At 43.8% G+C, this 144,179-nt stretch overlaps 3 protein-coding genes across 5 annotated transcripts; 1 reads left to right on the top strand and 2 right to left on the bottom strand.

Moving 5' to 3' along the window:
• Positions 1 to 35,238: 35,238 nt before the first annotated feature.
• Positions 35,239 to 40,537, bottom strand: AGTR2 (angiotensin II receptor type 2). The gene is made up of 2 exons (XM_060756520.2): positions 40,331 to 40,537; positions 35,239 to 37,630 (listed from the first exon to the last, which is right to left on the bottom strand). The coding sequence occupies exon 2, from the start codon at positions 37,535 to 37,537 to the stop codon at positions 36,398 to 36,400; it is 1,140 nt and encodes a 379-aa protein (XP_060612503.2). The 5' UTR covers positions 37,538 to 37,630; positions 40,331 to 40,537; the 3' UTR covers positions 35,239 to 36,397.
• Positions 40,538 to 50,927: 10,390 nt separating this feature from the next.
• LOC132762875 (nyctalopin-like) lies at positions 50,928 to 52,211 on the top strand. Its single transcript, XM_060756090.2, has one exon. It carries the CDS (start codon positions 50,928 to 50,930, stop codon positions 52,209 to 52,211), a length of 1,284 nt encoding a protein of 427 aa, XP_060612073.2.
• A 5,070-nt stretch (positions 52,212 to 57,281) lies between these two features.
• On the bottom strand, positions 57,282 to 139,215 carry PLS3 (plastin 3). 3 transcript variants are annotated; one of them, XM_060756091.2, is made up of 18 exons: positions 139,108 to 139,215; positions 95,447 to 95,556; positions 91,532 to 91,611; positions 89,434 to 89,597; positions 87,435 to 87,564; positions 83,945 to 84,077; positions 80,291 to 80,372; positions 77,108 to 77,273; positions 75,343 to 75,485; positions 75,057 to 75,083; positions 74,859 to 74,954; positions 71,563 to 71,758; positions 68,856 to 68,934; positions 67,060 to 67,174; positions 65,994 to 66,127; positions 63,067 to 63,190; positions 62,810 to 62,934; positions 57,282 to 60,119 (listed from the first exon to the last, which is right to left on the bottom strand). In XM_060756091.2, the coding sequence occupies exons 3-18, from the start codon at positions 91,596 to 91,598 to the stop codon at positions 59,987 to 59,989; spliced, it is 1,914 nt and encodes a 637-aa protein (XP_060612074.2). In that variant the 5' UTR covers positions 91,599 to 91,611; positions 95,447 to 95,556; positions 139,108 to 139,215; the 3' UTR covers positions 57,282 to 59,986. The 3 variants fall into 3 exon arrangements, with proteins under 3 accessions (XP_060612074.2, XP_060612075.2, XP_060612076.2); XM_060756092.2 differs by lacking the exon at positions 139,108 to 139,215 and adding an exon at positions 108,379 to 108,617; XM_060756093.2 differs by lacking the exon at positions 75,057 to 75,083.
• Positions 139,216 to 144,179: the final 4,964 nt, after the last annotated feature.

Raw genomic sequence — 144,179 nt, 5'->3', positions numbered from 1 at the left:
CGTTTTCCACAAATGCCACTTTCACCTTTTCGCCCATGTCCCGGCATCATTTCCAATTTTAACTTTACATTTCGCCTTTTCACTGTTTTTAATTGTGTGTTGTTTTATTGTTAATTGTTGCATATTTTATTGTCTATTTTTTATTTTAATTGCTTGTATTGTTGTTATTATTGCTTGTATTGTATTTGGGCTCGGCCTCACGTAAGCCGCACCGAGTCCCTTGGGGAGGTGGTAGCGGAGTACAAATAAAGTGTTGTTATTGTAATTATTATATTGAGTATTTGTGCCAAGTTTGGTCCAGATCCATCACTGTTCGAGTCCAAAGTGCTCTCTGGATGTAGGTGAACTACAACTCCAAAATTCACAGTCAATGCCCACCAAAACCCTTCCAGTATTTTCTGTTAGTCATTGGGGTTCTGTGTGGGAAGTTTGGCCCAATTCCATCTTTGGTGGAGTTCAGAATGCTCTTTGATTGTAGGTGAACTATAAATCCCAGCAACTACAACTCCCAAATGACAAAACCATCCCCCCCCCCACCCCAGCCCTCCAGGATTCAAATTTGGGTGTATTGGATATTTGTGCCAAATTTGGTCCAGTGAATGAAACAGTACATCCTGCATATCAGATATTTACATTACGATTCATAACAGTAGTTAAATTACAGTTATGAACAAAAATAATGTTATGGTTGGGAGTTACCATAACAAGAGGAACTGTATTAAGTGGTTGCGGCATTAGGAAGGTTGAGAACCACTGCTTGCTTACCCTTCAAACGCCTAAGGTATGCCATGCCCACAAAGTCTACATCTGAGTCCAATTATTTATCCATCCTGCATATCAGATATTTACAGTACGATTCATAATAGTAGCAAAATTATACCAATGTGCCTGTCTATAAAGCTGTTGTCCCCCCAACCCTGCTATACGTCTAAACGTGGACTGTCTACAGAGGTCACATGCAACTCCTAGAACGATTCCATCAGCGCTGCCTCCAGAAAATCCTGCAAATCTCTTGGGAAGACAAGTGGACAAACGTCAGCGTGCTGGAAGAAGCAAAGACCACTAGCATTGAAGCGATGGTCCTTTGCCATCAACTCCGCTGGATCGGCCACGTTGTCCGGATGCCTGACCACCATCTCCCAAAGCAGTTGCTCTACTCCGAACTCAAGAACGGAAAAGGGAATGTTGGTGGACAGGAAAAGAGATTTAAAGACAGGCTCAAAGCCAACCTTAAAATCTCTGGCATAGACACTGAGAAGTGGGAAGACCTGGCCCTTGAGTGCTCCAGCTGGAGGTCAGCTGTGACCAGCAGTGCTGCAGAATTTGAAGAGGCGCGAATGGAGAGTGAAAGAGAGGAAGGCACATCAAGCCAACCCTGACCAAGACTGCCTTCCACCTGGAAACCAATGCCCTTACTGCAGGAGAGGATGCAGATCAAGAATAGGGCTCCACAGTCACCTACAGACCCACCAGAACAGAGATCCTGGAAGACTATCCTACTCGTCCAACGAGGCATCACCTAATTAAGTAAGAGCTGTGATGTTCTTGAATGGGGCTGAAATCAGAGCTGCACAGTAGCCTTATCTAGATGCTGTCGGATGGAGAACATCAGCTTTGTTGGATGAAGAACTGATCTTATCTCTTTTTTTTCAGTAGGGTTATAAGTAGATGCAGGGAATGCTGTGCATGTAGTATATCTTGATTTCAGTGAGGCCTTTGACAAGTTTCCCGGTGATCTTCTTGCAAGTAAACAAGTAAAATGTGGGCTGGAAAACATGTAATTGGTTAAGCGACCGAACCCAGAGTGTGGTTCTCCCCAATGGTTCCTCCTCTTCATCCTGGAAAGAAGGGACTCTTTGTTGGAAATAGCAACCTTCCCAGCCTCCACTAACTATGTGTAAATGTGTATAATTGTTAACCTATATTGTATGTACATTTTGGTTTGCCGATTTGAGTGTACTTCTTTGGTGTGGGAGGGGCTTCAGACACAGGATTCCATTTTTGTGTTCAGTATGTCTTTCGATGTCAATGGAGGTGGGTGTAGTGTGTCTGCTAAACACCTCTTTGGAGGTGGATGTGTTTGCATCAGACCTCAGTGGAGGTGGATGCATGTTGCTGTTTGGACTTTAATAGAGAGGTATGGCTTATGGACTTCAATGAGTACAGCTATACTTAAAGACTATGGAGAATTGATTAAGTGTCATACATTGTGTACTCAACACAGAGAAGAAACTACATCTTTCTAACTTTTTTTGTGGTGTCAGGAGCAACTTGAGAAACCAAGTCGCTTCTGGTGTGAGAGAATTGGCCGTCTGCAAGGACGTTGACCAAGGGACACCCGGATGATTTGATGTTTTCATCATCCTTATGGGAGGCTTCTCTCATGTCCCCACATGAGGAGCTGGAGCTGATAGAGGGAGCTCATCCGCCTCTCCCCGGATTCGAACCTGCGACCTGTCGGTCTTCAGTCCTGCCGGCACAGCGGTTTAACCCTCTGCGCCACCGGGGGGCTCATATCTTTCTAACTGAACTCTAATAAGAAATGTACCTGTACGGTGAAGTTGCTTATGAGTAAACAAGATACATTATTTTTCAAAGAAGACTTTCTTCTTATCTCTAAGTACATTTTTTTAACTAAGAGGTTTCAAGGGAGAGTATATCTTTTGGGCAATTGCAACTGCAAATTCTACCTCAAAGAAACAACCATCCTCTGCTAACCAAATATTTTTGTGTGTGGCATGTCTTTATCCTTGGCAGCTAAAAGACATGCTTCTTCAGTTTAACAGCTGAGTTACCTGTGTGCCATTACATGAATGCTTCTGAATATCACTTGTTCAAAGGGTTGACTTCTAACAAGGTCATGCTTTTCTTGACTAGTGGTTTTCAAAAGGTGGTCTCCATGTTCATGGAGATTCACATTTGCAAAATTGATCTGACATCATAGAATCATAGAATCATAGAATTGGAAGAGACCTCATGGGCCATCCAGTCCAACCCCCTGCCAAGAAGCAGGAAAATTGCATTCAAAACACCCCCCGACAGATGGCCATCCAGCCTCTGTTTAAAAGCTTCCAAAGAAGGAGCCTCCACCACACTCCGGGGCAGAGAGTTCCACTGCTGAACGGCTCTCACAGTCAGGAAGTTCTTCCTCATGTTCAGATGGAATCTCCTCTCTTGTAGTTTGAAGCCATTGTTCCGCGTCCTAGTCTCCAAGGAAGCAGAAAACAAGCTTGCTCCCTCCTCCCTGTGACTTCCTCTCACGTATTTATACATGGCTATCATATCTCCTCTCAGCCTTCTCTTCTTCAGGCTAAACATGCCCAGCTCCTTAAGCCGCTCCTCATAGGGCTTGTTCTCCAGACCCTTTATCATTTTAGTCGCCCTCCTCTGGACACATTCCAGCTTGTCAACATCTCTCTTCAATTGTGATGCCCAGAATTGGACACAATATTCCTGGTGTGGTCTAACCAAAGCAGAATAGAGGGGTAGCATTACTTCCCTGGATCTAGACACTATGCTCCTTTTGATGCAGGCCAAAATCCCATTGGCTTTTTTTTGCCACCACATCACATTGTTGGCTCATAGGTTCAAATTGCAGAAAAGGAGATTCTACCTGAATGTTAGGAAGAACTTCGTGACCATAAGAAGCGCTGTTCAACAGCTGAACTTCCTGCCTCAAAGTCTGGTGGAGGCTTCTTCTCTGGAGACTTTTAAACAGAGGCTGGATGGGCATCTGTTGGGAATACTTTGAATGTGCTTTTCCTGTCTGGCAGAAATGTGTTGGACTGGGGTCTTACCGAGCTCTATGATTCTGGGATTCTATTATGATTGTCATTGTTATTGTTTATTATTTATTATTTATTGCAGTTACTTATACCCCGCCCTTCTCACCCCCGAGGGGGGTTATTATGGTTGTTATTATTATTATTATTATTATTATTATTATTATTATTATTAAGCAGGGGCTGGATAGCCATCTGTCAGGGTGTCTTGATTGTGCTTTTCCCGCTTGGCAGATGGAGGTTGGACTGGATGGCCCCTGGGATCTCCATTCTTCTATGAGTCTATGATGCTCCATGCTGAAACCTCCATGTTGTTGTTCATTTGTTCAGTCATCTCCGACTCTTCGTGACCTCATGGACCAGCCCACGCCAGAGCTTCCTGTCGGCCGTCACTACCCCCAGCTCCTTCAAGGTCAGTCCAGTCACTTCAAGGATGCCATGCATCCATTGTGCTCTTGGTTGGCCCCTCTTCCTTTTGCCTTCCACTTTCCCCAGCATAATTGTCTTCTCCATAGGAGAGTCATAAAACTCAGCCAAACAAAGGTGCCGATTGTATCTCCCGGCCCTCTTCAAAGACAACTAAGGCCTCTCTCACCATTTTGCTTGAGCCCCAAACTGTCACAGATGCCAGGTGGAAAGAACATCATGTGCCAAACTGTAATTTCAACACCTCCGAAGTGGTTCCTGGTTCAACCAAGCCGGCAAAAGAGCAGGAAGAACATGTTGCTCCACAGCGTGGAACACTTTCAGCTCTCCTCAGCTCCACCCACTTAATGATCCCTCAGCTTGGCTCTGCCAGAAGTATGTCATGGGAGAGAACATGCAGGCCAAGATCCTGCATTGATCAGGTGGGAGAACCATAAAGTCCTGTCAATCCTCCTTGGTGGTCCTTTCCTCTTCCCCTTGGAGGTCCGCTTTCCCTTTTGTTGGTGGGATTGTCCCTTGGTCATTTGGTGGCCAGGAGAAGATAGTATCTGGCTAGTTTTCTGCAAGTGAACTGGCAAGGAGGACAGCACTTTCTGAACCTCCAGAGGAATGTCCTCCAAAGTCCTTTGAGACATTTATGGGGATGCCTGATTCTCCACCTACTTGGCTACATGATACAGTGAGATGCTTCGTGGCATCTTAGGTCATTAAATTATCATTCAATTACACTATGGAACAAAATTTGAAAAATGTTCTGTTCCTGTTTTGAAAGTGGTATTTCCTGTTTCATTGTGCAGTACTTACTTTGAAAGTCATTATTCCACTCCTGGAACTTCATTTTTGTGGCTACCGCAAACTACAAGGGTTATCCGGAAAGTAAGGTTACAAGGCACATAACTCTCATGGGGAATTTTCGCGGGAAAGGTTGGTATCACTGCCGTGTAGCAGGAAATCAGAGGAAGTGAATGAGCAGTACCAGTCATCAAGACTGGTGTTGTGGTGAAGGTTAGAGATGGACATCCTCATTTCATTTCCCTCCAAGTGCAAAGGTCCCGCTGTAACACGCTACCTAAATGCTAAGATCATGACCGGCGTTGCAATTTATTGAAAAATCATTTTGGTTTATGGAGAGGACATAATGTCAAGACAGCATGTGACAAAATGGGTATGGAATTGTGAGACCATGAAGAAACTTTTCAGAACCATTCAAAATAAATATCGTGGGATGCTGATGACGGGAGCCTGTCTCCTTCATGACAATGCGTGTCCGCACACCACTTGTGCTGGTACGGCTGTACCAGGAACTCCATCTTTATTTTCTTTCTGTTGAAGTTTGCAATCATAGGGCAGGCTACCTGTCCATCATAATTAAACTTTGGTTTCGCCCCTTGTTCTTGGTTCTGGGAGGGAAAGGAGCCATTTTGGGCAGTCTCATACAAGGTAGCTAAGCTATAGGACGTAGACCAGCTCGTTCCGTAGAAAAGCTTCCTTTCTTAAGAGCATCCAGGGAAAAGGAACATCCGGGGATATAGAAACAGAAATTCCAGGTGAAAGGTCCCAAAAGCTTTGGCTGAGAGCTCACAGCCTCTCAGCCTCACAGCATCAGAGGGAAACAGCCCTGAAGTTCTCAAATAATTCTCGGAGGGAGGACAGCATTACAGACCCACTGAACTCCAGCTGAAATATCTTCAAGCCTCGGCTGGTAGGTCTACTCGATACCCTAGATGCACTTGGATTCGGTAGTAGCACCCACACTGATGAGGCATAGATAGAAAGCAGCCTGGGAGAGGTTAAATAGGGTTTTTCCTACAGAGAAAGTTTAGTTAATCAAAGTCAGGTGCCAGTCCATTAAGGACTAGACTAAGAAAGCCTTGAAGTGTTGTTTGAACCAATTGAAGATTTGTTGTTTGTTCCATAATAAAGACTTTGCTGTATCATTAAAGACTCTAAATACCATGACTTCAGGAAAATCCCTGAGAACCTCTCTTTGAGGCACCCCTGGCTTCCCACTGGGCTTAAAGTATACGTCCTATAGAAAAGTACAACTGTTACAGGCCCAGCGCACAACAGAACACCACTCATGCAACACAAATTATTGACTTTATTTGGTTGGGATGTTTTAAGCCACCCCTCTCACAGCCTCAATCTTGTACTCAGTGACTATCATCTGTTCACTAAATTGAAGGAACACTTGGGTGGAGAACACTTTTCCGACGACAACGAGGTGAAAATCGAAGTGACGAACTGGCTGAAAAAGGTGGAGGGAAACTTAGATGACACAGGTATCAAAAACCTGTCCCACGGATGACAAAATGTATTGAACTGAATGGTGATTATGTGGAAAAATGATGTAATCCCTATGCTACAATCCATGTCAGTTTTATTAAAATATATTCATTCTTTGTATTTAAAAAATAATCTTGTAACTTTATTTTCCGGATAATCCTCTTAAGTTGAATTGGTTGAAACTCGATGAAAAACTAGTCCAAAATGTCCCTTCTGCAAAGACAAAGTTTTTGCCGTTCAATAAACTTTTTCCATGTTTTTCTGTTATAACTAATTAGGAAATGACATTTATAATCAAGGAACAAAAATCATGTTACATAGTGTTATTACTCTCAAGAGCAGGATTTAAGTCCCCACTTTGCCTTGGAAACCTAATGGGTGGTCTTCAACGCATCATGCTTACGAAGGGCCTTGGCTTCCCTTCATTGGTGGGTTACCATTTTGGAGACATTTTAGCAGTGGAGCCTTGCATGGTAAGAAAATGGTCTAAGAGATGCCTTGCATGACTAGGAATATTGCTAAACAGAAGATGCCAGAATCACACTGAAGCAAAGGGCAAGCTTTCGCTATTCCAGAACATGTCACTGATGGCCATACCTAAGGTTGGTCCTATGCTGATCTGCAGAGTCAATACAGAAATGCCCCAAAGCTCCCTTTCTCATTCCGCTTGAACTGGCAACAAGGCAAAGCATGGTTTTTGGTGCCTCTTCCAACGCTGATTCCGATATGTTCCAAATTCTGCTATCAGTGTATGGAAAGTTTCATTGTATTTCATGACCAAGCGCTGAGTTCTTGGAACCAGCTTTTGAAATCTGTTCCTCTCCAGGGCTTTGTCACTCCAAATGCTCTTGGGATAAAACATCTAGGAAGGGATGGTGCAATGTGTAATCTCTTCCTTCTGTGAAAGTCTCCTCCACCTTTTTCTTTCTTCACTGCTCCCTCCTGTCTTTCTCTCTCTCTCTTTCTCTCTCTGTGTCCCAGATTACGCAAACCTTCATGCCAATGGGAATGCCCAGAATTTTTCACACCCTGCGTTGGGTCGATGGCACTTAATGCAGGAATGTGCTGTTGAAACAACTCATCACATGTTCCAGTTCTTTCCTCTTGGTTTCCAAAAAGGAAAAGTCAAAATGTACCGAGCTTACGTTCTCTGACACCTATTTATACAGGTGATTTATCCTCCCCGGCAACAAAACTGTGGGCTTTAATTTCCGCATCTGTCTGTCCTGTTGTATCTGCTTGGCCTTGTTTTGCGCACAGGGAACAAAACCACACAATGTGGTCACACCTCCCTCGAGACTCCCTTCACAAGTACAAGTCGTCCAAAGGGAAACGGATCAAGACAAACACTTTGGAGCTCAGCCACCAAGGAAGCCATAAAGGCAGGACTGGTTGGACAGCTCCTTTGGGTGTAAAATGTCCGCAAAAGGCTCCCTCGTCCTGTCACCTTTCAGCAGAGAAAGACAGATGTGAGAAATCAGAGCAGGTTGGCACACAAGGCAAAGCTAAACTTGCCTAAGGCACTTCAGCTGGCTTAATATAGACGCCAAAGCAGGACTTCATGGCACCATTGGGAGGGGATGAGTCTTCAGGCCTCATCATATGCTGTTTCCCCCCTGTTTTTACACACTTTAAAGACATTTTAAAGACGAAGTCCCACAGAGCCCATCAAATGAAGCAAGAGTACTTCTGTTGGATGCCAGCAGGACTCCATTTCTGAAGTCTGTAGAAACGGAGGTTTTTGCAGCCAGGGAGCAATCAATTCAAAAGCTCCTCATTCAGATAGAACTTGCTAAAGACACTTATTTTAACGTGGGATGGAAATGATCTGATTTCTCTGTTTTATATCATTTCAGCGATGTGAAAGTGTGGGCCTTTGACTTGAGTAGGCTGAATGGGCCTATATGGAGATGACATTTGGCAGTTAGCTTTATCTACTGTTGTTTTAAAATTGTATTTGTTGATTTTATGCTACATATGTTGACGGGGATTGTTGTTATCATTTTATGTGACTTGTTTTATACTTTTGTACCATTTTGACCACCTGCTGCAATGCAACCTGAGCCCTGTCACATGCCCAATGGAGGACCTTCTTGCGGCAACATCAGAGGCACTCCAAGTGGCCAGATACTGGTCAAAGGACATTTGATCAACTACCAAGCTTGCAAACTTTGTGTTTTGTTTGTTTGTTTGTTTTTGTTAAAAATGTAATACAAATGTCTGGTTGCTTCTGACACGATAAATAAATGAATGAATAGAATCATAGAATCATAGAGTTGGAAGAGACCTCATGAGCCATCCAGTCCAACCCCATTCTGCCAAGCTAGTTGTATGTTATATGTGCACCCTGGAGTGCTTTGTAAGCTGACCCAAGTCCCTTCAGAGAGATGGTGGTGAGATATAAATAAAGATTATTATTATTCGAAACACAACAAGATGAGTCCACAGCAAACAAGACCACTCTGCTGGCTGTTGTATTGGATCACACGTCGGACACTTCCCAAGTGTCTAGGAGTGTGATGTATCGGCAAATAATGCGTGTAGATCCCAGTAAGGTGGCCTTCTGCAGCTGCAGATGGCAATATTGTCAGCGCCAATTTTTTTTAAGTGCAGGCCAAGGTCTTGAGGCACTGCACCCAGTGTGCTGATCACCACTGAGACCACCTTGACTGGCTTGTGCCAGAATCTTTGCAGTTCAATCTGTAAATCAGCTTTTCCAGTTGTTTCTCTTCAATCCTGCTGTCACCTGGGATTGCAACATCGACAATCCATATTTTGGTTTTTAACACGATCGTGAGGCCAGGAGTATTGTGCTCCAAAACTCTGTCAGTCTGAAATTATTATTATTATTATTATTATTATTATTATTATTATTATTATTATCCAATATAGAGATATCACCACTGGAACCACCTTTACTGGCTAGTGCCAGAGTCTTTGCAATTCGATCTTTAAATCCTCATATTGTGTCAGCTTTTCCAGTTGTTTCTCTTCAATCCTGCTGTCACCTGGGATTGCAGCATCAATTATCCATACTTTGTTTTTTAACATGATTATTGTTATTGTTATTGTTCTGCTAATGCTCGTTCTGTTTCCATTAGTGCAGGGGACGCTAAACTACAGCTCACGGGCCGGATGCGGCCCTCCAAGGCCATGTACCTGACCCCTGTCCAAAACTTGTCCTTCAGTGTAAGGGGCTTGAGAGCCAAGGATCCCATGGAAAGTGGTGTCTTAAGAGAAGGGATTCAAGGTCACGGAAAGGCGTGTTAAAAGTCTACTGGACTCCTCAAGGGAAGGGATTCAAAAAGAGGAGGGGAAAACCCCATTGAAAGGAGTGTTTTTAAACTGGGACATGGGAGGAAACAACGCCAGGCTGTGTGATGGGAAGTGAGCGGATGGTTGAGCTAGAAGCAGGAGGAGGTGATCCTGTGTGGTGAGGGTGAGTAAATTCTCAATCTTCTTCAACAACAGAATCCATGAAATGCCATCCAAAGAAGATGATTCCCCTACTTCCCCTCCAACACACATTTTGTGGGATGAAGTCCTTAGAAAATATTTTAAACATTGTCCAAAAAAGTGTGTTTCTTCATAGGCTTGGGCAGGGCAATCCATGGTTCTAAATGGTTCTAAAGTACTTACAAAACTAAAGTTCTGGTGGTGAAAATTTCAGAACTCTAACAAAACTCTCAAAATTTCATAATAAATGGCAGTTCCTAATTGGTTCTGTCATTAAAATCACCAATAATGAAATAATAACTAAATTTTGAAAGTTTTGTTAGAGTTCTGAAATTTTCACCACCAGAACTTTAGTTTTGTAAGTACTTTAGAACCATTTAGAACCATGGATTGCCCAAGACTATTTCTTGAGTGTCGTGAAACTGGGGGTCTGTAATGGTCAGGGATGTTTGTGCTTTGGGATTATGGACAGGAGGTTTTTTGGACAGGGAAATGGAATGTATTATGCAAAACATGTTGTTGTTGTTGTTGTTGTTCACTATGCAACACAATTTTTGTCCCTGGGTTATAAATGTCATTTTCTAATTGCTTCTGTCATTAAAAAACATGGAAAATATGTGTAAATATGTATAAATATGTGAGAGATAGTCACAGGGAGGAGGGAGCAAGCAACCCAATTCTGGGCACCACCATTGAAGAGAGATATTGACAAGCTGGAATGTGTCCAGAGGAGGGTGACTAAAATGATCAAGGGTCTAAAGGACAAGCCCTATGAGGAGCGGCTTAAGGAGCTTGACATGTTTAGCCTGAAGAAGAGAAGGCTGAGAGGAGATATGATAGCCATGTATAAATACGTGAGAGGAAGTCATAGGGAGAAGGGAGCAAGTTTGTTTTCTGCTTCCCTGGAGACTAGGACGCGGAACAATGGCTTCAAACTACAAGAAAGGAGATTCCATCTGAACATGAGGAAGAACTTCCTGACTGTGAGAGCCGTTCAGCAGTGGAACTCTCTACCTTGGAGTGTGGTGGAGGCTCCTTCTTTGGAAGCTTTTAAACAGAGGCTGGATGACCATCTGTCGGGGGTGCTTTGAATGCAATATTCCTGCTTCTTGGCAGGGGGTTGAACTGGATGGCCCATGAGGTCTCTTCCAACTCTTTGATTCTATGATTCTATGATTTAGTAAAGTTTAACAACTTTCTTTTTGCCGGACAGCACATTTGCTATACATTTCCATTTTTTTAAAAAAAAATTTTTTGTCGTGTCAGGAGTGACCTGAGAAACTGCAAGTCGCTCCTGTTGTGAGAGAATTGGCCGTCTGCAAGGACGTTGCCCAGGGGATGTCCAGATGATTTTGATGTTTTATCATCCTTGTGGGAGGCTTCTCTCATGACCCCACATGAGGAGCTGGAGCTGATAGAGGGAGCTCATCTGCCTCTCTCCGGATTCGAACCTGCAACCTGTCGGTCTTCAATCCTGCCGGCACAGGGGTTTAACCCACTGCGGCACTGGGGGCTCCAATGAATGTCTCATTGAGTCTCAACCAATTCAACATATGTCGTTGAAGGCTTTCATGGTTGGAATCACTTTGTTGCCTCCAGGGATCTCTGGTCATTTAGTGCAACTCTGTGGTCATCTTCCAGCAGAAGCTGCTCATAAAAGATTGTAGGAGGTGACAATCTGCATAGGACATTTCTTCTTGTTGTGGGCCTTCAAGATGCTTCCAATGGCAGCCCTAAGAGGACCTAAGATGACCCTGTGATGGGGTTTTCTGGGGCTGAGGACCTAAGATGACCCCTTGATGGGGTTTTCTGGGGCTGAGGACCCAAGATGACGCTGTGATGGGGTTTTCTGGGGCTGAGGACCTAAGATGACTCTATGATGGGGTTTTCTGGGGCTGAGGACCTAAGATGACCCTGTGATGGGGTTTTCTGGGGCTGAGGATCTAAGATGACCCTGTGATGGAGTTTTCTGGTGCTGAGGACCTACGATGGCCCTGTGATGGGGTTTTCTGGGGCTGAGGACCTAAGATGACCCTGTGATGGGGTTTTCTGGGACTGAGGACCTAAGATGACCCTGTGATGGGGTTTTCTGGGGCTGAGGATCTAAGATGACCCTGTGATGGAGTTTTCTGGGGCTGAGGACCTAAGATGGCCTTGTGATGGGGTTTTCTGGGGCTGAGTGTGTATAACTCACGAAAGGTCACTTGATGGGTTTCTATGGCTGAGCAAGGATTCGAACCCTGATCTTGAGATACCTCCCTACTGTACTGTTAAGCAGAACTGGAGCAACACCATTCATGAATTCACCTTCCACTGTCCTTTTGTTTTGCATTTTCATCCTCAAGAAAATGGTGGATCTCAACCACCGCTTAAAAACAAATGATTCACCTAGGGCTGGCCCAAACCACAGATACTTATCGTCCCCACACTTAAGAGTTTGGGTTTGGATTAAGCATGTAAATGAGCAGGCACCATTTACAGGAAAAACAAGGCTGTTCCCTCTGCCGATCAACGCAAATAATGACTCAGGCCTCGATCCGGTTTACAGCAAAAGGTTGTTCAGGTGCAAACACCACAGCCGGAGCGACTCCCATTTCCAGGAATTGCTCCAGTTTGAATGCACTGGGTCCACTTTTGAGCCTCACTCTCAAAGAAGGACAATGGGGCTCAATAGTGGATAAGCTGGAGACCAAGATGACCCAAGTCTGGAAAGTAAGACTTACGAGAAATAACTCTAAGAACTCTCCATAGGTAAAGGTAAAGGTTTCCCCTTGACTTTAAGTCTAGTCGAGTCCGACTTTGAGGGATGGTGCTCATCTCCATTTCTAAGCCAAAGAGCTGGCATCGTCCATAGACACCTCCAAGGTCATGTGGCCAGCATGACTGCATGGAGTGCCGTTACCTTCTGGCCAAAGGGGTACCTATTGATCTACTCACATTTGCATGTTTTCTAACTGACAGGTTGGCAGAAGCTGGGGCTAACAGTGGGAGCTCACCCCTATCTCACGGATTTGAACAGCCAACCGCAAGTTCTGCAGCTTAGTGGTTTAACCCACTGCGTCACTACAGCCCAGTTTCTACCATTCTGAACTCTCCATAGTTTCCCATTATCTACATGATCCCCATCCAGTCCAATCTCATTATGCCATGCAGGAAGACATAATCCAAGCCCATCAGACAGATGGCCATCCAGCTTCTATATTAAAAGGCATACAAAGAAGGAGATTTCATCCCAAATTCCAAATTTTAGCCACCAGGACATTAATCCTAATTTTTAGGTGGAATCCTTTTCCTGAAATTTGAACCCATTACTACATATCCCATCATTATAGCAGCAAAGAAAATAATAATAGTAATAATAATAATAATAATAATAATAATAATAATAATAATTACAAATACCAACTGCCTGTGACAAATAACTGGTGGGATCACAAGCCTGAAAAAGTTATGGAAAATGAACATGTCAAACTATTCTGGGACTTTCAAATTTAGACTGACAGAGTTTTGGAGCACAAGACTCACAATCATGGGGGGGGGGGGGGGGACGACTGAATTGTTGATGTTGCAATCCCAGGTGACAGCAGAATTGACGAGAAGCAACTGGAAAAGCTGACACAATATGAGGATTTAAAGATTGAACTGCAAAGACTCTGGCACAAGCCATTCAAGGTGGTCGCAGTGGTGATCGGCACACTGGGTGCAGTGCCTAAAGACCTTGGCCTGCACTTAAACACAATCAGCGCAGACAAAATTACCATCTGTCAACTGCAAATGGCCAACCTACTCAGATCTGTACGCATTATTCACCGATACATCACACAGTCCTAGACATTTGGGAAGTATCTGGCATGTGATCAAATACAAAAGTCAGCATAGGGATCTTGTTCACTGTGTACTAATCTTGGTATGTATACAATAATAATAATAATAATAATAATAATAATAATATTAATAATAAAAATGATGCTTGGGAAGTGTTGTGATTTGTTGATACAAAATCCAGCATATAGATCTCTTTTGCTGTGACACATTGTGGTTTTGTGTCATAATAATAATAATAATTATTATTATTATTATTATTATTATTATTATTATTCACTTGTATTCTGCCCTATCTCCCCAAGGGGACTCAGAGCAGATTCCAGCATATACAAAGGCAAACATTCAATGATTAGAAACAGCAAAACACAGATACAAAGATAAAGGTATAGACTTATTTTCTCATCTCCGGCTCTGGGGGTGGTGCTCATCTCCATTTCTAAGGTGAAGAGCCTGCATTGTCCATAGACACCTCCAAGGTTATGTGGCCAGTATGGCTGCATGGAGTGCTATTTACTTTCCAGCCAAGGCAGTACCTATTGATCTACTCGCGTTTGCATGTTTTCAAATTGCTAGGTTGGCAGAAGCTGGGGCTAACAGCGGGAGGTCACTCCGCCCCACGGATTCAAACCGTTGACCTTCCGGTCAGCAAGTTGGGCAGCTTAGGAGTTTAACCCATTGTGCCACAGTGGCTCCTTTCTCGAATATGAAATCCTCACAAATATAATCATGTCCTTGCTCAACCTTCTAGAAATATTGACACAACTGGCCGATCTGGAGGTTGGGCCTTGCTGAAAGGCAAATGTTTGCTTCTGCTGTTCTTCAGAAGGACTTTTGGGCCTGATCCAGCAAGGTGGGCTCTCCTTTCTATTACTTTTGGTTGAAGCAGCACTGGCACAGAGAGGGATCGCTCAGCAAGCTACTAGATTATTTAGCATAGCAGTGCTTGGCTTGTTTACAAAAGGATGGGTGACTATTTTGCTTGTCTGGAAGGAGAGTGTGAGATCATGGGAATGAAAGCTTAGCATTGCAGATGCAATTGGTGGAAGAAACACTTGGTCTTACAAGCTTCTCTCGAATTGAAATCGCACGCCTTTAAATTGAGCTACTGGGAAATCCCTCAGTTTCATCACATTCCTGGGTGTTGTTATGGGCACGTGTTTGGGTCTACTTATGGGGACCCTCATTGATTTCATAGGGTTTTCTTAGAGATGGTTTGGCCAGTTCCTTCTTCTGAAATAGAGCCTCCAGAAACAGGGCTTCCTTGGTTGTCCTTTTGGATTTAGGTAAGTCTTTTTGGACTGTCTTCTTTTTGGGTTTCCATGGCTGGTCTCCAGAGTTGTCCACCTGCACTGTAGAAAAGAAGGCTGGTGTCATCCAGTGTGGTCATCACAAAATGACCACACTACTATTGATGCCATCAAGCCCGTCCAGGCTTTGCACCATGGAGACTTGAGTAAACATCTTGAAACACTTGGCCTTTCTTCATTTTTCCTTGGTGTGTTTCTTCAGGGATCAACATTAGAGCTGGTGATTTGACATGTATCTCAAAGAGGAAGTCAAAAGTCCACAGAGATGTGATGGACTCACCCCATGGTCTGTGATTTAGGCCTTCCTCATCGTGAGTCTCCATCATGGTTCCTTGATCCACAGAGAGCTTCTTGCCTCTGGTTACCAAATTAGGAAGTTCCCCAAATGGAAACAGGATGGTGTCTTGAAATTAAACCTAGAAGCCAACCCACCAACCATGAAGTTGACGCATTCTTCCTTGCGTTGGACCATCACAGCAAATTTCACATGGCCCTTCTTCACCTTTCCCCAGTGTGTTTCTTCAGCGATCAGATCTGGATTTGGTGATTCACAGTATGTCTCAGAGAGGAAGAACCAGACAATAGTCAATGGAGACATCAAGAATGATGAAGTCACCCCAAACTCTGTGACTATTATTGTCATCCATCGTTGGCTTAGAGGTTAGGTCTGCTACATCATGAGTCTCTGTCATGGTTCCTTTGTTCACAGAGAGTTTCTCACCTCTGGTTGCTAAATTAGGAACTTTCCAAAATGAAAACAGGATGGGTCTTAAAACTACAACCACTCAACCAACCAACTAACCAACCATGTGGTGGATTGCTTCTTCCTTGTGTTGCACCTTCACAGATGATTTCTGGACCTGTAGTGGGTCGAGCACTGGACTGAAAGGCTTTGCCTTCCTTTCACCTTTCCTTAGTGTGTCTTCTTTGGATTTGGTGATTCGAGGAAGTGGTTGTGGTTTCAAGACACCATCCTGTTTCCATTTTGAGAACTTCCTAATTTAGTAACCAGAAGTGAGACTATGTCCATGAGCCAAGACACCGTGACTGACACTCATTATGTAGAAAACCTGTCCTAAGCCAACAGTGGATGACAACAATCGTCAGAGAGCTTGGGATGACTTCATCACCCTTGACGTTTCTGTTGACTTCTTACCAGTTCTTCCTCTTGTTCATGGCATGCATTGCATCACCAAATCAAGACTGATTCCTAAGAAATGGGGAACAACCATGAATGTCCATTAGGTTCCTTGGCCAAATCCAGTTTCTCACGTCTGGTCACTAAATGGAAAATTTCCAAAAATGGAAATAGGATGGTGTCTTGAAACCACAAACACTCAGTTACTTAGATGATCCCTCGTAGTCCGAGGATGATGGTTCTCCAAGTGTAGTATCCTGGTGGAGGGTCCGTAGGTGACTATGGAGCCCTATTCTTGATCTGCATCTTCTCCCACAGTGAGGGCATCAGTTTCCAGGTGGAAGGTGGTCCCGGTTGGGATTGGCTTGAAGCGCCATCCTCTTGGCACGTTTCTCTCTTTTGCCCTCTATTTGTGCCTCTTCAAATTCTGCAGCACTGGTGGTCACAGCTGACCTCCAACTGGAACGCTCAAGGGCCAGGGCTTCCTAGTTCTCCGTGTCTATGCCAGTTTCTTTTTTTGGCCGCAGGGTGGTGACCCCCCTGGACATGGCAGTCCAATCAGGGATAAGAGAGGCAGACTATGTTTAGGGCACCTTTTCTAGCCCCATCCCCATGTGGGGTGAGCAGAGTGGATCCTTAAAAGGGCTGCTCAGTCATGGATCCAGCTGCTGAACTACTCAACTGCCTCGGACCTTGAGTCCGTATCCACCACCCATGTGCCAGTCTGTGACTAGGGGCTTCCAGATTTCACAGTCCTATCCCTGTCGCCACTTGCTGATCACCGTGGGACTTTTGTTGGTTTTTTTCCCCGTGGGGTCACAAGAGGGGTGTCAGAGGGGTCGCCAAAGACCACCAGAAAACACAATATTTGTATTTATTCTCTATAGGAAGTTTGGCCCAATTCCATCATTGGTGGGGTTTAGAATGCTCTTTGATCAGGGGCGGCTCAACCCATTACGCAAAGTAAGCATTCGCAGTATAGTTGATTTTGCCCAGGGATGCTCTTGAGGCGTTCTTGGGGGAAAATAGACCTTGACATATGCGAGTTGTAGTTATTGGGATGTATAGTTCACCTAAAATCAAATCTGAACTCCACCAATGATGGAACTGAACCAAATATGGCACACAGAACTCCAATGGCGAACAAAAAACATATATCAATGATTGGTTGGGGGGGGGGGGCACCAAAATACTGTTTGCTTACCTTTGAAAATTACCTAGGGCTATCTCTGTCTTTGATTGTAGGTGAACTATAAATCCCAGCAACTACAACTCCCAAATGTCAAGGTCTATTTCCCCCAAACTCCACCAATGTTCACATTTGGGCATATTGAGTATTCGTGCCAAGTTTGGTCCAGATCCATTATTGTTCGAATCCACGGTGCTCTCTGGATGTAGGTGAACTACAACTCTAAAACTCAAGGTCAATGCCACGAAACCCACCCAGTATTTTCTGTTGGTCATGGGAGTTCTGTGTGCCAATTTGGTTCAATTCCATCATTGGTGGAGTTCAGAATGCTCTTTGATTATAGGTTAACAATAAATCCCAGCAACTACAACTCCCAAATGACAAAATCAAATTTGGACGTTTCAGGTATTTGTGCCAAATGCTGTCCAGTGAATGAAAATACATCCTGCATATCAGATATTTTACATTACAATTCATAACAGTAGCAAAATTACAGTGATGAAGTAGCAATGAAAATAATGTTATGGTTGGGGGTCACCACAGCATAAGACCCCTCTGACACCACAACAAGGGGTCGTGGCAGTAGGAGGGTTAGGAGTCCCCAGTGGCGCAGTGGGTTAAACCCCTGTGCTGGCAGGACTGAAGACCAACAGGTTGCAGGTTCGAATCCGGGGAGAGCGCGGATGAGCTCCCTCTGTCAGCTCCAGCTCCTCATGTGGGGACATGAGAGAAGCCTCCCACAAGGATGGTAGAACATCAAAACAACCGGGCGTCCCCTGGGCAACGTCCTTGCAGACAGCCAATTCTCTCACACCAGAAGCGACTTGCAGTTACTGACACGACAAAAATAAATAAATTAGGAGGGCTGAGAAATACTGTGCTAGAATCTCAGGAATTAACTTGCATGGGTTTTTAATGGTATGCTGTTTTGTTGATTTTTCAAAAATATTGCATTTTATATACCTTTAATAACAGCGGTTCACAACAAATACGAACAGCAAAAATTCAGTGCTACAGTATAGAAACAGTTAACAACCTAACACATTACACAATTAATAAACAGTTACTACAATACCCATTCACTGTCGTCTCATCATCAAAAACATGTTCCAGATTCGTTATCCATTGTTCCATTCCAGTGTTCATTAACCAATCATTGCACTAATTATTCAAACGCCTGCTCAAACAGCCAGGTTTTCACTTTTTTGTGGAATACCATTAGAGATGGTGCTAGTCTAATGTCCGTAGGAAGGGCGTTCCACAGCCGAGGAGCCACCACTGAGAAGGCCCTATCTCTCGTCCCCGCCAGCTGTGTTTGAGAAGCAGGCGGGATCGAGAGCAGGGTCTCCCCAGAAGATCTCAAAGTCCTGGTGGGTTCATAGGCAGAGATGCGGTCGGATAGGTAGCTTGGGCCGGAACCGTTTAGGGCTTTAAAGGCCAACGCCAGCACTTTGAATTCAGCCCGGTAGCAGATTGGTAGCCAGTGGAGTTGGCGCAACAGGGGGGTTGTATGCTCCTGTTAAAATCATGGCTGCCGAGCGTTGGACTAGTTGGAGCTTCCGAGCTGTCTTCAAAGGCAACCCCACATAGAGAGCGTTGCAGTAGTCTATACGGGATGTAACCAGAGCGTGGACTACCGTGGCCAAGTCAGACCTCCCAAGGTACTGGTGCAGCTGGCGCACAAACTTTAGCTGTGCAAATGCTCCCCTGGTCACCACCGAAACCTGGGGTTCCAGGATCAGCGATGAGTCCAGGGTCACACCCAAGCTGCGAACCTGCGTCTTCAGGGGGAGTGTGGCCCCATCCAACACAGGCTGTAACCCTATGCCCTGTTCGGCCTTGCGACTGACCAGAAGTACCTCTGTCTTGTCTGGATTCAATTTCAATTTGTTCGCCCTCATCCAGACCGTCACAGCGGCCAAGCACCGGTTCAGGACCTGGACAGCCTCCTTAGTAGCAGGTGGAAAGGAGTGACAGAGTTGGACATCATCCGCGTACAGATGATACCGTACCCCGAAACTCCCAGTTATATAATTCGCTATGATGCATGTATTTTTTTAAATCTTCCCACATACCAAAACATTATTTACAAGACTATAAACTACTGTTCCTTTTGTCCCTGGCAGAAAAAAAGACGGAAACAAACATTTTAATGTTGCGGCTTCTGAAGATGAGGAGGAAGAGATGGAGGAGGAGGAGGAGGAGGAAGCTGTCATGGGGATTTCTCCATTTCTAATTTGGTCTCTTTTGTTCGGAATTGCACAACAAGAATGAATGCTCTCTTGGTGTTTGGAGTTCATTCAGAGGATTAGATAAGGAAGAAGAGTTTATTTATGTATTGCCGCAACTCAAAAAATCCCTGAAAAGAGCAAAAGGTGAGCCAGAGGAAACAAAAGGTATTTCGTCATGGTGCCGAAACTACTCAAGATCTGGGCTGCTGGGAGTTTTCCGGGCTGTAAAACCATGTTCCAGAAGCATTCTCTCCTGTCATTTCACCCACATCTATGGCAGGCATCCTCAGAGGTTGTGAGGTCTTTTGAAAACTAGGCAAGGGGGCTCATATCTCTGCGGAATAATGTCCCGGGTGGGAGAAAGAACTCTTGGCTGTTTGAGGCAAGTATGAATTGGCCACCTTGATTATTTATGTATGTATGTATGTATGTATGTATGTATTTATTTATTTATTTATGACATTTATATGCCGCCCATCTCACCCCAAAGGGGACTCAGAGTAGCCTACAAGATATATATACATACAATATATTATATAATTAGCATAGTACAATATCAGTATTAAATATTACTATATTGTACTATACTATTATATTGTAATATTAGTAATATTACATCTATATAAATAAAAATGTAATGTTCGTTTGTGGGATTAACAGAACTCAAAAACCACTGGACGAATTGCCGCCAAATTTGAACACAAGATATCTAACAACCCAATGTATGTCCTTCACTCAAAAATTGATTTTGTCATTTGGGAGTTGTAGTTGCTGGGATTTATAGTTCACCTACAATCAAAGAGCATTCTGAACCCCACCAATGATGGAACTCAACCAAACTTGGCACACAGAACTCCCATGACCAACAGAAAATACTAGAAGGGTTTGGAGGGCATTGGCCTTGAGTTCTGGAGTTGTAGTTCACCTCCATCCAGAGAGCACTGTGGACTCAAACAATGATAGATATGGACCAAGCATGGCATTAATACTCAATATGCCCAAATACGAACACTGGTGGAGTTTGGGGAGAATAGACCTTGACATTTGGGAGTTGTAGTTGCTGGGATTTATAGTTCACCTACAATCAAAGAGCATTCTGAACTCAACCAATGATGGAACTGAACCAAACTTGGCACACAGAACTCCCACAACCAACAAAAAATAATAGAAGGGTTTGGTGGACACTGGCCTTGAGTTCTGGAGTTGTAGTTCACCTCCATCCAGAGAGCACTGTGGACTCAAACAATGATAGATATGGACTAAGCATGGCATTAATACTCAATATGCCCAAATACGAACACTGGTGGAGTTTGGGGAGAATAGACCTTGACATTTGGGAGTTGTAGTTGCTGGGATTTATAGTTCACCTACAATCAAAGAGCATTCTGAACTCAACCAATGATGGAACTGAACCAAACTTGGCACACAGAACTCCCACAACCAACAAAAAATAATAGAAGGGTTTGGTGGACACTGGCCTTGAGTTCTGGAGTTGTAGTTCACCTACATCCAGAGAGCACTGTGGACTCAAACAATGATGGATCTGGACCAAACTCTGCACAAATAATCAATATGCCAAATGTGAACACTGGTGGAGTTTGGGGAAAATAGAATCTTGACATTTCGGGATTGTAGTTGCTGGGATTTGTAGTTCACCTACAATTACAGAGCATTCAGAACCCCACCAACAATAGAATTGGGCCAAACCTCCCACACAGAACCCGCATGACCATCAGAATGGGCCACAGCAACACGTGGCAGGGGACATCTAGTATAATATATTATATTGGGTTGTTTTAGTTTTTTTCGGGCTATATGGCCATGTTCTAGAGGCATTTCTCCTGACGTTTCGCCTGCATCTATGGCAAGCATCCTCAGAGGTAGTGAGGTCTGTTGAAACTAGGAAAGTGGGTTTATATATCTGTGGAATGACCAGGGTGGGACAAAGGACTCTTGTCTGCTGGAGCTAGGTGTGAATGTTTCAACTGACCACCTTGATTAGCATTTGATTGCCTGGTAGTGCCTGGAGCAATCTTTTGTTGAGAGGTGATTAGATGTCCTTGTTTGTTTCTATAATAATATAATATGCTATATAATATTATTAGCATAGTACAATATCAGTATTAAATATTACTATATTGTACTATACCATTATATTGTAATATTAGTAATATTACATGTAATATAAATATATAATCATAATATCATATTATTAGTAGTAGTATATTGCATTACATTATAATATTAGAAATATTATACAATGCATTATATTATATTATAGTATAGTATAGTATAGTATAGTATAGTATAGTATATTATGATTAGCATTGAATGGCCTTGTTACTTCAAAGCCTGGCTGCTTCCTGCCTGGGGGAATCCTTTGTTGAGAGGGGTTCGCTGGCCCAGATTGTTTCCTTTTTGGAATTCCCCTGTTTTTTTAGAGATGTTCTTTATTTACTGTCCTGATTTTAATTTTTTTTAAAATACTAGTTGCCAGATTTTGTTCATGTTCACTGTTTCCATCTTTCTAACCCAACTTGCCTAGTTTCCAATAAACCTCACAACTGGGTTGTTATAGGTTTTTTTGGGGTTATATGGCCATGTTCTAGAGGCATTCTCTCCTGACGTTTCGCCTGCATCTATGGCAAGCATCCTCAGAGGTAGTGAAGTCTGTTGAAACTAGGAAAGTGGGTTTATATATCTGTGGAATGACCAGGGTGGGGCAAAGGACTCTTGTCTACTGGAGCTAGGTGTGAATGTCTCAACCTTTTTTTTTTGTCGTGTCAGGAGCGACTTGAGAAACTGCAAGTCGCTTCTGGTGTGAGAGAATTGGCCATCTGCAAGGACGTTGTCCAGGGGACGGCTGGATGAATTGATGTTTTTATCTTCCTTGTGGAAGGCTTCTCTCATGTCCCCGCATGAGGAGCTGGAGCTGACAGAGGGAGCTCATCCGCCTCTCCCCGGATTCGAACCTGTGACCTGTCGGTCTTCAGTCCTGCCGGCACAGGGGTTTAACCCACTGCGCCACCGGGGGCTCTAATGTCTCAACTGACCACCCTGATTAGCATTTGATGGCTTGGCAGTGCCTGGGGCTGTCTTTTGTTGAGAAGTGATTAGATGTCCCAGAATGTTTCCTCTCTGTTGTTTTGCTGTTGTAATCTTAGAGTTTTTTTTAATACTAGTAGCCAGATTTTGTTCATTTTCATAGTTGCCTCCTTTCTGTTGAAATTGTCCACATGCCTGTGGATTTCAATGGCTTCTCTGTGTAGTCTGACATGGTGAAGCCATTGAAATCTGAGGTTGCCTGCCATAGATGTGGGTGAAATGTCAGGAGAGAGTGCTTCTGGGACATGGCCATACAGCCTGGAAAACTGACAGCAACTCAGTGATTCCGGCCATAAAAGACTTCGACTTTCATCACGGTGCAGAAATTATTCAAGATCCTTTTGTGGTGTTAGAAATTTTTTTTTAGACCAGCTTTTTTCTTTCTTTTTGACTTCAAGATCTACCTGAGAATTGGGAAATCAAAGCAAGAAAGGATAAGGTTGGCAGAGTTTTCCAAGTATTGCAAATTTGTTGAGATCCAACTTTTGGGAAGTTGGAAGGATTGGGACTTGTCTGCTCTCTAGTGGTCAAGATACAAAAGTATCAAAGGTGCATTTATTTCCTACACTGTTGAAATAGAGTAGAGCAGGCCTGGGCAAACTTCGGCCTTCCAAGTGTTTTGGACTTCAAGTTGAAGTAGAGTCTTGCTTATCTATGTAAATAAAAATGTATTGTTAGTTCGTGCTACCATCAGAACTCAAAAACCACTGAGGGAATTGACACCCATATATATTAGGCCTGGGTAACAACGCAAAAATTTGTTTCTAAAATCGATTTGTATTTGGGGGTTTTTTTTGTTTCGATATTTAAAATAATTACAAAATTTTCCCTTAAAAAAGTTCGGTATTTACGAAATTTCGTTAATATTTACAAAACATTTTGTAAAGATGGCGCCCTTTTTTTTCCAATATTTTTTCAATATTTTTTTAATTTAATTATTAATTTAGTAGAATAGGGAGGAGAAATTATTATTAAGGAGGGAAGGCAGGCACTCAAGCGCTGCCGCCGAGTCGGGCCCGGCTCCTCCGAAGCTAAGGTTTCAGTGCGGAATTGGGAGAAGGGGGTCCCCAAAGGCCATCAAGTCCAGCCCTCTGCTAAGGTTTGAATGCGGAATTGGAGGAAGGGGCTCCCCAAAGGCCATCTAGCCCAGCCCTCCGCTAAGGTTTCAGTGCGGAATTGGGAGAAGGGGCTCCCCAAAGGCCATCTAGTCCCGCCCTCTGCTATGGTCTCAATGCGAAATTGGGAGAAGGGCTCCCCAAAGGCCATCTAGCCCAGCCCTCCGCTAAGGTTTCAGTGCGGAATTGGGAGAACGAAGCACACCCACCGCAAAGGTGAGGAAGGAGGGACGGGCCGCCTTCCCGCTGAGGGTCGCTTGCCCTCTCGCTCGCTTGCTCAGCCGGCGCCTTCCCCGCCCTCTCCTCCTCCTCCTCTTTCAGGCTCTGACTGGCTAAGGAGAGGAGAGAGAGGAGAGCTCCCAGCAAGCATCTAGCCAAGCCATCTTACGTATTTCCGAAATGGACGGAAATACAAAAATATTTGGCGCATGCCGTTTCGATATTTAAAAACACTTCCGGGTTTAAAAATAAGTTTTGTAATCATTTTGTAATTGCTAAAATTAACGAATATTTAACGAATTACAAAATTAACAAACGAAACTGCCCAGGCCTAATATATATATATATATATATATATATATATATATATATATATATATATACACATATATATATACACACACACACACACACACATACATATCCACATACATACATATATACACAGAAATATGCATGTAGACAAGCACACACATATACACAATATGCATGTACACATATAAACACACAAACACACACACACACACATATATATACACACACCCTTATATACACCCATATATATATATATATATATATATATATATATATATATACACACACGCATACACACACGTATATACACATGTATATATACACAAACATAAAGACATACACACACACACACACACAAAACACATATACACACACTGGGCCACAGCAACGCATGGCAAGGGATGGCTAGTAGATAATAAATAAAGAAATACTTTAAATGAACATAACAACAACAACAACAACAACAACAAAATGGTGCTAGGAAGTCAAAGTTCAAATGAAAGAGCACAGAGATATGGGCCAAGCCCTCCTTAACTGGACTTGGAATCATCTAATCATAGAATTAGATGAGTTCCCAAAAGGTCATTTAGTCCAACCTACTTCTGTCACAACACCACCATCAAAGCCCTCCCGACAGATGATCATCCAGAGAAGTAAACTCCATCAGACTCCCAACATTTTCAGACAGCTCTTCTCACTGTGACATTCTTTCTGACAATAAACTCTTTTTCAGCCATTTGAAGCCCTTGTTTCATGTCCTTGTCATCTTCAACAGGACATCCGTTCAGATATTTAAACAGGGACATAATGTTCTCCTGTAAACATAAAAAAAAAAATCCAGGGGTCCCTTGGGCAATGTTCTTGCAGACGGCCAGTTCTCTCACACCAGAAGCGACTTACAGTTTTTCCAGTTGCTCCTGACATGAAAAGAAACCCAAGCCTATCTCTTATTTTTAAAAGAGACTAGACAGGCATCTGTCAGGAGGGTTTTGATTGTGTCTTCCTGCCTGACAGAATGGGGCTGGACTAGATGGCCCTTGGGGTCCCTTGCAACGCTAAGGTTCTGTTCTGTGACCTAGAGTTGAATTGCACTCTATTCTTTGCATTTGCCAAGGATCGGATTCCCTTTTAAACCCGAACCCTGACACTTTGTTTACATGAGCAGAGGCCCAGCTGGAAATCCTTCTGCAACATGATTTGCCATTTTGAGAGCCTTAAAACCATTATTTGTGTAAAGAGGCCATCCAGCTGGGAAGGGGGAACCTTTCCAATGGGTTTGCACTTCAAAAAAGCCATTTTTCCTTCAAGGACAGTTGGAAGCGCATAATTGAACTTCCATAAAATAGGAGTAAAAGGCCAGCAAGTGGAGTCCCCCATTTCAGCCTATTAGGACGAAAAGAAATAGAGAAGTTAACGGTAGTTTGGTAGCTGCCAGAAATCTTGGATTTGCTCAGATGCAGTTTGGCCCCACCTGAACTGCTATGGTTCAACTCTATTGAATACTGGGAATTGTAGTTTGACAAGGTCTTTAGCCATCTCTGCCAGAGTGCTATTGCCTCACCAAACTATAACACCCATTTGATCCCAATTCACCATGTTTCAACGCTATGCAATCCTAGAATTGTAGTTTCTCAAGGTCTTTTGCCTCCTCTGCCAATAAATGTGGGTGTCTAACCAAACTCCCAGAATTCAGCGTGCCACCACTTTAACTACCATGGGTCAATGCTATGCAGTCCTGGCATTTGTAGTTTCTCAAGGTCTTTGGCCTCCTCTGACAATAAATCTGGTTGTCTAACCAAGCTAGACAACGGCGCTCGATGCTGTCATGCCGGCCACATGATCTTGGAAGTGTCTACGGACAATGCTGGCTCTTTGGCTTAGAAATGGAGATGAGCACCAAACCCCAAAGTCGGACACAACTGGACCCAAAGGAAAACCTTTACCTTTACCTTAACCAAACTATAACTCCCAGAATTCAGCATGATCCCATGGATCAATGCTATATAATCCTGGTATTTGTAGCTTCACAAGGTCTTTAGCTGTCTCTGCCAAAGAGTGTCAATGCCTCACTGCACTATCAGGACTCAGTTTGACCCCACTTTAACTGTCATGGCTCAACACTATTGAATCCTGGGAGTTGTAGTTTGACAAGGTCTTTAGCCGTCTCTGCCAGAGTACTGTTGCCTCACTAAACTATAAACTCCCATTTGACCCCACTTTACCATAGGTCATTACTATGCAATCCTGGGATTTGTAGTTTCTCAAGATGTTTGGTCTCCTCTGCCAATAAATGCAGGTGCCTAACCAAACTATAACTCCCAGAATTCAGTGTGTCCCCACTTTAACTACCATGGGTCAATGCTATGCAGTCCTGGAATTTGTAGTTTTGCAAGTTCCCTGGGCTGCTGTGCCAATAAATGCAGGTGCCTAACCAAACTATAACTCCCAGAATTCAGCGTGTCCCCACTTTAACTATCATGGATCAATATTATGCAATCCTGGAATATGTAGTTTTGCAAGGTCTCTGGGCTCCCGTGCCAATAAATGTAGGTGTCTAACTAAACTATAACTCCCAGAATTCAGTGTGTCCCCGCTTTAACTACCATGGATCAATGTTATGCAATCCTGGAATATGTAGTTTTGCAAGGTCTCTGGGCTCCTGTGCCAATAAATGTTGATGTCTAACTAAACTATAACTCCCAGAATTCAGTGTGACCCCACTTTAACTACCATGGATCAATGCTAAGTAATCCTGGGATTTGTAGTTTCACAAGGTCTCTGGGTTTCTCTGCCAATAAATGTGGGTGCCTAACCAAACTGTAACTCCCAGGATTTAGCTTGACCCCACTTCAACTCTCCTGAGTCAATGCTATGGAATTCTGGGATTTGTAGTTTCACAAAGTACAACTGCCATTTGTCCCCATTATAACTATCCTGGGTCAATATTCTGCAATCATGGGATTTGTAGTTTCGCAAGGTCACTGTCCTTATCTGCCAAAGAGGGCTGGTGCCTTGGCAAACTACAAATCCCAATCCCAAGACCCACAATGCGCGATCCCTGTGTTACAGCTCTTCTTTCTCCCTCCGAGTTGCTCTTGGAAAGAAGAAGATCCCTTCGAAGGAAGAAGGCTGTAAGCTTTTAAGCAGCAAAGCCCTTCCTTCCACTTTTAACCCACTGACCCGGATTCGGAGAGCCAGCCAAGCCAAATGCCTGAGCAGGACTCTTGAACCGCCAGGAAAAACAGAGGGAAGGAGGCCAAAATCTGCTTAAGAGGTTTTGCATCTCCAAGAATGGTCCTCCAGAAAAAGGCAGGAAGCACATTCCTGTGGGATTGAGAAACAGAGAGAGAAACTGAGGAGCAAAGGGTGCATTCACACTGTCGACCTGATGCAGTTTGACACTAGTGCAACGTTTCTCAACCTGGGGGTCGGGACCCCTGGGGGGGGTCACAAGGGGACATCAGAGGGGTCACTGAAGACCATCAGAAAACACAGTATTTTCTGTTGGTCAAGGGGGTTCCGTATGTCAAGTTTGGCCCAATTCTATTGTTGGTGGAGTTCAGAAAACTCTTTGATTGTATGTGAACTATAAATCTCAGTAATTACAAATCCAAAAGGTCAATGTCTATTTTCCCCAAACTCCACCAGTGTTCACATTTGGGCGTATGTATTCATGCCAAGTTTGGTCCAGATCCACCATTGTTTGAGTCCACAGTTCTCTCTGGATGTAGGTGAACTACAACTCCCAAACTCAAGGTCAATGCCCACCAAACCCTGCCAGTATTTTCTTTTGTTCATGGGAGTTATGTGTGCCATCATTAGTGGAATTTAGGATGCTCTTTAATTGTAGCTGAACTATAAATCCCAGAAACTACAACTCCCAGCAGTATTCTGATTTGGATGTATCGGGTATTTGTGCCCAGATTGATCCAGTGAATGAAAATACACCCTGCATATCAGCTATTTACATTACGATTCATAACGATAGCAAAGTAGCAATGAAAGTAATTTTATGGTTGGGGGTCACCACCACATGAGAAACTGTATTAAGGGGTCACGGCAATGGAAAGGTTGAGAACCACTGCACTAGTGGCTCAATGCGATATAAGTTTGGTGAGGCACTAGCACTCTTTGGCAGTGAAGATGAAAGACTGCGAAACTACAATTCCAAGAATTTTCATAGCATTGGGTCATGGTGAGGGCGAGCCCACCCGAAGCCCCTGCTTTCCAGCTGATCTGACCAGCTGCAGGGAGTTCCGCAGTTCCTGGATGCCCTGTTGGGCCAACTTTGATGAAATGTGCCCCAGCAGCAGCCTCAACCAAGGACTCTCTCCAACCTTGAGCTCTCTCCTTTTGCTTTTCTCCCCAGCCCAAACATTGTAACAAACCCCTAATAAAGACGAACTGAATTGTAACTTTCACCTCTCCATAGTGATACATTGTGTCTATTTCTTGACTCAAAGGTATCAAATGCATGAACGTATCCTTTTCTGGGCTGCGGGCAGCCGCCGGCTCGCCTGGGATGCCTTCCAGGTATCCCGGGGAGGCCGAATCTGCATTTCTTTAAACTGCGGATACGGAAACCCCTCGGGCTCCCGTATCCGCGAGTTAGAATCATAGAATCATAGAATCAAAGAGTTGGAAGAGACCTCATGGGCCATCCAGTCCAACCCCATTCTGCCAAGAAGCAGGAATATTGCATTCAAATCACCCCTGACAAATGGCCATCCAGCCTCTGCTTAAAAGCTTCCAAAGAAGGAGCCTCCACCACACTCCGGGGCAGAGAGTTCCACTGCTGAACGGCTCTCACAGTCAGGAAGTTCTTCCTAATGTTCAGATGGAAGTTAACCAAACGACTCCATGTTGATGCCATATTTTTCCTAGCCTAGTTCTAACACTAATTGCTATCTCACTTTTTGCATTTTGGACTCCTGCGCTCTGGGAATGACCATTTTATTTTTCAAGAATATATTTAATAAGAAACAGCTGATTGTCAAACTGGGCTTCCTGCTGCTGCGCTGCTCCCGCTGACGCTTCTTCACTCTTTTGGAGCCCCAGGACCCGGGGAACTCAATGTGGTCATCCCATGAGACCCTCGGGAAGTGGATCTGCCACCCTCGCTCCAGTCCTTGGACGGAATTGTAGTTCTCTTCGGACCTAAGGACAGGCTTCAGCCCCAGCGATGCAGGACTCCATATCCTGGCTCAGTGGACATACCAAACTACCTCTTAAGATTCATGGACCCTTTTTGCCCCCTTGAAGGACCCTTTGACGATGATAATAGTTTTCCTCTCCTTTTATGGACACTCATATAAATATTATTATCTATGGACATATACTGAGCCATGATCGAGGCTCTCATCTATTTCACTATGGAACTCTGGTGGGAGGGATAAGTGGGTATGTTTTCTACACTATGACTTCTATCTTTTCCCCTGTGTATCTGACCCTTGCCTGACCCTTCTGTCCTATTCCCTTTTATAAGAAATGTATAAAAATATAAGAAGCCACTCTCAGTGACCCATGGAAGTAGGAAATCTGTTTGAAAAGAACCTTATCAAAGACATATTTGCATGGACAATACAATGGGCAGTGACCCTGGGGCTTGGAGTCTGACCCCCCAGAGGGAGATGCCCAATTGGCATGAGCGATCATATCTCAACAGGGCAAAGGGCCTTCAGAAAGCCACACTTTGTCCTGATCCGTTTACTCATTCAAACCTCCCTCAACCGAAACTTCATTGCCCCATTGTCTCCATATCTCAGCTCAAGGAAAATCCGGATCCTGGCAAGCTTGCCAGACATCAACGTTGATTGTCACCCTTCAAGACAATAAGCTGGTCAGCTTGAAGACCCCTGAGGACTCGCTGGCCACTTGGACAACACATATTTCCATAATCCACTCAAGAATTCATTGTTTCCCTCTCGTCCCGCCTGAACTCTAGGACGCGGAACAATGGCTTCAAACTTCAAGAGAGGAGATTCCATCTGAACATGAGGAAGAACTTCCTGACTATTAGAGCCATTCAGCAGTGGAACTCTCTGCCCCGGAGTGTGGTGGCTCCTTTTTTGGAAGATTTTAAACAGAGGCTGGATGGCCATCTGTCAGGGGTGATTTGAATGCAATATTCCTGCTTCTTGGCAGGGGGTTGGACTGGATGGCCTATGAGGTCTCTTCCAACTCTATGATTCTATGATTCTATGAAACCGAGGGTGCAGCTACACTGTACAACAAACACAGTTTGATGCACGCTTTGACCCACCTACGGATCCTGGGAGTTACAGTTTGGACCTTATGAAACTACAACCCTCATGAGTGGTGCATTAATCCCACATTGCAGATTGCTTTTTCTTCCCTTCCAATTTGTGATGTTTTTGTGGACCTTTTTGAGGGAGAAAGAGCTGACAAAGAAATCTGGGGATCTCTCAACTTTGCACAATTTTTTTTGCATTCCGTTTAGTGAACTTTGGATTTGGAAACCTGGTCATCCTTCATTCCAGACCAAGGAGAGAAAAGGAGGAGGGATACAGCCAAAGCCAAGCAGCAAAGAGGTCCAGCTGGCTCCAGATGTGTGGCAAGAGGCCATGCTGCTCCATGCCATAAATCAAAGAGGCATCTTGCTGCTGTGGGACCAAGGAGAAGGAACGCCTTGTCCTTAAACCGTGTTTACTCACTATAGAATAGATCAACAAGAGGGGACTTCTTTGCAGAACGTGCAAAGCCTTTCCATCAATGCAAACCAGCTTCATTTACACATCCTTTTGGAGGCACGAACAGTGGAACTAACTTGCAGGGATTTACACAACAAATTGATATAGATGTACAAAATTGTAAACATCGTCCTTGCAGCTAAGAAGAGGTCGGTATGTCCTTTTCCTTTCAAAGGTGCTCATTGCTCAAGTGAGTGTTCTTTAAGACAGAACAAAAATGAAACGCAACACATTATCTCCTTCTATGAACCGGCACGAGTTCTAAGATCTTCCGGGGAGGCCCTCCTCTCGGCCCCACATCCGTCACAAGCATGGTTGGTGGAGATGAGAGAGAGGGCCTTCTCAGTGGTGCCCCCTCGTCTCTGGAACACCCTTCCAAGGGATATAAGACAGGTCCCATCCCTCCCCTCCTTTTGTAGGAGCTTGAAGACCTGGTGGTTTCAACAAGCCTTTGAAAATGACCAGTTCTAACTCAGCCCTACATATTATCGAATACGGCCTTATTCTTCCTACCAATTACCCAGATTCTTTCTTCTAATTGGCTTCAGAATGAACAGCCACAGACCCGTATCTAATATTATTGTTGCTTGCCATAGCATTGCACTTAATTCCCGGACCCCCTAGAATTTTTGGGCTTGCACAAATCTTGGCCCGGCCTTTTTAAATTGCCTTGAACAGGCAGGATTACTTTTAATATATGTGTGTTATGGCAACATCTGTTATAGAACTCCAGTATGCTGATGACAATGTTGTCTGTGCTCATTCAGAAGAAGACCTACAAGCCACTCTAAGCACCTTTGCAGAAGCATATGAGCAGCTTGGCCTGTCATTAAACATCGAGAAAACCAAAGTGCTCTTCCAGCAGTCACCAGGCAATGCGAGAAATATACCTTAGTGGTGTAACATTAGAAAATGTTGACCATTTCCGCTACTTGGGCAGCCACCTCTCCACCATTGACACCGAAATACAACACCGCCTGAGCTCTGCGAATGCACCCTTTCCCCCAAAGAAGCAGAGAGTGTTTGAGTGTTCGCCAAGCCTCCTCCCAGCTCTTTGCACGCCAGCCAATCACCTTCGAGTCAGGCGAGGGGTGGGGAGCGGGCGATTTGAACCACACAACTCTGTATTTTCTATAAAAATGGCATTTATTTCTGTACATGTATGCTTAGCTTGGCAAATGATTGCTGCTTTGCATTCTTTTCAGCTGAATCGCTAATTAACATCTCGGTGGCGCTTCCTTCTACTTTGGTGAGATTCTTATTGGGAACTTAGGGGAAATAAATTGCTTAAAATTAGGCTTCTCTTTGCTCACCAATGTAGTGATCCCTCTTTGGTGGGGCCGCAGGGTCTCTCCTCCTGGGGCAAACTCTTCTAAAGTTCCTATCGACTTCAATGCCACTTATTTAGCAAGACAAGATCCTCATTTTTGGGTTGTTGTGGGTATTCCGGGCTGTATGGCCATGCTCCAGAAGTATTCTTTCCTGATTTTTCACCTGCATCTCTTGCAGACATTCTCAGAGGTTGTGAGATTAGTTTATTTTATTTTTCTGGTTATTTAATATTTAATGTTTATTTTACTTAAGTGATATTTGTCTTTACTGTTCTAATTTATTTAATTATTTATTTTGTTTACTTCTACCCCGCCCTTCTAACCCCGAAGGGGACTCAGGGCGGCTTACAAAAACAAGGCACAATTCGATGCCCATACCACACAACAGTAATAAAACAAAATAGCATAAATTAGCAATCAAACCACAATTCTACATTACATCTATAAACCGATAAAACCAATAAGACCAATAAAAATCCATACAAACCAATACAAACCAATGTATTGTCGAAGGCTTTCATGGCTGGAATCACTAGGTTCTTGTGGGTTTTTTCGGGCTATAGAGCCATGTTCTAGAGGCATTTCTCCTGACGTTTCGCCTGCATCTATGGCAAGCATCCTCAGAGGTGTGAGGTCTGTTGGAATTAGGACAATGGGTTTATATATCTGTGGAATGGCTGGGGTGGGGCAAGGAGCTCTTCCCTGCTGCAGTTAGGTGTGAATGTTTAGCTGATCACCTTCATTAGCATTTGAAGGCCTGCCTGAGCCTTGGAAATCTGTTGCTGGGAGGTGTTAATCTGTGCCTGGTTTTTTCCTCTCTGTTGTTTAGCTGTTATAATTTTAGAGTTTTTTTAATACTGGTAGCCAGATTTTGTTCATTTTCATGGTTTCTTCCTTTCTGTTGAAATTGTCCACATGCTTGTGGATTTCAATGGCTTCTCTGTGTAGTCTGACATGGTGGTTGTTGGTGTGGTCCAGCATTTCTGTGTTCTCAAATAATATGCTGTGTCCAGGCTGGTTCATCGTGTGCTCTGCTATGGCTGACTTCTCTGGTTGAAGTAGTCTGCAGTGCCTTTCATGTTCCTTGATGCGTGTCTGGGCGCTGCGTTTGGTGGTCCCTATGTAGACTTGTCCACAGCTGCATGGTACACGGTAGACTCCTGCAGAAGCGAGAGGATCCCTCTTGTCCTTTGCTGAACGTAGCATTTGTTGGATTTTCTTGGTGGGTTTGTAGATTGTTTGTATGTTGTGTTTCCTCATCAGCTTCCCTATGTAGTCAGTGGTTCCCTTGATGTATGGCAGGAACACTTTTCCTCTGGGTGGCCTTCAAATGCTAATGAAGGTGATCAGCTAAACATTCACACCTAACTGCAGCAGGGAAGAGCTCCTTGCCCCACCCCAGCCATTGAATGCTAATCAAGGTGATCAGCTGAAACATTTACACCTAGCCCCAGCAGACAAAAGTCCTTTGTCTCACCCTGGTCATTCCACAGATATATAAACCCATTGTCCTAATTCCAACAGACCTCACACCTCTGAGGATGCTTGCCATAGATGCAGGCGAAACGTCAGGAGAAATGCCTCTAGAACATGGCTCTATAGCCCAAAAAAACCCACAAGAACCTAGCAATACAAACCAATTACTCCTTATTGCCGGTCAGCGTTCGCTATCTCATAGTTCAAATTCCAATTCCACAATTGTCAGTCCTGTCAGTCCTATTCGTCTGGTTGTCCTTATCTAGTTAGCAGATTGCCTGAAGGCCTGGTCCCACAACCACGTCTTTACCTTCCTCCTGAAGGAGAGGAGGGATGTTGATGCCCTAATTTCCCCCGGGAGCGAGTTCCACAGGTGAGGGGCCACCACTGAGAAGGCCCTGCTCCTCGTCCCCACCAGCCTCACTTGGGATAGCGGTGGGGTCGAGAGCAGGGCCCCCCAGGATGATCTCAAATTCTGGGATGGGACGTAGAGGGAGATATGTTTGGACAGATACACTGGACCGGAACCGTACAAGGTTTTGTAGGTCAAAACCAGCACCTTGAATTGGGCTCGGAACTGAACCGGCAGCCAGTGGAGCTGACACAGCAGGGGGGTAGTATGCTCCGATGAGCAGCCTGGCTGCCGCTCGCTGGACCAGTTGAAGTTTCCGAACCGTCTTCAAGGGCAACCCCACGTAGAGTGCGTTGCAGTAGTCTATTCGGGATGTAACAAGAGTGTGGACCACTGTGGCCAGATCAGACTTCCCAAGTTTTAATTGTGCAAAAGCTCTCCCAGCCACCGCTGAAACCTGGGGTTCCAGGCTCAGCGATGAGTCCAGGATCACTCCCAAACTGTGAACCTGAGTCTTCAGGGGGAGTGTAACCCCGTCCAGCACAGGCTGTAACCCTTTGCCCTGTTCGGCCTTACGACTGACCAGTAAGACCTCTGTCTTGTCTGGATTCAAGTTCAATTTGTTAGCTCTCATCCAGTCCGACACAGCAGCTAAACATCGATTCAAGGTCTGGACAGCCTCTTTGGTGACAGGTAATGTAGCACAAATCCTATGTAAAATCATGCTGCAAGAGATGCAGGCAAAACGTCAGGAGAGAATGCTTCTGGAGTGTGGCCATACAACCCGGAAAACTCACAACAACCCAGTGATTCCGGCCATGAAAGCCTTCCTCCCATCGTCCCAAACTTTTGGGGAAAGAAATAGCAGAAGCAGCCAAAAAATCGAAAACAAACTCCGATCACACAAAGGAGGTTTTCGCAAGTGGATGACAACATTGTATGAAGCCCCATAAAATCCAAGGTAGTAGTCCAAAGTGTCTCTGAAATTGCTTTATTTTTTATTACTTTTCCTGGCTTGAGTTGTCAGGAATTCTCCCATCGCGCTTTTGCCCCAGAAAGAGATTTTCAGCACATCAAAAATAGAAAGGGCATCCGTGGGCTGGCGAGCCTCCTGGTATGTCTTGTATCCCGGACTTTTCCCCTCAATGGCCATAAAAACAGAAAGCAGCTGGGCTCGTGATGTCCTTGCAATGTTTACTGAAGAGGGATTATTGCATCCCCAGTTATTTATTTTAAGATGCTGCAATGAAAATATACGAGGGCTCTTTCCAACGAAAGAGTATTCCCCTCAGAAATGAAAAGCAGGGTTTTCGCTGAACAGTTTGTACTTTGGCAATATGTGGGGAAACAGAAGAGGCACATAAGGCGCATCTACACTGTAGAATGAATGCAGTTTGACAACACTGGCTCCATGTTATGGTACTAAAATGACTAAAATGATAAAAGGTCTGGAGAACAAGCCCTATGAGGAGCGGCTTAAGGAGCTGGGCATGTTTAGCCTGAAGAAGAGAAGGCTGAGAGGGGATATGATAGCCATGTATAAATATGTGAGAGGAAGCCACAGGGAGGAGGGAGCAAGTTTGTTTTCTGCTTCCTTGGAGACTAGGACGCGGAACAATGGCTTCACACTAAAAGAGAGGAGATTCCATCTGAACTTGAAGAACTTCCTGACTGTGAGAGCCGTTCAGCAGTGGAACTCTCTGCCCCGGAGTGTGGTGTAGACTCCTTCTTTGGAAGCTTTTAAACAGGGACTGGATGGCCATCTGTCGGGGGTGATTTGAATGCAATATTCCTGCTTCTTGGCAGAATGGGGTTGGACTGGATGGCCCATGAGGTCTCTTCCAACTCTTTGATTCTATGACCTCTCCTGAAGTCCTGGGATTTTTTGCCCCTCACTAAAACCCGTGATTTAGTGCTGTCTGTCAGTCAGAGAAGGCCAGATACTTTGTAAATCTGCAACTCCCATGTTTCCATAGTGTTGAGTCACTACAACTCTGAGGCTTCCATAGCATTAAACCATGGCAGTTAAAGTGGTATTAACCTACATTCATTCTACAGTGTACATTCACTCATAAAAGAGGGACCAGAACATCCATAGAAGTGTCAGAACATCTGAAATATTTCCATATATTGTTTAGGAAGCGCATAATGGGTCAGTTTGTGGCCTTTCGGCACCTCCTCCATGTTCACCATCCACCAAAGACTCAACTGTTTTGACCGAGTCGATTTTGCCGGCACGAAAGATATCCCGATTGCTATTAAACTGGTAGAGGCTCAGCTTCAGCAGATGTTGGATCCTGTCCTGGAACTGCCTTCCGATGAAGTAGTACAACAAAGGGTTGATGCAACTGTTGGTGAAGCCCATCAAGAGGCCGAAAGGCAAGGCAGCGTCGATGGCGGAGGTGACCCGGCAGTCGCTGATCACCTCCATCCAAAACAAGGCATCCAGAAAGGTCAAGATGTGGAAGGGGAGCCAGCAGATCAAGAAGGCCACCACCACCGCAGCTACTAGCTTCAAGACGTGGTCTCTCATCTGCTTGCTCTTCCTGAACCCCCGGGCCTTTGTCAAATGGATCCGGATGGAAACATAGCACACGATGATGACAGAGAGCGGGATGATGAACCCTAATGTGTTCTTCACCAACGCTGTCCCGGCTGACCATTCGGAATACTTCTCCAATGGATAAGCCATGATGCAAGCGGTCACGTCCCACTCTGGGATGTACTTGGTGTTCCTGAAGTAGAAAGTGGGCAAGGAAGCCAAAGCGGCTAATCCCCACACTATGAAGGCCACAACCGATGCCTTCTTGGGAGTTCCTTGTTGGGACCGGAAAGGGTGGATGATGGCCTTGTAGCGGTTGCCACTCATGCAAGTGATGAAGAAGATGCTGGCAAACATTGTAAGAGAGAGGAGCGAGCCAGAGATCTTGCACATTGCTGAGCCGAAGCGCCAGTTGTACCCGTAGGCGTAGTAAGCGGCCCAGAAGGGGACAGTAACCAAGGCAAGGAGATCGGCCACCGCCAAGTTGACGATGTAGACATTGGCTACCGTTTTTGGTCTCCGTTGCCAACACAACACTGCAACGACGATGCTGTTGCCCACCAGTCCTAGGATGAAGATGAAGCAGTAAAGCGTTGGAATGACCACAAACTGGTAGTTGGAGCGGAGGACCGGACAAGGAGAGGACAAGTTGGAGGCATTGGTTGGGGATGAGAAGAGGTCATGTGGCGTCTCTTCCCTGGTGAGGATCATGGAGTCATTGCTGGAATCCATAATGGTGTCCAATGAAGAAATGTGAGTTGCGGTGAACTCAAAGGCATAGCATAGTTTTGCTTTGCACAATCCAAATGCGAAGGCTTTGTTGTCCTGAAAGAGAAAATAAGTAAACAGTGATTTGCATGTTTGTGCTCTGCCATAGTCAAAGCTTGGAAAAAGTTACTTTTTTTTACTATCATACTTCTAACCATCACAAGCACTTGGGGACTGTGGAGGTTGTAGCCCCAAAAAGTAACTTATCAAAGCTCACATAATCATAAGGAATGTGATTGCTTATCACATGAGCTCAGAGTATGTGATTTGGGTTTCATTTATGAGAGAAAAGCAAGATGGCTTCAAACTACAAGAGAGGAGATTCCATCTGAACATGAAGAAGAACTTTCTGACTGTGAGAGCCGTTCAGCAGTGGAACTCTCTGCCCCAGAGTGTGGCGGAGGCTCCTTCTTTGGAAGCTTTTAAACAGAGGCTGGATGGCCATCTGTCAGGGGTGATTTGAATGCAATATTCCTGCTTCTTGGCAGAATGGGGTTGGACTGGATGGCCCATGAGGTCTCTTCCAACTCTTTGATTCTATGATTCTATGATGATGATGATGATGATGATATTTATTATTATTATTATTATTATTATTATTATTATTATGTAGGAGCCCCCGGTGGTGCAGTGGGTTTAACCCCTGTGCCGGCAGGACTGAAAACTGGCAGATTGCAGGTTTGAATCCGGGGAGAGTGCAGATGAGCTCCCTCTATTAGCTCCAGCTCTCCATGTGGGGACATGAGAGAAGCCTCCCACAAGGGTGGTAAAACATCAAAACATCCAGGCGTCCCCTGAGCAATGTCCTTGCAGACGGCCAATTCTCTCACACCAGAAGTGACTTGCAGTTTCTCAAGTCACTGCTGACACAACAAAAATATTATTATTATTATTATTATTATTATTATTATTATTATTATTCAGTCTAACAACCAAACATTAAATAGCAAGTAGTGCTCACCTAAAGGTTGCAATGCTTTTGTCAAACCCCCCCCCCCCCCAAAAAAAACCGTTGTATTTGTTGAATTACTTTAAAACCAAACTTCCCATATAGTATTAATATTAATAATAGGGTTCTAATTCTATAAGTTAGCATTTCTTAACCTGGGGGTTGGGACCCCTGGGGGAGGGGTTCACGAGGGGGATGTCAACTCCCAAATGACTAGGTCTGTTTTCCCCAAACTCCACCACATTTGAGCATATTGAGGATTCTTGCCAAATTTGGTCCAGATCCATCATTGTTTGAGTCCACGGTCCTCTCGGAATGTAGGTAAATTACAACTCTAAAACTCAAGGTCAATGCCCACCAAACCCAGTATTTTCTGTTGGTCACGGGAGTTCTGTGTGCCAAGTTTGGTTCAATTCCATCATTGGTGGAGTTCAGAATGCTCTTTGATTGTAAGTGAACTATAGATCCCAGCAACTACAACTCCCAAATAACAAAGTCAATCCCTCCCCCAACCCCAGCTGTATTCAAATTTGGGCTTATTGGGTATTTTTGCCAAATTTGATCCAGTGAATGAAAGTACATCCTGCATATCAGATATTTACATTACGATTCATAACATTAGCAAAATTACAGTTATGAAGTAGCAACGAAAATAATGTTATGGTTAGGGGTCACCACAATTTGAGAAACTGTATTAAGGGGTCACAGCATTTGGAAGGTTGGGAACCACTGGCTTAGAGCCTCCGATTTATGTTTTAAGAGAAAAAAGCAAGATGATGATTATGATGATACAATCTAACAACCAAACATTTAATAGTGCTCACCTAAAGGTTGCAATGTTTTTTGTCAAAAAACATTATAGTGCTTTGTTGAAGCACTTTATAACCAAACTTCCCATATAATAATAATAATAATAATAATAATAATAATAATAATAATAATATACTATAAGTAATATACTATAATTTCCCTTATAGAAGTAATGAGGTACCTACTTATTTTTTGTCATGTGAGGAGCGACCTGAGAAACTGCAAGTCGCTCCTGTTGTGAGAGAATTGGCCATCTGCAAGGACGTTGCCCAGGGGACATCCAGATGATTTGATGTTTTTATCATCCTTGTGGAAGGCTTCTCTCATGTCCCCACATGAGGAGCTGGAGCTGATAGAGGGAGCTCATCCGCCTCTCCCCGGATGAGCTCCCTCTGAAATATTGTTTGTGACTCTGGATTAATATTACGATTACGATTCTTCCAAAACCTTATCTCTATCAAAGCAATATAACATCCAATCATAAACCGATGAGCCTTATTTGGTTGTATATTGGGTTAAAATGCTCTTTGATTGTAGGTGAACTATTGAGTATTTGTGCCAAGGTTGGTCCAGATCTATTGTTGTTTGAGTCCACAGTGCTCTCTGAATAAGAGCTCAAATTTACTAGTAAATGAATAAGAAAAAGTTAAATTGCACCTCTTGTGTATCCAAGATCAAGTAGAGGTAGAATTTAGGGAATTTATCAAGGGCAAAAATGGGTTTAACTTCAACTTTGAGCCTTCTCCATTATAGAGAAATCTTCAGATTAGCACCACCCTTTTCTTTTAGTGATTCGATGTGAAGATATCTATGTTTTAAAAATAAAAACTAATTGCAAATGAAGTAAACCACTCATTAAATCTCTGATACGATCCAGATGTTGCCTTACGCTGCTGCGAGCGACAGTTTCACATCGAACCATGCTCCCCTTGGAATAAACCACAGTTTTCACTGAAAATAAATACTCCAACATTCAAAGAAGAAAAGTGGTTGTTTACCTTGCATAGGTTCTAAAGCTAGTGAGTTTCAGTCCACATTGAGTCCAACATTGATCTCTGATGCACAGGCTCTCTAGGCTGCTTCCTTCGAGGAGAACCAAGTGTCTATTTTGGCAAAGTTGGGAATGCAACTCCGACTGCAAAGGGAGACACAGAAAGGGAGGGGATTTCAATTTTGTGGCAGGCAAAAATGCCCTCGCCCCTCTGAGCAAGCATAAGCCATGCTCATGTATCTGTTGCTGGCCAAGTTTGCAGCTTTTCGGAGGCAGAGCTAAGGGAGTTGTGACATTCCCTTTCCTTCATAGCCAATGGGAGAGGAAAGCTCAGAAATGGAAGATCTTTACCAAGTAGAGTTGATTGGAAAGAGAAACAGATTGCATCTTCCAGCTCCCTTTTGGCACCGGTTTTGAGTGTTTCTCCCCACCACCTCTTTCTTTCTTTCTTTGGTTGGGTCTACAATGCCATGAAATGCACCTCGAAACTTCATTATATGGTCATTGTGTTGTCGAGCCTGAACTCCCCCCTCCCAGGTCAAATGATATTACATGGGCGCGGCGAGGACATTTATGAACGTCCTGAGGTTTGGAGGAGCCCAACAGCAGATCCCGGCACCCAGGATTAGGGCTGGGTAACCACGGAAAAATTTGTTTCTAAACTCGTTTCGTTTTTAGGGGGTCCATTGCGTTTCGTTTTTTTAAAGAATTCTGAATTTTTTCTTTAAAAAAGTTCGAAATTTACGAAATTTTGTAAATTTCGAATTGATTTGTTAATGGCGGACGCGATTGCGCAATATGCTAAAAAAACCTCCAAATGGGACAGGGGGAACTTCTGAAGCTTCCCTCTCCCTCTGTTGTTGACTGTTGGTGTGATAAAACAAACAACTACTATATTATATTATATTATTATATATTATATATATTATATTATATTATAATATTATAATATTATATATTATTATATTATATTATATATAATATATATAGTATATATATTATATTATATATTATTATATTATATTATTATATATTATATTATATTATTATAATATTATTATATTATATATTATATATATCTTGTATTATATATTATATATTATTATTATATTATATTACGAAATAATTACGAAATAATTACGAAAATTGGAAAAATTGTCTCAATTCTTAATTACTCCTCACAGAATGGCTCAATATCGGATCGTAAGCTAATTTAAATACGAATTAATAACGAATTACGAAATTAACGAACGAAACCACCCAGCCCTACCCAGGATACTTCCTGCAACATTCTTTCCCATTTCAACTTAATCATATTATGAATATTTATTTATTTATCGTGTCAGGAGCAAACCAAACAGCTGTATTGCATTTTTAACCAACCAACCAACCAACCAACAAACAAACAAACAAAACACAAAGTTTGCAAGCTTGATAGTTGATTAAATGTCCTTTGACCAGTAGCTGGCCACTTAGAGCGCCTCTGGTGTAATCTCAAGGTTATATATTTTGTATTTCTCTGCCCAGTGGGCATGTCACTTTTGTTTCCAGCTGAAATGAAATAAAAACCTCTGTGGCTTTCTCTTCAATTTGGTGAGATTTATTCTGGAATACTAGCTTCTTTTCTCACCAGGCAACCCACAATGGCTTGGATCTCTCTATCCACAGCCAGTCGATAACACCTCTGCGGCTTCTTCTTCAACTTGGTGAGATTTCTTGATTAGGGACCATTGGGTGAGCTTCTTCATCTCGTCAGGTGCATGGATCCAAAGGTGACCCGCTGCCAGTGACAGTATCTGCTTAACAAGACTCTGCTCTTGGAGTTTCGCTATCCGCAACCCGGATCTCACTATCTGCGGATGGTCCAAATTGCTCTATTTCAAATGTAGACTCATACAATGCAATTTGAATGGCACTGAGCTGCCTTTGTATGGGTCTACACCAGGGGTCCTCAAACTATGGCCCGGGGGCTGGATACGGTCCTCCAAGGTCATCTACCTGGCCCTCACTCAGGGTCAACCTAAGTCTGAAACAACTTGAAAGCACACAATAATAACAACAACAATAATCCTATCTCATTACCCAAAAGCAGGCCCATACTTCCCATTGAAATACTAATAAGTTTATACTTGTTAAAATTGTACTTCATTTTAATTATTGTATTGTTTTTAAGTGTGCATAGAAATTCATTCATGCTTTTTTCAAATTATAATCCGACCCTCCAACAGTTTGAAGAACTGTGACCTGGCCTTCTGCTTTAAAAGTTTGTGGATCCCTGGTCTACACTGACCATATAATGCAGTTCAGAAGTTAATTATATGGCAGTGTAGATCCATTCTGAGTCTACCAATGGTGCATCTGTACTGTAGGAGCCCCTGGTGGCACAGTGGGTTAAACCCCTGTGCTGGCAGGACTGAAGACCAACAGGTCGCAGGTTCGAATCCGGGGAGAGCGCAGATGAGCTCCCACTGTCAGCTCCAGCTCCCCATGCAGGGACATGAGAGAAGCCTCCCATAAGGATGGTAAAACATTAAAAAAACATCCTGGTGTCTCCTGGGCAACGTCCTTGCAGACGGCCAATTCTCTCACATCAGAAGCGACTTGCATTTTCTCAAGCCGCTCCTGACACCAAAATAAATAAAAATACATAAATAAATAAATAAATCTGTACTGCAGAATTAGTGCAATTTGATATTAGCTCAACCGCCATGGCTCAATGCTATAGAATTCTGGGAGTTATAGTCTGGAGAGGCACCAGTACTCTTTGACGTGGTAAACTGCAGTTCCCATAACTTTGAGCTATGGAATCAATGTGGTGTCAAACTGAGTTAATTCTACACTGTAGCTGCACCATCAAGATTTTATAGGATTTTGGATTCATAGTGCTATAATTCTCTAACATAAAAAGCTCAAGGGTCTGAATAGATTGTCCATAAGGATGAAGTCAGCATTAAGTGTGCTGGTACAGCTGTACCAGGAGCTCCAATTTCGTTTGCTTTGCATTGAATGTTTGTTGCAGTCCTCAGTTTCAGGGACTCTGCTGATAGGTGGCTTCTTTTGGCTGCAATCATAGGGCAAGCCACCTGTCAATTATAGTTAGGTTCCCTGGTCCCACCCCCTTTGGGTTTTTGGAGGGAATAGGAGCCTTTTTGAGTTCAGTCCACACAGAGAAGCTTTTCCTGCAGGACATAATACCAAGAGCTCCTGTAGAAAGCTTCGTCTTCTACGGCTTGGTCAGGGAGATATACAGCCCACAGCTTGGCTGAGGTTATACAGCCCACAGCTTGGCCGAGGATCATACAGCCTTACAGCTCCTTTGCTGAAGGACTTCAGCCAGCCATCACTGAAACCTGAACTCCTTCTTTTCCCCTGGAAGTCTACAAAGCTCTGCTTGGTAAGGGTCGCTCACGGAAGTCAGACGCAGTTAGTACCGGGTGCAGGGGCTCCACGCCAACAGAGGCAAGTACAGACTGCCCAGATTAGAAGTTAAGGATTTCCCTATTAGTTAGTATACAGTTATGAAGATAGTGCCTGTTCCCAGTGAACAAGATTGCAAGAGCCAATAGACTGTTAAGAAAACTTGAAAGTACCTGTTTGTTTTCATCAGTAAAGAACTTTGTTGAACCTTAAGCAATCTAAAGACTCTGTTTTAAGGAAATCCAAGGGCCTTTAATCTGAGGCAGCCCCGGCGTCCCGTTGGGCACACAGAATTTATGTCCTGTCTACAGTCTTATGCACAGGCCCAGCATGCGACAGCACATTAAGGATTCGAAGAGATAAACTGGAACTGAAATATATGATGCATCTGATATAGAATTAAAATATATCATGCATCCAACATAGCCATGGTTGAGAAAAAGAAGACAATTTGGAGGAATGGCTGAGGTTTCTCTGAATATTTTGAAAAAGTGCCATTAATTTTCATTGCATGGCTTGAACGGAAAGCCTGTGGAGGTTTTCTGCAGGAAGGGAAGCTTCCTCTGGAGGGAGGAATTAATGCAAAAATGTGAGAAGTTTGCATAAAGCTCAGAAGGATAATCGCAAGAAGAAGGAGATCTTTCAGTTTAAGAATCCCCAAGCATCATGTACTGATAACAGAGGGCAAGATTAGAGGCCAGAGACAGTCAGCATTAGCCTAAGGTCATCCCAGGTCTCTGAGGGAAGGGTTTCCATGCAGATATGGATGGGATTTATCTTCGTTCTTGGTGGGATAAGAAGCTACTGGAGGACTTAATGCCCTTCAGAAACAAATAACCCACTCTTGGTGGCTGAGGAATTAAGTGATACAGTATGACCTTCAAAGCCATGGGATCCATAACCACAATTTCATGTGCCAATCAAATGTCACCTTTATAGGTCCTCTAGTGCAATTCTATGTCATGTCTTCCCTGAACCTTGAGTCACAGTGGAAGACCTAGAAATGCTAAAACAATGGTTCCTGTTGGCATTTTCTAGCACAATTCTGTGGCATACCTCTCCATAGAGTTGCATTACAGAACTTAGAAATGCTATAATAATGACCTCTTTAGGCATTTTCTGGCTCCTCCACAATTATATGGTATGCCTCCAACAGATGTTGACTATAGAATTGTACTGGAGGACCTAGAAATGTTAAATAGTGTTCTCGGTTGTGTTCAAGGTTGCCCTGATAGAGGGACTTGGAGGTCTCTTCTTCGTGGATTCTCCATAAATGATCTCTATTTTTGTCGAAGGCTTTCATGGCTGGAATCACTAGGTTCTTGTGGGTTTTTTCAGGCTATAGAGCCATGTTCTAGAGGCATTTCTCCTGACGTTTCGCCTGCATCTATGGCAAGCACCTCTGAGGATGCTTGCCATAGATGCAGGCGAAACATCAGGAGAAATGCCTCTAGAACATGGCTCTATAGCCCGAAAGAACCCACAAGAACCTATCTCTATTTTTGATAGAGTTACAAGCTGGGTAGATGCTTGTCGGATGTAGTGTACCTGGATTTCAGTAACGCCTTCGACAAGGTCCCCCAGGGCCTTCTGGCAAGGAAACTAGTCCAATGTGAGCTAGGCAAAACTACGGTGAGGTGGATCTGTAATTGGTTAAGTGGACGAACCCAGAGGGCGCTCACCAATGCTTCCTCTTCATCTTGGAAAGAGCGGAGTGCCACAAGCAGGGTTCCATCCTGGGCCCGGTCCTGTTCAACATCTTTATTAATGACTTAGATGAAGGGTTAGAAGGCATGTTTATCAAGTTAGCAGACGACACCAAATTGGGAGGGATAGCCAGTACTCCAGAGGACAGGAGCAGGATTCAAAACAATCTAGACACATTAGAGAGATGATTGGCCAAAACTAAAACAATGAAGTTCAACAGTGACAAATGCAAGATACTCCACTTAGGCAGAAAAAACAAAATGCAAAGATACAGAATGGGGGACGCCTGGCTCGAGAGCAGTACGTGTGAAAAAGATCTTGGAGTCCTCATGCACAACAAGTTAAACATGAGCCAACAATGTGATGTTGTGGCAAAAAAAGCCAATGGGATTTTGGCCTGCATCAATAGGATAGTGATTTTGTCGATATTTATTGTTTCCAAATGCTGGCTGAGATCTTTTGGCACGGCACCCAGTGCGCCAATGACCACTGGGACCACCTGTACTGGTTTATGCCAGAGCCTTTGCAGTTCGATTTTGAGGTCTTGATAGCGGCTGAGTTTTTCCTGTTGTTTTTCCTCAATGTGACTGTCACCCGGTATGGCGACATCAATGATCCAGGCTTTTTTCTTTACCACAATCGTGATGTCCAATGTTTTGTGTTCCAAAACCTTGTTAGTCTGGATTCAAAGGCCCACAGTATTTTTGTGTGTTCATTTTCCACGACCTTTGCGGGTTTATGATCCCATCAATTCTTTGCTGTGGCACTTGTGACATAAGTTCAAGTGAATCATCTAGAACACAGAGTTGTGTCTTTGTTTGTAGTCCATCTGTACGATTTTCTTGCAGCAGCTGAGGATATGGTCCACGGTTTCATCAGCTTCCTTGCACAGTCTGCATTTTGGGTCATCCACTGATTTTTCAATCCTGGCCTTAATTGCATTGGTTCTGATGGCTTGCTCCTGGGCTGCAAGAATCAGGCCTTCTGTCTCCTTCTTCAGGGTTCCATTCGTGAGCCATCACCAGGTCTTCTCCTTGTCAACTTGAAAAAGACCTTGTTATGGTTATGGTTATTATTATTATTTCTGCCTGTCTTGTTTGGTCCTTTGGGAGCTTGACATGCCGGCTCCAAACCCATGTTGAAACCGCTCAACACTTTGATAGGACAAATCTGGGCTATATATTGAACAAACGAATGGTAGCCAGTTCCTTTTTAAAATTAGGATTCAAATTCTGGGGAAAGGCAACTTAGCTTGTGCTGAAAACTGATCCGGCCTCTTGCCCATAATGTTTATTTATTCTGAGGGAGGCCCTGAGTGGGTTGTTGAGCTTCCAGACTCAACAAGACTTTCTTCACACATTTGCCTTCCAAGTGGAACGAGGTGAAATGTTTTTCAGACACAGTCATCTGCTGTTCCTTTCACCCTCTTTCTCAGTCTCCCTGTTGCATGTGGGTGTTTTCAAGTTGTCCATCGAATCTATTCATTTCAGAGGTGGTTTAGCCAATTTCTTCCTCTAAAATAAGCCTCCGGCCCCTGTCATTCGTTGGCAGTCTCCCATCTAGATCCTAACCAGGGCTAACCCTGCTTGGCTGCCAAGGTCAGGCAGGCTATTTTGGTTATTTCGGGCTCCCATCCCCATTGCCTAAGAAAGTGTGAAAGCAAATTAACCAGATGATGGGCCTTTCTTATCTAAGGCTGCCCCACTGTTCTATTTCTCGGCTCTCCTACACAATAAAAAGGAGGAAGAGAACAATTTTTTGTGATAATATTTATTTTTATCAGCACGTTTTGAAGTTTGGCAGGGAAATGTATTGCAGACATAACGTATCTACTAAAAATCCAGGAATGTAATCCATGTGAATATGAGGCTCCTACCCAATTTCCAAACAACTTTTTTTAAAGGAGGAAAGAAGAGAGAAGAAGAGGAGGAGGGTGAGAAGGAGGAGGAAAAGGACTGTGGTGCAGCTGGCTGGGCGTCAGCTGCATTAAGATCACCACTGACCGAAAGGTCATGAATCATAGAATCAAAGTTGGAAGAGACCTCATGGGCCATCCAGTCCAACCCCCTGCCAAGAAGCAGGAATATTGCATTCAAATCACCCCTGACAGATGGCCATCCAGCCTCTGTTTAAAAGCTTCCAAAGAAGGAGCCTCCATCACACTCCGGGGCAGAGGGTTCCACTGCTGAACGGCTCTCACAGTCAGGAAGTTCTTCCTCATGTTCAGATGGAATCTCCTCTCTTGTAGTTTGAAGCCATTGTTCCGCGTCCTAGTCTCCAGGGAAGCAGAAAACAAGCTTGCTCCCTCCTCCCTGTGGCTTCCTCTCACATATTTATGCATGGCTATCATATCTCCTCTCAGCCTTCTCTTCTTCAGGCTAAACATGCTCAGCTCCTTAAGCCGCTCCTCATAGGACTTGTTCTCCAGACCTTTTATCATTTTAGTCGCCCTCCTCTGGACACATTCCAGCTTGTCAATATCTCTCTTGAATTGTGGTGCCCAGAATTGGACACAATATTCCAGGTGTGGTCTAACCAAAACAGAATAGAAGGGTAGCATTACTTCCCTAGATCTAGACACTATGCTCCTATTGATGCAGGCCAAAATCCCATTGGCTTTTTTTGCCGCCACATCACATTGTTGGCTCATGTTTAACTTGTTGTCCACGAGGACTCCAAGATCTTTTTCACACGTACTGCTCTCGAGCCAGGCATCCCCCATCCTGTATCTTTGCATTTCGTTTTTCTTGCCAAAGTGGAGTATCTTGCATTTGTCACTGTTGAACTTCATTTTGTTAGTTTTGGCCAATCATCTCTCTAATCTGTCAAGATCGTTTTGAATCCTGCTCCTGTCCTCTGGAGTATTGGCTATCCCTCCCAATTTGGTGTAGTCTGCAAACTTGATGATCCTGCCTTCTAACGCTTCATCTAAGTCATTAATTTGAAGCCGGTCCAGGTCAGTTCAAAGCCAGTCCAGGTCAAAATGAGCTTCTGACCAATTTGTGTAGCTTGCTGTCAACCTTTGCAGCCCGAAAGACAGTTGCATCTGTCATGTAGGAAATTTAGGTACCGTGTATGCAGGGAGGCTAATTTAACTAATTTACGACGCCATAAAATCTCCAGTAAGCATGCAGAGAATGAGGAAGTACTTCATCAATGTCACAAATGGACAGTGAAGCGACAGTTCCCCTGGTGGCCAGAATTCAAAAAGCATACCCTTATGAAGCTGGACAGTTAAATAGCCTCTGAGTGTCTGTCTATATATGTTGTGTGTCTATGGCATTGAATGTTTGCAATGTATATGTACATTGTAATCTGCCCTGAGTCCCCTGCGGGGTGAGAAGGGCAGAATATAAATATTGTAAATAAATAAATAAGTAAAGGAGAAGAAAAACAACAACAACAACAACAACAACAACAGAAATGCGGCACACCTTTAAGACCTCCTCTTTCCTTCCTCTTTTTTTATACTGCAGGAGACTTAAGGGTGATCTACACTGTGGAATTGATGCTGTTGAATCCTACTTGAATTGTCATGGCTGAAGTCAATTGGATCCTGGGAGATGTCGTTTTGCAAGTCCCTGAGCCTTCTCTTTCTAAGCCTGCTGGTGCCTCCACAAACTGTAGGATCCATAATAATAATAATAATAATAATAATAATAATAATAATAATAACACTTTATTTGTACCCCGCTACCATCTCCCCAAGGGACTCGGTGCGGCTTACATGAGGCTGAGCCCAAACACAACAATACGAGCAATGAAAAAAGAAAAAAACATAGACAATAAAATACATAACATTATCAATAAAACAACACATAATTAAAAACACTGGGAAGGCCAAATGTAAAGTTGGAAGTAATGCTGGGACATGAACGGAAGGTGATACTGGTGTTTGTGGAAGGGCATACGAGCAGACTTAAAGAAATGTAAAGTGCTTTGGAGGACGAAGTGCTATGGGATCATTATTCCGGGAAGGCACACTGGAACAGCCACATCTACAAGCTCCTCCTGAAGACTGCCAGAGTTGGAGCCTGTCTGATATCTTTAGGGAGTGAGTTCCAGAGTCGAGGGGCCACCACTGAAAAGGCCCTGTCTCACGTCCCCACCAATTGTGCCTGCGATGCTGGTGGGATCGAGAGCAGGGCTTCTCCGGATGATCGAAGGGATCGTGTGGGTTCGTATACAGAAATGCGATCACGCAGGCAGGCGGGTCCCAAACCGTTCAGGGCTTTGTAGGTAAGAGCCTGCATCTTGAATTGGGTCCAGTAGATGAATGGCAGCCAGTGGAGCTCCTTGAACAGAAGGGTTGACTGCTCCCTGTAAGGAGCCCCAGTTAACAACCTGGCTGCTGCCCGTTCAATCATCTGAAATTTCCGGGCTGTTTTCAAGGGCAGCCCCACATAGAGTGCATTGCAGTAATCCAGTCTATAGGTGACTAAGGTGTGGACCACCTTGGCCAGATCCGCCTTCCCGAGGTACGGTCGCAGTTGGCACACGAGTCTTAATTGTGCAAAGGCCCTCCCGGCCACCACCGATGCCTGAGCCTCAAACGTAAGTGAAGAATCCAGGAGGACCCCCAAGTGGTGCCAAACTGCATTAATTCTACAGTGAAGACACCCCCTCTGTTCTTGAATGAACAGACCAGAGATTATTTATTTATTTATTTATTTGCTTTACTTATATACCGCTGTTCTCAGCCCAAAGGCGACTCACAGCGGTTCACAACCAATAAAACAGCAATAATTCAATGCAAATATAACAACAATTCACCACTTAACACATTACCCAATCAATAAACACTTACTACAATAACCGATCATAGTTGTCTCATTATCAAAACATAATCCAGATTCGTCATCCATTGTTCCATTCCTATGTTCATTACCAATCATTGCACTAGTTATTCGAATGCCTGCTTGAACAGCCAGGTCTTCACTTTTTTGCGGAATACCATTAGAGATGGTGCTAGCCTAATGTCCGTGGAAGGGCGTTCCACAGCTGAGGAGCCACCACCGAGAAGGCCCTATCTCTCATCCCCGCCAACCATGCTTGAGAAGCAGGCGGGATCGAGAGCAGGGCCTCCCCGGAAGATCTCAAAGTCCTGGTGGGTTCATAGGCAGAGATGCGGTTAGATAGGTAGATTACCCGTCCTCATCCCGCCGCTACTTTTCAAGGAAGTGGTGAAGTAGCCCTTTTCGGACCAAATCTTTCTGTGCTTTTGCATTTGGTTATTAATGCCCTTGCTGTCGCCTCTTTGCAAGGCATTTGATCCTTCCACCTGTTGCTTGGACATACAGAGCAGGGATTATTAGCCTTCATTTGACTAATTCCTTTATCCTCCGGCTTCCCCCACCGCGCTGCCTGTGGCCGACTTAAGCTCTCTCCGTTTCATTGCACTCACCAGGCGCCTTGCCCTTTGCTGGTCTTCCTTTTTTGCTGGGGGCCATCATCCATGCTCTTTGACCTATGCCAAGGCTATGCACGTCTCCTTCCTCCTGCTCTTCCTCCTGGTCCTCTTCTCTCTCTTGACCAGTCTTTTGGGGTCCAGCCGGGGCTCAAGCCACCTGCCGTGCCCTCCCTCCTGCAAATGCTCCCCTGACGCCATCATTTCCTGCGACCGAGCTGGCCTCCGGCGCCTCCCCAAGGATATTGCGGCCTCCACCATTTCGCTCAACCTCTCCAACAACTTCCTTCGCCTCCTGACTGCCGACGCCTTCAGCAACCTGACCTACCTCAACAGCCTTTGGTTGAGCCGCAACAATTTGACCTTCTTGTATCCCGGAGCATTCAAATCTCTCTGCAACCTGAGGGTGCTCCACCTGAGTCAGAACCCAAGGCTGACCTACCTCCATGCCAACACCTTTGAAGGCCTCAAGAACCTCATCAGCTTGGACCTTTCCCACTGCAACCTCTTTGAGATCCATCCTTTCGTCTTCTCCCACCTGCCTTCTTTGGAAGCCCTCGACTTAACCTCCAACAACATGCGCTACATCCCGGAGGCTTTCCGGAAACTGGTGCACCTGACAAAGCTCTCCCTGGAGAGAAACAACATCGAAGCCATTGGGAGGGACTCCCTCAAAGACATGGTGGCCCTGAAGGACTTGAACCTGCGCAAGAACCGCATCTGGACCATCCAGAAGGATGCATTCCTCCGACTGGACAGGTTGGGTGTGTTGAATTTAGGACACAACCGCCTCTCCGATTTGCCTAAGCAGCTCTTTGCCGGATTAACGCGGCTCAGGACCATGCACCTCGAGGCCAACCATCTCACCGGGATCAGTTGCCCCTTTGGCAGCCTGCGCAGCCTGCGGAAGCTGTACCTCAACAACAACCGCATCGCCTCCATTGCCAGCTCGGCCTTCTCTGCCTTGAAGGAGCTGGACTTCCTCCACTTAAACCGCAACAACCTGAGCCACCTCTCCAGCCACCTCTTTGTGGACCTGCCCAAGCTGAGGCGCATCTCCTTGTCTCACAACCCTTGGGAGTGCGACTGCTCCATGTTGTGGCTGGCCACCTGGATCCTCACCTACCAAGGGCTCATCGAGGGGCTCCACTGTGCCAACGAGACCTCTCTTCTCAGCCTCCTTGACCGGGAGGCTTTCTTGAACTGCCCACCGCCTCCAAAGTTCACGCGAGAAGATGGTTGTGATGGGGGACACCAAAACGGTGTGTCCCATCTCCCTACCCTTTCTCAGAAACTTATATATGCCCTGCTTACCTGGTGGGGCTCAGTCGCTTTCTCCTTCCTGCCATTCAACTGAGGACCAATCTTACCTTTTTGTGAGCCCTTTGGTTTTGGGGGAAATGCACCAGATGAAAAAGAGGTGGGTTTCTTCTCTGTTGAGAACATACTCTGCTTGCTCCAACAAGGCTCTGTCATGCTCAATTAACCAGAAGTGCCATTCATGCTGCGGGCAGGCTAATGGGAGGCAAATTTCGCTATTGTTAGACTGGGATGGAGATGGACAGGAGAGCTTAAGAGGGAAGTTCAGGAGTTCAGAGCTTGATGGACGTTTTGGTAACTCTCCCATGCTGTTGCTTTTTACTATGAGCCTTTCAGAATTATGCACAGTAAGGTTTCATTCCAGGGCCCCAAATCCATAGATCATTACGTCTCAGTATTCCTGATGGTGCAGTAAATTAGCATATTTCAATGAAATGGAAAATTCAAGCTTTGCTTAGAGTTTTTTTTTTTGTCGTGTCAGGAGCGACTTGAGAAACTGCAAGTCGCTTCCGGTGTGAGAGAATTGGCCATCTGCAAGGATGTCGCCCAGGGGACGCCGGGATGATGTGATGTTTTTATCATCCTTTTGGGAGGCTTCTCTCATGTCCCAGTATGAGGAGCTGGAGCTGATAGAGGGAGCTCATCCGCCTCTCCCCGGATTCGAACCTGCGACCTGTCGGTCTTCAGTCCTGTGTGTGTGTGTGTGTGTGTGTCAGGAGCGACTTGACAAACTGCAAGTTGCTTCTGGTGTGAGAGAATTGGCTATCTGCAAGGATGTTGCCCAGGGGATGCCCGGATGTTTTACCATCCTGTGGGAGGCTTCTCTCGTGTTCCCGCATGGGAAGCTGGAGCTGACAGATGGGAGCTCACCCCACTTCACGGATCCGAATCGCTGACCTTTCGATCAGCAGTTCTGCTGGCACAAGGGTTTAACCCATTGCACCACTGGGGGCTCCCTGCCATTGCGATGAAATAGTTTAAATTAGTGATGTATAACTATCTTTATATAACACTATGTAACAACTTTGGGAAAAAAAATCTGTTCCTGGTTTGAAAGTGTTATTTCCTGTTTAAATGTGCAATTTTACTTTGACAGTCCTTGTTCTACTCCAGACACTTTTGTTTTTGTGGCTGCCACAAACTAGATTGAATTGGCTGACATATTCATTGAAAAGCTAGGGAAAAGCAAAAAAAGCAAAATGCTCCTCCTGCAAAAACATTTTTGCAGTTTAATACACTTTTGCCATACTTTTATGATAGAACCAATTAGGAAATAACTGTTATAAATCAGGAACAAAAATCGTGTTATGTAGTGTCACTATTCCTTTTGGTGTAACAAAAGACAAACTGTTTTTTGTACTGATCTATAATCCAGAGTGTTTTGGAGGACCATGCTGGTGAAAGGCAGGAAGGGCAATCAATAAAGGAATAAAGACTGGAATGAATGACTAAATAAATGAATGGATTTATTCCCTTTGCGTCTTCTCAGAACTGAATGGCTTAGAATCATAGAATCATAGAGTTGGAAGAGACCTCATGGGCCATCCAGTCCAACCCCATTCTGCCAAGAATGCATTCAAATCAACCCTGACAGATGGCCATACAGCCTCTGTTTAAAAGCTTCCAACCACTCTCCAGGGCAGAGAGTTCCACTGCTGAACGGCTCTCACAGTCAGGAAGTTCTTCCTCATGTTCAGATGGAATCTCCTTTCTTGTAGTTTGAAGCTATTGTTCTGCGTCCTAGTCTCCGGGGCAGCAGAAAACAAGCTTGCTCCCTCCTCTCTGTGGCTTCCTCTCACATATTTGTACATGGCTATCACATCTCCTCGCAGCCTTCTCTTCTTCAGGCTAAACATGCCCATTTCTTTAAGCCACTCCTCATAGGGCTTGTTCTCCAGACCATTGGTCATTTTAGTCACCCTCCTCTGGACACATTCCAGCTTGTCAATATCTCAAGCTTAGTCTTTAAAAACTTTACAATCTTGAAACCTTTAAAACCCTAAACCAGGGGTCCTCAAACTAAGGCCCGGGGGCCAGATGCAGCCCTCCAAGGTCATTTACCCGGCCCTTGCTCAAGGTCAACTTAAGTATGAAACTACTTGAAAGCACACAATAACAACAACAATCCTATCTCATCAGCCAAATGCAGGCCCACACTTTCCATTGAAATACTAATAAGTTTATATTTGTTAAAATTGTTCTTAATTTTAATTATTGTATTGTTTTAAAATGTTTTTTGCACTTATAAATAAGATATGTGCAGTGTGCATAGGAATTCATTCATTTTTTCCCGAATTATAATCCGGCCCACCAACAGTTTGAGGGACTGTGACCTGGCCCTCTGTTTAAAAGGTTTGTGGACCCCTGCCCTAAACGGTTCTGGTCCAGACTACCTGTCCGAACGTATCTCCTGTTACAAACCATCACAAAGTTTAAGTTCATCTGGAGAGGCCCTGCTTTCAATCCCACCGCATTCACAAACGCGATTGGTGGGGATGAGGGACAGGGCCTTCTCAGCAGTGGCCCCCCGCCTGTGGCATTCCCTCCCCAGGGAAATCAGATTGGCTACCTTCCCTCCTGTCCTTTAGAAGGAAGCTCAAGACTTGGTTGTGGGAGCAAGCATTTGATCATTGAATAACAGAAAGTGAGAAGAAGATGTAAGCCAGTGGTTCTCAACCTTCCCAATGCCATGACCCCTTAATACAGTCCCTTATGTTGTGGTGACCCCCAACCATAATATTGTTTTTGTTGCTACTTCATAACAGTCATTTTACTACTGTAATAAATCATAATGTAAATATCTGATATGCAGGATGCATTTTCATTCATACCCAAATGTGAATGCTAGTGGAGTTGGGGGAGGATTGATTTTGTAATTTGGGAGTTGTAGTTGCTGGGATTTATAGTTCACTTATAATCAAAGAGCATTCAGAACTCCACCAGCTATGGATTTGAACCAAACTTGGCTCCCATGACCAATGGAAAACACTGGAAGGGTTTGATGGGCATGGACCTTGAGTTTGGGAGTTGTAGTTCACCTATATCCAGAGAACACTGTGGACTCATGCAATGCTGGATCTGGACCAAACTTGGCACAAATACTCAATATGCCCAAATGTGAACACTGGTGGAGTCTGGGGAAAATAGATCTTGACATTTGAGAGTTGTAATTGCTGGGATTTATAGTTCATTACAATCAAAGAACATTCTGAACTCCACCAACGATAGAATTGGCTCAAACTTCCCACATGGAATCCCCATGTGGGAAGTTTACTGTGTTTTCTGATGGTCTTTGGCGACCCCTCTGACACCCCCTCGCGACCCCCTCAGGGGTCCCGACCCCCAGGTTGAGAAACGCGGACGTAAGCAATTCGAAGCAACAATGAATTCACCCAGACTTTGATTTTAACTGGCGTGTGTTTAACAACTGTTTATTTAATGCTTTGTTTTTAATGAGTTTGTTGAATGTTTTTATGATTGTGATGGCACTGAATGATGTTTGCTGTGAGAACGCCCTGAATCCCTCCTCGGGGATGAGAAGGGCGGGGTACAAGTGTATGAAATAAATAAATAGTAGTCTTGCAGGAGAATCCCTGCACTGTTTTAATGGTTGTTTAATTATGTTCGTTGCTACTTCATAACTGTAATTTTGTTGCTGTTATGAATTGTAATGTAAATATCTGATATGCAGGATGTATTTTCATTCACTGGACCAAATTTGGCACAAATACTCAATACGCCCAAATTTGAATACTGGTGGGGATTGAGTTTGTCATTTGGGAGTTGTCGTTGCTGGGATTTATAGTTCACCTACAATCAAAGAGTACTCTGAACCCCACCAACAATTGAATTGAACCAAACTTGGCACACAGAACTCCCATGACAAACAGAAAATACTAGAAGGGTTGTTGTACGTTTTTTCGGGCTATATGAACATGTTCTAGAGGCATTCCCTCCTGACGTTTCGCCTGCATCTATGGCAAGCTTCCTCAGAGGTAGTGAGGCCATGAAAGCCTTTGACAATACAATACTGGAAGGGTTTGTAATTGTAGTTCACCTACATCAAGAGAGCACCGTGGACTCAAATAATGATGGACAGGACCAAACTTGCCATGAACACTCAATATGCCCAAATGTGAACATTGGCAAAGTTTGGGGAAACTAGATTTGACATTTGGGAGTTGTAGTTGCTGGGATTTATAGCTCACCTACAATCAAAGAGCATTATGAACTCCACCAACGATGGAATTAAACCAAACATGGCACACAGAACTCCCATGACCAACAGAAAATAATGGAAGGGTTTGGAGTTGTAGTTCACCTATATCCAGAGAGCACTGTGGACTCAAATAATGATGGACTGAACCAAACTTGGCATGAATACTCAAAATGCCCAAATGTGAACACTGACAAAGTTTGTGGCAACTAGATTTGACATTTGGGAGTTGTAGTTGCTGGGATTTATAGTTCACCTACAATCAAAGAGCATTCTAAACTCAGCCCACAATGGATCTGCACCAAACTTGGCACACTACCTACATGGCCAACATTGCATACTGGTAGGGTTGGGGGAGCTTTTATGAATTTTGGGAGTTGTAGTTAACCAAGACTCAGAGAGAATTCCATACCAAGATAGTGAATTTGCCACACTGAACTTATCTCAGAAAGAGCTGAGAGGCCGGCCAATCACAGCAGAGGAGGACTTTTGGTGGGAGGATTCACTGTCTGGGTAGGTTTTTTCGGGCTATATGGCCATGTTCTAGAGGCATTCTCTCCTGATGTTTCGCCTGCATCTATGGCAAGCATTCTCAGAGGTAGTGATGTTCACTGTTTCCAAAAAAGAAGAGAAGGTCAGGCAGAGAGATCTTCAGCCTTCTCTACCAAAGGGGCACCCAAGACCATCAGAAGTAGGTGTTTTCTGAAACCCCCACAGCCCCCCCCCCCCCAGGCATGCTGACCCTCAGGTTGAGAAACGCTGCATTAGTAGATCTCTACTTGTGCAGGAGAGGAAAAGAACCAAACAATTGGGGCTTCACTTTGAGTTTATCCAAAGGAAGTATTCGAACCCACAGCTCAGAACTCAAAAAGAAAACAAGACAGAGCTAGGTTTTGATAGAAATCAGATCCGCTTGTATTTAAACGGTTTTATTTTATTTATTGCTTTTGCCACCATATTACATCATTTGGAGCAACTCAAGACAGCAATATGACCTCAAGGGATAGCTAACGGTGTGCCAAAGCCAGATATGGACAAAAGGCCTTCTTCTTTGGTGATGCGCTTTCCTTTTCCCCCCTTCCCTTTACTCTTCCTTTTAATACAAAAATAGTTTCTTCCTTCTCGGCACATTTGGCTCTTGAAAGTCCCTGATGTTTGTTTGTGGGACTGACCTGGTCCCATCTGTCTAGCTCTGAAAATAATAGCATCTTAAATATTGCATTTGTAATGAATCCACAGATCTACAAAGACGTTTCGATGCGTAAGGCAAAAGACGAACAGAACCAAAAGAGGATTTTTAAAAATTGCATTGGTTTGGTTCTCTGATGAATGCCTTGAAAGATGGTCCTTCTCACCCAAAAATGGGTTGTTTTTGAATACCAAAAAAAGGAAACTAGCAAAATAATGGAAAATATGGTGAAGCTGTACAGGGAAAGAACAGCACCGTATTTGGAGAATACAGCACCGTATTTGGAGAATACTGCTGGAAGACTGATCTTTGGAAGTACCATTGCCTATATCCATACCATGATGGCATGGAATATGGATTCCTGATAGCTTGGATGTCTCCCTTTTTAAAAAAAAAATAACAACACAAAATAATAATATTTAAAAACACTCATGTTCCTAACCCTAATATGGAAAGAGATGATTTGAACCTATGCCTGGTCAATGTAACCTTTAAAAATGTGAGATTTCTGGTCACAAGACTTCCAGCAGTTGGAACCAGACTTGAAATCAAGCTGAATATGAGGGGCATTCATTAAAGATTTCCTCTGACCCCCTTCTCTTTATCACAGGACACTGAAACTGCACATGTATAAGTCTCTATAGGTTATGTGCCAATTTACAAGTCAGAAGTGATCATGGTCTTGATTTTACAGGCGCTGAAGTAACGTGAGGGTTGATCATGGACCCAGTGGAAGACAGAGCAGTCCTCAAGTTCCTTTACTTGAAAGGGCGAACACCAAAGGAGGCATTCAATGAGATAAAAGAGGTTGATGGTGAGGATTCCCCATCGCACGATGTATTCAACAATTGGCATCCTCCATTCCAATGTGGTCGGACTTCGATGTAAACAGCTCCAATTCCAGGGTGACCCCACTCTGCTATTGATGAACGCACCAACCAGCAAGTAGAGCTCACCATTTTGGAAAATTGCCTTGTAACCATTTGCTTCCCTTCCCAAATTGTCCAAATTAGTGTGGGGTCTGCAGATAAAATCATCAAGACCATCTTCACATGCATAAGGCATCCACTCGCTGGGTCCTCTGGCTGCTCACACCTTTCCAGAAGCAGGAACGAGTCGAATGCTCTCTGGCTCTCTTGACAATGATGTGCCATGGAAACCAGGAGAATGTTTTCAACAGACTGATCATGCAGGATGGAAGCTGGGTCCATCACTATGATGCAAAGTTCAGTGGATGCAATGGAAGAATCATGATTCACCGTCTCCAAAGAAGGCACGTGCCCAACTCTCAGCAGGCAAGGTCATGCTTACAGTATCTTGGGACCAGCATGGAACAGAATTAATGTTTTTCGTAGCAAAGGGGTACCATGATCACTGGGCACACTATTCTTCAGTGCTGCAAAAACTGCGAAGGCCATCCAAACCAAGAGACAATGTGGCATGCTCACCAAAAGGTGCACATCTTCTGCAAGACAATGCACCAGTTCACAACTCACCTGTTGCCCAAATGGAAGAAGCATGGTCCTGTGGTTTTGACATTCAACTGCATCCTCCTTATTCACCCGACCTCGGACTTCCACCTCTTTCCAACAATGAAGTTATTTTTGAAGGGCAAGCATTTTTCAGATGCTGAGACTGATTTGCGAAGTCACGACATGGCTTTTGGAGCAGCCTGTCGACTTCTACAAGCGAGGTGTTTACAGTTGCTTAACAAGATGGGAGAAGTGTGTCTCCGTAGGTGGCACCGATGAAGAGAAGGACTCAGAACTGGGCCAAGTTTCATCGCTCTCCATCCACAGGAAGTGGGTCAGGGGGAATCTTTAGTGAACACCCCTCATAGATGCAAAGCAGCTCTAAAACTGCAGGCTGACTTTATGCAAAACGTTAGAAAGGATGCCTAGTTTGCGCCATTTATTATATTTGCTGAAAAATGTAGCCTTTCTCTTTATAGCCAAAATGTTCCTTTTTGGTTTTACTACATATTGCATCTGCATAGCTTTGGAGACTGCAGTGGAAGTAGCTTGAGTTCAATTAAAACTCATTACGATGTGGACCAGCACAAATAATTAAAAAGGGCCTTTTTGGGGGTGGGGATTTGGTTAAGGCAAAGGAATGAGATGTGTCCTGGAAAGGCGACAAAGATGCCAGCAGCAGTCTCCTCTTGGGAGACACAGAAATGCACTTGAGGAAACCCCCTATTTAAAATTTCTGGGGCTGGGAAAATTTCTGGGGCTGGGCTGGGTTTAGGGGTTCCCACCGCACTCCCACTTTGCAAAGCCAAACAAAGAGTCCTTCTCAAACAAACAAAGACGCAACAACAAAGTCCTGGAAGCCGGCAACATTTCGGTCCCGAAAACAGCTGAACTGGGGAGGTGGGTTTGGGTGACTTTGGTTCGGCGCTTGCTTCTTAGGCCCGCTTCATTCCACGGCCCATCAAGCAGGCAAAGACGGTCATGACCATCTTGGGCTTCACTTCCACCAGGTCGTCAGGAAGAGCATACACCCGGGCTCCGATCCTCCGAGCCATTGACACGGCATACCTAGGGCCAAAGACAAGAACAGGTTAGATAGCTGAAGGGCCTGAAACCAGGAGAGGATGGACATCTCAAGAGTCCAAAACCAAGAGGTGGTTGGACACCTTTAGGGTCAGAAGGAGGGAGAGATCGGACATCTTAAAGGTCCAAAACCAAGAGAGGTTGGACATCTTTAGAGTCAGAAACCAGGAGAGAATTGACATATTAAAGGCCAGAAACCAGGAGAGGTTGGATATCTTTGAGGTCCAAAACCAAGACAGATTAGACATCTTAAGGGTCCAAAACAAGGAAAGATTGGGCATCCTTAGGGTCAAAAACTAGGAGATGGACAGATTAAGGGTCAGAAACCAGAAGAGGTTGGACATCTTTAGGATCCAAAACTAGGAGAAGTTGGACATCTTAAAGGTCCAAAATCAAGAGAGGTTGGACATCTTTAGAGTCAGAAACCAGGAGAAAATTGACATATTAAAGGTCAGAAACCAGGAGAGGTTGGATATCTTTGAGGTCCAAAACCAAGACAGATTAGACATCTTAAGGGTCCAAAACAAGGAAAGATTGGGCATCTTTTGGGGCAAAAACTAGGAGAGGATGGACACATTAAGGGTCAGAAACCATGAGAGGTTGGACATCTTTAGGATCCAAAACTAGGAAAAGTTGGACATCTTAAGGGTCTGAATCCAGGAGAGGATGGACATCTTAAGGGTCCAAACTAGGAGAAGTTTGACATCTTTAGGGGCAAAAACCAGGCAAGGCTGGACATCTTAAAGCAAGGTCCTCAAACTATAACCAGCAAGCTGTATCCAGCCTGCAAAGGTCATTTACCTAGCTTCCATCCTAAACTTTAGATTCACCGCAACCGGTGCAAGCATTTGTGCCATGCTGCTAACATCACCCTCTTCTTTCTCCTTTCATTTCTTTTCCTTTCTCTTATCTCCCTCCAAAAGGAGATAATCCTTTCCATCCCACTCTTGCTCCTTAACTTTCCTTTCCTTTCCTCTATTTCCTCGCAAAACAGAAAGAATCCTGAGTTGTTGTAGATTTTTTTGGGCTATATGGTCATGTTCTAGAGACATTCTCTCCTGACGTTTCGCCTGCATCTATGGCAAGCATCCTCAGAGGTAGTGAGGTCGGTTGGAACTAGGACAATTGGGTTTATATATCTGTGGAATGACCAGGGTGGGACAAAGAACTCTTGTCTGTTGGAGCTAGGTGTGAATGTTTCAACTGACCACCTTGATTAGCATTTGATGGCAAGACACCTAACAACCCAAAGTATGTCCTTCACTCAAAAAATTGATTTGGGAGTTGTAGTTGCTGGGATTTATAGTTCATCTACAATCTGAACCCCGCCAACGATGGAATTGAAACAAACTTGGCACACAATTCTCCCATGACCAACAGAAAATACTGGAAGGGTTTGGTGGGCAGTGTCCTTTGGTTTTGGAATTGTAGTTCACCTACATCCAGAGAACACTGAGGACTCAAACAATGATGGATCTGGACCAAGCTCTACACGAATACTTAATATGCCCAAATGTGAACACTGGTGGAGTTTGAGGAAAATAGAATCTTGACATTTGGGACTTGAAATTGCTGGGATTTGTAGTTCATCTACAATCACAGAGCATTCTGAACACCACCAACGATAGAATTGGGCCAAACCTCCCACAAAGAACCCCCATGTAGGCCACAGCAACGCGTGGCATATTAAATATTTATATTTAAACTAGCTGTCCCCTGGCACGCGTTGCTCTGTGTGGGAGGTTTGGCTCAATTCTATCGTTGGTGGGATTCAGAATGCTCTGTGATTGTAGGTGAACTATAAATCCCAGCAACTTCAGCTTCCAAATGTCAAGATTCTATTTCCCCCAAACTCCACCAGTGTTCATATTTGGGCATGTTGAGTATCCGTTTAGAGTTTGGTCCAGATCCATCATTGTTTGAGTCACAGTGATCTCTTGATGTAGGTGAACTACAACTCCCAAACTCAAGGCCAATGCACACCAAGCCCTTCCAGTATTTTCTGTTGGTCATGGGAGAACTGTGTGCCAAGTTTGGTTCAATTCCATCGTTGGTTGGGTTCAGCATGCTCTTTGATTGTAGATGAACTATAAATCCCAGCAACGACCACTCCCAAATGTCAAGATTCTATTTTCCCCAAACTCCACCAGTGTTCACATTTGGGCATATTGAGTCTTCATGTAGAGTTTGGTCCAGATCCATCATTGTTTGAGTCCACAGTGATCTCTGGATGTAGGTGAACTACAACTCCCAAACTCAAGGTCAATGCCCAGCAAACCCTTGGTTGTGGGAGTTTTGTGTGCCAAGTTTGGTTCAATTCCATCGTTGGTGGGGTTCAGAATGCTCTTTGATTGTAGGTGAACTATAAATCCCAGCAACTACAACTCCCAAATGACAAAATCATAATTTTTTGAGTGATGGTCACTCCTTGTGTTGTGAGATGTTTTGTTGCCAAATTTGGTGTGCTTTCATTCATTGGTTCTTTTGTTTTTAAGGTACTCATTATGCACAGAACATATATATAAATATATAGATATAAATATTTTAAATATAAATATATATTTATATATAAATATAAACATTTTAAATATTTATACATTGGAGCTTTAAAATTGTAATTTTTTTTCATTGTGGTAAGCCACTTAGTGTCTTAAGAAAGATACGCAATAACTTACTTTGCGTTGCTGTGCTTGTCTTCTTCTGATAGATCTCCTGTCTTCACCAGGTCATAATTTATGCAGCCGGGCTGGATAGCATCAATTAAATCCACCACCGCCAAACTGCTGCTAATACTTTTGTCCTTAAAAGGGAGGAAAGGGACACATCTCAGCAAGAATAACAGCCAAGGAAGGTGTGTTCACACAGCAGTCCTCTCACCCCAAAACCAGTTCAATGGCAGAGAAGGACAAACACAATGGAATAAGTCACCTACCTTAAAGCTCTGGATGGAGCTGGATTTCCCAGCCTCTCTCAAGGTCTGGTTCACCCAGTTCACAATAATTTCGTCATTGACTTTCTGACCATCCCCAAGATCTTTCAAGACGTCTACGGTATATCTGAGGAAGGCAGATGGTATTAGTCAAGCTATGAAATGGAAAGAAGACTATCACCATTGTGTCACCCTTCCATTCATTACTTAAATGAGAGTAACGAAATTTTGTTACTATTTCAAATCATAGAATTCTAGAGTTGGAAGAGACCTCATGGGCCATCCAGTCCAACCCCATTCTGCCAAGAAGCAGGAATATTGCATTCAAAGCACCCCCGGCAGATGGCCATCCAGCCTCTGCTTAAAAGCCTCCAAAGAAGGAGCCTCCACCACACTCTGGGGCAGAGAGTTCCACTGCTGAATGGCTCTCACAATCAGGAGGTTCTTCCTAATGTTCAGATGGAATCTCCTTTCTTGTAGTTTGAAGCCATTGTTCCATGTCCTAGTCTCCAGGGAAGCAGATAACAAGCTTGCTCCCTCCTCCCTGTGACTTCCTCTCACATATTTATGCATGGCTATCATGTCTCCTCTCAGCCTTCTCTTCTTCAGGTTAAACATGCCCAGCTCTTTAAGCTGCTCCTCATAGGGCTTGTTCTCCAGATCATTTGAGTCGCCCTCCTCTGGACACATTCCAGTTTGTCAATATCTCTCTTCAATTGTGGTGCCCAGAATTGGACACAATATTCCAGGTGTGGTCTAACCAAGGCGGAATAGTGGGGTAGCATTACTTCCCTGGACCTAGACACTATGCTCCTATTGACGCAGGCCAAAATCCCATTGGCACTTTTTCCGCCACATCACATTGTTGGCTCATGTTTAACTTGTTGTCCACGAGGACTCCAAGATCTTTTTCACATGTACTGCTCTCAGTAATAATTACTATAATTGGGAGATCTTCAGGGGCTCCTTTCCCCCTCATTTTTAAAGCTATTGGAATGAGACTTGCTACAATGGTAGAACACCTTGACTGCTGTTAGCCTACCAAATTTCAGAATGTTTCACTTATCCACTGATCTTTGGGGAATTTTCAATTTTTTTATAAACAACACATTTTTTAGAAAAACTACAAAAGCTATCTACTTGAATTATATATACAATGCTCAAGATAATGAGGACATCAATCCCCAAAGGTTTCAGAAAGATTTACCCATCTACAGATTTTTGGGGATTTTTAGACAAAAACAATGTATCCCCCAGAAAGTGACAACAGGAATCCCCTTGAATGTCGGTCTGTCTTCATGACACACAACCACAGAACTTCAACTTAGCACAGATTTATACGATTACTTACTTTAGTCCTCTGTGCAGATTCAATAATGTTATTTGTTGTTGTTGTTGTTATTATTATTATTATTATTATTATTATTATTATTAGGTTCTTGTGGGTTTTTTCGGGCTATATGGCCATGTTCTAGAGGCATTTTCTCCTGACGTTTCGCCTGCATCTATGGCAAGCATCCTCAGAGGTATTGCATCCTCAGACCTCACTACCTCTGAGGATGCTTGCCATAGATGCAGGCGAAACGTCAGGAGAAAATGCCTCTAGAACATGGCCATATAGCCCGGAAAAACCCACAAGAACCTAGTGATTCCAGCCATGAAAGCCTTCGACAATACATTATTATTATTATTATTATTATTATTATTATTATTATTAATAATAATAATAATAATAAATAACATTATAATAATGTTATTTATTATTATTAGATTGACTCTAAATGACTGGTGCTGCCCACTGGGGCTTTCTGATGCTAAGCACTGCATTCTGGGAAATATAGTTTAGGACAGGGTCTTTTGCATTCTCTGCCACAGGGGGCCTTCCCTTCCCAAACTACATTTCCCAGGAGGCTGTGTTCTCAGTCTCCCACCCATTAACCTTGTTGTCCTACCTCCAGTGTCTTTGCTTTTGGCGATGTTTGGGCAAAAGAAAAAGCTCTAGTTTTTAACAATGTTTTATGTTCTCTTGGCTTTACCAAGGTTGCTAATAATAATAATAATAATAATAATAATAATAATAATAATTTATTTGTACCCCGCTACCATCTCCCCAAAGGACTCGGTGCGGCTTACATGAGGCCGAGCCCACAATACAACAATAAAAACAATAGCAACAGTAATACAAACAATAAATAAACTCATAAACAGAAAATAGCAATAAACATTAACAATAACATGACGACGTTTAAAAACCTATGGCAGGGCCAAATGTACTAATTAAAAATTTTAAAAAATAATGCTGGGCGTCACCAGGTGACATATAAACAGGATAGAAATTTTGGAGAGGGATAGATCATGTAGACCATCCTAGATCACTAAAAAGTGCATTTAGGGACATATTGCTGGGGGTTTCCTTATTCTGGGAAGGCACACTGGAGCAACCATGTTTTCAAGCTCCTCCTAAAGACTGCCAATGCTGGGGCATGCCTGATGTCCTTGGGGAGTGAGTTCCAGAGTCGAGGGGCCACCACCGAGAAGACCCTGTCCCTCGTCCCCACTGAAAAATAAACTGGCCCTGGGAGGCATCCGAATGTTACAGAACGTTAACAAAAATGATTGTTGAGTATTTCCATTTTTAACCCCCCCCCCCACCTTTCCTGCATGTTTCTAATACTGATTCATATGCATGAATCTAACAAATTTGATCCAAAAACGAATTAAAAATGAATTTTTGCACATCCCTGCTATCTACATATAGGGAAACACATCAACTGCAAGACTTCTGATACAAGCCAAATCAGTATTTTCCAGAACTTCAGATGGTCTTTGTCAGTTTGCAGGTTGATGAAGGAAAAAGAAAGCGACAGTCTCGATGCCTTCTGAACATGTTTGAAAAGGCCCGATTAGGACAGATCTGGCCATTGAGATACCTCCTCATCAGCTGCCACACCAAAGCCAAGGTGAGTGTTGGGTTGCCATCGTTGAGATCTTGGCCTCCAATGCCAACCAGGGAGAACTTGGCTGGATGCTTCCCCAATTCGACGGCGTAGTTGCAGTTTTCGAGCTGTTGGCAGAGAAAAGGGCCATGGGGCTAGTTAGGTTAAAACTACGGCACTACCTTCACATTGGCACAGGTCTCATTTAGGGTCTTATCTGGCCTACAATGGCTGGAATCTGATTGGTATGTTAAACATGACAAGTTGTCCTAAGGAAGCCATTGGATGCTGTTTATGCGTTACAGAAGGAAAACTGAGGCTTTTGTGCCATGGAGCCTACAGATCCATATTCCCTTGTATTACACTTTTTCTTCCTGGGTTATAAATGACATTATTTCCTAATTGGTTCTATCATTAAAAATATAATAATAATAATAATTATTATTATTATTATTATTATTACTATTATTATTATTATTACTATTATTATTACAGACTAGCTGTCCCCTGCCACGCGTTGCTGTGGCCCACTCTGGTGGTCATGGGGGTTCTCTGTGGGAAGTTTGGCCCAATTCTATCATTGGTGGGGTTCAGAATGCTCTGTGATTGTAGGTGAACTACAAATCCCAGCAACTACAACTCCCAAATGTCAAGATTCTATTTTCCCCAAACTCCACCAGTGTTCACATTTGGGCATATTGAGTATTCGTGTCGAGCTTGGTCCAGATCAGTTTTTTTGAGTGAAGGACATACATTGGGTTGTTAAGTGTCTTGTGTCCAAATTTGGTGTCAATTCGTCCAGTGGTTTTTGAGTTCTGTTAATCCCACAAATGGACATTACATTTTTATTTATATAGATGTGGAGGCAGATAAGAGGAAAAAGTCTGGTGGCCTCTTGAAGAGCAGCTTGTTTGTTTGTTTATATATTCAGGATATTTTTATGCCGCCCTTCTCAAGATTTCAAGACTCCATGGATTGTTCCATCCTGTACCTAAGATGGCAGCAACATGCATGCATTGAAGCATCCATGCACACCACATGGGATGTCCATCGCCCTTACCTTCTTCATGTTTGCCCCCAGTTTAGGGTAAGGTGGCCGGTTGACTTTATTCCAGTCGACAGGGACTTTGATCTTTTCGTAGAGTTGCAAGATGACCATGGCGTCCTGCAGGTCTCTAAAAGAGAGAGAGCATTCATGAGTCCTCTTGAGCATGGCCATGTTTGGGTCCCTGACACTTTAAAAAGACATAACTCCAGGTCCATAATACAGTAGGACCAACCCATAACCTTGGGAGAAATGTGAAAGCGTGGATCCTATTTAAATGCATGACTTTCACTGGAAGCACACTGCAGGATAATGTTGGATAAGCAAGAAAATTGCTTCAGCATGACCCCACCATGGTCAAGATTTGGTAGAAACATACCAAAGGATTATGCTGGAGGATTAAGACTGAATGCCTCTAGTATTGCTTACTTACTATACTTAGGTAATTGTCCAAGGCAATCCCTTATTGTCTGAGTAGGATTGTCTTCCAAGATGGTGGTGGGTCCGTAGGTGACTGTGGAGCCCTATTCTTGATCTGCATCTTCTCCTGCAGTGAGGGCATCGGTTTCCAGGTGGAAGGCGGTCCCGGTTGGGGTTGGCTTGATGCACCTTCCTCTTGGTACATTTCTTCCTTCTGCCCTCCGTTCATGTCTCTTCAAATTCTACAACACTGCTGGTCACAGCTGACCTCCAGCTGGAGCACTCAAGGGCCAGGGCTTCCCAATACTCAGTCTCCATGCCAGAGTTTTAAAGGTTGGCTTGGAACCCATCTTTAAATCTCTTTTCCTGTCCTCCAACTTCCATTTTCTGTTCTTGAGTTCAGAATAGAGCAACTATTTTGAGAGACGGTGGTCAGGCATCCGGACAACGTGGCCAGTCCAGCAGAGTTGATGGCGGAGGACCATCACTTCAATGCTGGTGGTCTTTGCTTCTTCCAGCACCCAGACATTTGTCCGCTTGTCTTCCCATGAGATTTGCAGGATTTTTCAGAGGCAACGCTGATGGAATCGTTTTAGGAGTTGCACGTGATGTCTGTAAACAGTCCACATTTCGCAGGCGTATAGCAGGGTTGGGAGGACAATAGCTTTATAAACAGGCACCTTGTTATCCCTACGGATGTCCCGGTCCTCAAACACTCTCTGCTTCATTTGGAAAAATGCTGCACTCGCAGAGCTCAGGCGGTGTTGTATTTCAGTGTCAATGCTGACTTTTGTGGAGAGGTGGCTGCCAAGGTAGCAGAAATGGTCAACATTTTCTAATGTTACACCATTAAGCTGTATTTCTGGCATTGGAGAAGGATTGGCTGCTGACTGCTGGAAGAATACTTTGGTTTCTCGATGTTCAATGAGAGTCCGAGCTTTTCGTATGCTTGTGCGAAGGTGTTTAGAGTGGCTTGTAGGTCTTCTGAATGCGCAAAGATGAAGTTGTCATCAGCATTGGAGTTCTACAACAGATGTTGCTTAGTCCTCGAGTGCAACAAGATGGTCAATGTCTAATACAATGGTTCTCAACCTGTGGGTCCCCAGCTGCTTTGGCCCACAACTCCCAGAAATCCAAGCCAGTTTACCAGCTGTTAGGATTTCTGCGAGCTGAAGGCCAAAACATCTGGTGACCCATAGGTTGAGAACCACTGGTCTAATAGCAGCATGCCACAGAATTGTGCTGGAGAACCTAAAAATGCCTAGAGAAAACACACTTCTTTTGGACATAGCAAAGTGAACCTGTGGGTAGTAGTCCTGAAGATACAGGGATTGTTATTCATTGATGCTGGGCAGCTTTCACAAGACAATACATATGAGTCCAAGACTTACCCATAGAGATGGTTGACATGAGGGTTCACCCCGAGAGAGTTCATCCAGTTGCGGAACGTCCTCTCTTCACGGGTTTCACCTAAAGTGAACAAAACCAAAACCTCACAAATGGTTGCTTTAAAGAACGACTATTATTGTGTGTCTGCAAGGTATGTGGGCCCTTCCTAATATTGAGGCACCTTGGTCAGGTATGTCCAAGGAGGCTTGCTGCCAATTACTGTCTCAGGACTGTTTAAAGATTGAGAGGAGGAGTCTGTGTTTCAGGGTTGGAGGCCGAAGTTCAAGGCATGGAAACCCACTGGGCAGGTTGGGACAGGTCAGAGAATCATAGAATCATAAAGTTGGAAGAGACCTAATGGGCCATCCAGTCCAACCCCCTGCCAAGAAGCAGGAATATTGCATTCAAAGCACCCCTGAGAGATGGTCATCCAGCCTCTGTTTAAAAGCTTCCAAAGAAGGAGCCTCCACCACACTCCGGGGCAGAGAGTTCCACTGCTGAATGGCTCTCACAATCAGGAATGACTTCCTCATGTTCAGATGGAATCTCCTTTCTTGTAGTTTGAAGCCATTGTTCCGTGTCCTAGTCTCCAAGGAAGCAGAAAACAAGCTTGCTCCCTCCTCCTTATGACTTCCCCTCACGTATTTATACATGGCTATCATGTCTCCTCTCAGTCTTCTCTTCTTCAGGCTAAACATGTCCAGCTCCTTAAGCCACTCCTCATAGGGCTTGTTCTCCAGACCCTTGATCATTTTAGTCGCCCTACTCTGGACACATTCCAGTTGGCAATATTTCTCTTCAATTGTGGTGGCCAGAATTGGACACAATATTCCAGGTGTGGTCTGACCAAGGCAGAATAAAGGGGGAGCATGACTTCCCTGGATCTAGACACTAGACTCCTATTGATGCAGGCCAAAATCACACTGGCTTTTTTGCCACTGCATCACATTGTTGGCTCATGTTTAACTTGCTGTCCACGAGGACTCCCAAGATCTTTTTCAGACGTACTGCCCTCGAGCCATGCGTCCCCCATTCTGTATCTTTGTATTTCATTTTTTTCCTGCCTAAGTGGAGTATCTTGCACATTCTCTTAGCCTCAGAGGAAGGCCAAGGAAAGCCTCCACGGCAGAAAACCCTTGGATAAACTCATCATGAAGGTACATAAAGGAGAAATGGGACAGGACAACAACATTCAGGTGTCATACCATGATGGCACTGCCAGATTGACCATTGTGTTTAAGTGTGGGGTGGCATCTTCCTGCTATATATATGTATATGTATGAGAGATTTTGCAGATGTGATGCAACTAAAATTTGAAGGCGTTCTGTTTCGGAGCGATTCCAAATGTTACGATAGAATTGTTAGCACTATGTAACAAAATTTGAAAGTATTATTTCCTGTTTAACATGGCTTATGTGGTCTTTACTTGGAAAGTAGTTCTACTCCAGAAACTTTGTTTTTGTGGCTGCCACAAACTAGGTTGAATTGGTTTGGACTTGAAAAACTAGAGCAAAATGTGCCTTTTGATAATCACTGGTCACATAACCAAACGGATGATTATGACCTGTTAGGATCATAACCTATTGGATTATGACCAACTGGGAAAAGCATAATCTTTATATCTTTCAAGAAAAGATATCCGCAGTGTAGGCCTACCCGCTTCGGGGTCCAAGGAAGGGGCCCCATCCACTGGCATAGGGACCCAATCCAACAATGCATTATGGTGGTATGGTGCAGAGTATTTGGCCTTCTTGGATTGGGACATCAATGTCCTGGGATCCTCTGCTACACCATACACATTGCTTACTTCAATGACAACTCTACGCTTCTTTTCCCAGGTTGCAATTTGTGTGTGTGCGTCAGGAGTGACTTGAGAAACTGCAAGTCGCTTCTGGTCTGAGAGACTGGGCTGTCTGCAAGGACGTTGCCAAAGGGACATCCGGATACGTTACCGTCCTTGTGGGAGGCTTCTCTCATGTCCTCGCATGAGAAGCTGGAGCTGACAGATGGGTGCTCACCCCACTCCCCAGATCTGAACTGCCAACCTTTCTGTCAGTGGTCCTGCTGACACTACACCACCAGAGGCGCTTTCACAGGTTGCAATGGAAGAGCACAATGGAGTAGTAATACATTACAATCATAGTTACACACAATTAGTTATTTCAGGGGTGTAAAAAAAATAACCACATTTTATAAATAAACCAAGTGTGTGTAAGACTTTTTTTCATATCAGGAGTGACTTGAAAAACTGCAAGTCACTTCTGGTGTGAGAGAATTGGCTGTCTGCAAGGACATTGCTCAGTGGAGGCCCGGATGTGTTACTATCCTGTGGGAGGCTTCTCACATGTCCCAGCATGAGAAACTGGAGCTGACAGATGGGAGCTCACTCCGCTCTCCGGATCTAAACTGCCGACCTTTCGGTCTGCAGTCCTCCCGGCACAAGGGTTTAACCCACTGCACCGACAGAGGTGCTTTTCCAGGTTGCAATGGAAGAGCACAATGGAGACACATATGGATGGAACAGATACCTACTCCTCTCCATTCAGGTGGCACTTTTGTGCAAAGAGGTAATTATACCTTTGCCTCTCTGCCCAGTTTCTGACTCTGAGGCCACCCTTATGCCCAGTAATTCCAGAGCAGCCATGGAAAGGTCAAAAGTGGGTCCAGCCACCCCTCTTGTTGCCCTATTTTGCTCCCCTTGTGCCTCACCTTCCAGCAGCGTCCAGTCAATGTCCTGGTTTTCTGGCTTGGTGAGGGCCGGGTACTTGTTGAAGAGGTTGGCCACAAAGGCCAGGTTCAGCTTGGGGTTGCCGCTCACCACGTCCGCCGGGGTCACAAACTGCCGGCAGCCCAGGCGGTCCGCTTGCTGGAGCATACACTCAGCTCTCTTCAAGTCATCTTTCTCCTGGAGAAGCAGAAATGGCACTTTTAAAATAAAAATTTTCCAGATCCATATTGCACTAACCAGAAACCTGATTGCATAACCAAGCTTTCAACATTTTTCTAAAGACCAGAAGGGAGGGGGCCAGTCTGATCTCACTGGGGAGGCAGTTCCATAGCTGAGGGGTTACCACTGAGAAGGCCATGTCTCTTGTCCCACCAATCGCGCCTAGATGTAGGTGGGACCAAGAGCAGGGCCTCCCTAGAAGATCTTAACACTCTAGCAGGTTCATAAGGTGAGGTTGTGGCTCTTAATGAGACATGCCGCATGATCACGGGGTGTCTGCACCCTACACCACTGGAGAAATTACACTGTTTAGCCGGTACTGCATCACCTGACATCCGCCAGGGAGTAGCAACCAGTAGTGAAAGGACCAAGGCAGTGACAACTCTGGCCCACCCCCTGTTTGGGTATCAGCCAGCACGCCAACGACTTAAATAAAAAAAATAGTTTTCTAAGATCTACAGAGACACTCGCTGGAACACCCCAGCAAGCGAGAGTCCAAAAGTGGCAGGCTCAAACTCAGAACCTTAAACAATGGTTGATAGCAAATGAGAGACTCCCCCTGGGCACACAGAAAACTGGGTGACTTGGAAGGCGCTGAACAGACTGCGCTCTGGCACCACGAGATGCAGAGCCAACCTTCAGAAATGGGGCTACAAAGTGGAGTCCACGACTGCGAGTGCAGAAAAGAGCAAACCACAGACCACCTGCTGCAATGCAACCTTAGCCCTGCCACATGCCCAATAGAGGACCTTCTTGCAGCAACACCAGAGGCACTCCAAGTGGCCAGCTACTGGTCAAAGGACATTTAATAGAAGACCAAGCCTGCAAACTTTGTATTTTGTTTGTTTGTTTGTTTTTAATGCAATACAACTGTTTTGGTTCACTCTTGCCATGATAAATATATAATGCGAGGAACATTTGGATAGGTAAGTTGGGCCAGAATTGTTTAGGGCATTATAGGCTAAAGCCCGCACTTTGAATTTTCTCAGTAACAGACTGGCAGCCAATGGAGCTGGCGTAAACAGGGGGGTTGTATGCTCCTTGTTCGTCACGCTGGTGAGCAATGTGGCTGCCACCCGTTGGACTACTTGGAGCTTCTGAACAGTCTTCAAAGGCAACCCCACGTACAGTGTGTTGCAGTAGTCTATTTGAGACTTCTGCACTTACACAATGTCCCTGTTCCAACTTACATACAAATTCAACTTATGACCGAACCTGTCTTGTTCATAACTTGGGGACTGCCTGTACTCTTTTGTGGTTCATTCAGCTTTTAAAAAATGGACCTATGTAGGTGGAGACGAGTATAAAAACACATGTAATGCAATGCTGAATTTCCACGCTTGCATTCTCATCACACTAATAAGACGCTTCCCCCAAAAAGTGAGTAAGTAGAGAATCAGAAAGAGTGCCACCTCGTGGTGGCATTTCCCTCTAAGACAGTGGTTCTCAACCTTCCTAATGCCGCGACCCCTTAGTACAGTTCCTCATGTTGTGGTGACCCCTAACCATAACGTTATTTTCGTTGCTACGTCATAACTGTCATTTTGCTCCTGTTATGAATCATAATCTAAATATCCGATATAAAGGATGTATTTTCATTCACTGGACCAAATTTGGCACAAATACCCAATACACCCAAATTTGAATACTGGTGGGGTTGGGTGGATTGTTTTTGTCATTTGGGAATGTTGGAGTTGCTGGGATTTATAGTTCACCTACAATCAAAGAGCCTTCTGATCTCCACCAGTGAGGGAATTGAATCAAACTTGGCACACAGAATTACCGTGACCAAGAGTAAATACTGGGAGGGTCTGGTGAACATTGACCTTGAGTTTTTGGAGTTGTAGTTCACCTACATCCAGAGAGCACCGTGGACTCAAACAATGATGGATCTAGATCAAACTCAGCACAAATACTCAATATGCCCAAATGTGAACATTGGTAGAGTTTGGAGAAAATAGACCTTGCCATTTGGGAGTTGTAGTTGTTGAGATTTATAGTTCACCCACAATTAAATAGCATTCTGAACCCCACAATTAAATAGCATTCATAGCATTATGAATCGTAATGTAAATATCTGATATGCAGGGTGTAGTTTCATTCACTGGACCAAATTTGGCACAAATACCCAATAAACCCAAATCTGAATACTGGTGGAGTATGGGGGAAAACAGACCTTGACATTTGAGAGTTGTAGTTGTTGAGATTTATAGTTCACCCACAATTAAATAGCATTCTGAACCCCACCAACGATTGAATTGGACCAAACTTCCCACACAGAACCCCATGATGAACAGAAAAGACTATGTTTTCTGATGGTCTTTGGCGACCCCTCTGACACCCCCTCGTGACCCCCAGAGGGGTCCCGACCCCCAGGTTGTGAAACTCTGCTCTAAGATGCCAATGCAGCAATCTGTTTCAGGCCAATCTTCCAAATGAGTGGGAAAAAAAGTCTGCATTGCCCTAGACCAGAGTATGGCATAGTGAGAGATTGGTGCTAAAATAAATCAGCAGTAATACATTACAATCATAGTTACATGCACTTAGTTATTTCAGGGATGTAAAAAATGAACCACATTTTGTAAATAACCCAAGTGTGTGTAAGACTTTTTTTCCATATCAGGAGTGACTTGAGAAACTGCAAGTCACTTCTGGTGTGAGAGAAATGGCCGTCTGCAAGGGCATTGCTCACTGGAGGCCCGGATGTGTTACTATCCTTAGGCTGGTTGTCTTCCTTGCCTGCCTCCTTCCCTCCCTCCATTGGGCCCGTGCCCCGTCCCGCTTCCCAGCTTGGATTTCCCTACTTGCCCCTGCTTGGTCTTCCAGCAGATGGCGCTCTTTTTGATTCAAAGCATTTTTACCTGTCACAGGTGTGACATCTATATAATGGAAAGTATGTGAAAACATGAAAACATTTGCCTGTTCGAATGCTACACTGTGTCCAAATTTTAAAGTAATTGGTGACATATTTTGGGAGATTTGTGGTCATTCACAAACGTACGTTTACATTTTTATTTATATAGAAGCGGACTCCCACCTCCCACCCAGATATACTCACATTGAAGCCGGACATGTTGATGTCAATCTGCGGCTCTCCTTCTTTTTGTCCTTTGGGTGCAATTTGGTTGAGGAGGTGGAAATAGGCCCTGGAGTCCTGGGATGGGTCAAACCCGGAAGAAAAAAACATCAGCCATTGCAAGACTGGCACAAATCTACGTAAGGAACTCAACTATGGAAAAATCAAAGGCGTTTGTACCTTTACAGAGATATTGAAGTCAGTAAGCTTGCGAAACCAACATGGAAAGAAGCAAAGAGAAGGGAGCGAGGGGAGAGGAAACAGAGAAGAAGGGAAGCAGGAATCCGGAAAGCATGAGAAGAAGAAAATCAAAGCGGTTAGATGCAGAAGTCAGTTCTGGCCCCGAAAGGAAGCAAAAGAGACCAACCCACGGATCGTTCTACAGACTCCAGTGGCACATTCCAACCCCAAATTGCTCTAGCAAAATCCCACCCAGGTGCCAGATCCCGTCTCCACCGAGAGATACCTTGATCTCGGAGCTGAAGTTGTTGATCTTGTGCCACCCGGCGTTCTCCAAGTGGAAATTGGCCCAACGCAGGAGCAGCTCTTCGGGAGACAGCTTCATGAGGTCCTCCAAGGTCTCTCCATCTCGAAGCAGAGCGGCCAAAGCTGGGAAGGGAACAAAGGAGGAGGAGGCGACACACATTAAGACCTAAAAAACAGGCTCGTCCTCCCAAATGACCCCCGATTCGGTGGTGTTGGGCAACACTTTTAATTAAGAGAGGCCTAAATCCAGCCATTCATCCCATTCAGACAAAGGAGGGACACACAATGCTCCCTTTCTGTAAAATCACAAGCGAAAGCCACAACACTGCAGTGGGAAAGAGATATAAATGGGAGCTACTTTTTAAAAATCCTTCTATTATTATTATTATTATTATTATTATTATTATTATTATTATTATTATTATTTGAAACACAACAAGATGTGTCCACAGCAGACAAGATCACTCTGTTGGCTGTTGTATTGAATCAAATGTCGGACACTTCCCAAGTGTCTAGGACTGTGTGATGTATCGGCAAATAATGCATACAGATCCCAGTAAGGTGGCCTTCTGCAGCTGGCATATGGTAATCTTGTCAGCGCCAATTGTATTTAAGTGCAGGCCAAGGTTTTTAGGCACTGCACCCAGTGTGCCGATCACCACTGGGACTACCTTGACTGGCTTGTGCCAGAGTCTTTGCATTTCGATCTTTAAATCCTGATATGTATTATCATCATCATCATCATCATCATCATCATCATCATCATCACCATCTATATAAATAAAAATGTAATGTTCGTTTGTGGGATTAACACAACTCAAAAACCACTGGACGAATTGACACCAAATTTGGACACAAGACACCTAACAACCCAATGTATGTCCTTCACTCAAAAAAATTGATTTTGTCATTTGGGAGTTGTAGTTGCTGGGATTTATATTTCACCTACAATTAGAGCATTCTGAACCCCACCAACGATGAACCAAACTTGGCACACAACTTGGTCCATGACCAACAGAAAATAATGGAAGGGTTTGGTGGGCAGTGTCCTTTGGTTTTGGAGTTGTAGTTCACCTACATCCAGAGATCACTGTGGACTCAAACAATGATGCATTTGGATCAAACTCTACACAAATAATATGCCCAAATGTGAACACTGGTGGAGCTTGGGGAAAATAGGATCTTGACATTTGGGAGTTGTAGTTGCTGGGGTTTATAGTTCACCTACAATCACCAACGATAGAATTGGGCCAAACCTCCCACACAGAACCCCATGTGGGTCACAGCAACGAGTAGCAGAGGACGGCTAGTACTATATATATATATACACACACACATACATATATGTCTGATGGCGGTGCTGTAATTAGTGTGTGTCTTACAATCAATAGTGTCTTAAAAGCAAAAGAAATACAGCAATGTTTATTTTCGAGGTTGGAATAAGTGCTCTCCCTTCATTCACTTTGTGGGGTCTGCAACACAGCTCTGAACATCCCATTAATGTTTTATTTCCCTCTTTCGCTACAGAGAGCAGACATAGGTTGGAGGACTGCTAATGCACTCTGCCAGCCATTGCATTGTGTTCCCCAGGGCCGGCTGCATCAGCAGAAGGAAGGCAGTCCTGAGCAGCCAATGGGGCAAATGCATAGCCTTCCAAATAAGGACTCTTGCAGCTGTCTTCCCAAGCAATTGGCCCTGGGTTGGCTAGTCTCTGGGCAAGCAGGCTTCCAAGGGGTCGTCCTTACCTTCATTTCGGCTGATTTCGATGTCAGCAAACAAGCCGATCTTGATGATCTGCCAGAGGAGCCCCAGAACCAAGTGCGGCTTCCCTTCCCGCAGATCCTCAGCCCCGATATTGACCACATGGCACCCAATGGCCGAGGCCGAGTTCAGGGCCAAGTTCAGGTTTTCCTGCCGGGGAAAAGGGACAAAGTTGCACAGATCCCTCTCTATATGCCTTCGGAGCATCTGAAGCCAGCAGCTCAGATTCCCTAGTTTTGTAATGACTGCATCCACCATTGCCCCACTTTGCTCTTCAAGGCAACTCAATGGGAATCCTATCCACCAATCTGGGTTTGCAACGCTCTTCCTCTTTGGAAGAAGGCAGTTCGACTTTCCCAAATCCACTGAGCAAATATGTGTGGCTGAACAAGCATCTCAAGCCTGGGACCCCAGAGTTTTAATCTGATGCCCAAATGCAAAGGGCTCGGCTGGCTCCCCTTAAGGCTGAGAGTGAGTGACTTGTCCACAGTCACCCAAAGGACTTACGTGGCTGAATGGGAATTAGGTCAATGTTCAAACCATGAAACTGCTATATCTAGCAATAGGTGGGAATAGGAAGGAAGGAAGGAAGGAAGGAAGGAAGGAAGGATAAGGGAAGGAGTGAAATTGTCACAAATGCGATTGGTGGCGATGAGAGGGAGGGCCTTCTCGGTGGCCACTCCAACCCCCTGGAAGTCCCTCTCCAAAGTGACTAAAACAGCCCCTTCCCTGACATCTTTTAAAAAGACAGACGAAGGCCTTCCTGTTCAAGCAAGTATTTAATGAAGCAATCTAATCTGAAATGACAGGAAGGCTAACTTGTAATAAGTTGTGCAAAGTGGGTATTATTTTAATTGACCAGTCTCTGCAACACTAGCAAAAATGGTAAATGTTAAACCATTTTAGAATATTTATTTAGGTCATTTTTATACATGGTTGGATTGTTACATGTGTTTGTTGTTTGCACTGTTTTTAAAATGTTGTGAGCCGCTTTGGGTCCCATTCAGGTTTTGTTTTTGTTTTTTGTCGTGTCGGGAGTGACTTAAGAAACTGCAAGTCACTTCTGGTGTGAGAGAATTGGCTGTCTGCAAGTTGGCCAGGGGACGCCCGGATGAACTGATGTTTTTATCATCCTTGTGGGAGGCTTCTCTCATGTCCCCACATGAGGAGCTGGAGCTGATAGAGGGAGCTCATCCGCCTCTCCCCGGATTCGAACCTGCGACCTGTTGGTCTTCAGTCCTGCCGGCACAGGGGTTTAACCCACTGTGGCACCGGGGGCTCCCCCATTCAGGGTGAAAAAGCGGGATATAAATAATAATAATAATAATTATTATTATTATTATTATTATTATTATTATTTACAGGGAGGAAAAGGGAAGGAAGGAAGGAAAGAAGGAATAATAATAATAATAATAATAATAATAATAATAATAATAATTCCGTCTTTCCTTCCTTCCTTCCCTTTTCCTCCCTGTAAATAATAATAATAATAATAATAATAATAATAATAATAATAATAATCTTTGTTTGTACTCCACCACCATCTCCCCAAAGGGACTCGGAGCAGCTCACAGAAGCGCTCAAAGTGCCGCATGTAGACAACAATACATAAGTATAAATACAAAGACATAAGTATAATCAACAGCACATAAAAATCTCATTGATAAATTATAAAAATGTGAAAATTACAAAATTCCTGGAACCTGCGCGTCGGCTATCTTTCTATCAACAATCAATCAAAGTGCGGGCCAGTACTATCAATGATCACATTGGCCATGGATTGCTCAGGATCAAAGGCCTGTCTGAACAGCTATGGTTTTAGACTCACCTGGAAGGCTTGAAGAGAGGGGGCTAAACTAATTTCTTTAGGCAAGGTATTCCAGACCTGGGGACCCACCATTGAGAAGGAAGGGGGGAGGGAGGGAAATGGAGGGAAGGAAGTAAATGGGAGGAAAGAAATGTGAGACAGAAGGGAAGGGGGAAGGGAATGAAGAAAAAGGGAGGAAAGAAGAGGAAAGAAAAAGGGAACGAAGGAAGGAAAAGAGAGGGAGGAAAAGGAAGGGAAGAGAGGAAGGAAAAGCGAGGAAAGAAAAGGGGGGAAAGAAAAAGGGAAAGAAGGGAGGAAAAGAAGCAAAAGAGAAGGGAGGAAAAGGGAAGAAAGGAAGAAAAGGAAGGATGAAAGAAGGAAGGAAAAGAGAGGAAGGGAGGAAAAGGGAAGAAAGGAAGGAAAAGGGAGGAAAGGGAGGGAAGGAAGAAAAAGAGAGGAAGGGAGGAAAAGGGAGGAAGAAAAAAGGGAAAGAAGGAAGGAAAAGAGAGGAAGGGAGGAAAAGGGAAGAAAGGAAGGAAAAGGGAGGAAAGGAAAAGAGAGGAAGGGAGGAAAAGGGAAGAAAGGAAGGGAAATGAGGAAAGAAAAAGGGAAAGAAGGAAGGAAAAGAGAGGAAGGGAGGAAAAGGGAAGGAAGGAAAGAAAAGGAAGGAAAGAAAAAGGGAAAGAAGGAAGGAAAAGAGAGGAAGGGAGGAAAAGGGAAGGAGAGGAAGGAAAGGGGAGGAAAGAAGGAAGGAAAAGAGAGGAAGGAAAAGGAGGGACGGAGGAAAAGGGAGCAAAGAAAAAGGGAAAGAAGGAAGGAAAAGGAAGGAAGGAAAAGGGAGGGAGGAAAAGGGAAGGAAGGACGGAAAACGGAAGAAAGAAAGGGGAGGAAAGAAAAAGGGAAAGAAGGAAGGAAAAGGTAGGGAGGGAGGAAAAGGGAAGGAAGGAAGGACGGAAAAGGAAGAAAAGGAAAATGAGGGAGGGAAAGAGGGAGAGGAAGATAGAAAAGAAGGAAAGGAAGGAAAGGAAGGAAGGGATGGGAGAAAGGAAGAATGAAGTAGGGAAGGGAAGAGATGCAGGGAGTTGGTACGCAAATTGCTGTGTCCAGAACTCTTTTCCATTTCTAATCTATTCCCAATGCAGCCTGAGTCACCCAGAGCCCCTTTTCTTCTACTTCAATTAAATATTTGCAGAAAGAGCATCCGATTGCAAGGAAGGGAAGGCTCCCGTTTCCATGTAAAACAAAGAGGCTGCACAAAGGCCCCTTGACTGGTTCAAGGCAAACAGAACTCTGTTTTTTCTGAGATCAGCAAACAGATGAAGCATTATTTCAGGAGAAGAATAAAAGAGAGAGTCCTCACCTGAATGATGAACGGTGTGAGCTTCTTCTTGTTGATTACTCTCTCGTCAATTGTGTCGGGGACAGAAAGGTTGACCATTTTACTGGGTGGTAGAGAGGAGAGGAAAATGAACATTAAAATACATGAAAAATGAAAAACGCAGATATGCAACAAAGAGATGCAAAATCAAGTGGAAAGCAATGCTTTTGAGTTCAAAAAATCAATAATTAATAATCTATATCCATAACAAAAGTGAAAATATGTATGTGTGCGTGTGGCTGGTGCCCACTTCCATGGACAGGCTCCCGCATCCACAAACACAAACCCACAGTGCTGAGGAGCCACCAAAGACCCTCCCTCCAATGACATTTTGGGTTATAGCGACAAACACTATAGACATGTAGCCCAACCCCTGCCAATGTCCTCCCCAAATACCATACTGCCCACCACCCAAGGAATGCTTCCATTCAGAAACAATTTCATCCTAGATTTTATGTGTTTCCTCCACCACAGACATCTCAGTGCTTCTGACTCTCTCCATTGGTGTGGAATTTGCATGATCCCGCCTACTGCCTCTCCCTTAATCCTTTCCTACTCTTTTCAACTCTGTCTGCATAACAAACAAAGCATAACTGAGCATACTGAAGGAGTTTGGGGGGCTGACTCCACATGATGGAAGTTGTAGTTCACTCTGTATTAAGTCAGATCACTGTGACCCCCACTGACAATGGATCTGGACCACATTTGCCACACACAACCCCCATGACCAAAGAAAAATACTGGAGAGGTTTTTTGGGGGGGGGGGTCACCTTGATCCATAGCCATTGTAGGTACTGGGATTTATAGTTCACCTGCAATCAAAGATCACTCTGGACCCCACCAACAATGGGCCTGGACCTAACTTAGCACACAGAACTCGAATAACCAATAAAAAATGCAGGAGGGTTTTGGGAAAAATTCATCGTATTTATAGGAATTATAGTTCACCTACATCCAGAGAGCTCTGTCAATGCAAACAACAATGGCTCTGCATCAAATTTGGCATGCATACCCAATATGCCAACATTTGAATACTGGTGAGTTTGGGGTGGAATTGGCCTTGACATTTGTTAGTTTAAGGTACTGGGATTTATAGTTCACCTGCAATCAAAGAGCACTCTGGACCCCACCAACAATGGCCCTGGACCTCACTTAGCACACAGAACCCTCAAGACCGACAAAAAATGCAGGAGGGCTTTGGGAAAAATTCATCATATTTATAGGAATTATAGTTCGCCTACATCCAGAGATCTCTGTCAATGCAAACAACAATGGATCTGCACGAAATTTGGCATGAATACCCAATATGCCAAAATTTGAATACTTTTGGGTTTGGGGTGGAATTGGCCTTGGCATTTGTTAGTTATAGGTACTGGGATTTATAGTTCCCCTGCAATCAAAGAGCTCTCTGAACTCCACTGTTGATAGACCTGGACCTAATTTGGCACACAGAATCCCCATGGCCAACTTAACGTACTGGAGGGATTTGATGAATTTTCTTGGTTTTGGGTATTTTTTTTCTGCCTTGCTCATTTTGGGAAATTATTTGGTAAATCATTGTAACAAATGGCTTGATAAATCATTTTAACAAATGAGTTGTTAAATCGTTTTAGCAAATGATGCACTAAATCACTTTCGCAAACGATTTGCTAAACCAATTTACCCAATGACTCGTTGAATCATTACAGCAGAATTACACTCTAACATTTTTAGAGAATCCGTTTCTCACATGTATGGGCATTTGTAGGCTCTTGAGATGGATGTTGGCAATGGGATCACACTGGAGGACCTACAAATGCCTTCTGTGGGTATTTGTGGGTCCCCCAGATGGAGCTTAATCATAAAATTGGACCTGAGAATCTGCAAATGCTTAGGAGAGAACATTTCTGTAGCTATTTGTTGGTTCTCCAGATGGATGTTGACCAAAGAATTGTGTTGGAGGACCAACAAATGTCTACAGAGAACAGTTGTATAGGCATGTGTGGGTTATCAGATATTGACTATAGGATCATAATGGAAGACTTACAAATGTCTAGAAAGAACACTTATTTAGCCATTCATGGGTCTCCCAGATGGAAATTAACCTAAAATAGTACCCGAGAACCTACAAATATCTAGAAATAACTGTTCTGTAGGCATTTCTAGGTCCTCCAGATTGAAGTTGAACATATGATCACACTGGGGGAGTTACAAATTGCTAGAAGGAACACTTTTGGAAGTATTTGCAGGTCCTTCATATGATAGTTGACCACAGAATTGTACACGGGAATCTACAAATGCTTAGAGATAACACTTCTGTAGGTATTTGTTGATTCTTCAGATGGACGTTGACCATAGGACTACACTGGAGGATGTACAAATGCCTAAAGAGAATATATCTTTAGCCATTTGTAGTTTCTCCAGATGGAAGTTAACCATAAAATTGTACCCGAGGACCTACAAATACCTAGAAATAACAGTTCTGTAGGCATTTCTAGATCCTCCAGATTGAAGTTGATCATAGGATCACACTGGGGGAGCTACAAATGGCTAGGAGGAACACTTTTGGAGGTATTTGCAGGTCCTTCAGATGATAGTTGACCATAGAATTGTACCCAGGAATCTATAAATGCTTAAGAGAGAACACTTTTGTGGGTATTTGTTGATGCTTCAGGTGGGCATTGACCATAGGACTACACTGGAGGATGTACAAATGCCTAAAGAGAATATATCTTTAGCCATTTGTAGTTTCCCCAGATGGAAGTTAACCATAAAATTGTACCCGAGGACCTACAAATACCTAGAAATAACTGTTCTGTAGGCATTTCTAGGTCCTCCAGATTGAAGTTGACCATAGGATCACACTGGGGGAGCTACAAATGGCTAGGAGGAACACTTTTGGAGGTATTTGTAGGCCCTCTAGATGGATGTTCACCATATAATTGTATCCGAGAACCTACAAATTCTTAGAGAGAACATTTCTGTAGGTATTTGTTGTTTCTTTAAATGGATGTTGACCATAGGACCACACTGGAGGTTGTACAAATACTTAAAGAAAATATGTCTTTAGCCATTTGTAGCTTCCCCAGATGGAAGGTAACCATAAAATTGTACCTGAGGACCTACAAATACCTAGAAATAACAGTTCTGTAGGCATTTCTAGGTCCTTCAGATTGAAGTTGACCATAGGATCACACTGGAGGAGCTACAAATGGCTAGAAGGAACACTTTTGCAGGTATTTGTAGGTTCTCCAGATGGATGTTCACCATAGAATTGTATCTGAGAACCTACATATTCTTAGAGAGAACATTTCTGTAGGTATTTGTTGTTTCTCTAAATGGATGTTGACCATAGAATTGTGCTGGGGAACCAACAAATGTCTACAGTTTTGTAGGCATTTGTTGGTTCTCTGATGCAATCTTATGGCAAAATCCCAGCGCTTTAAGAGATATGGGAGCATGCAGGACGGCCTTTTTGGGCACTGGACCTTTCTTGGGTCAAAATGAAATTTTGCAAACTTTTTCTAGCACCAACCACTTTCACCTCAAATGCCCTACAGCAAGGACTTTTCAAACCTCATTGCAATGCAGGTCCAGATACAACTACATTCTGGCATGAAGGTCTCCCCAACCACAAAGTACTCCCTCAGGACTCACCACAGAACAATCCCATCGCCGACGGCTTTGAAGAGATCATCCGTATTTGGGTTCATCGGAATGACGTGTCTACAATCTGGGTCGTTTTCCAGGGCTTTGTTGATCCAGTTCACAAAGGCATATTTCTCTTCCTCTAAAAGAGGAGGGAAGACGGTTATGTTCACCGTTCAAAGAGTCATGCCAGGAAAAGAAAGAGGAAAGGATGGGATGCTCGGCAGCAGAGAAAGCATTCCATCTTGCCAAGATCTGAAAGCCTGTGGGGTTCCCCTAAGGTCTGAACTTTCACTGAGGTTCCACACTTCCAAGACTTGAAGAGGCCTTCCAGAGTCTATTCTACTGATCTCCAAAAGTGGCCACTCCTGATGCTTTCCTAAAAACCTGGCTCTTCCGTTGTGCTTTTGGAGAATGACCACACAACCCATCTGGTTGTCTTAGCCTACAGCTACCCTCAGAATGAAGCATCTTCCCACCCCTAAAATGGCTAAACCCCATGGTTCCTCCCTGTTGGGCTCCTCTCCTAAAAATGCACTTTTGTGTCAGCTCCACTGGCTGCCGATCCAGTTCCGAGCACAATTCAAAGTGCTGGTTTTGACCTACAAAACCCTATACGGTTCCGGCCCAGTGTATCTGTCCGAACGGATCTCCCTCTACGTCCCACCCCGGAGTCTAAGATCTTCTGGAGAGGCCCTGCTCTCGACCCCGCCTCTATCACAAGTGAGATTGGCGGGGACGAGGAGCAGGGCCTTCTCGGTGGTGGCCCCCGCACTTGTGGAACTCACTCCCCGGGGAAATTAGATCTGCAACATCGCTCCTTTCCTTTAGGAAAAAACTAAAAACATGGATCTGGGACCAGGCATTCGGACAATCGGGCAGATAAAGAAAGAACTTTGACGATGACTAGGAAATGATTAATGGATTAGATCTATGGAACTCTGAAAGACGAAACGCTGATCACAAGAATGGTTTTATATGATGTTTTATATGATGTGGTATGTACTGGTTCTTTGATTGTTTTAACTGTGATAATTGCTTTTAACCATGGTTTTGTATATTATGTGTAATTTGTATAGGCATCTAATTGTGCCTTTTTTGTAAGCCGCCCTGAGTCCTCCAGGGATTGAGAAGGGCGGGGTAAAAGCACCCGAAATAAATTTTATTCCTATCTCACCCAGGGTTTTAACTTTTTAACATTTTACCTCATACATTTGGCCTGCCCTCCGTGTCTGGTTTTACTATGCTGCTTTATATAGTTGATTTTGTAATTATTTCATATTTTGTTATGATGTATTTTGTTATTGTGTGTTTATTATGTTGTATTATTTTGGGCTTGGCCTCATGTAAGCCAACTCGAGTCCCCTTTGGGGAGATGGTGGTGGGTTATACATAAAGTGTATTATTATTATTATTATTATTGACACAGAAACACAGTATGTCACAGCAAACAAGACTTCTATGCTGGATTTCGTATCACAAAATCACAAGTCGAACACTTCCCAAGCATCTAGGACTGTGTGATGTATTTTCAGATGATGCGCGCAGATCCAAGTCAGGTGGTCTTTTGTCGCTGACAGATCGTGATTTTGTTGATGTTTATTGTTTCCAAATGCCAGCTGAGATCTTTTGGCATGGCACCCAGTGCGCCAATCACCACTGGGACCACCTGTACTGGTTTATGCCAGTGTGCTTGTGTATATGCATATATGTGTGTATATGTGTGTATATATTTGTGCATGTGTGTTTGTGTGTATATATGTGCGTGTGTATATATGTGTGTGTATACATGTGTATACAGCCCCCAGTGGCGCAGTGGGTTAAAGCACTGAGCTGCTGAGCTTGTTGATCGAAAGGTCGCAGGTTCGATTCCGGTGAGAGGCGTGAGCTTCCGCTGTCAGTCCTAGCTTCTGCCAACCTAGCAGTTCGAAAACATGCAAATGTGAGTAGATCAATAGGTACCACTCTGGCGGGAAGGTAACGGCGCTCCATGCAGTCATGCCGGCCACATGACCTTGGAGGTGTCTACGGACAATGCTGGCTCTTCGGCTTAGAAATGGAGATGAGCACCACACCCCAGAGTCAGACATGACTGGACTTAATGTCAGGGGACTACCTTTACCTATACATGTGTATATACTTGTGTATTTCTGTGTTTATATGTGTATATGTATATTGTGTATATGTGTGTGCTTGTGTACATGCATATATGTGTGTATATATGTGTGTAGATATGTGTATATGTGTGTAGGTGTATATATATATGTGTGTGTATATGTGTATAGTTGTGTGTGCTTGCTTATGTGTGTGTGTATGTGTGTATATATGTATATATGGTTTATTTTGGGGGGTTTTAAAGTCACTTCTGCTGGTTATTGTGTGTGTGTGTGTGTTTAGTGGTGATAGACAGCCTCTGCAGTTCGATTTTGAGGTCTTCATAGCAGCTAAGTTTTTCCTGTTGCTTTTCCTCAATGTGACTGTCACCCGGTATGGCAACATCAATAATCCAGACTTTTTTCTTTTCCACAATGGCGATGTCTGGTGTTTTGTGTTCCAAAACTTTTTCAGTCTGGATTCGAAAGTCCCACAGTATTTTTGCATGTTCATTTTCCATGACCTTTGCGGGTTTATGATCCCACCAATTCTTTGCTGCTGGAAGTTGTTATTTGTGACATAAGTTCCAGTGAATCATCTGGGCCACAGAGTTGTGTCTTTGTTTGTAGTCTGTCTGTGCGATTTTCTTGCAACAGCTGAGGAGATGGTCCATGGTTTCATCAGCTTCCTTGCACAGTCTACATTTTGGGTCATCTGTTGATTTTTCGATCCTGGCCTTGATTGCATTGGTTCTGATGGCTTGCTCCTGGGCTGCAAGAATCAGGCCTTCTGTCTCCTTCTTCAGGGTTCCGTTCATGAGCCATCACCAGGTCTTCTCCTTGTCAACTTTTCCTTCAATCTTCTCAAGGAACTGCCCATGGAAGGCTTTGTTCTGCCAGCTGTCAGCTCTGGAGTGCAGTTTTCTTGTGCTGACTCTTTGTCTGCTGTGCTTTGAGAATTTTCCGATTATTGACTTCAATTAAAGCAGATTATTATTATTACTGTTATTGTTATTGTTGTTATTATTATTATTATTATTATTATGCCAAAAATACATTTTGGTAGTTTTGGCCAATTGTCTCTCTCATCTGGGACAGTTGTTTTGGATTGTGATCCTATCTTCTAGAATATTAGCGCTCCCTCCCAATTTGGTTCCATCTGCAAACTGGATCTGCATCACCTCTAGAGCTTCCTCCATATCATTAATGAAGATCCTGAACAGCCCTGAAAGGCCTCTTTATGGAACCCAAATAGTTCCTCCTTTCCAGGATAGAGAAGAGGAACCATTGGGGAGAAGCACCCTTGGGTTTGGTTGCTTATCTCATGACAAATCCACCTCATAGGAGTATTGTCCAGCCTCTATTTCAATTTAATTCCAAAAGCAGGCCAAACTTGGCAGGAATACCTGAATAGGAGTGTTGGGTTCCCTCGCTGGAGAGTTCGGACGTCCCACCAATGGCACAAATGCCTTCTTTTCGGTTGATGGCTTTCCTGAAGGTTTTGGCGATGTCGCTGCTCTTCACCTCTTGAAAGATCTGGAAGCATTAAGCACAAGTTGGGAATGTTGCATAACCTATATCTCAAGGTTGAACATTCTTATGAGTGAGATCCCTATCGTTCCATACTGTTAAAACACTATTATTCCACTTTAGTTGCTACAGCAACATTACATGGAATTCTCTATTTGAGAATTCCCAATGTTCTAAACTGAAAATCTAAGGATCCCAGTCCATGTTATAATGGTTTTTATATATCTATATAAATAAAAATGTAATGTTCATTTGTGGGATTAACAGAACTCAAAAACCACTGGACGAATCGATACCAAATTTGGACACAAGACACCTAACAACCCAATCTATGTCCTTCACTCAAAAAAAATTGATTTTGCCATTTGGGAGTTGTAGTTGCTGGGATTTATAGTTTACCTACAATCAAAGAGCATTCTGAACTCAACCAATGATGGAATTGAACCAAACTTGGCACACAGGACTCCCATGACCAACAGAAAACACTAGAATGGTTTGGTGGGCATTGATGCTGAGTTTGGGAGTTGTAATTCACCTACATCCAGAGAACACTGTGGAAACAAACAATGATGGATCTGGACCCAACTCTACATGAATACTCAATATGCCCAAATGTGAACACTGGTGGAGTTTGGAGAAAATATAATCTTGACATTTGGGAGTTGCAGTTGCTGGGATTTATAGTTCACCTAGAACAGTGGTTCTCAACCTAGGGTCCCCAGATGTTTTTGGCCTTCAACTCCCAGAAATCCTAACAGCTGGTAAACTGGCTGGGATTTCTGGGAGTTGTAGGCCAAAAACATCTGGGGACCCCAGGTTGAGAACCACTGACCTAGAATCACAGAGCATTCTGAACCCCACCACCGATAGAATTGGGCCAAACTTCCCACACAGAATCCCCATGACCACCAGAGTGGGCCGCAGCAACACGTGGCAGGGGACAGCTAGTGTTTTATATCAGGGGTCTTCAAACTAAGGCCCAAGGGCCAGATGCAGCCCTCCAAGTTCATTTACCCAGCCCTCGCTCAGGGTCAACCTAAGTCTGAAACAACTTGAAGGCACACAACAACAACAATCCTATCTCATCAGCCAAAAGCAGGCCCACACTTCCCACTAAATTGCAAATAAGTTTATATTTGTTAAAATTGTTCTTCATTTTAATTAGTGCATTATTTTAAGTGTTTTTTGCTCTACAAATAAGATATGTGCAGTGTGCATAGGAATTCATTCATATTTTTTCAAATTATAATCCAACAGTTTGAGGGACTATGACCTGGCCCTCTGTTGAAAAAGTTTCAAGACCCCTGTTTTATTTTGTTATGTTGATTGTTTTAACTGCACTTTATGAATGCATGGCATCAAACTATGCCAACCTGTAATTTGCCTTGAGTCGCCGTATGGTTGAAAAAAATGGGCTATAAATATTGTAAATAAATAAATAAATAAATCTTGCCATGGCAACTACAAGTGGAACAATAGCGTTATAACAGCAGAATGTGATTCAGCCCTCCATCCAAAATATGTATTGATAGCTCAGAAGACACAGCTAGGATGTGGTGAGTCTCAAACTACAACTCTCTCGCTATGAATTCCACATTTCCCCAAACTACAAATCCCAGCATCCGTAAAATTGGAGACAAGACAGTGGAACAAAGCTGGTAGAACTATGCAATGGAGATACATCCCAAATGATACATAGGGTGATTCTATCTTAAGAATTAAAAAAAAGAAAATGCAGAAAAGTGGCCAAGTTTGAATGAGTCCAGAGTTGCTCCAAGTGTGGTTCCAACAAAGCTTTCTAGAGACTCTCAGAATGGCTTGTAAGAACATGAATTTCTAGGAAAAGGCACGATTTGGGGTCCGCAGCACACTTACGTAGACGAACTCTTCGAAGTTGATCTTCCCATCTTTGTTCTTGTCCCCGTCGATCATGAGCTTTTGGATGATCTCCCTCACTTTGTATCCGGGGAGTGGAAGATTGGCTTCCTTGAAGAGTTCATGCAGCTCATAGTTGCAGATAAATCCATTGCTGTTGAGATCTGTAGAAAGAAAGAAAGAAAGAAAGAAAGAAAGAAAGAAAGAGGAAGGGAAGGAAGGAAGGAAGGAAGGAAGGAAGGAAGGAAGGAAGGAAGGGAAGAAAGGAAAAGGAAAGAAAGGACACCCAGTTGAAAGGCAGTTGACCACAAAACAGTTCTGGAGAACCTCAAGGTCCCTGGAGAAGAGGTTCTCTCTCGGAATCCCTTGACTGTATTGCTCACTTGTGTGGAAAACTGAACACCCAGAGATCCCTAAATAGAATATAGTAATCAAATCTGCAAAAGTTACATCAAGGAATCATATAGGACACTGGTTCTCAACCTGGGGGTCGCGACCCCCGGAGGGGTCAATTGGCCATTTCTGAGGGGTCATGAAGCCACTTCCTTTGGTCCAGATTCATCATTGTTTGGATTCACAGTGTTCTCTGGATGTAGGTGAAAGTCTTCTATTATTATTATTATTATTATTATTATTATTATTAATTTGCAACCCGAAAGACAGTTGCATCTGTCAAGTAGGAAAATTAGGTACCACCTTAAAGTGTGGGGAGGCTAAATTAACTAATTTATGAGGCCATAAAGAAGACTCCAGCAAAGCATTCCAGCGGAGAAGCATGCGGGGAATGCGGAAGTGCTTCATCAGCATCGCAGATGGATGATGAAAGCGACAGCTCCCCTGGTGGCCAGAAAAAGTTAAATAGCCTCTGTGTATGTCTGTATATGTTTGTATGTCAAACATTAGCATTGAATGTTTGCCATATATGTGTACACTGTAATCCGCCCTGAGTCCCCTGCAGGGTGAGAAGGGCGGAATATAAAAGCTGTAAATAATAATAATAATAAAATAATAATACTTATTATTATTGAGCAGAGGCTGAATGGCCATCTGTCAGGAGAGCTTTTATTTCTCTTTTCCCTTACGGCAGAAGGAGGTTGGAGTGGATAGCCCTGCCGTGGAAGGGTCTTCCTACCCTAGAATTCTGTTGTTGTTGTTGTTGTTGTTGTTGTTTCAATGAAAATACATCCTGCATAGCAGATATTTACATTGTGCTTCATACCAGTAGCTAAATTGCAATTATAAAGTAGCAACAAATATAATTTTATGGTTGGGGGTCACCACAACCTGAGGAACTGTATTAAGGGCTCGTGGCATTAAAAAGGTTGAGAACCACTGATATAAGACCTAGAGATTCTGAAAGAGGACCACTTTTGCAAGACCTTTCTTCCCGAAAGTGCTAGTGCCTGGCCAAACTGTAGGCCAAAGGGTTCCATAACGCGGAACTACGGCAGTTGAAGTGCATTAATTCTGAAGTGTAGATGCATTCTATCGGAATCCTTTCAGATCCATCTGTTCTTTTGGCTGTGAGGCCAGGCCCAAACACTAGGTGGCGCTGGCATGAAAACCACAGAAAACAGCAACACATTGGGTTTTCTATAGGATTGTGCAATATGGCTGGAGGATGATCTGCTTTTGGTATCCAATTTTCATTGGGTACCCAGATCCATTTTTAGGAGCCTCCCAAAGATCGGCTAATGGAAAAATCTGTTTTCGGCTAGGCAATGGAAAGATCCAGGAAGATCCAGCTCATTGATGAGACTGGAGAACTTATGAGGCTCCCCTTTCCATTCCTGGGATCCTTTTCTTTCCAGGGAGCTTGAGCTTAAGGAACGGAGTTAGGGAAGCATGCACCACGTCCTCCCGAACCGAAAAAAAGAAGTCGTGCCTGACAGCCATGTGAGCTATTTCACACGGAAAAAAAAGTGATGGCTGAGCCCTTACCGTTATGACCAGTCGAACAAGCCAAACAAGCCAGATTCACCAAAGGGAACCAACCAATCTGAATCTGTGCACAAGCCTAGTTTTCTACCCTTTTCTTGCAGATTTGACATCTGGGTTTTGATGCCTAAATGCACCCTTTGCAAACCACAAAACTTACCGACTTTGGCAAAAGCCTCCCTGAGTTCCTCCAGTTCGTCTTTGGATATCTGGGTAACGCTGGCCATTTTTTTGCAGGACCTGCAAAGGGACAGGAGAGAAACGAGACCTTCATGAACCAGGAAAGGGAAAGAAAACCCACAAATTAAAAGGCTAACAGTCATGTTTGTATCTATGAGTTTTACCAGTGTCGTATCCTGTCTTAAGCCTTAGGGAGAGGTGGGTAAAATAATAATAATAATAATAATAATAATAATAATAATACATCACACAGTCCTAGACGCTTGGGAAGTGTTCGACTTGTGGTTTTGTGATACGAAATCCAGCATATAGATCTCGTTTGCTGTGACATACTGTGCTTTTGTGTCAGTAAAATAATAATAATAATAATAATAATAATAATAATAATAATAATAATTTACAGTTACAGAAAAAATTACAGAAAATGAACTCGTCAAACTCCTCTGGGACTTCTGAATTCAGACAGACAGAGTTTTGGAACACAATACTCCTGACCTCACAATCGTGTTAAAAAACAAAGTATGGACTGTCAATGTTGCAATCCCAGGTGACAGCAGGATTGAAGAGAAACAACTGGAAAAGCTGGCACGATATTAGGATTTAAAGATCAAACTGCAAAGACTCTGGCCCACCCAGTCAAGGTGGTTCCAGTGGTGATCGGCACACTGGGTGCAGTGCCTAAAGACCTTGGCCTGCACTTAAAAAAAATTGGTGCTGACAAAATTATCAGCTGCCAACTGCAGAAGGCCACCTTACTGGGATCGGTATGCATTATTCACCAATACATCACACAGTCCTAGACACTTGGGAAGTGTTCGACGTGTGATCCAATACAACAGCCAGCAGAGTGGTCTTGTCTGCTGTGGACTCATCTTGTGTTTCAAAATAATAATAATAATAATAATAATAATAATAATAATAATAATAATAATATAAATATGTGAGAGGAAGTCATAGGGAGGAGGGAGCAAGCTTGTTTTCTGCTTCCCTGGAGACTAAGACGTGGAACAATGGCTTCAAACTACAAAAAAGGAGATTCCATCTGAACATTAGGAAGAACTTTCTGACTGTGAGAGCCGTTCAGCAGTGGAACTCTCTGCCCTGGAGTGTGGTGGAGTCTCCTTCTTTGGAAGCTTTTAAACAGAGGCTGGATGGCCATCTGTCAGGGGTGCTTTGAATGCAATATTCCTGCTTCTTGGCAGGGGGTTGGACTGGATGGCCCATGAGGTCTCTTCCAACTCTATGATTCTATAATTCTAATAGTAATAATAATAATAATAATAATAATAGTAGTAGTAGTTGTTGTTGTTGTTACAAAATGCTGGAAAAATGGACCAAAGGAAAAGAAACAATTCAAACCAAAATTCTATTTATCAGGTGGTGGTGGTTATAGTGGTGGTTGTTGTTGTCGTCAGGCTGTTCTTGTTGTTGAGTTATTATAGGTGTTATTATATTATTATACCTCGCTTTTTCTCTTTACAAAGGAAACTCAAAGGCTAGGAATTACAATTCTTATTTAATAGCAATGTTATGGAGGACTAATGCCAACAAAGGAGAGCCATAAAAAACGGAGAAACGCCCAGAGATTAAACACCGGCGAAGAGCATGGGAAAATGGCAAATAAACAGAAAGGCTCACGGTACCGCCAGACCAGTAGCACCTGATCCACTAAGAGAAACAGGCCTCAGCTGGAGATCTTTGCTGCTTGGTGCAGGTCCCAAAAGGCTGGAGCATTTTCACCAGGAAATGGAATGCCCTTGATGCAAGAGAAAGGTCCTTGCATTTTGGCAAGCTCAGGGTCCAATTTTCTCAAATTCACTCCTATTTTCCATATCGTTGTGTGTTTAGTTTGTTTACCACTCCTTCAGATGTTGGTACAGTAAAAAGGGGCTTCTGACCAATGACTCTTCTTCTTCATCCTGGAGAGGAGTGACTTTGGGGGGGGGCATCAAAAGGGGTCTTTCGGGACTATTCAGGATCTTCAGGACCTCATGGGCCATCCAGTCCAACCCCATTCTGCCAAGAAGCAGGAATATTGCATTCAAAGCACCCCCAACAGATGGCCATCCAGCCTCTGTTTAAACGCTTCCAAAAAAGGAGCCTCCACCACACTCCAGGGCAGAGAGTTCCACTGTTGAATGGCTCTCACAGTCAGGAAGTTCTTCCTAATGTTCAGGTGGAATCTCCTCTCTTGTAGTTTGAAGCTATTGTTCCATTGCGTCCTAGTCTCCAGGGAAGCAGAAAACAAGCTTGCTCCCTCCTCCCTGTGACTTCTTCTCACATTATTTATCCATGGCTATCATGTCTCCTCTCAGCTTTTTCTTCTTCAGGCTAAACATGCCCAGCTCCTTAAGCCGCTCCTCACAGGGCTTGTTCTCCAGACCCGTGACCATTTGAGTCGCGTTCGTCTGGACACATTCCAGCTTGTCAACATCTCCCTTCAATTGTGGTGCCCAGAATTGGACACAATATTCCAGGTGTGGTCTAACCAAGGCGGAATAGAGGAAGCATGACTTCCCTGGATCTAGACCAGTAGTTCTCAACCTGGGGTCCCCAGATGCTTTTGGCCTTCAACTCCCAGAAATCCTAATAGCTGGTAAACTGGCTGGGATTTCTGGGAGTTGTAGGCCAATAACATCTGGGGACCCTAGGTTGAGAACCACAGATCTAGACACTAGACTCCTATTGATGCAGGCCAAAATCCCTAACAAAAAAAGTATTTGATACCAAATGTAATGCACAGTGGCAAAAAGAGCGCTCTTTGGCCAAAAAAGTGTGCGTTGCAGTTGCTGCCTGCTTAGGATTCCTTCACTATAAATAATTGTGTTAGGACTTCAAAACTTCCAGCAATGGAAAGGAAAACCTTGGGATGCATCTATGCTGTAGAATAAATCCAATTTAATTGCATTGGATCAATGCTATGGAGTCAAGGGAGCTGTAGTTTGACAAGGTTTTGAACCTTAGAGAGCTGGGCATGTTTAGCCTGAAGAAGAGAAGGCTGAGAGGAAACATGACAAGGGCCATGTATAAATATATGAGACGAAGTCATAGGAAAGAGGAAGCAGGCTTATTTTCTGCTGCCTTGGAGACAAGGACGCAAAAAGCTTCAAACTACAGGAAAGGAGATTCTACCTGAACATTAGGAAGAACTTCCTAACTGTGAGAGCTGTTCAGCAGTGGAACTCTCTGCCCTGGAGAGTGGTGTAGGCAGGGGCGGCTCAACCCATTACGCAAAGTAAGCATTTGCAGTATAGTTTATTTTGCCCAGGGGTGCTCTTGAGGCGCTCTTGGGGGAAAATAGACCTTGTAGTTACTGGGATGTATAGTTCACCTACAGTCAAAGAGCATTCTGAACTCCACCAATGATGGAATTGAACCGAATATGGCACACAGAACTCCCATGATGAACAGAAAATATATATCAGTGATTGGTTGGGGGGCGGGGGGCAAAATACTGTTTGCTTACCATTGAAAATTACCTAGGGTCGCCTCTGGGCGTAGGCTCCTTCTTTGGAGGCTTTTAAGCAGAGGCTGGATGGCCATCTGTCAGGGGTGCTTTGAATGTGATTTTCCTGCTTCTTGGCAGAATGGGTTGGACTGGATGACCCATGAGGTCTCTTCCAACTCTATGAGTCTATGATTCTCTGCCAGAGAAGGTTGATGTCTCACTAAACTACAAATCCCAGGACGTAATAACATTGATAAGAGGTGAGGTCCCTCAAAGAGGAGCTCCAGAAGCAGCTTCACCTTTTGCTTTGACTCAGCACTAAGATGATAGTGTGACGTGAATGTAATGTGTACTCTAATTTTGGGGAGGTCATTTAGCCCGAAAAGGGTGAGCATTAAATTCGAGTAAATATAGTAATACACATGGTGCATCCAAGACGCCTCTTACCTCTCTGTTTGTACTGCAATGATTGGGCTCAATCCTTCATCTGCGGACACATAGAGAGGCAATGCTGGATGGCGAGAGGAAACCACTCCAATAGCGTTTCAGGACCTGATCTGGAAACATAGAGATATGCGCCGGTTAAGCAAATAATGTCTCGCCAAGTCCATTAAAACACAGGAAAAGGGTGAGGTCAATGCCAGTTGGGCTCATAAAACCACTGCCATTGTTTACAGGTGAGACTCACAGCAGCAAAGCAAGGGCCAAGACCTAATTTCGTCCACAGATCGGGCAGAAAAAGACTAAAAGAACCATACAGTTCTTTTCCACCATTTTTCCGGATTAAGTATTCCTGTTCCAAAATAATTCGGAACACAAAAACTTCTGCTTTGAGACTGCAATCTATATAAATAAAATATAATGTTCGTTTGTGGGATTAACAGAACTCAGAAACCTCTGGACGAATTGACACCAAATTTGGACACAATATACCTAACAACCCAATGTATGTCCTTCACTCAAAAAAATTGATTTTGTCATTTGGGAGTTGAAGTTGCTGGGATTTATAGTTCACTTACAATCAAAAAGCATTCTGAACTCCACCAACAATGGAATTGAACCAAACTTGGCACACAGTTCTCCCATGACCAATAAAAAATACTGGAAGGGTTTGATGGGCAGTGTCCTTTGGTTTTGGAGTTATAGTTCTCCTACATCCAGTGATCACTGTGGACTCAAACAATGATGGATCTGGACCAAACTCTACACGAATACTCAATATGCACAAATGTGAACACTGGTGGAGTTTGGGGAAAATAGAATCTTGACATTTGGGAGTTGTAGTTGCTGAGTTATAGTTCACCTACAATCACAGAGCATTCTGAACCCCATCAATGATAGAATTGGGCCAAACCTCCTCCACAGAACCCCTATGTGGGCCACAGCAACATGTGGCAGGGGATGGCTAGTCTATATGAATAAAAATGTAATGTTCGTTTGTGGGATTAACATCACTCAAAAACCACTGGACAAATTGACAACAAATTTGGACACAATACACCTAACAACCCAATGTATGCCCGTCACTCAAACACTTTTGATTTTGTCTTTTGGGAGTTGTAGTTGCTGGGGTTTATAGTTTACCTACAATCAAATAGTATGATAGAATTGAACCAAACAGGGCAAACAGGACTCCCATGACCAGCAGAAAACACCAGAAGGGTTTGGTGAGCATTGACCTTGAGTTTGGGAGTTGTAGTTCACCTACATCCAGGGAGCACTGTGGACTCAAACAATGACGGATCTGGACCAAACTTGGCACGAATATTCCATATGCCCAAATATGAACACAGATGGAGTTTGGGGGGAATAGACCTTCACATTTGGGAGTTGTAGTTACTGGGATTTATAGTTCACCAACAATCAAAGAGCATTCTGAATCCCACAAATGACAGAATTGGGGCAAACTTCCCACACAGAACCCCCATGACCAACAGAAAATACTTAAGGCCACCCAGTCCAACTCCCTTCAACAGGGCAAGAAAACGTAATCAAAACCCTCCTGACAAAGAGCCATCCAGCCATAGATATAGATAGATATATATGATTCACACACAGAGAGATATAGTATCAAAGATTTGAAAGAAGGACAATGATATGTCGCCTGTTCCAGAGTAGGCAAACCAGACACTCTCCACATCAACACTGACAAAGAAACAACAAGAAATACTGTTTACCCACAAGCAGAAAGAAATTACATAGATTAGAAACCAACACTTTCTCATTACTTTATTTTCCAGTTCACCAAACTGGGCCACAGCAACGCGTGGCAGGGGATGGCTAGTATAGAATAAAACTGCACCAAAATTTTGGAAACTTGGGGATACTGTGATGCAAGAAGCCACAAAATTAGAGATCAGGTTGGACATCGAGTCCTCTTTTCACTGCATTCGCAAAATGCCATTTGCAGAGAGGAATGACAAACACAATTAACACGGGTTGTTGTATGTTTTTTCGGGCTATATGGCCATGGTTTAGAGGCATTCTCTCCTGACGTTTCGCCTGCATCTATGGCAAGCATCCTCAGAGGTAGTGAGGTCTGTTGAAACTAGGAAAAGGGGTTTATATATCTGTGGAAAGACCAGGGTAGGACAAAGGACTCTTGTCTGCTGGAGCTAGGTGTGAATGTTTCAACTGACCACCTTGATTAGCATTTGATGGCCTAGCTGTGGCTTGTTGCTGCCTGGGGCAATCTTTTGTTGAGAAGTGATTAGATGTCCCTGATTGTTTCCTCTCTGTTGTTTTGCTGTTGTAAGTTTAGAGTTTTTTAATACTGGTAGCCAGATTTTGTTCATGTTCATGGTTTCCTCCTTTCTGTTGAAATTGTCCGCATGCTTGTGGATTTTAATGGCTTCTCTGTGGACAATTTCAACAAAAAGGAGGAAATTAAAACAGTAAAACAGCAGAGGGAAAACAATCAGGGACATCTAATAACTTCTCAACAAAAGATTGCTCCAGGCACTTCCAGGCTATCAAATGATAATCAAGGTGGTCAGTTGAAACATTCATACCTAGCTCCAGCAGACAAGAGTCCTTTGTCCCACCCTGGTCATTCCACAGATATATAAACCCATTTTCCTAGTTCCAACAGACCTCACTACCTCTGAGGATGCTTGCCATAGATGCAGGTGAAACGTCAGGAGAAAATGCCTCTAGAACAGCGTTTCTCAACCTGGGGGTCGGGACCCCTGGAGGGGTCGCGAGGCGGTGTCAGAGGGGTCACCAAAGACACAGTATTTTCCGATAGTCATGGGGGTTCTGTGTGGGAAGTTTGGCCCAATTCTAATCTTTGTGTGGTTCAGAATGCTCTTTGATTGTAGGTGAACTATAAATCCCAGTAACTACAACTCCCAATGTCAAGGTCCATTTTCCCCAAACTCCAGCAAAGTTCACATTTGAGCATATTGATTGTCATGCCAAATTTGCTCCAGATCCATTACTGTTTGAGTCCACAGTGCTCTCAGGATGTAGGTGAACTACAACTCCAAAACTCAAAGTCAATGCCCATCAAACCCTTACAGTATTTTCTGTTGGTCATGGGAATTCTATGTGCCGGAATTCCCATGACCAACTCCACCAATGATGGTTCAATTCCATCACTGGTGGAGTTCGGAATGCTCTTTGATTGTAGGTGCACTATAAATCCCAGCAACTACAACTCCCAAATGACAAAATCAATCCCCCACCCACTGCCACCAGTATTCAAATGTGGGTGTATTGGGTATTTTTGCCAAATTTGGTCCAATGATTGAAAATACGTCCTGCATATCAGATATTTACATTAGGCTTCATAACAGTAGCAGAATTACACTTGTGAAGTTGTCATGAAAATAATTTGCTGGTTTTGGGTCACCACAACATGAGGAACTGTGTTAAGGGGTCGCGGCATTAGAAAGGTTGAGAACCACTGCTCTCGAACATGGCCATATAGCCCGAAAAAACCTACAACAACCCAGTGATTCCGGCCATGAAAGCCTTCAACAATACAATTAACACGTTTGCCATAAATGCTTCCCTGCTTCAGACCCGACACATTGCAAAATGACACATTTCCCGACGAACCTTCCCCTATTTTTCTGCAGCGGAAAGCTTAATGTGGTTTCCTTATTTACCAAATTCCCTTCATGCCAAAGACACTATTTGGATGGCTCAATTTCTTGCTTGCTTGCTTTCCTTCGCACACATTCCTTTCCAAACACCTCCAAAGAGGAAACAGACCTCACAAAGAAAGATGAGAAAGAGGAATGCCAGGGGCCCCTCGTGGGTCCTTTAATGGGTTGCACACCAAACACAGCGCCAAAGAGACTCCAGGAGTTCACAACATGGGAGTTGTAGTTTTACAAGGACTTGAGCCTTGCCTAAATGCAATAATAATAGGGTAAAATAATACATGAAATAAAACTAATACTAATAACAGAGTAAAATAATAAATAACCTTGACTCGAGTATAAGCCGAAGGGACCTTTTTCAGCCTAAAAAAGGAGGCTGAAAAACGTTGATGCCACAATATCAATAACAACAACGTAAAATCATAAATATATAGCAGATTAAAAACAGTAACATTATTTATAATCACATATTCTAGCCACCAGGGGAGCTGTCGCTTCACTGTCCATTCGTGACACTGATGAAGTACTTCCTCATTCTTTGCATGCTTGCTGGAGATTTTTATGACATCGTAAAATAGCCTCCCCGCATAAGCAGTACCTCAATTTCCTACTTGACAGATGCAACTGTCTTTCGGATTGAAAAGGTTGACAGCAAGCTAGACAAATTGGTTGGAAGCTCACTCCGACCTGGGCTGGCTTCAAACTCACGACCTTTTTGGTCAGTAGTGAACTTAATGCTGCTAACTCCCAGCCAGCTGCGCCACAGTCCCTTTTGCATCTGTGACATGGAGTCCTTGGTGGCGCAATGGGTTAAACCCTTGTGCCAGCAGGACTGCTAACCAACAGGTCAGTGGTTCGAATCCGGGGAGAGTGGGTTGAGCTCCCTCTGTCAACTCCAGCTTCACATGAGAGAAGCCTCCCACAAGAATGGTAAAACATCAAGCATCTGAGTGTCTCCTGGGCAATGTCCCTGCAGACGGCCAATTCTCTCATGCCAGAAGCAACTTGCAATTTCTCAAAAAAAAAAATCTGTGAAATGGGCACAACCCATAATAATCTTAAATCCTAAAAGCATGCACACCCCATAAATAATTGCATTAACTCTGAGGCCCAGGCCAAAGGAAGCAACCCTTAAAGCCCTTGATGGATGGGTGAGAAAGTGGCTATTTGTTTAACCAGTGGAGGCATGTATTGACGCAGCATTTGCTGAGTCCAGAAAGGGAAGCCACCCAATGGGAGTCGCCAAAGCCAATGAGATCATGCTGACTAAGGGCAAACTCACTGGCCACGCCAAAGGGAGCATTAGCCATGGCCCATTTGCTCATAGGGAGGTGTAGACAGAATTGGGATACTCCTAAATAGCCGTGATGTACATATTTAGTTTGGCACGGAGGCTCAGATCAAGAGGCATACCTTCAAAGCAACTTCACAAACTAACTGGGCAAAACCTGTTGTTGTGTGCTTCAATTTGGCAAAACAAAGGGATCTTAGGCTGGATCTCCACTGCTCTACATCCCGGGATGTGATCCCAGATTATCTGCTTTGAACTGGATTATATGAGTCTACACTGCCAGATAATCTGGGATAAACAGATAATCTGAGATGTGATCCTGGGATATAGGGAAGTGTAGAACCTGCTCTCTGGATGTAGCTGAACTACAACTCCAAAACTCAAGGTCAATGCCCACCAAACCCTTCCAGTATTCTCTGTTTGTCATGGGAGCCCTGTGTGCCACGTTTGGTTCAATTCTATCATTGGTGGAGTTCAGAATGCTCCTTGATTGTAGGTGAACTATAAATCCCAGCAGCTACAAATCCCAAATGACAAAATTAATTTTTTTTTGAGTGATGGTCACTCCTTGGGTTAGTAGGTGTCTTGTGGCCAAATTTGGCGGCAATTCATCCAGTGGTTTTTGAGTTATGTTAATCCCACAAATGGACATTACATTTTTATATATAGAGACTAGCCATCCCCAGCCATGCGTTGCTGTGGCCCACTCTGGTAGTCACAGGGATTCTGTATGGGAGGTTTGGCCCAATTCTATCGTTGGTGGGGTGATTGCAGGTGAACTACAAATCCGAGCAACTACAACTCCCAAATGACAAAATCAATTTTTTTTAGTGAAGGACATACATTGGGTTGTATTAGGTGTCTTGTGTCCAAGGTGTCAATTCGTCCAGTGGTTTTTGAGTTATGTTAATCCCACAAACGGACATTACATTTTTATTTATATAGATTTGTGCCAAGTTTGGTCCAGATCCATCCTTGTCCGAGTCCACGGTCCTCTCTGAGGAGTCTCCTGCTCTGGAGGTTTTTGAACTGAGGCTGGATGACTATCTGTGGGGCTTTGACTGTGTCCTTTGGGGGTCTCTTTCAGTGGCGTCTCCTTCTCTGGAGGCCTACCTGCGTGATCGCATCTCCGTATATGAACCCACACGATCCCTCCGTTCATCTGGAGAGGCCCTGCTCACGATCCCACCTGCGTCGCAAGCGCGAGTCGTGGGGACGAAGGACAGGGCCTTCTCCGTGGTGGCCCCCCGACTCTGGAACTCTCTCCCCAAGGACATCAGACAAGCCCCAACATTGGCAGTCTTTAGGAAGAGCTTGAAGACGTGGTTGTCCCAAAATAGGAAACTTCAAGCATCATGTCCCAAATGCACTTTACTAGAGATTTAAGATTGTCTGCACACCGCACTTATCTCCAAAAACCTATCCATTTCACCTGTCATGCCCAGCATTTTTTTAAATTTTTAATCATTACATTTGGCCCGGCCTTAGTATTAAATATGTCATATTGTCGAATGTTTATTACTATTGTTTTAATGTTTATTGCTTGTTTTATTAGTTTATTTATTGTTGTATTTGTTATGCTGTTGTTTTATTGATGTGTTGGGCCTCGGCCTCTTGTAAGCCGCACCGAGTCCTTCGGGAGATGTTAAAGGTAGTCCCCTGACATTAAGTCCAGTCATGTCTGACTCTGGGGTGTGGTGCTCATCTCCATTTCTAAGCCGAAGAGCCGGCGTTGTCCATAGACACCTCCAAGGTCATGTGGCCGGCATGACTGCATGGAGCGCTGTTACCTTCCCACCGGAGCGGTACATATTGATCTACTCACATTTGCATGTTTTTGAACTGCTAGGTTGGCAGAAGCTAGTGCTGACAGCGGAAGCTCACGCCGCTCCCCGGAATCGAACCTGTGACCTTTCGGTCAGCAGCTCAGCGCTTTAACCCACTGCGCCACCGGGAGATGTTAGCGGGGTATAAATAAAGGATTATTATTATTATTATTATTATTATTATTATTATTATTATTATTGAAACCGAGGCTGGATGGCTTTCTCTTGGGACAGTTTTGAAAAGTATTTCTGGGGAAAGCCTTCTTTCCTGGCAAGGATTCTGAAGAAGCAACAAGGAAGAATCTGGGATGGGGTGAGAATAAACCAGTGCATCTACTCTGCAGAATTAAAGCAGAATGATCCTCCTTTTAAGTGCCATTGCTCCATGCAATGGGATCATGGGGAGCTGTAGTTTGACAAAGGTGAAGCTGTGACACCTTTTTTGGCCTGTTTTGACAACAACGAGAGCAACTCTAAAGGCGTTTCCACTGCAAACAGTTGGCAAAACCCAAGTCCCTCCAAGGCATGAAAAGCAAACCGTTTCACATTCCTGGACCTGAAAAGCCGGTGACCCTTAGGTCCTTAGTCTATCTCCTGGAGTGCCTTTTCTTCTTCCAAAACAGCGATTTGCACACGTGTTTTGCCCAGCAAGGTCATCCAAAGTCAGAACCGCAAAGGTTCAAAAAGAAAGGGCCGAAATGTCTCCACAAAGCAGGAGGCTGGGGACGGGAAAACACCCAAACAACTTGCAGAGACATTCCCAACACAGAAAAAAAAGCAAAAAGGAAATGCATCCACAGTGTCGGTAACATAAACGACATAGGCGAGCCAGAGAAACCTTCCTGCAAAGGAACAACAGCTGCATTTTGAAGCAGAGGCTGAATGGTCATCTGTCGGGAGGGCTTGGATGGTGCCCTCCTGCCTGGCAGAACAGGGTTGGGCTGGATGGTCCTTTGGAAGGTGGGATGTCCTCTTCTGGGATTCAATGTGTCTATGACAGACATGGGCAAACTTTGCCCCCCCCCCCCCAGGTGTTTTGGACTTCAACTCCCACAACATTGTTTGAGTCCACAGTGCTCTCTGGATGCAGGTGAACTACAACTCCAAAACTTAAGGTCAATGCCCACCAAACCCTTCCAGTATATTCTATTGGTCTTGGGAGTTCTGTGTACTAAGTTTGGTTGAATTCCATCATTGGTGGCGTTCAGAATGCTTTTTGATTGTAGGTGAACTATAAATCCCAGCAACTACAACTCCCAAATGACAAAATCAATTCACCCCAACCCCACTAGTACTCAAATTTGGGCATATCAGGTACTTACACCAAATTTGGTCCATTGAATGAAAATACATATCAGATATTTACATGATGATTCATAATTAAATTCAAAATTAAAACTATAAATCCTAGTAACTACAACTCCCAAATGATCCCCCGGGGCGGGGTCGTAAGGGGATGTTAGAGGAGTTGCCAAAGACCATCAGAAACCACAGTATTTTCTGTTGGTCATGGAGGTTCTGTGTGGGAAGTTTGGCCCAATTCTATCGTAGGTGGGGTTGAGAATGTTCTTTGATTGTATGTGAACCGTAAATCCCAGCAACGACAACTCCCAAACGTCAAGGTCTATTTCCCCCAAACTCCACCAGTGTTCATATTTCGGCATATTGAGTATTCGTACCATTATCTTTGGGACTATGCCTCAAAGATAATTTTTTGAGTCCACAGCATTTTCTGGATGTGGTGAACTACAACTCCAAACTCAAGTTCAAAGCCCACCAAACCCTTCCAGTATATTCTGTTGGTCTTGGGAGTTCTGTGTACCAAGCTTGGTTCAATTCCATCGGTCCAGATCTATCATTGTTTGAGTCTACAGTGTTCTCTGGATGTAGGTGAACTACAAATCCCAAACTGAAGGTCAATCCCCACCAAACCCTTGCAGTATTTTCAGTTGATCATGGAAGCACTGTGTGCCAAGTTGGTGGAGTTCAGAATGTGTTTTGATTGTAGGTGAACTATAAATCCCAGCAACTACAACTCCCAAATGACGAAATCAATCCACCCCAACCCCACTAGTACTCAAATTTGGGCATATCAGGTACTTACACCAAATTTGGTCCATTGAATGAAAATACATCCTGCATATCAGATATTTACATGATGATTCATAATTAAATTCAAAGTATGAAGTAGCAATGAAAATAATGTTATGGTTGGGGGTCACCACAATATGAGGAACCATATTAAGGGGTCGCGGCATTAGGAAGGTTGAGAAACACTGGCCTAGAAAAACCCATAAGCCACACTTAGGTAGCTCTGTATCAGGCCAATAAAAATATTGACTTAGCCAGTTGTATGAAAATATAAACACACCTCACCACACAGACATGCATCAATGCTGCCCTTCCTACAGCATTCCTGGATGCCTGGAGCCCTTTAAGGCTGTGTTTATATTGCCATGCAGTTCGACTCCACTTTAACTACAATGGCTCAGTGCTATTAAATCTCAGGAGTTGTAGTTTTGCAAGGTCTCAAGCCTTTTGCACTAAAGAGGGGTGGTGCTTCATCCAGAGACGGTCCTAGGTAAGCAAATAGTAAGCATTTTGGTGCCCCCCCCCCCTCCAAACAATCACTGATATATATTTTCTGTTCGTCGTGGGAGTTCTGTGTGCCTTATTTGGTTCAATTCCATCATTGGTGGAGTTCAGAATGCTCTTTGATTGTAGGTGAACTATACATCCCAGTAACTACAACTTGCATATGTCAAGGTCTATTTTCCCCCAAGAGTGCCTCAATAGCACCCCTGGGCAAAATCAACTATACTCCACATGCTTACTTCGCGTAATGGGTTGAGCCACCCCTGGCTTCACCAAACTACAACTCCTAGGATGCCAATGTCAGTTCAAGCATTTGCAGTATAGTTGATTTTGCCCAGGGACGTTCTTGAGGCGCTCTTGGGGGAAAATAGACCTTGACATATGCGAGTTGTTTTTATATATATATATATATATATATATTATTATTATTATTATTATTTTATAAAAAAAAAACTACAACTCACATATGTCAAGGTCTATTTTCCCCCAAGAGTGCCTCAAGAGCGCCCCTGGGCAAAATCAACTATACTGCACATGCTTACTTCGCGTAATGGGTTGAGCCGCCCCTGGCTTCACCAAACTACAACTCCTAGGATGCCAATGTCAGTTCAAGCATTTGCAGTATAGTTGATTTTGCCCAGGGACGTTCTTGAGGCACTCTTGGGGGAAAATAGACCTTGACATATGCGAGTTGTTGTTTTTTTTATATTATTATTATTATTTTATTTTTTAAAAAACTACAACTCACATATGTCAAGGTCTATTTTCCCCCAAAAGTGCCTCAAGAGCGCCCCTGGGCAAAATCAGCTATACTGCAAATGCTTACTTTGTGTAATGGGTTGAGCCGCCCCTGGCTTCACCAAACTACAACTCCTAGGATGCCAATGTCAGTTCAACTGGGGTCCCACTGCATTCAATTTGGTGCAGACCTGCCCTTTGTAGAACTACAACTCCCAGGATTTCCACAGCAGAGACATGTCAGTTCCGGCGGAGCCACACTGCATTCATTCTCATGTAAATATATCCTTAATGAAACTACAACTCCCAAGGTGTCCATAGCACTGAACCACGGCAATTGACGTGGTGCTAAAGTGCATTAATTCCCCAATGTAGATGTATCTTGAGTGCTTCCAACTCCTCAAAAACAATGAGTGTGAAAACAGAACCCAAAGGGGTGGTGCTTCACCTAACTACAACTCCTAAGAGCCCCCGGTGGCACAGTGGGTTAAACCCCTGTGCATTTTGGCTGCCCTCAGTCAAAGCCTTGCAAAGTACGGCAGGAACTAGAAAGCCTTTTCGTTCTCTCATAGGAGATCCTCCAAAAAGATTGCTGTTTTATGGGTGAAGGCGCTGCTGTTGGAGAACCACTGATCCTAATTCCTGTCTATCGTGAAGCAAATCTGAAGGGCAGAGATGTGAGTCCTACTCGAAACGGTGAAACACAAAGGTACAAATCAAAGCCTGGGAAGAAAGCCACATGGATTTCCCCACACTTGCATTTTGCATTCAATCCGGTGCTTTTTCTAAGAAGGAAATGTGACTCTCAGGCTTATCTGGAAGCAAATACGACTCCTAATGTGCTAAATCAAAGGCACGAATCTAAGGCAGGGATGAAAGTCACCGAGATCCCTGCTCAACACACACACGCACTAACAAATTAATTCAACACATATTTGTCAATTCCATACAAACAACAAACTAAGAGAATAGAGAAGGAAATATAGCAAGCTACGGAAATTGGATCTGTCAGTATGCAATGCGCCCAACCTCAGGATGAGTATGTTTCAAACTACATATTGTATTGCTTTTATAGTTAAGAGTCTCTTTTTAAGAGAGGTAAATCAGGGTAGAAATTATTACCATCATTGTTATCATTATTATTATTATTATTATTATTATTATTATTATTCTATCCATTCCCTGCCACACGTTGCTATGGCCCAGTCTGTGTATATGTGTTTTTTATTTTTTGGCTTTTTAAGTCTCTTCCATTGTGTTTTTCGGTGTTTTTATGGGTGATGGTCACTTGTTGGCCTGATAGGTGTATTGTGTCCAAATTTGGTGTCAGTGGTTTTTGATTATGTTAATCCCACAAACGAACATTACATTTTTATTTATATAGATAATATTTTATATGTATTATATGCGGTTTTATTATATGTAGTATTATTATATTTAGTATTCTTAGATGTATTATTATATGCATTTTTATAGTTATTACATTTAGTATTATGTGCATGATATTTTTTATTATTATATGTCTTATATGTATTATATGTAGTTTTATTATATGTATTATTATATTTAGCATTTTATATATATTATTATGTGCATTTTGATATTCATTACATTTAGTATTATGTGCATAATATTTTTATTATTATTATGTCTTATCGTATGTATATGTAATTTTATTATATGTAGTATTATTATATTTAGTATTTTATATGTATTATATGCATTTTTATATTTATTACATTTAGTATTATGTGCATAATATTTCTATTATTATTATAATGTCTTATCATATGTATTATATGTAGTTAGTTTTATTATATGTAGTATTGTTATATTTAGTATTCTTATATGTATTATTATATGCATTTTGATATTTATTACATTTAGTATTATTACATTTAGTATTACTATGTGCATTCTATTTTTATTATTATATGTCATATCATATCTATTATATGTAGTATTATTATATTTAGTATTCTTATATTATTATATGCATTTTTATAGTTATTACATTTAGCATTATTACATTTAGTATTATTACATGCATTATATTTTTATTATTATATGCCTTATCAAATATATTATATGTAGTTTTATTATATTTAGTATTCTTATATGTATTATTATATGCATTTTGATATTTATTACATTTAGTATTATTACGTGCATTCTATTTTTATTATTATATGTCATATCATATCTATTATATGTAGTATTATGATATTTAGTATTCTTATATTATATGAATTTTTAAATTTATTACATTTAGTATTATTACATTTAGTATTATGTGCATAATATTTCTATTATGATTATAATGCCTTATCATATGTATTACATGTAGTATTATTATATTTAGTATTATTATATGTATTATTATATGCATTTTTATATTTATTACATTTAGTATTATTATGTGAATTATATTTTTATTATTATATGTCTTATATGTATTGATAGGACATATAATAATAACAAATGAGAGAAGCCACCCACAAGGATGATAAAAACATCAATTCATCCGGGCGTCCCCTGGGCAACGTCCTTGCAGACGGCCAATTCTCTCACACCAGAAGCGGTTTGCAGTTTCTCAAGTCGCTCCTGACACGACCAAAAAAAAAATCATATGTATTATATGTAGTATTGTTATATTTAGTATTCTTATAGGTATTATTATTATATGTATTTTTATATTTATTACATTTAGTATTATTATGTGCATTATTATATTTATTATTATATTTATAATATTTATTATTATTATTATTATTATTATTATTATTATTATTCTTTCAGGGTCCCTTTTCGCCTCCTTACCTTGCCCAGTCCGGATTTGGGAGAAGATCGGACCCGTTCGGCTCGCCAATCCCAGTCCCAATGTTGGAGCTTTCCTCCACGCCCAGAAAGTTAAATCTGGAAGCCCAGCATTCCTCTCCCGATAGTAATCCTAAGCAAGCAAGTCACAACACTTCCTGCCGGAGAACGAAGGAAGGAGCAAACAGAGAGCAGGAGGCCCAGATGATGATGACGGCCGGCCGAGAGACGGAGGAGGAGGAGGAAAAAGAGGCATTTCCAGCCTTCCCCTCCCTCCCTCCCCGCCTGCTGTGTCTAGAAACTTGCATTACACAGCAAAACCCGAATCCACGCAGACGCATCGCCAGTCCAGGCCTTTGTTGGATTTGGTGACGTTTGACTTGCAAATTCAAGCCAGAGTTTGCAGCTGCAAGGAGAGGGCAGCCTTTGCATGCATCGCTCGGAGACAGTGGTCCACAAAAAGCACCTTCTCTTGTATTTATTCCTAAAAGATACCCATGAGGAGGGAGGTCTGTTTTGTGCATCAACCCTTTCTTTTGCCCACTTGGATCAGAAGCTGGGATTCTCAGTCTGACCAATGTCTTTTGTTTTTGCTATACAGGAAAAATATGTCTCAGTTAACCAGGAAACTGACTCACCTCCTGAGTGGTATTCCTTTGCCGTGACCTAGAAATTATCCCTGCTCTTGCTTTTCCAAATCGGAGGCTGTGTCTATACTGTAAAACCTTTTAAAAAGAGGGACTGCTCAGGGTCCCTCAGGCTGTGGGGGGACAGACTATAGTTTACTGTTGTTATTGTTGCTATTGTTGTTGTGTTCCACTTTGGTGGGAGACGGAGAGATGAGAGGAAAGGAAAAAGAAAAGGAACAGAAAAGGAAAACAAAAGGAAGGAAAGGGAAAGGAAAGGGGAAGGAAAGGATGGTTCAATGCAATAGCATAAGGAGAGCCGTAGTTTTACAAGGTCTTCAGCCATCTTGTTGTATGTCAGCCTGTTCAGCAGTGGTTCTCAACCTTCCTAATGCCGTGACCCCTTAATCCAGTTCCTCATGTTGTGGTGATCCCCAACCATAAAATTATTTCCGTTGCTACTTCATAACTGTCATTTTGCTACTGTTATGAATCATAATGTAAATATCTGATATGCAGGTGTATTTTCATTCACTGGACCAAATTTGGCACAGATACCTAATATGCCCGCATTTAAATACTGGTGGGGTTGGGGAGGATTTATTTTGTCATTTGAGAGTTGTAGTTGCTGGGATTTATAGTTCAACTACAATCAAAGAGCATTCTGAACTCCACCAACGATGGAATTGAACCAAACTTGGTACACAGAATTCCCATGACCAACAGAAAATACTGGAAGAGTTTGGTGAGCACTAACCTTGAGTTTTGGAGTTGTAGTTCACCTACATCCAGAGAGCACTGTGGACTCAAACAATGATGGATCTGGACCTAACTTGGCACAAACACTCAATATGCCCAAATGTGGCGTTTGGGGAAAATAGATCTTGACATTTGAGAGTTGTAGTTGCTGGGATTTATAGTTCACCTACCATCAAAGAGCATTCTGAACCCCATCAATGATAGAATTGGCCCAGACTTCCCACTCAGAACCCCCATGACCAACACAACATACTGTGTTTTCTGATGGTGTTTGGTGACCCCTCTAACACGCCCTCGCAACCCCCTCAGGGCCCCGACCCCCAGGTTGAGAACCACTGCTGTAAAACCTTTTAAAAAGAGGGACTGTTCAGGGTCCCTCAGGTTGTGGGGGGCCAGACTATAGTTTACTGTTGTTGTTGCTGTTGTTGCGTGCCACTTTGGTGGGAGATGGAGAGATGAGAGGAAAGGAAAGGAAAAAGAAAAGGAACAGAAAAGGAAAACAAAAGGAAGGGAAGGAAAATGAAAGGAAAAGGAAAGGGGAAGGAAAGGAGAGCAGTAGTTTTACAAAGTCTTCAGCCATCTTGTTGTATGTCAGCCTGTTCAGCTTGTGATTGTGTCTGATGTTTATGATGGGAATGGGAATGATGTTCTTGATGGTGTGCCTGGGTCTATTGGCAATGAGGATGAGGGTTTGCCTGGGCCTGAGTTAAGCTCAGACAAGAGGCCCGAGCTGTTTCTGGAAGATTCAGAAGGTCACATTCCTGGGAAAGGCCCTTCACAATCTTTCTCAGAGCAACTGATTGTGTCTGATGATGTTCCTGATGGTGGGCCTGGATCTGTTGGCAATGAGGATGAGGGTTTGCCTGGGCCTGAGTTAAGCTCAAACAAGAGGCCCGAGCTGTTTCTGGAAGATTCAGAAGGTCACATTCCTGGGAGAGGCCCTTCACAGTCTTTCTCAGAGCAACTGATTGTGTCTGATGATGTTCCTGATGATGGGCCTGGATCTGTTTGCAATAGGGATGAGGGTTTGCCTGGGCTGAGTTAAGCTCAGATGAGAGGAAGAACTGTTTCTGGAAGATTCAGAAGGTCACATTCCTGGGAGAGGCCCTTCACAGTTTTTCTCAGAGCAACTGATTGTGTCTGATGTTTATGATGATGTTCCTGATGATGGGTCTGGGTCTGTTGGCAGTGAGGATGAGGGTTTGCCTGGGCCTGAGTTAAGCTCAGACAAGAGGCCTAAGCTGTCTCAGGAAGATTCACAAGGTCACATTCCTGGGAGAGGCCCTTCACAGTCTTTCTCAGAGCAACTGTCTGAAGATGATTACTCAGGTACAGAAATTAATGAGAGTCAAATTAATGAGAGTGTAGATAGAATCTGGGGCTTTTGTAAACAGAGACAGAGTTCTCAGGCGCAAAGAAGATCAATTCATTTACAGGAAAAGAGAGATGAGAAACCTTTATCTGGTGGCAAGGTCAATGCTTTCAGTTTTGAGATCTGGAAAAGCCTTTTATTGGGTCATGGGAAAGAATTGCCTCAGTTGGGTCAACGTTGGAATTTCATGTCAGTCTTGCTTTCAAGTGTTCTTAGTTTCATGTACTAAGTTTTTGCCAAGCTCCTGATTTGTGTATTGGATTTTTTTATGCTGCCTTGTTTTGTGGAATCTTGTGCCTGTTTCATGGATTTATATACCTACGGACCTTGTTCTGCTTTGAAGCTCACGGACTAACCTTTGTTAGTCCATGAGCTTAAAAAAAATAACAATCGTGCCTATCTCTGCGATCGCATCTCCTTCTATGAACCAGCATAAACTCTAAGGTCTTCCAAAGAGGCCCTCCTTTCGCTCTCACCACCGTTACAAGTACGGTTGGTGGGGATGAGAGAGAGAGCCCTCTCGGTGGTGGCCCCCCACCTCTGGAACACCCTTCCAAGGGAAATAAGACAGGCCCCATCCCTCCCCTCCTTTCGTAAGAGCTTGAAGACCTGGTGGTTTCAACAAGCCTTTGAGAATGACCAGTTCTAGTCCAGCCCCAAACATTGTGGAATATGGCCTTCCACTTCTTACCTATTATCCCGGTCATCCCTCTAATAGACCCTGGAAATGAGAAGCCACAGACTTGTACCTGCTATTGCCGTTAGCCTGTTATAGCACTGTACTTAATTCCCAACCCTCTCATATTTTGAGTTTGCATTAGCCTCGGCCTGGCTTTTTAATTGCTCTGAACAAGCAGGATTATTTTTTAATATAGGTATGTTATTGTGATAATTTTATGCTTATGCTGTTTTGTTAATTTTATGTTATGCTGTTTACTTTGTATGTTTCGGTGATGTTACTTGGAAACCGTCCTGAGTCCCCTTCGGGGAGATAGAGCGGTATATACATAAAGTTTATTATTATTCTTATTGTCGAAGGCTTTCATGGATGGAATCACTAGGTTCTTGTGGGTTTTTTCGAGCTATATGGCCATGTTCTAGAGGCATTTTCTCCTGACGTTTCGCCTGCATCTATGGCAATCACCTCACTACCTCTGAGGATGCTTGGCATAGATGCAGGCAAAACGTCAGGAGAAAATGCCTGTAGAACATGGCCATATAGCCCAAAAAACTCCACAAGAACCTATTATTATTATTCTTATTATTATTCTTTACTGTTTTGCTTATTTTAGTGCTTTGCCTACTTATATTCTTCAATAAACTGCTTGCTGATTTTATCAACTGGTGTGGTGTTTAAAGTCAGAGGTGTTCCTCTTCATTTTATGTTAATTTTATGTTAATTTTTTGGGAAACGTTATAGTGCATGAGAAAATATGGCCCATCAACACTGACCGTATAATCTGGATTCTGAATGCAAATTATCTGCTTTCAACTAGACAAGATGTGTATGACACATCTCGTCAAACTATGTGTCAAACTATGTGTCATACACGAGATGTGTATGACACATCTCGTCAAACTACAGCTCCCAAGATCCCACAGCATGAACCATGGCAACAAAAGCGGAGTCAAACTGCATCGCTTCTTACTGTGTAGATGCACCCCTTGGTGGGCTAACTGGAAGAGGAAAGCATCTATCTTTTGGGTACATTGTGCCGTAGGAAAATATCAGTGCCGGATGAGAAAACGTTCCCCTTTGCTTTGGAAAGAAGCGCCCCAAAGAAGCCAAGATGTGCCAAAAAGTAAACTTGCCATTGCAGCAATGCAGCAAGCAGAAATGAATTCACTCCCTAGCTCAAGAGCATTGGAGAAGCAATAGATCAAATGGGATCCTTTTAATTTTTCCCCCCTCTCTAATTCCTTAATTTCTAATTCCCTGTTCCGTCCCTGCTTTGGCCCAAATGAAATACATTAGCCTTGGGCCAAACCGTGCCTAGAAAGTGTTTTGCATCCACTTATGTGCATTTCATTTCTTCCTACATCAGGAAACGCCATTATGTAAATGACATTCTGCTCATTCAGTAGCTGCAAGGGATGACTTTTCACTCCTGAAAAGGCAGATCTACAGAGCTAGCAGGCGCCTGGGAGACATTATAATGCATCAGAGAGTATGGCCCATCTACACTGGTTTCTGAATGCAGATTATCTGCTTAAAACTAGATTTATGAATCTACACTGCCATATAATCTGCATTCAGGAACTGGATTATATGGCAGGGCGGGTGAAGCCTAAAAGTCACCCTTGCTTTCTACTGCAAGTATACTAGTCCTCCAATGCTTTTTGGCCATCTTACTGTAGTCTGTAGAATATTTATTTATTTAAAACATTTATATTCCGCCCTTCTCACCCCAAAGGGCGGAGCACAGCATATACACGGCAAACATTCAATGCCCGGACACAGATTCACATACACATACATAAACATTAAAAAAAATCAAAATATTAAAATACACAATTTAAAACCGTCCTAGTCATCCGCGTCAAGTCTAATTGGCCTGGTCAACTTTCTATTGCCGCTTTATTGCTCTGTCCCGAAAGCTTGGTCCCACAACCATCCTTCTAAAGGATAGGAGGGAGGGGGCCGACCTGATCTCACCAGGAAGGGAGTTCCATAGCCGGGGAGCAATCACCGAGAAGGCCCTGTCTCTCATTCCCACCAATCACGCCTGTGACATTGGTGGGACGGAAAGCAGGGCCTACCCAAAAGATCTTAATCTCCGTGATGGTACATAGGGGGAGATGTGTTCGGACAAGCAATTTGGGCCAGGTCCATTTAGGGCTTTATAGGCCAAAGCCAGCACTTTGACTTGTGCCCAGTAGCAAACTGGCAGCCAGTGGAGCTGGCGTAACATGGGAGTTGTATGCTCCCTGTATGCTGCCCCAGTTATTAACCTGGCTGCCTCTCGTTGGACTATTTGAAGCTTCCGAGCAGTCTTCAAAGGCAACCCCACGTAGAGTGTGTTGCAGTAGTCTATCCTAGATGTAACGAGAGCGTGGACAACCGTGGCCAAGTCTTACTTCCCAAGGTACAGATGCAGCTGGTGCACAAGTTTTAATTGTGTGAATGCTCTCCTGGCCACCACCAAAACCTGGGATTCCAGGCTCAGTGATGAGTCCAGGAGGACTCCCAAGCTGCGAACCTGTGCCTTCAAGGGGAGTGTGACCCCGTCCAGCACAGGATGTGACCCTATACTCTGTTCGGCCTTGCAACTGACCAGGAGGACCTCTGTCTTGTCTGGATTCAACTTCAATTTGCTTGCCCTCATCCAGACCGTCACAGGTTCAGGACTTGGATAGCCTCCTTAGGGTCTGGTGGAAATGAGTAATAGAGTTGGACGTCATCTGCGTACAGATGGCATCGAACTCCAAAACTCCGGATGATCTCATCCAGCGGCTTCATGTAGATGTTAAACAACATGGACAATGGCTGTGGGGCCAAGCAGGAGTCTCACAGCAACACCTTCTGGGTAGCACCTTCCAGGAAGGACGGGAGCCACTGTATTATATCTAATACTAAAGACCAAGGTTTGCCAATGCAATTTTATGGCCAGTGTCAGCAATGGTTGACTACACTATGCAACATGATTGTTGTTCATGGGTTTTTTTCATTTCATTCTGTCGGTCCCACAAGAGAAGAACCCGGCTTCTTAACGTCTTCCTCCAAGGCAGTTCTCTGCTCAAAGGAGCCTGGAGCAAACTAGCTCCTGTTCAACCTGCTCCGGAGAAAGCAATACTATTCCGGTGCATCTGTGATGCAAGGACTGAGGGGAAGCCACCCAGATCTTGGAGCCTTGAAGGGACCCAGCGGCCGAAACAAGAAACATCACACAAGAGCTGGAAGCGAACCAAAGGGAAGCCTCTTTGGAGGTGCATCTGCTTTTGTAAACAGACAGGGAAAGGCTTCCTCGGAAACCTGTCTGCAATGTCTACCTGCCCAGGCAGCGCCAAGAGTGGATGACGCACAGGAAATGACCTCACTTCCCCCCAGGGAAAAGGGGAAAGAGCATTCTGAACTCCACCAACGATAGAACTGAAGCACACTTGGCACACAGAACTCCCATGAGCAACAGAAAATACTGGCAAGGTTTGGTGGGCATTGACCTTGAGTTTGGAGTTGTAGTTCACCCACATCCAGAGAGCACTGTGGACTCAGTGATTGATCTGGACCAAACTTGGCACGAATACTCAGTATGCCCAAATGTGAGCACTGGTGGAGTTTGGGGAAAATAGACCTTGACATTTGGGAGTTGTAGTTCACCTACATTCAAAGAGCATTCTGTACTCCACCAATGATAGAACTGTACCAAACTTGGCACACAGAACTCCCATGAGCAACAGAAAATACTGGCAAGGTTTGGTGGGCATTGACCTTGAGTTTGGAGTTGTAGTTCACCCACATCCAGGGAGCACTGTGGACTCAATGATGGATCTGGACCAAACTTGGCATGAATACTCAGTATGCCCAAATGTAAACACTGGTGGAGTTTGGAGAAAATAGACCTTAACATTTGGGAGTTGTAGTTGCTGGGATTTATAGTTCACCTACAATCAAAGAGCATTCTGAACCCTACCAATGATAGAATTGGGTCAAACTTCCCACACAGAACTCCCAAACTAAGGCACTCTGGATTCAATGATGGATTTTTTAAAAATTCGGCATATATGGCCCGCCCATTGTCATTTCTATCGTGATTGTGTCTATTGGAATTTTTATTTTATTTTATTTTATTATTACTATTATTATTTTATTATTATTTTAATGTCATTTTTATAATGTTGTTGTTTTCTGATGTATATGCTTTGATTTTATTGCTGTATTACGTTGTCCGGGTTTGGCCCCATGTAAGCCGCTCCGAGTCCCCATCAGGGAGATGGTGGCGGGGTAGAAATTATTAATTATTATTATAATTATTATCTGGACCAAACTTGCCACGAATACTCAGTATGCCCAAATGTGAACACTGGTGGAGTTTGGGGAAAATAGACCTTGACATTTGGGATTGCTGGGATTTATAGTTGCTGGGATTTATAGTTCACCTCCTGGAACGATTCCATCAGCGCTGCCTCCGTAAAATCCTGCAAATCTCTTGGGAAGACAAGCGGACAAATGTCAGTGTGCTGGAAGAAGCAAAGACCACCAGCACTGAAGCAATGGTCCTCCAACATCAACTCTGCTGAGCCGGCCATGTTGTCTGGATGCCTGACCACCGTCTCCCAAAGCAGTTGCTCAACTCTGAACTTAAGAACGGAAAACGGAACATTGGTGGACAGGAAAAGAGATTTAAAGATGGCCTCAAAGCCAACCTTAAAATCTCTGGCATAGACACTGAGAACCAGGAAGCCCTGGCCCTTGAGTGCTCCAGCTGGAGGTCAGCTGTGACCAGCAGTGCTGCAGATTTCAAGGAGGCACGAGTGGAGGGTGAAAGAGAGAAACGTGCCAGGAGGAAGGCGCGTCAAGCCAACCCCGACTGGGACCGCCTTCCACCTGGAAACCAGTGCCTTCACTGTGGGAGAAGATGCGGGTCAAGAATAGGGCTCCACAGCCACCTACAAATCCACAAGGAAACCCATCACGGAAGACCATCTTACTCGTCCAACGAGGGATCGCCTAAGTAAAAAAGGTTCACCTAGAATCAAGGAGCATTCTGAACCCCGCCAATGATAGAATTGGGCCAAACTTCCCACACAGAAACCCTATGACCAACAGAAAAGACTGTTCTCAGATGGTCTTTGGTGGCCCCTCTGACACCCCCTTGCAATTCCCTAAGAGGTCCTGACCCCCAGGTTGAGCAACGCTGGTTTAAAACTTGCAGAATCCTTTGGAACTTGCATATCTTATTTAATCCCTTTCACCCATTCCCTACTCATGAGTTAATTATTGCACTTGCAAGGCTTCTTTGCTTTCTTTTCATTTCCCCGCAAGGCTTTGCAGAGTCTTTTATTACTTTTTTCCAAGAAGCTCTCCTTCCTCCCTCTCTTCATTTCGTTGAGTCTGAAGTTTTATTTTTGGAGTCATTAAGGCACCTTACAGACTGAGCTTTACGACTCTCGATCAACTACACTATGTAACAGGATTTTTGTTTCTGGGTTATAAATGTCATTTCATAATAATGCATCATAGTAACTCACCCAAGTCCTGTTAGTGTTGTGCATCCATGTAATGTAAGGTATTGTGCACATAGTAAATGCCTTAAAGGCACTCGATCCCATCTCATTCTTGGGTTGCTCCTTGGGTGGGAGGCCACCAACACATTCCAGCAGCTTTAGGCCATATTTCCGAGGAAAGATCTGGAAGAGCCAGCTCTGAGGATTCCTCCCCGAAGAAGACCCTATTGAATATTCATGGGGTTGCACTGCATTGATGGATGACTTGAAGTCACAGAGACACACACACAAGAGGTATCAATATCCCAAAGAAGTCAGATCCCCTCTGATCTGGGGTGTTAAGCAGGGTCATCCCTGATTAGTATTTGGATGGGAGGCCACCAAACAATGTGAGGTGCTGGAGGCACTATTTCAGAGGAAGGAACCGGGAAAACCAGCTCTAGACTATTTTCTTTTCTTAGAAAACCATTGGGGTTGCCATAAGTCAATGGATGAGAAGGAAGTTGTTGTTGTTCATTCGTTCAGTCGTCTCCGACTCTTTGTGACCTCATGGACCAGCCCACGCCAGAGCTCCCTGTCGGCCGTCACCACCCCCAGCTCCTTCAAGGTCAGTCCAGTCACTTCAAGGATGCCATCCATCCATCTTGCCCTTGGTCGGCCCCTCTTCCTTTTACCTTCCACTTTCCCCAGCATAATTGTCTTCTCTGGGCTTTGCTGTCTCCTCATGATGTGGCCAAAGTACGTGTGAAAAAGACCTTGGAGTCCTCATGAACAACAAGTTAAACATGAGCCAACAATGTGATGTGGCGGCAAAAAAAGCCAATGGGATTTTGGCCTGCATCAATAGGAGCATAGTGTCTAGATCTAGGGAAGTCATGCTCCCCTTCTATTCTGGTTAGACCACACCTGGAATATTGTGTCCAATTCTGGGCATCACAATTCAAGAGAGATATTGACAAGCTGGAATGTGTCCAGAGGAGGGCAACTAAAATGATCAAGGGTCTGGAGAACAAGCCCTATGAGGAGCGGCTTAAGGAGCTGGGCATGTTTAGCCCGAAGAAGAGAAGGCTGAATCTATATAAAAGGTAAAGGTAGTCCCCTGACATTAAGTCCAGTCATGTCTGACTCTGGGGTGTGGTGCTCATCTCCATTTCTAAGCCGAAGAGCTAGCGTTGTCCGTAGACACCTCCAAGGTCATGTGGGCGGCATGACTGCATGGAGTGCCGTTACCTTCCCGCCGGAGCAGTACCTATTGATCTACTCACATTTGCATGTTTTCGAACTGCTAGGTTGGCAGAAGCTAGGGGCTGACAGCGGAAGCTCACGCCACTCCCCGGAATCGAACCTGCGACCTTTTGATCAACAAGCTCAGCAGCTCAGTGCTTTAACCCACTGCACTACCGGGGGCTCCAAGCTGAATCTATATAACTGAATATATATAAATAAAAAATGTAATGTTCGTTTGTGGGATTAACATAACTCAAAAACCACTGGACGAATTGCTGCCAAATTTGACCACAAGACGCCCACTAACCCAAAATTGATTTTGTCATTTGGGAGTTGTAGTTGCTGGGATTTATAGTTTACTTACAAACAAAGAGCATTGATGGAATTGAACCAAACGTGACACACAGGACTCCCATGACCAACAGAAACACTGGAAGGGTTTGGTGGGCATTGACCTTGAGTTTGAGAGTTGTAGTTCATCTACATCCAGAGAGCACTGGACCATGACAATGATAGACCAAACTTGACATTAATATTCCATATGCCCAAATATGAACACAGATGGAGTTTGAGGAAAATAGACCTTGACATTTGGGAGTTGTAGTTACTGAGATTTATTGTTCGCCTACAATCAAAGCGCATGCCGAACCCCACCAAAGACAGAATTGGGACAAACTTCCCACACAGATCCACCATACTTAGGGCCATCCAGTCCAACTTCCTTCACCAGGGAAAGAAAACATAATCAAAGCCCTCCTGACAAAGAGCCATCCCGCCATAGATATAGATAGATATATATGATTCACACACACACAGAGATATAGTATAATACATTTGAAAGTATCATACATTTTGTTGCAATAGAGATGCATTTGCTCTTTGCAGAAGAGAAAAGCAACCCACAAAGAGCTGGGATGTCTCTCTGGCTTTCGTTCGGAAGGGTTCCTTTTGTCTTTTCCTTCGCAGACTGAAAGCCAAAGACTCCAAGCTAAATTTAAACCATGCCTCCCTCTTTGTTCGCCCGTCTTGTCAGCGCCAGGAAATGAATGGGTAGAAAGGGCTTATTAGAGGCTCCCGGAGAGAGGCCTTTGCCTGCAGATTGTCCATTTCAGACTTTCTGCACCGGAAAGACTGGACCAAACCCCCAAAGAGAAATGAAAGTGCGCTCCTTTGTATTATACTGACAGATTATTTTTCATTTAGATAACTATTCATTGTATTGCAAGATTTGGAAGATGTTCCTGCCTCTCCTCCATTGTTTCAGTCGAAACCCAAACAGCAACTTTTATAAACCACCTTGAATCCCCAACTTGGAGCAGCAACGTGACAACTGAGGTGGGCCCCACCTATACTGCCATATAATCCAGTTTCTAAATCCATATTATCTGCTTTGAAATGGATTATAAGAGTCTAAAGGTAAAGGTTTCCTCTTATATTAAGTCTAGTCGCATCCGACTTTGGGGGAGTGGTGCTCATCTCCATTTATAAGCCAAAAAGCCAGCGTTTTCCATAGACACCTCCAAGATCGTGTGGCCAGCATGATTGCATGGAGCATCGTTACCTTCCCGCAGAAGTGGTACCTATTGATCTTTCCTTCTTCCCCCCCCCTTCTGTCTCCATCCTTTTTTTTCCTTCCCTCCCTTTTCCTCCCTCCCTTTTCCTTCCTTCCATCCCTCCCATCCCTCTCTTCCTTTTTCTTCTTTCCTTCCTTCCTTCCTTCCTTCCTTCCTTACTTACTTACCTTTTCCTCCCTAGTAAAGGTAAAGGTTTCCCTTGACACTAAGTCTAGTCGTGTCCAATTCTGAGGGGTGGTGCTCATCTCCATTTCTAAGCTGAAGAGCCGGTGTTGTCCGTAGACACCTCCAAGATCATGTGGCCAGCATGACTGCATGGAACATTGTTACCTTCCCGCAGAAGTGGTACCTATTGATCTTTCCTCCCTTCCCTTTCCTTCTCTCCCCCCGCCCTTCTGTCTCCAGCCCTTTTCTTTCCTTACCTCCCTTTTCGTTCCTTCCATCTCTCTCCTCCCTCCCTTTTTCTTCCTTCCTTCCTTCCTTTCCGTTTCCTCCCTAGTAAAGGAAAATGTTTCCCTTGATATTAAGTCTCATTATGTCCAATTCTGAGGGATGGTGCTCATCTCCATTTCTAAGCCGAAGAGCCAGCGTTGTCCGTAGACACCTCCCAGGTCATGTGGCTGGCATGACTGCATGGAGCACCGTTACCTTTCCGCAGAAGTAGTACCTATTGATCCACTCACATTTGCATGTTTTCGAACTGCTAGGTTGGCAGAAGCTGGGCCTAAAGGCAGGAGCTCACCCCGCTCCCCAGATTTGAGCTGCCAACCTTTCGGTCAGCAAGTTCAGCAGCTCAGCAGTTTAACCTGCTGTGCCACCAAGGAGGGGGGATATTATTATTGTTATTATTAGCACCTCTCCTCAAGACTCAAAGGTGGGATAGAAAACAGATTAGATCTATACTGCCACTTATTATTATTATTATTATTATTATTATTATTATTTGCCTCTCCTCGAGACTCAATGTGGAATACAACACAAGGTAGCAATTATTATTATTATTATTATTATTATTATTATTATTATTATTATGAATCAAGCCATAGGGGTTATTCCAAAATGACTCTTCCATCTCCTTTAACTAACCATATGCCCTTGGCATAGAGCATCCTCATCCCAAAACTCAAACTGTTAAGACCTCACTGTCTTTCCAGGAATTATTAACCCAAACTCCAAAAGATTCTTTGTTTCCCCAGGTTTCCTATTCCTAGTATCAAAGTTGCAAAGACTTCTTAAGCAAAGAGTCATCTATTTAACATCTCAGCAAGGAGAAAGAATGGGAGGATCAAGGAAGGTAGAGCTACAAGCTGGGTAGATGCGGGGAATGCCGTGGATGTAGCGTACCTGGATTTCAGTAAGGCCTTCGACAAGGTCCCCCATGACCTTCTGGCAAGGAAACTAGTCCAATGTGGGCTAGGCAAAACTACGGTGAGGTGGATCTGTAATTGGTTAAGTGGACGAACACAGAGAGTGCTCACTAATGCTTCCTCTTCATCTTGGAAAGAAGTGACAAGTGGAGTGCCGCAGGGTTCCGTCCTGGGCCCGGTCCTGTTCAACATCTTTATTAATGACTTAGATGAAGGTCTAGAAGGCAGGATCATCAAGTTTGCAGATGACATCAAATTGGGAGGGATAGCCAATAGTCCAGAGGACAGGAGCAGAATTCAAAACGATCTTGACAGATTAGAGAGATGGGCCAAAACTAACAAAATGAAGTTCAACAGGGACAAATGCAAGATACTCCACTTTGGCAGAAAAAATGAAATGCAAAGATACAGAATGGGGGACGCCTGGCTCGAGAGCAGTACGTGTGAAAAAGATCTTGGAGTCCTCGTGGACAACAAGTTAAACATGAGCCAACAATGTGATGTGGCAGCAAAAAAAGCCAATGGGATTTTTGCATCAATAGGAGCATAGTGTCTAGATCTAAAGAAGTACTGCTACCCCTCTATTCTGCTTTGGTTAGACCACATCTGGAATACTGTGTCCAATTCTGGGCACCACAATTCAAGAGAGATATTGACAAGCTGGAATGTGTCCAGAGGAGGGCGACTAAAATGATCAAGGGTCTGGAGAACAAGCCCTATGAGGAGCGGCTTAGGGAACTGGGCATGTTTAGCCTGAAGAGAAGGCTGAGAGGAGATATGATAGCCATGTATAAATATGTGAGAGGAAGCCACAGGGAGGAGGGAGCAAGCTTGTTTTCTGCTTCCTTGGAGACTAGGATGCGGAACAATGGCTTCAAACTACAAGAGAGGAGATTCCATCTGAACATTAGGAAGAACTTCCTGACTGTGAGAGCCGTTCAGCAGTGGAACTCTCTGCCCTGAAGTGTGGTGGAGGCTCCTTCTTTGGAAGCTTTTAAGCAGAGGCTGGATGGCCATTTGTCAGGGGTGATTTGAATGCAATATTCCTGCTTCTTGGCAGGGGGTTGGACTGGATGGCCCATGAGGTCTCTTCCAACTCTTTGATTCTATGATTCTATGATTCTAGGTGTGTCTTCAGTAGAAAGAAAGGACTGCAATCTTCTCCAGAAGAAGGCCGCAGCTGTTGTCTTCGGATGAGTCAGTTGCCAAAAGGGAAGGAGAGTTTTGCAAAGCAGGAGGAAGAAGAGTTGGGAAATGGGTTGCTGGCCGTAGGTTTCCAAAACAGACAAGAAAAAGAGGTAGCTTATTATTATTATTATTCTTTGAAGTGTTTACCTTCGGAAAGCAGGCAAAAGGCTGCCTGCCTCGGCAGGAGAAGGGCCACTTCTTTGCAGGAATGTCTCTTTTTCTCGTTGCAAAACAGAACCTTGAGAACAGGCCAAATAAAAGAGGCAGACAGGGGTCAAACCTCTCCAAAGGAAGCTAACCTGGCAACAGGCTTCTGAACAAAACAAACTTGGCAGAAGAATGCCTTCCATGGGTAACCCCTTTGGAGAGGACTCCTTCCCTGGCCCTTGCAATACCTTTTCTTCCTTTCCAAGACCTTTCATGGAAGAAACAGAAAGAAACCAGCACTTTTTTTACTTCCTAACATGGCATCGGGTCGCTGTGAGTTTTCCGGGCTGTATGTATGGCCATGTTCCAGAAGCATTCTCTCCTGACGTCTATGGCAGGCATCCCCAGAGGTTGTGTGGTCTGTTGGAAACTAGGCAAGTGGGGTTTATGTATCTGTGGAATGTCCCCCAGGCAGGAAGCAGCCAGGCTTTGAAGCTGCAAAGCTATTCAATGCTAATCAAGGTGGCCAATTGCAACACTCATACTTTCCTGAAACAGACAAGAGTTCTTTCTCCCACCCTGGGCATCGACACCGAAATACAACACCGCCTGAACTCAAAGTAAAGACCATCCAATGAAACAGGAAATAACACTTTCAATCCATTAACAAAAGGATTCAGAAGTCTCGAAAAGGTTTGAACATTTTTTTTCTGTGAAAATCGGAATTCTCTTTAGATTCGAACTACCAGCGCCTCCTACATCGGAAACAAGTTTTGAATCATTTTTTGATCAACCAAGCCTAGTATAGACCCATAGAATGCAGCTTGAACTTGCATTATATGGTCAGTGCAGATCCATATTTATTTATTTACCGTGTCAGGAGCAGACCAGACAGTTGTATTGCATTTTTTAACAAACAAACAAACAAACAAAACACAAAGTTTGCAAGTTTGGTAGTTGATTACATGTCCTTTGACCAGTATCTGGCCACTTGGAGTGCCTCTGGTATTGCTGCAAGGAGGTCCTCCATTGTGCATGTGGCAGGGCTTGGGTTGCATTGCAGCAGGTGATCTGTAGTTTGCTCTTCTCCACACTTGCATGTCGTGGATTCCACTTTGTAGCCCCATTTCTTGAGGTTGGCTCTGCATCTTGTGGTGCCAGAGCGCAGTCTGTTCAGCGCCTTCCAAGTCGCCCAGTTTTCTGTGTGCCCAGGGGGGAGTCTCTCTTTGGTATCAGCCATGGATTGAGGTTCTGGGTTTGATCCTGCCACTTTTGGACTCTCGCTTGCTAAGGTATTCCAGTGAGTGTCTCTGTAGATCTTAGAAAACTATTTCTTGATTTAAGTCGTTGACGTGCTGGCTGATACCCAAACAAGGGATGAGCTGGAGATGTCACTGCCTTGGTCCTTTCACTATTGGTTGCGGATGTCAGGTGGTGTCAGGTGGTGCAATACTGGTGAAACAGTGTCATTTCTCCAGTGGAGTAGGGCGCAGACACCGCGTGATAATACAGCATGTCTCATTAAGACCCACATCCACTGTTTAGGCATGGTGAGATGTGTTCCACACTGGGCATGCATACTCAGCAGCAGAGTAGCATACCGCAAGGGCAGATGTCTTCACTGTGTCTGTTTGTGATCCCCAGGTTGTGCCAGTCAGCTTTCGTATGATGTTATTTCTAGCGCCCACTTTTTGCTTGATATTCATATAATGATGCTCAAATGGCATTATATGGCAGTGTAGAGCAAGTGTCTGTATAGCAAAGCTCTCCCTCTAAAAACTCCACTACATTGGATTACCTGGAATGTAATGATGTGAAAACCAATGTTTAAGTGGCTTCCTTGAACAATCTCAGTCCCCAAAAGCTGCCAACGGTTGAGAATCCGGTACTGATATGGGATCCCAATGTAAACAGCTCCTTGCTTGACAGGAAAGGCTTTGGGTCCGTTCTCCTGAAATCCCCGTCTTGGGTGTGCCTCGGAGGAGGCCAAAATAACCATTATGTTCCCAAACCGACTTGATGTCTGGCGGCTTTTATTTATAGCCTCCCCATCTTTTGGTATTTAGGGAAAGTGACTTCACTTCTGGAGGGTTTTAAAAAACACAATAACATCTGGAGGAAAATCCATTCTAGCGCTGGTATCCGTTGGCAGCAAATGCAGAAAACTCGGAAGGAGCCAGGCCTGCTTTGCTCCGGTTCCTTTTCGAGATTTTTCCTTCCACTACATACATTCAAAACCTGGTAAAGATGTGAGCCAAACCAAGAGACTTTTTCCAATGCAAAACCAATCAAAGTGAATGTCATCTTGGCCTCGAGAAGCCAGGGTCAAACCAACTGGGAAGCAACGTCTATGTAATAAAAGCAATCCTGGGTCCTAGGAAACCTAAATGCATGCTCTGCGCTGTCTGTGAAGGCTTTCGTTCAGATCGATAGGAGGCATAAAGGGCTCCACTTAAAAACTAACCCGCTCCCTGTCCTCGGTTGACATTTTACCGCACAATTATCGCAGTTCAATACCATTTTAGTGGAAATGAATGCATACTGTGGGGGGTTTGTTGTTCGTTCAGGCACAGGAGTTGTATGGCAGAGGATGCCCAACCCCTTGTGAAACGACAAGTCCCAGAATGCAACCATGACAGCGTATCAAACTGCTAATATGGTGGAATGTAAAAAGAGAGAGAAATACTCCCCAGTCCAAATAAGCAATGGATGGATTTTCTATAATAATATAGATGCATATACAGATGCAGATAGATTCTATTTTTTGTCATGTCAGGAGCGACTTGAGAAACCAAGTCGCTTCTGGTGTGAGAGAATTGGCCGTCTGCAAGGACGTTGCCCAGAGGACGCCCGGATGATTTGATGTTTTTATCATCCTTGTGGGAGGCTTCTCTCATGTCCCCGCATGAGGAGCTGAAGCTGACAGAGGGAGCTCACCCGCCTCTCACCGGATTTGAACCTGCGACCTGTCCGTCTTCAGTCCCGCCGGCACAGGGGTTTAACCCACTGCGCCACCGGGGACTCTATGGAGATATATGATGGATGGGTAGACAGATTGATTGACAGACAGATAATAGCTAATGATAAAGAGAGAAACATACATACAGATAGATACATAGATGACTATTACATAGATGATAGCCATAGATAGATAGACAGATAGTTGATAGTTGATAGATAGCCCAAGAGATACAGCCAAATAGATAGATAGATAATGATTGATCGATGTATGATAGCCAAAAATAGATAGAGAATGATTTATAGATGATAGTTAGATAACCAAAGATATAAATAGATAGATAATTGATTGACTGATGATAAAAAGATAGACAGATAGATAATTGATAGATGATAGATAGATAGCCAAAGAGATATAGCCAAATAGATAGATAATGATTGATAGATATATGATAAATAGATAGCCAAAATAGATAGCGAAGGTTTGTTTGATTGATAGATGATAGAGAGATAGATAACCAAAGATAAGTAATTGATTGATTGACTCATGATAGATTATTGATAGATATATGATAGAAAGCCAAAAGGATGCTTGCCATAGATGCAGGCAAAACGTCAGGAGAAATGCCTCTAGAACATGGCTCTATAGCCCGAAAAAACCCACAAGAACCTAGTGATTCCAGCCATGAAAACCTTCGACAATACACAGATAGAGAATGATTGATTAATAGATGATAGATTATCAAAGATAGATAGATAAATAGGTAGATAGATAGATAGATAAAAGAATTATTAATTGATAGATGAGAGATAAAGATTGATTGCCAGATGATACATAGATAGCCAAATATATATATATATAGAGAGAGAGAGAGAGAGAGAGAGAGAGAATAAACTTTATTTCTACCCCGCCACCATCTCCCCAACGGGGACTCGGAGCGGTTTACATGGGGCCAAGCCCAGACAACATAATATAGCAATAAAATCAAAACATATACAACAGACAACAACAACATTATCAAAATGACATTAAAATAATAATAAAATAATAAAATAATAATAATAATAATAATAATAATAATAAAAAATAGAATAAAATAAAAATTCCAATAGACACAATCCCGATAGAGATGACAGACACAATCACGATACACAATCATGATAGAGAGAGATAGATAGATAGATAGACAGACATAGAGAAAGATGATTGATTCACTGATGATATAGAAGTAAATGGATAGCCAAAGATAGATATAGACAGACAGATAGGATAGATAGACAAATGGACAGGCTGATGCATGCAGTCACACATCAGTGAAAGAACCACAATGTTTTAAAAGTTGCCTCTCTTACCCTGAGAAATCATCTCTATGCTCTACCCGGTATATTCTTTTTTTGATTTATTGCCATCTGGCAGATGATACAGGGTGACAAAGACAAGGACAAACAGACTTCAGGATGGTTTTTATACTAGAGCTGTGGCTATGTTGAAATCTGTGGTTTCGCATTGATGTGGCATTGGGGGCTGCATGGTGGGAGTGGGGAGGTGGAGGGATGGGTGTGTTATTTTGTGGTGTGTGCGGGGGAAGGCATGTAATTTCGTTGTGCTTGAGCACAGTGACAAATAAAGCTATTCTATCCTATTCTTCTGCTGGACCCATGATATTATGTTGGAGGGCCTAGAGATTACAACAGGAACCACAAGGTCCTGCGGCACAATTCTACAGCCGGGCACCAGCAAATGTACAAGCGGCAATGATTCCACAGTGTAGACGCACCCCAAGAGGTTCTGCTTCTGCAAAGCAAGACAATGAGCTGGCAGGTTCAATGGGAACGATGCCAGTCTTCGGCATATGCCGCCGGGTGCCTGGTGTTGTCGCATTTGTCACAAAGCAGCTGTCAACAACACATGACAGAGATGAGAGAAGAGAGAACATTTGCTGGGAAAGAGGCAGAAGAGGAGCCCATGCTTGATCCCTCATTAAGGCAACAAGCTCAGCATCCCAGGCATAAAAACATCTCAATTTTATGGCAGACGAACAACTGCAGAGCCAGGCAGTTCAAAACATACGACACCCATTGCAAGCAGCTGCTCTGCAAACTTCACTCAGGAACAAATGAAATTCTCATTTATTTCACCTGTCCTCTTGCATATCTACACCATCATCATCCTCACCCTATCATCATAATTATGACAGGAGGCAGACTAAAATGATCAAGGGTCTGGAGAACAAGCCCTATGAGGAGAGGCTTAAGGAGCTTGGCATGTTTAGCCTGAAGAAGAGAAGGCTGAGAGGAGATATGATAGCCATGTATAAATATGTGAGAGGAAGTCACAGGGAGGAGGGATCAAGCTTGTTCTCTGCTTCCCTGGAGACTAGGATATGGAACAATGGCTTCAAACTACAAGAAAGGAGATTCCATTTGAATATTAGGAAGAACTTCCTGACTGTGAGAGCCGTTCAGCAGTGGAACTCTCTGCCCCAGAGTGTGGTGGAGGCTCCTTCTTTGGAGGTTTTTAAACAGAGGGTGGATGGCCATCTGTCAGGGGTGCTTTGAATACAATATTCCTGCTTCTTGGCAGAATGGGGTTGGACTAGATGGCCCATGAGGTCTCTTCCAACTCTATGATTCTATGATTCTAGTTGAGGGTGGGGTCAAACTGCATTCATTCTCTAGTGTAGACGCACCCCAAATCTGAGACGACTTGTTGCATTACACCATCTATTTGGCAAGGAGGAAAATAAAAACCCAAAACAGGAAGCACCGTCTTGGTTGCATTCCACTGGGATTGTGCAATCCAATAACTCTTGTCAACACTGCCAACTTGGGCCCCATGTACACTGCCACATAACACAGTTTCGAACAGCACTTTCGCTGCATTAAATGGTAGTGTGGTCTCATATAACACAATTCATAGAATGCTAACAGCATTATGACAATGCATTATGACATTACGACTACATTACGACTACATTATGACAATGCATTATTTGGCAATGTCATTGGCACCTTGATGAGGAACAATCCAGTGCAGGGAATTGGGGAACATGGACCCTCTAAGTGTTGGAACTCCCATCATACACTACTATTGGACATGCTGATTGGGTTGAGACTCACTGAAAAACTATAGCAAGGATGTCTGTCCCGCAAATATAAAGGTTTTGCAGTTTAATAAACCTTTTCCATGTTTTTATGGAAGATAGAACAAATTGAGAAATGATATTTATAACCCAGGAATAAAAACCATGTTACATAGTATAATAATAATAATAATAATAATAATAATAATAATAAAGTGTGATTGGGACACTGGGTGCAGTGCCTAAAAACCTTGGCCTGCACTTAAAAACAATTGGTGCTGACAAAACTACCATCTGTCAGCTGTACAAAATAAAATGATTTTGTACAGAAAATTAAAGTTTAATGGTTATTTCAGGTATTATTTCTGATACCTGAGATTTCTGGTTGCTTGAGAGCTAATAATAATAATAATAATAATAATAATAATAATAATAAGTGTGATCGGGACACTGCGTGCAATGCCTAAAAACCTTGGTCTGCACTTAAAAACAATCAGTGCTCAATTACCATTTGTCAGCTGTACAAAATAAATTGATTTTGTACAGAAAATTAAGTTTAATGGTTACTTCAGGTATTAGTTCTGATAATATTATTAATATTATTATTAGCTCTCTGGTTGCTAGAGAGCGAAGAAGAAGAAGAAGAAGAAGAAGAAGAAGAAGAAGAAGAAGAAGAAGAAGAAGAAGAGGAAGAAGAAGAAGAAGAAGTGTGATCAGGACACTGGGTGCAGTGCCTAAAAACCTTGGCCTGCACTTAAAAACAATCGGTGCTCAATTACCATCTGCCAGCTTTACAAAATAAAATGATTTTGTACAGAAAATTAAAGTTTAATGGTTATTTCAGGTATAATAATAATAATAATAATAATAATAATAATAGATATTGCAATCCCAGGCGACAGCAGAATTGATGAGAAGCTTACATGATATGAGGATTTAAAGATCGAACTGCAAATACTCTGGCACAAGCCAATCAAGGTGGTCCCAGTGATCGGCACACTTGTTGCAGTGCCTAAAGACCTTGGCCTGCACTTAAAAACAATCGGCGCTGACAAAAGTACAATCTGTCAGCTGCAAAAGGCCACCCTACTCTGATCTGCACACCATTCACCGGTACATCACACAGTCTTAGACACTTGGGAAGTGCCAGACATTTCATCAAATACAAAAAAAGCATAGTGATCTTGTTTGTTGTGTACTAATCTTGTTGTGTATCAAATAATGATGATGATGTATTTGTTACCTGTCTCTCCTCAATATAGTTAAAATACACAGATTATGACATACATTAAAAGAGAAAAATAACATTAAACCCCATGGAAAGCATTGGCATGAGTTACTTCCGGACAATGCACTTTTCATTCCTAAGCTGGAGATATCCACAGAAAATGACTCCGTGCAAAACAGCATCCGACGCCTCAACCGGTCATCAATGGGCAATTCTCCCTCCTTTCGCAGCCGCTGGACAAAGCAAGCGGTCATTGAGGAGAGCCCCTGTCCTCCGGGAGCCTTGGCCTAAACGGTCCAGTTAAAGAATGACCTATTCAGGGAACGACATCTCCTCAATATCACAAAACCAGCACCAAGGGTCTCCAAATTGCTGAGAGTTTTCTGCGTTTCATGGCCATGCTTCAGAAGCATTCTCTCCTGATGTTTTGCCCACATTCTATGGCAGGCATATTTCATTATGGAGCACAGGAACGGGAAGAGAGCAATCTAGCAGGGCTCCTGAGTACCAGAAGTAAGACTTCCCCGTGTCAACAAAGTCCTGATCGCAGAAGCGAGACTTCCCCATGTAAACCAAGCCCTGATCTTGGGGCGGGGAGGAGGGTGTGGGCCACACAGATGGGCGGAATAAAGGGAAGAGTCAGCGGCTGAGTCATGAAGCAGCCGCCTCGCTCAGTGGAACATTCAAAAGACTGTACACTGTGCACCACACATCACACTCAGAGCATTACTTATCACCAACGCAATTGTTCCCATGACCAACTTCCCCTTCCAAATCCACACTCTCATAGATGGGACTCAAATTGCATCCATTCTACAGTATAATGTAGACAGTTTCCTTGATGTCCTTCTCTAAACAGGGGAAAGAAATGTGTCTTTTAGATGCCACCTTATTTTGTTATTCCCTTCTTTTTATTTATCTATCATTTCTAACTGCTGGTAACTTTACAGAACGTTTGATGACACTTTCCATTCAAAGGGTGAACCTTTCAACCATTTCTGTTTTCATTCTGGCCAACTTTACCAAAGCCAGAGTGGTTTGCGTGTTGGATTCGAATCCCAGCTCAGCCATGGAAACCCATTGGATTAATGACTTGGATGAAGGGCTAGAAGGCATGATCATCAAGTTTGCAGACGACACCAAATTGGGAGGGAGAGCCAATACTCCAGAGGACAGGAGCAGGATTCAAAACAATCTTGACAGATTAGAGAGATGATTGGCCAAAACTAACAAAATGAAGTTCAACAGGGACAAATGCAAGATACTCCACTTTGGCAGGAAAAACGAAATGCAAAGATACAGAATGGGGGACGATGCCTGGCTCGAGAGCAGTATGTGTGAAAAAGATCTTGGAGTCCTTGTGGACAACAAGTTAAACATGAGCCAACAATGTGATGTGGCGGCAAAAAAAGCCAATGGGATTTTGGCCTGCATCAATCGGAGCATAGTGTCTAGATCTAGGGAAGTAATGTTACCCCTCTATTCTGCCTTGGTTAGACCACACCTGGAATACTGTGTCCAATTCTGGGCACCAAAATTCAAGAGAGATATTGACAAGCTGGAATGTGTCCAGAGGAGGGCGACTCAAATGATCAAGGGTCTGGAGAACAAGCCCTATGAGGAGCGGCTTAAGGAGCTGGGCATGTTTGGTCTGAAGAAGAGAAGGCTGAGAGGAGATATGATAGCCATGTATAAATATGTGAGAGGAAGCCACTAGGAGGAGGGAGCAAACTTGTTTTCTGCTTCCTTGGAGACTAGGACACGGAACAATGGCTTCAAACTACAAGAGAGGAGATTCCATCTGAACATGAGGAAGAACTTCCTGACTGTGAGAGCCATTCAGCAGTGGAACTCTCTGCCCCGGAGTGTGGTGGAGACTCCTTCTTTGGAAGCTTTTAAACAGAGGCTGGATGGCCATCTGTCAGGGGTGATTTGAATGCAATATACCTGTTTCTTGGCAGAGGGTTGGACTGGATGGCCCATGAGGTCTCTTCCAACTCTTTGACTCTTTGACTCTATGATTCTATGACACTCTCCTGGCCTCAGAGGAAGGGAATGGCTTTGAATCCTCTCTGCCAAAATCTTGTTAAGGAAACTCCATGAAAGTTTCAAAATTAACGGAAATCCAAAATAGATACAATTGGTAATTTGATTTTAAAGTCACCTCTAGATCCCTTAACTATTTATCTATCAAAAGAGAAAATATGATTGCATATGTGCTTATTTTTATTTATTTATATATTTTTCTCATATTTTTATCCCGTCCTTCTCAACCCCCAAAGGGGGACTCAGGACAGCTTACAATGGGCCGTCAATGGGCCCCTGCCTGTATTAGGAGGGCTCCTAGGTGAGTTGATGGATGTGGACCAAACTTGGTACACCTATATTGATCCAAATTGAAAGACTGACAGGGTTTCAGTGGGATTGGCAGAGATTACAGGAGTTGTAGTTTGAGCACATCCAGAGAGCCTGGTGACTCCCACTGATGATGAATCTGAACTAAACTTTGTACACCTAAAATGACTTAAATTGAAAGACCCGCCAGGTTTTGGTGAGATTGACAGGGTGATGGGAGTTGTAGTTTGACCACATCCAGAGAGCCCGGTGACTCCCACTGATGATGGATCTGGACCAAACTTGGTACAGCTACATTGACCTAAAACTGTCAGGCTTTCAGTGGGATTAGCAGAGGATGATGGGAGTTGTAGCTTAAGCACACCCAGAGAGCCCTGTGATTCCCACTGATGATGGATCTGGACCAAACTTGGTACAGCTACATTGACCTAAATTGTCAGGGTTTCAGTGGGATTAGCAGAGGATGATGGGAGTTGTAGTTTGAGCACATCCAGAAAGCCCGGTGACTCCTACTGATGATGGATCTGAACCAAACTTGGTACACCTAAAATGACCTAAATTGAAAGGCTGTCCGGGTTTTGGTGGGATTGGCAGGGTGATGGGAGTTGTAGTTTGACCACATCCAGAGAGCCCGGTGACTCCCACCAATGATGGATCTGGACCAAACTTGGTACAGCTACATTTACCTAAAATTGTCAGGCTTTCAGTGGGATTAGCAGAGGATGATGGGAGTTGCAGTTTAAGCACATGCCATGGATTGGGTTATTCATCCCAAAGATGAAGGAGGTGGTTTGCATCTCCTTTTGACCTTCTTCATGTATGCACATCAGCCCTGTGAGGTCGGATGCCCTGACATGAGATACTTTTAGACCCTCCTGGGTCTAAAATGCCCAATATGAGGTCTCCCAACTAAATGCTTCTTTATGTCCAACTCTGCTTAGGTTATAGATCCAAGTGGCATTTGATATCAAAACATTGTAGGATCCTAGTTGGAAGAGACCCCCAAAGGCCACCCAGTGCAATCCGCTTCTGCCGCACAGGAAGGCACAATCCAATCCCCCCCCCCCAACAGATGGCCACCTGGCCTATGCTTCAGAGAAGGAAATGCCACCAGACTCCCATTCAACATATTTCACTTTTGAACAGCTCTGACCCTCATGAATTTCTTCCTGATGTCACAAGCTCGTCTTGTGGGCACAAGGGAGAGAGCCTTCTCCTCTGTGGCTCCCCGACTCTGGAACTCATTACCTGAAGAGATCAGGAAAGCCCCTACACTAGAAACTTTAAAAAAGAACCTTAAAACCTGGTGCTTCTGCTGCGCCTTTGGCGAGTAGGTGCACAACATGACACTACTGTTCCTCTCAATGCTTCAGTCACTGGAGTACACTCCCTCTTAATGGGAAGTTTAGTTTCACAACCCTGTGTTTCTTTATGAGCTCCCTGGAAATAACTTGCTCCTATTCTTATCTCATTTGACTTTTTTAAAAAACATTTTATCCCGTACATTGTCCCTACGATTGTGTTTATTGTAATGTTATTTTCTTACGATATTCATAGTTTTTAAAAAATGTAATTTTGATGCTCTTACTTGTTCCTTATGTTTTGGTTTTATTTTTGCTTTAATATGTTGTCCGGGCTTGGCCCCATGTAAGCCGCTTCGAGTCCCCGTTGGGGAGATGGTGGCGGGATATAAATAAAGTTTGTTTATTATTATTATTTGCGGTGGCGCAGTGGGTTAAAGCACTGAGCCGCTGAGCTTGTTGACCGAAAGGTCGTAGGTTCGATTCCGGGAAGCGGCGTGAGCTTCCGCTGTCAGCCCTAGCTTCTGCCAAAGTAGCAGTTCCAAAACATGCAAATGTGAGTAGATCAATAGGTACCGCTCAGGCGGGAAGGTAATGGCGCTCCATGCAGTCATGCCAGCCACATTACCTTGGAGGTGTCTATGGACAACGCCGGCTCTTTAGCTTAGAAATGGAGATGAGCACCACACTCCAGAGTCAGACATGACTGGACTTAATGTCAGGGGACAACCTTTACCTATTATTATTATTATTATTATTATTATTATATAATATTTTATAATAATAATAATAATAATATATTATTATAGAGCCCCTGGTGACACAGTGGGTTAAACCCCTGTGCCGGCAGGACTGAAGACCGACAGGTCGCAGGTTCGAATCCGGGGAGAGGTGGATGAGCTCCCTCTATCAGCTCTAGCTCCTCATGCGGGGACATGAGAGAAGCCTCCCACAAGGATGATAAAAACATCAAATCATCCGGGCGTCTCCTGGGCAACGTCATTGCAGACGGCCAATTCTCTCACACCAGAAGCGACTTGCAGATTCTCAAGTCTCTCCTGACATGACAAAAATTATTATTATTATTATTATTATTATTATTATTATTATTATTATTATTATTTAGGTGGCATCTCTTCTGCAGTTTGCATCCATGACTCCATTGAGTCCTAATCTCTACAGCAGCAGAAAACATGCCTTGCCTCTTCCTCAATGTGGCCTCCGCATGAGACTCAAGGAAACACAATACTTTGTAAGCATGACAGGCTGAGACCTCAGTTTTTTGCATGGAGGGAAAGCACAGCCTTTGGTCGGACCTCAATCTAAGTATCTTTCCATTCACTTGTGCCGACGGGCAAAAGATGCTGTGTCCCAAATGCCCACGACCCCTTCGGTGTTTCCTGCCAAGAAAGGCTTGCAAGGCTGCCGCACATGGAAGACGCGCCAAGCCCCGTCTGCAGCGAGGCCAAGGGTGGGGCCCAAGAACCCAAGGCACACGAAGCTAGGAGCCGGTCTGCTCTGAAACGCCCTTTTCCTTTGCACATGCATGCATGCACTGGGGATTCTGTGCATGGCACAATTTCCTTCCCTCTCTAAAGCCTTTGAGCAAGAACAATTGCTGACACACTTAGGTACCTTCCACACAGTTGTATAAAATCCACATTGAACTGGATTATATTATATTATATTATATTATATTTATTGTATTTGTATGCCACCTTTCTCAGCCCATAGGAGACTCAAAGTGGTTAACAGGGCAAAATCCAATGCTTACAATGTCATAAATACAATTAGAAACATAACATCTATATAAATAAAAATGTAATGTTCGTTTGTGGGATTAACATAACTCAAAAACATAACACAAAATTTGGACACTACACCCCTAACAGCCCAATGAGTGACCATCACTCATAACCCCCCCCCCAAAAAAAAAATAGTGGAAAGGACCTTAAAAAAACCTCGAAAAGCTAAATGATGATACAGAAAAAAAGGAAGAGGGAGGGAAGGAAGGGGAGAAAGAAAGAAGGAAAAAAAGAAAGAGAGGAGGAAGCATGGAAGCAAAGAGCAAAGGAAGGAAGGAAAGATGTACAGAAGGAAGAAAGGAGAGGAAGAGGAAAAGAGAAGGGATGGAATTTATAGTTCACCTACAATCAAAGAGCATTCTGAACCCCGCCAAAGATGGAACTGAACCAAATTTTGGCACACAGTTCTCCCATGACCAACAGAAAATGCTGGAAGGGTTTGGTGGGCTGTGCCCTTTGGTTTTGAAGTTGTAGTTCACCTACACCCAGAGACCACTGTGGACTCAAAACAATGATGAGGCCAAACTCTACAAGAATACTCAATATGCCCAAATGTGAACACTGGTGGAGTTTGGAGGAAATAGAATCTTGACATTTGGGTGTTGTAGTTGCTGGGATTTATAGTTCACCTACAATCACAGAGCATTCTGAACCCCACCAACGATAAAATTGGGCCAAACCTCCCACACAGAACCCCCATGTGGGCCACAGCAACACGTGGCAGAGGACGACTAGTACATAATAAACAAGCAATTGATTATAAATAAAAAATAGACAATATACTTAAAAACTACTAATAATTACCACTTTGATGGCCATTATTGGCCGAAAACTACTTGAATGCTCCATCAAACTTATCCATAATCCATTTCCCAGCCACTGTCAACATTGTTATCGTCATTATCTACTTAATTACCCAAAGGCCTGGTGCCACATCCAGGTTTTTAACTTTTTCCTTGCACTGAAACTCTAAACTGTCCGCATTAGATGCCCTGTAAGGCTTCTTCCTCTGAGGCTGCTCTCACCATTGCTATGAATAGTATTATTGCAATGGCAGGTGTTCTCCAAGGCTTTGGGTGGGTGGCCCTTGGGGTCCCTATGGCCCCTTCTATGCTGGGATATATAATGTGGATTATCTAGATTAGATGGCAGTGTGGACTCATATAATCCGGTTCAAATCAGACCATGTGGAACAGGCATGAGCAAACTTGGGCCCTCCCTCCAGGTGTTTTGGACTTCAACTTCAAGGTGGGATGAAGATGACCTAATTTCCCTGGGAAGTGAGTTCCACAGGTGGGGAGCCACCACCGAGAAGGCCCTGTCCCTCATCCCTGCCAAACACATTTGTGACAGGGGCGGGGCCGAGAGCACGGCCTCTCCAGAAGATCTTAAACTCCGAGGTGTGACATAGAAGGAGATACTTTCGGACAGGTATGTCGGACCAGAGCCGTATAGGGTTTTATAGGTCAAGACTTTGAATTGTGCTTGGAATTGGATCAGCAACTAGTGGAGCTGGCATAGCAGTGGGGTGGTATGCTCTCCGTATGATGCCCCAGTAAGTTATCTGGTTGCTGCCCATTGGACTAATTGAAGTTTCCGAACAGTCTTCAAAGGCAACCCCGTGTAGAGCGTGTTGCAGTAATCTATTCAGGATGTGACAAAAGCGTGGACCACTGTGGCCAGATCAGACTTCCCTTTTAATAATCTCTTTTATCTCGCCCGAGTTTTTAATTACTTTTAGTTTTTCTTTTAATCATTACAAGTAGCCTGCCCATCGTCATTGTGCTTATTGTAGTTTCATATTGTTATGTATTCACATGTTTTATGTAATTATGATGTTGTTGTTTATTGTTCGCATTTTTGGTTTGTGTCTTTGGTTTTACTTTATTGTATTTGTTGTCTGGGCTTGGCCTCATGTAAGCCGCTCTGAGTCCCTATCGGGGAGATGGTGATGGGGTATAAATAAAGATGATGATGATGATTATTATTATTATTTCTGCTGAAGTGGCTGAGGGGGGAAAGGAAGGGGACTGAGGATGCTAGGAATGGTGGGAGTTGAAGTCCAAAACACCTGGACGGAGGGCCCAAGTTTGCCCATGCCAGGGGCGGCTCGTCCATTACACAAAGTAAGCAGTCGCAGAACACTTTTTTTGCCAGGGGCGCAGAGGTGCCTCTGTAAATGCCCCTTGACCGCCCCTTGAGGAGCGCCCCCTCAGCTCACAACAGACCTAGCAGTCCGGGGGGAGCCTCGGCTTTCTTGCCTCTCTGCCGGGCAATCCTCTTCCTAAAGGGGCCTGGCCCGCTTCGGGTCCGGAGGCGTGTCTGAAGACCCCAGCATGCACATCAAAAGTCGCCTCTTCTCCTGAGTTTCTCTTCAGCCATTGGGACCGAGAGAGAGAGAGAGAGAGAGAGCCCCTCCGGCTGGAGGTATCTCCCACCTCCGCTCCCTCCTTTGTTTTTGCGCCTACCTTCAGGAAAGGTGGGCATCTCCACCTCTGTTTCTCTCTCTCTCTGTCTCTCGCCTCCGGACCCAAAGCGGGCCAGGCAAGGGAGCAAGTGCGGCAAGTGTAGTTACTGGGATGTATAGTTCACCTCGACTGCTCATTGGAGGGAAGGATACTAGAGACAAAGTTGAAGTACTTTGGCCACATCATGAGGAGACAGCAAAGCCTAGAGAAGACAATTATGTAGGGGAAAGTGGAAGGCAAAAGGAAGAGGGGCCGACCAAGGGCAAGATGGATGGATGGCATCCTTGAAGTGACTGGACTGACCTTGAAGGAGCTGGGGGTGGTGACGGCCGACAGGGAGCTCTGGCGTGGGCTGGTCCATGAGGTCATGAAGAGTCGGAGACGACTGAACGAATGAACAACAACATAGTTCACCTACAATCAAAGAGCATTCTGAACTCCACCAATGATGGAATTGAACCAAAAATGGCACAAAGAACTCCCACGATGAACGGAAAATATATATCAATGATTGGTTGCTTACCATTGAAAATCACCTAGGGCCGCCTCTGCCCATGCCTGATCCACATGGTCTGATTTGAACCGGATTATATAAGTCCACATTGCCATCAAATCCAGATAATCCGGATTATATATCCCAGCGTAGAAGGGGCCATAGGGACCCCAAGGGCCACCCACTCAAAGCCTTGGAGAACACCTGCCATTGCAACAATGCTATTATTTACAGCAATGGTGAGAGTAGCCTCAGAGGAAGAAGCCTTACAGAGCATCCAATGCAGATAGTTTAGGGTTTCAGTGCTAGTGGACCTCTTTGCAAAGCCATCTCCCCTTTGCCTGCTGGATGCATGCCTTGCTGAGCCAACAGCACAGACCCTCCCCATTTCCCCATCTCCAAGCTGACATCCTTGCAAAATGCTGGAGCTGGTGGGCAAGCCTGGCTTGGAAGGCGCGCACGCGCACAAGCGCGCTCCCGACCAGAGGCGCCTAAGTTGAGATCTCAACAAACAAGGGAAAAGGGACCGGATGCAAAGTTCTCTTTCTCCTCCAAAGATGGGGAAGCCCTCTCCTCCAGGGAATCCCAATGGCGCATCCTGCACTCATTCACTCACCCTTTCAGCTGGCTCTCCTTCTGGTCCGCTGAGCTGCCCTCCGTCCTCTCCTCGCCTTCCTCCTCTTCCTCCTCCTCCTCGGTTCTGACTCTCCACTCTCTAAACCCCGCCCACGAAGAGAGCCGGGATTGGGCCAGAGGCACGTCACTCAAGCGCCCCGAGTCGGGATTGGAAGGGAAGGGAGCAGGACCCCCTCCTCCTCTGGATTCCTCTTGGGGTCTCCAGGGGAGGGGCTTTGTGAGGCTGGGACACTGAGCATGAGAGGGTCTCTCTAGTTGAGGGACCCTAATTCAGAATGAATACTCCTTCTATATTGGAAAATCCATAACCTATTGCAAATAACTGCACCATAACCTTCTTGAAAAGGTAAAAATGATGTCACATCCGTTTGGTAAAGGTGAATCTCCATGAACACGTGGAGACCAACTTTTGAAAACCACTAGTCAAGAAAAGCAAGGCCTTGTTAGAAATCCTAGAGTTGGAAGAGACCTCATGGGCCATCCAGTCCAACCCCCTGGCTCGAAAGCAGTACCTGTGAAAAAGGTCTTGGAGTCCTTGTGGACAACAAGTTAAACATGAGCCAACAATGTGATGTGGCGGCAAAAAAGCCAATGGTATTTTGGCCTGCATCAATAGGAGCATAGTGTCTAGATCTAGGGAAGTCATGCTACCCCTCTATTCCTCCTTGGTTAAACCACACCTGGAATATTGTGTCCAATTCTGGGCACCACAATTGAAGAGAGATGTTGACAAGCTGGAATGTGGCAGGCCCGTAGCCAGGATTTTGATTCGAGGGGGGGAGGGGCTGAGTCTGAGTGAAAGAGGGTCTAGCCTAGCAAACCTTTTGTATCGTTACCCCAATACCCCCATGCATATGAGATATATTGAGCATGGTGATCAGATCATGATATGAATAAACATAACAGTTTAAATAACGTACCAGTAAGGCCTTTTCACGGACCACCATGAGAATTTCGGGGGGGGGGGCTGCAGTCCCCCAAGTCCCCCCCCCTTCCCGGCTACATGCCTGGGTCCAGGGAAATCATGCTATCCCTCTGTTTAAAAACTTTGAGGACCCCTGCTCTATTCCGCCTTGGTTAGACCACACCTGGAATATTGTGTCCACTTCTGGCACCACAAGTGAAGAGAGATGTTGACAAGCTGGAATGTGTCCAGAGGAGGGCGACTAAAATGATAAAGATCTGGAGAACAAGCTCTATGAGGAGCAGCTTAAAGAGCTGGGTGTGTTTAGCCTGAAGAAGAAAAGGCTGAGAGGAGACATGATAGCCATGTATAAATACGTGAGAGAAAGTCATAGGGAGGAAGGAGCAAGCTTGTTTTCGGCTGCCCTGGAGACTAGGACGCGGAACAATGGCTTCAAACTCCAAGAATGAAGATTCAATCTGAAGGTGATAGTATGATAGCTGGGTCCGGAAGCTCCGCACGTTATGCACATCCACAAGGTGGTTTGATTCGGGGGGGGGGGCTGAGTTTGATTCGGGGGGGGGGGGGCTGAGTCTGAGTGAAAGAGGGTCTACCCTAGCAAACCTTTTGTATCGTTACCCCAATACCCCCATGCGTATGAGATATATTAAGTATGGTGATCAGATCATGATATGAATAAACATAACAGTTTAAATCAGGGGTCCTCAAACTATGGCCCGGGGGCTGAATACGGCCCTCCAAGGTCATTTACCCGGCCCTTGATCAGGGTCAACCTAAGTCTGAACTGACTTGAAAGCACACAACAACAACAATCCTATCACATCAGCCAAAAGCAGGCCCATACTTCCCATTGAAATACTAATAAGTTTATATTTGTTAAAATTATTCCTCAATTTAATTATTGTATTGTTTTTAGGTGCTTTTTGCACTACAAAAAAGATATGGAATTCATTTATGTTTTTTTTCAAATTATAATCCGGCTCTCCAACAGTTTGAGGGACTGTGACCTGGCCCTCTGTTTAAAAACTTTGAGGACTCCTGCTCTATTCTGCCTTGGTTAGACCACGCCTGGAATATTGTGTCCAATTCTGGGCACCACAATTGAAGGGAGATATTGACAAGCTGAAATGTGTTCAGAGGAGGGTGACTAAAATGAACAAGGGTCTGGAGAACAAGCCCTATGAGGAGCAGCTTAAGGAGCTGGGCATGTTTAGCCTGAGGAAGAGAAGGCTGAGAGGAGACATGATAGCCATGTATAAATATGTGAGAGGAAGTCATAGGGAGGAGGGAGCAAGCTTCTTTTCTGCTGCCCTGGAGACTAGGACGCGGAACAATGGCTTCAAACTACAAGAAAGGAGATTTCATCTGAACATGAGGAAGAACTTCCTGACTGAGAGCCGTTCAGCAGTGGAACTCTCTGCCCTGGAGTGTGTTGGAGGATCCGTCTTTGGAAGCTTTTAAACAGAGGCTGGAAACCCTTGCTCTCTGAGGTTGAGGCAGAAGGACCCTAAGGCCCTGAGACACTCCTTGTTTGTCAGGTGGAGGCTGAAGGATTCTAGTGTTCCATAAAGTGGAGGGTTCCTCCAAACTGAGCTGGTGAGACCTCCCCCATTTGTAAGGCAGGGGGCCCTTCTGGCCTGGAAACTAGTCCAATGTGGGCTAGGCAAAACTACGGTTAGGTGGATCTGTAATTGGTTAAATGGACAAACCCAGAGGGTGCTCACCCATGCTTCCTCTTAATCCTGAAAAGAAGGGAGGTTCCATCTGAACATGAGGAAGAACTTCCTGACTGTGAGAGCTGTTTAGCAGTGGAACTCTCTGCCCCAGAGTGTGGTGGAGGCTCCTTCTTTGGAAGCTTTTAAACAGAGGCTGGATGGCCATCTGTCAGGGGTGCTTTGAATGCAATATTCCTGCTTCTTGGCAGGGGGTTGGACTGGATGGCCCATGACGTCTCTTCCAACTCTATGATTCTATGTAAGGTTAAGGATGAGGACCTGGTGGTCTGTAAGACTGAGGTGGAGAGATGCACAGTTTGTAAGGCAGGGGTGGGGTGGGGGGGTGTCATTCATCAATTCAATTCAATTCAATTCTATCTTCTACTGTATTATATAGTCAGTGTTTGTATGTGTGTATATATGTATGTGGGTGCATACATTTCTGAAAGACAATTAGATCCCACTTCCAGAGACCACTGCGACCCACAAAAACGATGGACCTCCATGACCCAATTTACATCCTGGTGAGGTTTGAGGGAGAATGGACCACAGATGATGGGATTTGCAATCCCTTCATCTGCTTCCAGAGACCATTGAGACTCCCACAAATGATGGACCTGGACCAAACTTGGCACACACCCTCCATTATCCACTTTACATCCTGGTCAGGTTTGGGGGAGAATGGGTGATGGATGATTGCAGTAACTTCACCCACTTTGGCTTCCACTTCCAGAGATCACTGCGACCCCCACGAATGATGGACCTGGACCATACTTGGCAAACAGACATGCCATGGCTCACTTTATATCCTGGTGAGTTTTGGGGAGGGTAGAGCACCGACTATGGGATTTGCAGCATCTTCCCCAACATCCAGAGACTACTGCTAACTCAGTTGGCAGTGGATTTACATCAATTTCTAATGGGTCCATTCATAACTTCCAATAACAAGCAATGCCTTTTTCAAATAATCCAGGCATCACCAGATACCCATCTATAAAACTGTAACCGAGAGATCCTGATAGTCTGTAAAGTGTTGGGATCCTTGTGGTCTAAATAGTTAAGATTGTGGTCTGTAAGGTGGAGGCTGAAGGCCCTCATCTGCAAAGTTGACATGGAGGAACACTTGCTGTTTGTCAGGTTGAGGCTGAAGTCACTACAGTCAAGAAGATCTTGGTCAGGCGCTACCATCGAGGCCCCACGGGCCACTCGAATCCTTGAGGACCTGAAGACTCAGACAAAGGAACCCCCATGGAGTGCTATTCCCACAATCTGATTCTGGGAGTCTCAATCCAAAAAGAAAAGTCACTTTCCCAAACTCTGTTGTTGGCTACCAAGAAGGTTGGTTGGGTTTTGGGACATTCATGCCTCTTCTACACTGCCATATAATCCTGTTCAAAGCAGATAACCAGGATTTCATTGAACATGGCCATATAGCCCGAAAAAACCCACAAGAACTGAGTGTATCCATCCACTTCAAAACAAAAGTTACAGAAGGGATGGAAATATAACCAAAAAGTGCAACAAGGAACTTGAGAAATGTTCCTTTTCCCCCCAAACATTGTAACACAGCATACATTTCACTTGCAAAACACGGCAAACAAGTAACAAGAATTAATTGCAGTGTTTTTAAACAGTATCTTTGCAAAGTACAGCTTCCATCATCTTCCAACTGACACTCATTCATGAAGAGAGCCATTCAAGGTCAGTTTAAGATCCTGCAGAATCCTGGAATTTGCAATTGAGGTTCATTTTTGGCCGGACCTGCACTGCCATATAATCTAGTTCAAATCAGATATTCTGGATTTTATATGGCAATTTAGATTTTTTTTTTTTTTTGTTGAGTCAGGAGTGACTTGAGGAACTGCAAGTCACTTCTGTTGTGAGAGAATTGGTCGTCTGCAAGGACACTGCCCAGGAGATGCCTGGATGTTTTGATATTTTGTGGGAGGCTTCTCTTATGTCCCCGCATGAGGAGCTGGAGCTGATAGAGGGAGCTCATCTGTGCTCTCCCCGGATTTGAACCTGCGACCTGTCAGTCTTCAGTCCTGCTGGCACAAGGGTTTAACCCACTTAGGCCTCATTTAAGCCAGTTCAAATCTGATCATCTGGAATCAGACACTGAATTATATGCCATTGTAGGCACCTTCCACACAGCTGTATAAAATCCACATTTAACTGGAGTATATGGCAGTGTGGACTCAGATAACCCAGTTCAAAGCAGATATTGTGGATTATCTGCCTTGATATTCTGCGTTTTATGGCTATGTGGAAGGGCCTATAGATCCAGCCCCAGAGTATCAGCTTTGAACTGCATTATATGAGTTTACACTTCCATATAATCCAGTTCAAAGTAGATAATTTGGATTTTATAAAGCAGAGCAGATAGTAGGGTCATTGTGGAAGAGATGGCGA

The sequence above is a fragment of the Anolis sagrei genome, chromosome 10, assembly GCF_037176765.1.
Source record: "Anolis sagrei isolate rAnoSag1 chromosome 10, rAnoSag1.mat, whole genome shotgun sequence".
NCBI classification, from domain to species: domain Eukaryota; kingdom Metazoa; phylum Chordata; class Lepidosauria; order Squamata; family Dactyloidae; genus Anolis; species Anolis sagrei.
This window is presented reverse-complemented; position numbering and strand designations above follow the sequence as displayed.

What these genes read in the sequence shown, in the direction of transcription:
- PLS3 (XM_060756091.2), bottom strand. Translation starts at nt 91,598, where the DNA reads ATGGCCAGCGTTACCCAGATATCCAAAGACGAACTGGAGGAACTCAGG. An exon ending in GGCGATGGGATTGTTCTGTG is followed by an intron (nt 80,373 to 83,944) that starts GTGAGTCCTGAG and finishes TCTACCACCCAG; the next exon opens with TAAAATGGTCAACCTTTCTG. An exon ending in GTGTGGCAGCTGATGAGGAG is followed by an intron (nt 63,191 to 65,993) that starts GTATCTCAATGG and finishes TGCCTTCCTCAG; the next exon opens with ATATACCGTAGACGTCTTGA.
- LOC132762875 (XM_060756090.2), top strand. Translation starts at nt 50,928, where the DNA reads ATGCACGTCTCCTTCCTCCTGCTCTTCCTCCTGGTCCTCTTCTCTCTC.
- AGTR2 (XM_060756520.2), bottom strand. Translation starts at nt 37,537, where the DNA reads ATGGATTCCAGCAATGACTCCATGATCCTCACCAGGGAAGAGACGCCA.